The sequence below is a fragment of the Helicoverpa armigera genome, chromosome 16 (assembly GCF_030705265.1).
Source record: "Helicoverpa armigera isolate CAAS_96S chromosome 16, ASM3070526v1, whole genome shotgun sequence".
In the NCBI taxonomy this organism is placed as follows: domain Eukaryota; kingdom Metazoa; phylum Arthropoda; class Insecta; order Lepidoptera; family Noctuidae; genus Helicoverpa; species Helicoverpa armigera.
In genome coordinates this window covers 2,208,245-2,347,261 of record NC_087135.1, presented here as the reverse complement: position 1 = coordinate 2,347,261, position 139,017 = coordinate 2,208,245, and the positions used below count along the sequence as shown (strand labels likewise).

Below are 139,017 nucleotides of genomic sequence, written 5' to 3'. Positions count from 1 at the left end.
CACAGCTGTATACAGAAAGGCGTTGTTCTGTTACAAACCGCCAGTCAGGACAAACATTAATCATTACTAATGATTTGTACGTCTATTTCTACGGAACTCATTGGCATAGTGGGTTGCGAGCGTGGTATAATCCGTAGCTATGAATAGAAGAGAAATGTACTTTATTTTAATCGAAGTGACATTGGAATGCAATTGGAAACTAATTTACAGAAGGCATTAGGAAAATATAATAATAACCACCTATAAGTCCTACGACGTAAGTGGTAATAATTTTTCATGTGACAAAAATTGTCTAACATGGGCTCTACTAAAGAAACCGGCAAAAACTAAATAAAAAATTAAAATATATGTCTTCGTGTGTCAAAACCCTTCCCCTTTTATGTACGTTATTTCAAAGTTAACTAAATCTATATTTAACAACAAAAAAAACAAACTTACATACAGTTACAGTTACAGCCTTTTTATCGTCCCACTGCTGGGCACAGGCCTCCTCTCACACGGAGAAGGATTGAGCATTAATCACCACGCTTGCTCAATGCGGGTTGGTGATTTCAGACTATATAGTCCAGGTTTCCTCAAGATGTTTTCCTTCACCTTTTTATCAGCCATTGGTGTCTAAGATATACTTAGAAAGTACATACAAACTTAGAAAAGTTGCATTGGTACTTGCCTGACCTGGATTCGAACCCGCGCCCTCATACTTGGTTCTTTGCCCACTAGGCCACCACGACTCCCACTAGGCCACCGCGACTTAAAAATACAAACTTACATAAAAATTATAAATTCACCGACCAATAACAATAAAAACATTTTTGAGTAACCAACATAAAAAATTTGAAGTTCATCATGCTTTATTATCATTTACATCATATAAATCAAGCAAAGAAGTTACATTTTGCTAAAACTCTGCCAGAGCAACAAACAGTACATTTGATACCACGCAAAACAATTATAATTATCCACTTACACCAACCTAATTGCTATAACAATCATAATACCAACATGTAATAGACGAAATCTCTCACCGCGACTAACAAAGGAGTTTCCCGAGCAGTTACTAACACTCAGTCAAAAGTAACATTAATCATACTTAATGATTACTCGTTTGTACAACTTAGTAGTATCACTGAACTCCTAAGAAATTGGTTACGTTGGTGCTACATGACGGATTATTTTTCTAAGTTATTTTACTTGTTATGATGCTTGTGTTATTTATTACCGGTAATTTTTTTCTGAGCTTAGTAGTTTTGTTTTTGGGTGGGGGGAAATCCTCGTTGACTTCCTCCGCCTGAGGAGAGGCGGAGGGGTGTGCCGGACTCTTACCGGCTAAAACTCCACTGCCCTGTGTCCTCCTTGCACGTGGGCACGGGGCCGCGGGAATCCAAAATTCTTCAGCAGCCCCACGAGCTTAGTAGAAACGGTAAGATTTTTTGACACTTACCTTAGGCGAGTTGTACCATTTACTTCAGGTAACTATAGCCTACCAGACCAGGTTCCGAATTGCCGATTTGTCGAATGGGGAGCGATTTGACCGCTCGTTATGATTTAACATGGTGCAATCCACCCTTGGTAGGTACATTAATCTTTTGATGTATCTGTCTGATTTAGAAAAGGTAATACGACACAAAACATTATATAAATATCAGATGAACAACTAAAAGAAATTCTAGGAACAAATAACTTATGCGCGTGCTATTGAGAAGCATTATTTTCGTTTAAAATTTTCATTTTCACGGCACGAATATTACAATTAATAATGCAAGCTTTACTCTGCAGGCTGCAGTGGCCAATTTTTCATAGTGCACCAAGATTTTGTTGCTAAAAATACGTTAAATAAAGAAAGAATGAATGATTACAATAGTATCACGGTGCTTTCCTCTACTCAATGTGTTCAGGCTGGCAATATCTTAACATTTCATATTTGATCTCTGTTGCAGAGTAGGAAAAATGGTTCGTAGGTCTATTTAGTACAAATAAATGGCACAAGGTATACGGACAACAAAGTCTATTTTGTTTGTCAATCTAGCATGTAGTTTTCTCGTATAAATTGTATACATTTCCTTACTATTACTTATTTTCAATCTTGGTTAACATGATTCGCTTCAACTTTCTGACTTACATATTTGAATTTTATTTTGGCGCTGACTTTAAAACCGGATACCCAAATCCGAGATTTCTCGCAATCGAAATAGTTTCTTTTAGAGCTTTTCTTTACTGCGTAGCTATCAATCCACGAACCTCAGATCAAATGTAAGTAAAACTTCTGTTATTCTATTTTTCGTTTACAATGTGGCACGAAAAACGTTTAGTTTTTGAATTTCAAGAGAACTGTTCTGTATCTTGCAACAATCTCTTTGCGAGATTGGCATTCATTGTACTACTGTTATACTGCGCTTGCATTCTTTATAAAATATTTCTGTAAGTCTTAAGCTGACAGAGGACGGGAGTATCATGACGTCTTGTCTCGTAAATAGAATCTTTGAAGCCACCTTCAGGCTTGAATCCACAAAAGTTGTGGGTTTTTGAGAGCAACAGACTATGACCTGTCCTAAAAGACAAAGTCACTCCGTCGTACGTCATTGATCATCAGTTCCATTCTACGTATAAACTACATTGATTTTTATATTTTTATGGCACAATAGTAACACTGTACACAATAGTAACAAAATAGTAATACTACGCTATTTCACAAAAAAAAAAAAAATCTTCAACATTCTTCCTCCAATAAATTCAAGCAACACTCAACAAGGAACAACAATAAAATTTTCACAACAAACCAGTCCGTACTATGAACAGACAGCTTTAAGCCATCTTACTTGCTTCTCGAAATAATGAAGGCGCTCCATACAAAACGTTTTCTTATAAACACTGCGACAGACATTGTTGTGGAAAAAATGCTTTTTTTCAACTACCCTCGCGTGGCCGTTGTCCTAAGATACTTATGAAATGAAAGCTTGAGGCTGAAACTAGATAGGTACTCGGGAAATGAGGGAGGGAAGCCAGTGGTAGATTATAATTGAAGACTCGAAAGATGGAAGTTGTTGGTTGTGTTTTTAGTCATAAAACTAGAGAATAAGAAAGCCAATTGGTTGTTTTCCAGTAAGTTTAAGATACTTTAGTATAAAGTTGTATTTGTTTATGTGAGTATAAATAGTATAATACTTCCTTGTACTTTTGTAGATACTTTGAGTGCTAGTATATGTTATAAAATTTCCTAGTATTCCGAACTACATAAGCTGAATATGCGTTCTCAGTGCACCCGATGAGTTTTAGCTCACGAAGTTAAACACGAAGAAACTTCTATACGATTTACATAATTATAATATTACCAAATAAGGACATTTTCAAAGTTTTTCTTCCTAATATTTAAAGTATCATTGTTATCGTCAAAGAATTTTCTCAAATAACTTGATATATTTCTTTAGATATATTTTTACAGGGACCCACTTCCTATCTTACACCCACACTCCCGTTACAGAGTAATACGAAATCTCATAGCAACCACTTGTCGTCAATACTCGTACGGTAAAGTTTTAAAAGAATATCTCACCAACAAGTGCGGCCAGAATCACTATTATTATAGTCAGGTGTATAAGCTTGTTGTTTGTTTGTATAAATAAGAAGGTAATTCTGTACCATCCTAATATTTGTCGTCTTGATTGATTGCTTGACCTTGAACAGAATACAACAAAGCTTTTTGCCGTTGCTGCGATTTGAGCCAAAAATACTTTGAGCGGAGATCGGATGACGAATCTTATTTGTTTTTGGTTTAATTCGAAAACAAATAAAATTCCGACCTTTCGTTTTGATCCATCGGAACCGGTTTAGAATGTTTATCACGTGTTTATAAATAAACTGGCTGTTTCTCGCAGTTTCACATACGGCCCGGGAAATCCTTTTTCCGCCGCCCACCGTACCGGGTAAATGTAGCCTATGTCCTTTTCAAGCTTCAGACGATCCGTGTATAATACATTGAAATCAGTTTCATAGTTTTGTCATGAAAGCGCAACAGACAGACAGACAGCATAGACAGACTTACCTACTTAAGTTTTTTGTCTGTGAAAAGTTACACTAAGTTTGACCGTAACCAGCCTTACTGTAGTAAAACTGCTTAGAAGGTTTACATAAGTTCTCAACATAAATATAGTGAGTATAGTTCTCCCCTAGGTGCTTGTAGCATATCTTTTCGAATTAAATATGTGAAACCAAAGGACGCAATTAGTTGTAGTTACCTATAATGCCAAGGACGTTGTTTGCTTTTCTTCTGTCATTGTGAATGACAAGATTGTTAGTTTTCACAATATCTGATTTCAAATCTCGTTAACGCTCCGAGGCACAAATGATCACCTAGGTTTGTACTTTTTATCTAGTCTTTATCGTCCTATGTATACAGTAATTTTTTTGTCTCTATAAAACCACATGAGAAAGTTCTAATTAATCAATGTCAGTTTTTCACTCCCAGAATAGTCGATCATTTATTGGGATCTATTGCAAGAATTAAAACTTAACTACGACAATATTATAAACTTTATAAGTATGTTGTAAATATCCACGTAAATAAAATATAGTCAAGAAATTGGAAACAAATGAAAAATAGAACACGTATCTAAATAATAATAAAAGTCATGAATAAACTACCAACCAAAGATATTCTTGCAAACTCATGTTCGGGTGTTGCCACTAAAAAATACACAATATCCCATAGCGGAACCCTTTTACCACAAAATAATGCGGCGACGATACAAATCTTTGATCAATACCTATTATAGCAATGCCATTTTCTATAGACCTTCCACTCTTCCCTGGTTCCTTCAAATGGATGGTGTAAAAGGGAGATCGCATTCTCATCGGGAGATCAACTTATAATGGCAAGGTGTAAAAGCCAGATTTCCTTTTTTCGTAGGGGGGCAGTAGATTGGGAACGAAATGTCCGGAACCAGATTTGACACTCACCCTACATCGTCACATTATACCCTTTCTATATTTGAAGGTAAATAGTGTGAAGACGGCTTCGTAATTTTTTTTTAACTTAGCATTTCAAGTTGGCAAAAAATATAAATAGGTAAATCAGCAATTCATTGAAAAATTGCGTAGCAAATAAATAAAATAAAAATAAACACTATATTCGAAGCATTATTTCCTTACAATTACTGCTTAAAAGTATTTCTTGCCAAAATACAAATTAAATATTAAAAAAAACGTTAAAATGTAAAAATATATGCTGGTGAACAAACATGTATTTTTACTATTAATCAAATAAATATAATTACTTAGAAACACTCGAAATAAGAAAACTTAATTTAATTATTGGAATGCTGTAAATAGTATCGGGAACACAGGTATCTAACAATAGTTATTTGTTATACAAGAGTGCAAAGTTGCTTTTTAACCGCGTGCTCAATTTTGATGACCGAGCAAGCGAAGGATTCTAAAATTGAAACACGAGCGTAGCGAGTGTTTCAATAATTAGAATCCTGAGCGATAGCGAGGGAATCAAAAGAGCACAAGGTGAAAAATCTTTGCACTCGAGTGCAACACGTAACTTTTCATCCCACCTCCTGGAGGAAATTACTAAATGTAAAAAAACAAAATGGCGCGCACATATGAGTATCAAATTAAAAAGAAGTGCCTATTAAAGTTCATTTATTTGATAACTCAGTTTAAAAATGAAACGAGGTTAAAAATCTATGTAAAAACAATAATAAAAATTACTTAATTAATTGAATAATTATTTTATTTGTTTAATACGTATTTGTTTGAAAAGTCTTATCAAGATTGTCACAAATGGAGTATTGCACACGATGTTCTAAATTCAAATCACTTTGCCGCTCTAGAGGATAAAAACGACTTTTGCGCTCAGATATCAAAGGGTAAAACTACTCTTTCCGAGATGGTGGGATGAAAAGAGATTTTATATAACTATTACCTAATTGGACTAATATAATAAACTAGATACAACTTACCTCCCTCAAACAGTTTTTGTTAGTTCTCAGATTATGTTACTTTACTAATTAATGAATTTCCTAACACAAATCCTTTTAGTAATTTCTCTGAGGGCCTTTGAAAATGTTGCCAAGACATAATCCTTGATATCGTTTTATATGATGAAAGGGTTTGAGTTCAGCTATGAACAATAAATTACTACTGAATAATATAATCAAATTCTAGGAAAATATTTTGAACTACGTATGTACTTTGTGTTTGCTCATCAAGTTGGCTATTAGTAACCAGCTTAGACCTAAATTGTTTACGGCAGTAGGAAAAGGCTACGTAGGCAGATAATTATTTTTTTAGTTTGCTGAAACGCGATAATATCAGGAACTACAGATCAATTTAATAAAATATTTCAGTGTTACTTAACCTATTTCTTAAGAATGGCTAAAAAGCCGAAGCTTAGAATCATCAATACCCGTTCAATAGTTTTGTTTGAAAATAACAAACACACACAACACACAGCCGACCTGCCTTCCACAATACGTACAATTTTTTTATCATATAAATCTTAAGTATAGTATGCATTCTTGCTGAAAGCGAACACAAAACATAATGTATGACTATGTAAAGTTCGATGATCCACATACTTTATGAAACCTAAATAATTTGACAGAGAGCTCATCCATCTGAGTTATATGACCGACGCTTGTAATGCACTGTAATAAAGTCGGCCAATACCGCAGTCAGAAGCTAGTCTTTAATAAATATCAAATCGTAGAGCGACTGCATCACAATTCTTCAGGGAAATCAGATATTTGTAATACAATGTTTGTAATGTTGCTTTGTTCATTCTATTGTAATAACTATTGTTCCTTCTATTGGTGTTATCATTCTGTGGGTACAAGAGTGTGGTGAACTTAGAGCAACTATCTGGAACCACGATGAGTACAAATCACTATGCCATAAAGTAAAGCAATTAACACGTAGCGACGAAACGCAACAAATACTTAGTGATAGCTAACTTCGCATTTTCGGTCACATCATGACGCTTATTATAAAACACAAGCATTAACTTGACGCACAATTGAATGTACCTATCTAGTGCCTGTGGTAGAAGAGATGGCGTCTCCAATTGATTAAATACTCTAAGTTAGTGTAGAGTAATTAGTCATTTCACTGTCGTGGATTTCATCCTTGCATAATTTATCTTAAATTTTGTACCTATATTTTTCAGCCTATTGCGTGGATCATTAAAAAGAAAGGGTTAAAATAAAACCTTAACCAGTCCAATAAAATTCTGTACAAGTCCGTCTAGACGGGTGTCAGACGTGTAATTTTTATAGCATTTTATTTTTATAATAACTGTATTTACCCATTCAGCCATCACTTAGGCATTGTTAAAAGAAATTGTTTTTTTACCATAATTTTCAGTTCAAAAATTACATATCAAACTGTATGATACAAATATTAAATTACCACAAAATTGGAATATTTGAAATCCTTACTTATAAAATAAATACGAAAGTAGTACGTATGATTTTTCTTCTTTCACACAAAAAACACCGGATGGATTTTGATGAAACTTGGCAGTATAAGAGCTCATATATCCGAATAACATATAAGCTACTTTTTATCCAGGTGCGGGATGAAATTCCTTCGGAGAATGGGTAAAACCGCGGACGGAAACTAGTATTACAACAAAAAGGAAAAAAATAAGTACTTTCGATCGTAAATACATCTATCATTTGAAAGGACATTAAGTTTTTAACACTTCGGCCGTTCATTTCGTTCATCAGTCATTACTGACCTGACAATTTGTTATCAGCCATCTATGTTTTGGACCTTTTTGTTTGATAAACGAAGCTCTGTGTTGTGACATGTCTTACTATAGCTGTGACTGTCTCATATAACTTTATGTTTGAATATTAAAATCAAATGAGCTGTGGCATGGTGATTTTAAATTAAATTAATAATCAGAAAAAGCATATAATTAGTTATATACAACATTTGGCATTCTAAAATTATCTGATACGATTTTTTTATTTTTTCCCTGACTTGATGAAACTCAGCAAAATTGTTCCTATCTTTAAATCAGGCTGTAAGAAGAACCCTTCTAACTACAGACCTATTTCAATCCTTCCAGCCTTTAGCAAAATCTTCGAAAGGATCATGCTCGATCAGATGTTAAGACATTTTAATTTAAACAACATATTTCATGACCGTCAGTACGGCTTTACAAAGGGTAGGTCTACCACTGACGCAAGTGCAAGATTGATCACCCAAATCTTAAACACCTGGGAAGATTCGCGGGATGCTGTGGGCATTTTCTGCGACCTTTCTAAGGCGTTCGATTGCGTTGACCATGACACTCTAATTTGTAAGCTGAACCACTACGGAATTCGTGGTAAAGCTCTCGCGCTCGTCCTTTCTTATCTGTCAAATAGACAGCAAGTAGTGGACGTAAGTGGCTCAACTTCATCTGGGTCATTAGTAAAAATGGGCGTGCCGCAGGGCTCAATTTTAGGTCCCTTTTTATTCTTAGCTTATATAAATGATCTCCCGTATATGATGTCTGTGATCTCTGATATTATTTTATTTGCTGATGACACTTCCCTTGTCTTCAAAATTAACAGAAAGGAATCTAGTCCTATAGACGTAAACGATAGCTTGGTTACTCTGAGCAAGTGGTTTGCCGCGAATAACTTGCATCTTAATTCTTCCAAAACGAAATGCATTAAATTCTCTTTACCTAATGTAACACCAGTAGGGCTCAACATCGTTCTGGACGATAATAAATTAGATGTTATTAGTCAAACCGTCTTCCTGGGCATCACCATTGACTCTAAATTGCAATGGGGTGCCCACATCTCAGCACTGTCAAAGAGGCTGAGTTCCGCAGCTTATGCAGTCAGAAAAATAAGACAGATTACTGACGTTGCTACTGCTAGGCTCGTGTATTTCGCTTACTTCCATTGCATTATGTCCTATGGCATTTTACTGTGGGGGGCAGCGGCTGACGTAACCTCAATCTTCGTTCTCCAGAAAAGGGCAGTTCGTGCAATTTATGGCCTCGGCCCTCGCGAGTCATTAAGAGAATTATTTAAAGAAATTGACATACTGACACTACCTTCTCTTTATATCATCATCCTCATCATCCTCCGAGCCTTTTTCCCAATCATGTTGGGGTCGGCTTCCAGTGTAACCGGATTCAGCTGAGTACCAGTGCTTTACAAGAAGCGACTGCCTATCTGACCTCCTCAACCCAGTTACCCGGGCAACCCGATACTCCTTATATACTATATACTACCTTCTCTTTATATACTAGAAAATATAATGTTCGTACGCAAAAACTTAAATCAATTTACAGTCTTACTAATAAACGTGAATTAAATAATAAGTTATACTTAAGGGGTGTTTAAGAAAAAATCTTACTCATAAACGTGGCTGAAATAAATCATTTTCTTAGCAATGTCTTAAATGAGCTGTCAAATTAAGTAGCCTCACACCCTTGTTTAACCCGCTAATTAGCAAAATGGCTGGATTCCCACCAGCTGATTTTTCATTTCCGGCTTATTGACAACCCAACTTTTTAATTTTATATTTTACGGATGCCATTGTTGCCATTACACAACGTTTTGATGACAAATATTTTTTTAAGGTAACAACATTCCGGTAGTGTTGAGAAATTAGTATGTTTTTATGTCATTATCTGTTCATTACTTAAGACATGCTTAAGCAACGTTTATAGGTCAAAATAATGTAATCACTACTTAAGGCTTTAAGTAGTAATTAGTTAAAACCGTGCTTAGAAGATGATTAGATGATTTTTATAAGTAAGGCTGTTAGTGTTAAAAGTGATATACATTCCATTAATACAAGAAACAAACACAAGCTAGTAGTTCCGAGATTCAGATTAACGAAATCAAATAAATCGTTTTTAGGGAATTGTGTCCGTTTTTACAACAAGCTGCCTAAGTGTGTAACCGATCTCACGGATATAAAATTTAAGAACACTTTAAAATCCACCCTAATTAAAAAAGCTTATTATAAAATTCAAGACTTTGTTGACGATAAAGATATTATATGGCGATAACTCATCTCTCCATGTGTGGCTTCCCTGGCAATTAAACGACTTTTTCTTCTCCCTTTGCATTGTATAGATTTACAGTTTAAGTTTCTTGCATTGTATAATTCTGTGAGCTTACTATTGTTATGTAATAGACTGTTTGTACTGTGACTATATTACTTTTTAAAAAGAGTGTCTATGGAGTTTCTTGCCGGTTCTTCTCCATGAGACCAACTTTTTGGAACCGTGCAACTAATGTGACGTTTCATAGGTGCCTGCAAAGGCCTATGTGAAATAAAAAAAAAAAGATTTTGATTTAATTGAGTGTACCTACACCACCACCACCTACATTGACATAACTTTTCAATAGGTTACCACAAAAATTGTGTAAATATTTTAAAATGTCTGCCTGAAAGGAGCAGAAATGTTTATATTATTATTTAATTTTAATTTTTTAACAAATTGGCGTCTATTTTTTCAAGTACCCAGTAAACTTACCTACCTTTTAGCACTCTAGGACATGTAGTTAGCTAAATAAATCATGTCTGCGACGGACAATAGTTTGCCACGTTCCATTATACACACAAAGAGTTCTTGCTAACAACGTCCCCTGTTTGCTAATTAAATAGCTTTTACTTTTCGTTTGCACGCTACAGTACCACTCTTCATGTACGCTGTATTTTTTGGTGGTTTAAGTAGGTACTTTATTTTTCCATTTAATAAGGCAAACTTCTGTAGAACTTGCTTAAATAGGGTTAGATACTACATGGTGTAAGTCGGTTTTTAAATTGAAGGGTGAATAGAATAGTAAAAATATTGAATACTAGCTTCCCCTCGCGGTCCCACTACGATAGAACAATACAATATAGGTAGGTACTTCTAGCACATGGATAAAGTAGCCAAGTAGTACTATGTCCATTTTCTGACCATGGACTAGATATGTACCTAATTTTACTCAAATCGGATCAGTAGTTTTGCCTTGTAGCACATACCTATTTCGTAACAGCCAGACAGAGCTACATGCTTTTAAGTATTTATTTACATGCATGATAATAAGGACGCATTTAGGTGCACGGTGCACCTAAATGCACAAAGAGCAATACAAGTAGCTGCCTACTACATGTATTCCAAACTCAAAGTTACATCAACATCAAAACTCCCACAAAAGCCTTCTCCACACCAACCAATCAGAATCTCCCGTTGAAAAATCGACAGGTGCATGTGATAGCATTCTACCATCGCCATTCGCTTATTTATGGAGCACCCTCCGTCGAGGAAAGACAAGCATATATTGCAAAGGCCTTTTCACACCAATTATACCGCGGATTCTACCGGATTCCGTTTACAATTTACTGTGATGTAGGTCGAAGATCAGTTTTGTGACGATATTGTTAACATTTCAGGAGCTTGGAGCATGATGTGTTTTTGTTTTTCTTATGCTTTTTATAGCCAGGTCACTTGGACCACTTTTATGGTATGCTTTTCTTTTGTTTTGTTCAAAAATGTTGCTTGTTGAGAATTCTAATCTCTTGAAAAGTGATGCTTAACGAAGACTAGACGCTCTACGAGATTTCACTCACGTTTCAAGAGATCTACTTCTACAATCGGGTAAAAATAGCCTATGTCCTTTTTCGAGCTCCATGCACTAAATCAGTCCAGTTCTTTTGATCTGAAAGCGTGTCATACAATTACAGATTTTATTGTAAGTATTTTAGCATACAGTTATGAAGAAATAACTAATCAAAACACCAATAAACAACTATCAGACAGTCGCATAATATATTTTTTTGCAAACTTATCTACCACTTTTGTTTTTTTTGTAGACACAAAAAGTGCACATACATACATGTAAGTATACAACTTAAACGATACTATCATAACGTACGCTTTAATAACTTAATCGACAGCTGAACTATTCACAACACGCGAATGTAATCCCTGAGCTGCATATTTTTATTGAATTTCACAATTAATTTAATCATTCATTAATCAGCGGAATATTTTAAATTCTATGAACAACATTCTGCCAAATAAATGCATTTTATATACCTGTACAAACTTTATTTTAAGTACCTATTTACTTGATCCCACTCGCGGTTTCACCCGTGTCTTGTAGGAACTACTTCAAGTATCCAGAATAAAGTAGTTTATTTAACCTAACACTCATAGAACTTCTTAAATAGGTTTAGTAATTCCACATATTAATGTGTTCAAACATCAAACTCTTTAGGTTTTTTATATAAGAAACAGATATTGTTTCCAGTTGATTTGAACATGTCAAAGATGCGATGGTGATTTCAAATATTTACCCACTTTGGAAATAACGAATAAACTATAAACAAAATAAATCTAAAATAATCTAAAATCTAATTCTGCACGGCAACAATATTAGCTTCCCCAAAATCCAAGTCTATATTCTCTATCAGTACCTACCGACCCTTATCAAAATTACCCTACATATCCAAATTGGGGAGCGAAAATACAAAATTGAGATTGACGCAAGCTCTCTGAACATTCCTGCCATTTTTAATTAGTGTCGTCAATGAGGCGACGTGTGAAAACCGAGTCGTGTTGCTGAAACCATTTATTTTTAGGTCAAAAATAGCTGTGAATTCCTGGCTGGTTTGAGCTAATAATATTTGAGTTTAAAAAGGATTTTTTTTTTATTCTGTTCATGTCAAATGTCGATATCATTCATATCAGTACGACAAGCCCTAAGAATAGCCGACCTCCGATAGGAAATGGCGGCATGAGAAGAAGAAGAATTGTGACACATATCATCATCATCTGTCTAGCCTTTCCTGATTATGTTTGCTTAGGTTTTCTGGCTAACCGAAAGTAACTGAGTGCATGGAGCGACTACATGGAGCGACTGCCTATCTGGCCTCCTCATCCGAGTTACCCGGGCAACCATGGGCAAAATTTGTTATCATACCTTCTTTCTTACGACTACCGTTAACTTATGCCAAAGATGTTCAAATGATAGCCGGACCCACCAATTTACCGTGCCTTACTAAGCATGTATACAAAGTCATATTATAAGTTTAACATCCTTTTTCCAATAAGCTTTATATAGTTGTGGCAGGTCTATAGTTCCAGAGATCGAATTACACTGTTAACACTGTCAACATAGTAACACCAGCGCAAAAAACCTTAATTCCTAACATTCGTTAATCAAGTGTATTGTTTAAATTGTTAGTCTAAAGCTTATTTAGCGATAAATTAACAGTTCAGACGTGTAGCCGTCAGTCCGTTGTCTTGTCACGGCTGAAATGCTCGAAATAGGCGGCCATTGTACACTGCATTACAAATAGATATAGCACCATTAATTACTTGGAGTGGCATGGCGTTCTTTCGTTTTGTTGGAGAATAATTTGGAAATTCTTAAGAAGTTTTCTCTGGTGGATTCGATGGAGATATTTTTTGTAAAGTACTTTAGAAAGCAACTTCGATTCTCAAAGATAGGTATTTACAGAAAGATTCAAATAATGCTGTTGCAAACCACTCATCTGTTTCTCCATGAAACTCTATTTCCTTTGGTGAAATTCGCATGAAAATCTGTACGGCAGTTTTTGAGTTTTTTTGCATACAAACAGAGAGGCGCCTCTGCCTCTGCCAGCAAATGGATTTTATTTTAAAATATTAAAAAATCACTTGCACAAAATTCTACCACTTGCATCACAACATACAACATGACCTAATCAACCCTTAAAAATCCGAATAATGTAACCGAAAGCAAACCAATTGAGTCCTAAAAGTAACCACAAATTAACAACAAGAAACCTTTTCGGGCGAACTAAGAGCCCTAAGCGGCGTCCAATAAGGGTCAGAACCATTTTTATGTCCCTAAAATGTGAAAACATGGCGTTCCAAATACATTGAGAATATTATTTCTGGTATTTTCTATATTTACCTTGACCGTACTATAAATAGTGAGTTATGGGTGTAGACAAATAGTCTACCTTGTATACCTACTTATATCTTTTCTTGGTCATCGTTTTTAGGGTGAACAAATTACCTCTGCAAATAACTTCAAAAATATGGTCTAATTTTATTTTAGTACTCTTTTGGATAACGAAAGTATTCAAAAGTTGCGTTAAGGAGTATTTTAAAAAACTTTAGTCATTTACAAAATCGAATCTATGCTCAGTTGTACAAGTTATTTTTTTTTCAATAATTCATGTTACCCGCTTTCATAACTGTTCAAATCCTACCCTAAAATATTCCAGTCCTATCTTATCTCCGAATCTACCATAAAACATCTAAGTTACCATTTTGGGCGTCAATTTCGGTACATAATATATCATAACTAGGGGAACACTGGGTTTTATTCCCCTAACGAGCATCACATTTCCTAATGCATCAAAATCATAAGTAAATATCACAAAGAAGGTCCATTATAATTTGACCTCTGACAAAATCGAGAACTAAATTCAAATGTACCGAATTTGACGTTTTTTGACATATGTCAAACGAGTGGCGCCAAAATGACGTGTCATGTCAAAATGGCCAACTTTTGGTAATGAGATACGGGATTTTAAATTGAGCGATTTTATTTGTAAAATGTATGAATTTAAAAACGATAAAATAGGTAGAATTGCTTTTAAAAAGAATCTATTAGCAGTTAGGATAGCTTGGGGAAGCTACAGTATGGTAGCTTCGGTTAGGGTGGCCATATTGAATGTATCTCATTTCCTATTCTGACTGCGTTATTTTTTATATTTATCGATCATACTTGGGTTAATGAAAGAGAAAAATGGGTAACCTCGACTATGCCATTTCCTTATTGGTTACAGATAAAGTGCTGCATAATGACATTTTCAAGAGTATAAAAGTTACAACTAAGAGCATTTCATAATTCGTGATAACTCTCCCAGGTAATTAAAATGGCATTTTATATTCAAGCTTCGTTTTTCACGGAAATAAAGAGCAATTTCACAAAAGAAACTTATTTAAATGAACATAAATTGCAACTGCATTACTGTAACTCGTCCTAGATCACAATCAGAATATTCATGTATGTACCAAAAGCTGCGCTCGCATCTAAAATGTCCCGCTTGCACCGCGAGCATGGTTACCCCTCCCCCCTCCAACCCCACGTAGCCAAGATAAGCGTTATTTAATGAAGATTTATCTCGCTCACTGCACACTGGATTTACTTCACCAATGAATATTCTACTTCCACTGATATCTCCCTGATAAAATTGGCAGTCTCACCCGTAACAATAAAATAAAATATAGATAAATAAATGATAAGCTCTTATTTATCATCGGGGTTTCCAATGCGGTTCACATATTTCCTTTTTTGGCTGATAAGTTAAAGGGTTTTCTGGTTGTGCATACGTAATTGGTCTTAAACGTCGGCGGTGACATGGGTCTCTGTTAAAACTGTTACAAATTATGATCAGATTGTGTCATAAATTGCCTACCGGTTTTAAAATAGATAGATGGTTTTACTTTCCCGTATTTACTAACTAAACGCGTTTAAAACAAGCTTTGCAGTGTAAAACTTCATGTTGAAATAAACGCTCAGTTTTCTTCTATTTCTTTTCTATACTTTTTTCGCATAGTTTACAGTTTTTGCTGGGCTCACGGGCGAACTCCTGCATACCAACTTTCGTCCGTCCGTTACTAAAAAAAATCAAACTGAAGAGAGTATTCGCTGCCATTCCCCAAAATCAGGTGTTTGAAAACTTTCAAGTTCCTGAGTAAAAAATGTAGTAAAACAAGCGGGTAATAAGGTTAGCTGGTTCAAACTGTGTTACTGGCATCAACGTAACGAGCCCGAGTTAGTCTGCATGCATACAATCTGACACTAGTTTAGCAGTTTGAAAAATAGTTCTTAGCTTGCTAGAATTCTGGGGGGAGTTTTATTAATAGCGTAGTATGTTCTGAGGTGTGCGGGTCGTAAGTTAGGGATGTGAATTCCCAGGTTCGTATTCAAATATAATGTAGGTTGTATGTTATAGACAGAAAAACAATCAACTTAGTGCAAGATTATTCTACCAAAAAATCCAGAATGCTATTCTTGTTTTGTATGCAATTTAAAATAGATTTTGATTATATCACCATCTGACAACATTTTATTTTGATGTAATTTACGTTATTCATTGTTATTAATTCTAATAATGTTGTTATGCATAGGTATTTTTGCCAAAATTAATTACGTACAAATTAAATAAACACCAAGATTAACCCAAGACCCTTAATTCATTGTGCACGAGACATCAGCCACTTCTCTCCAACATTCCTGTTCAAACATGTCTCCCCGACGCAACATGGAAAATCAATCAGACTCAGATGCATCTCCAATTTGCGTTACCGATAGAAAGAGGCTAACTCGGTATATACGAGATTGACGTAAATGCTAAGTGTCCTCTGACCTAGTTGAATGACGTTTATTTTAGACAAGGAATTTAATATTCCTAGCAATACCTATAAGGAATTACATACTAGCTCTTCGCTGCGACTTCACCGCCGTTCTAGGAAAATCAGTTCTTGGGAAGGGGTCACAAAAGGAGCTTACGTCTTGCCTTTCTAAGATTCTAGGCTCTATACGATCTGTGTACCAATTTCTGTTTACCAAGGCATTGTTGCATGAAAATGAAAACGCGACGGACAGAGTCAATTTCCCATTAATATCATGAGTAGGGTTACAGCTTAGGTGTAAGTACCTAAACCAAAATGAAAATACCAAACAATGAAAATTTTCTAGGTATAATATTCAAAATTACACTTGAAATATCTTTAGACACATCACTTACCACCTAACATCAATTTTACAGAACCCAATTTCTATAAACCGCTTTTCTATAATGCCTGCTTTGTCCCTTCTTAACGAACAGGCAGACACGGAAATTAGGTTCAATTCCCGTGAACCCAGACTAGAGGTGTCAGCTAAAATAAACTGGAACACCGCTGAGGGTGACTGTACTTGGGTGCTATCTTTAATTGAACGAATCGATGAACAGATTTTGTCGTTATGCGGAGTCACGTTTGTGTCTGAAAATAATTGCTCTAGATATTAATCTGGTACTTAAAAATGGAACTGGATATATCACGAAGTAGGTTTGCTAGTATAAGTGTTTAAGAACCTCTTCATAATGCCTAATGATATGCAGTTGCTGTTCGTATGCAAAAGCAAGATAGCCTGATGATTGTTTTCATATGGACTACCTAACACATATTCCATACTTCTTATTGGTTTCATGAATAAAAATCTGAAGTCATCATACTAACACAGCACACTTAGGTACGTAAAGTGTTGTGGTATCAAGACTTGAAATAGAACTTAAACTTAAGTAACGTCATTATTTTTGGATGAACTGTCTAAATGAGTGACCTAACAAAGGACTGTCTCAAGAACTGAGAAAACAAGTTATTTTTATCCATGTACCCACATGGTCATTCAAAACTTCAAACACAATATGTGATCCACTTTCCGAGAAGCTCAGACCGAAATATAGATCTGCAATCCTATTTATATTTGATACTGGCCAGATTTATCGATAGATGGACGCTACGGACAGCGAGACAGACACTCAATGCAAATTCGTACATCACGATGCTTTTAGGCATACTCAACAGTACCAGTATTATTCAAAGTGTCAGATTTTGTATATTTATGGAAAATCAAAAGTGTATTCAATATTTTTCCGTGATCGGGAAGAATTTTTGATGTTGCTTTTAGGTGTTTGATTCAATTGAAAAGAAAGTCTGTGTTCCTACCAACTGTGATACTTGCGTCATATATGAAAATATACCATGTCTTTTTCGATTCAACCGTGTTTTGAAAGCCTTTTTTCATACAGAGTACCTATTGACTTTTTACATGTAGTAGCATAACAATTTTACTGGAATAATTTTTTCATTTTGTGAGTAGTGAAAAAATACTTTTAAAGAATTTTATTATGTAACAAAAAAATATTCTAGTATATATTTTGAAAATCTAGTCGTTTAACCATTTTGTGCCTATCCATTTAATCACCATTTCATCCCTTTTGAACAAATAATTTTGTGAAATATAAACGTTAGCACTTAATACGTATTAAAACTGAAATAGCACATCAAAAACTATATAAACCTAGTTAAAACAGAAAATCATTTCAAACCCTTACCTTGAAGCAGGCCAAAACTTCATTATTTATTAAAATTAATACGACCATAAAAAAAAACAAAAGCCGTTCTCTACAAAACAAGTGATCGCTATTAGGGCGACGACACACATAATTATAATTATGTATGTAGGGCACGCGGTATCAATCTATCACATCAACAGAATACATCACACACGCTTCATAAAGACCTTCATTACTAAAACGTACTATTAAAACATTAGCCGATAAAAATGTGGAAGAAGTTACTGGGTTGAAAGTACAGAAGGCTCACAAAATTATTCACAAAAATACATTTGTAAAACAAAAGACAACTGCTTGTTACGCACTTCTCTTCTGACGATACCGCGTTTAAATACCTGTCTAGTAGTAGTAGTTATTAAATTAATAGCGAAAAATCGAATTGAAAATACGAATTCTATCTCTTCCGTCTTTTTGGAAAGTCAGTGAAAAGAATCTTTAATATTATTTACTTTTTGATTTGTTATTAACCTTAAGAATAGAAAACCTGCTCTTTTTTGGAAACTGAGCCCAGAAGCAACACCTACATCACAGTCCAACAACAATATCTACAGTATTACTTCAATGAGGAAAAGGATATTAAAATGGTACGGAGTGAATCTTCTGCTTACACGCATCGCTTTTGTTGTGCCTCATGTCGCATGAAATGACTCTCGGTCCGCGCTCTTTTGATTTATTCCATACATTCGTCAGTGTTGCTAGATATATATCATAATATATGCATATGGCTACCTACTACATTTTTTGCGAATGAAATATGCGTGAAATTTCATAGTGCTTTCGTAATAGAGGTCAAAAGGGAGCGATTTGGTCTAAAAGATTTATTGAAAGATATTATTTTTGTTTGCCAGCCAATTACTGGAGAATGCAGCGTGACAGCCGTTCAGTCCAGATTGGAATTCTTATATCGCCATAAAATATATTGTCTGGATAAATTGGGTGTTCTTTATAGTGGAATAGCAATATTTCATATTACATTTACCCAGTATCTCAAAGGCCCTTTGCTCCGATCATGTCGAATTTTATTTAAAAAAAAAAACAATCTGAATGGATTGTACACTCTGTCACTTACTGTTCCCAATTTTTAAATAATCGAATCGCTACAAAAAAGCAAGCAACAACACACAACTCAAAAAACCCCACATACTTAACTGTACGATATTGACCTTACCAAAATACATTCCACCTAATTAAGTAGACATTCAAAAACTTTGGCGAAACTCAAGGGCTACGGTAGAACAATGTGACTCACGACTCCCGGGAAAGCCGGTAATGTCGTGAGAATACTACATTAAAGTAAAAACAGGCTGTTTCCAACGGTTTACACGCCAACTATATTCAATATGAAATAGCCAAGCGATTACTCATCTAGTATTTATGGAAGTGCCTGTTGAAAGTTTTTGATTCTAGCCTTTTATCGGGACACTATCAAATTGTTAGGTGTTCGCGCCCCACACTAAACTTACTAAAACCGAGCGGATGTGTGCCCGGCTCTACGGGACGCGAGGGGGTGGAGAGAGGGACGCGGGCGCAAGACGCGCGCGCTGGAGCCACGCGCCGCCATATTGCTAATTACGCCACCACAAGAGCATTGTCGAAATAATACAAAATTAATATTAAGCGAAGACAGTGTCGCGTCGTCCGTGTCCTTATACCTGTATTTATTTTATTTTAATTAAATTACTTTTCTTTACATATACAAGAAGAAGTATTATTTTGTCTCCGACAAAAGTGGCGACCGTGACAGGAAAAAAAGGACGCCGCGGCGACGCCATTACGAGCCACATATAATCCGACGCGCCGGCGAGGAAAGGAGTGAAGGTGGAGGACATCTGAGCTGCTCGGGAGCCTACTGGAGCCACAGGAGGTCTAGCCCACAAGGAGAGTAAGCCCTGTTCCTTTAATCTGTCCATAATCCTAAATATCCTTTGTGTGTCCTCGACTGTGCGTAGCGGACGCTTGCTACTCGAGCGTTAGGTGTTTATATTCCTAATCTAGCTCCCGGTGGCAGGCTGTGCACGTAATTATAAACATAGCGCTTCGCCGAAGTTTTCGACTCGGCTATTTACATAAAAAGGTGTTGCATTTTTATAACGTTTAAGCATGTGTGTGTGACGTTTTCATGGCGTCAGCTCTATAAAGTTTTCTAGCTTGAGAGTGAGTTTTAACTGTAATACACGCACGTTGCACGTACCTAATTTTCACGCAATTATTCATAACTCATTATTTCGATTTTCACGCTAATTCCATAGCACTCACAACGCTATTTACGTGCAAATACTAAGGTATATTACCTAAGTATAAAAAGCCTTTCTAGACTTTTCAATACTCGAACCGCTTTTTCATTTTATTTGCCGACTATTCCAGCTTCCCTCCCCTGTTGGGTGGAGGTCGACACGGCGTGCTAACGGGTTCATCGCGCGCGCTACGAGCTGCTGGCCAAGCTGTCTGCTCGGCGTGAGCTTCAGCACCGGCACCAGCAGCGCGTGCGACTGGACCTGAGCTTCTCTACTTCCCGAAACGGGTTTGAGTGCACATAGTAATTTATTATTACTTATTATTTTCGTTATTTGCGTTTGTGATTATTGTATAAGTGCTATAATATGAGTGAATCAGAGCTCAAAATGGAATTATCCACCTTAGTTAAACAGCGTGGAATAATAAAAGGTAGATTAACAAGATTTGAACAGTATGTAAAGGAATTAACAAGTTTAAAGGATATACCTGCTCTAAAATACAAAGAACTTGAATTAAAAACTAGTAAAATACAATCATTAATAAGTGAATTTGAAGAAATACAAAACAAAATTGATATTTTACATTCGGATCCTGACGAGCAGATCCAAGAAAGAGAAATGTTAGAAAATAAGTTCATTAATTTAATAGCAATAAGTCAAGAATTATTAGATAATAGCGGCGTTAAAAAAGAGACAGATCATAATGATCAATTTTCAAGTAATTATAGTTCTCATAAACACAGCGGGATCAAATTACCCACTATAAAACTTCCCACTTTTGATGGAAACTACCTAAAGTGGTTAGAATTTAAAGACACATTCTTGTCTGTTGTAGATAGCAACTTAGAAATTCCACATATAAATAAGTTTCATTACCTTAGGTCTGCGCTTGAAGGAAGTGCAGCTGTAGTTATAAAGTCCATAGAGTTTAGCGCTAAGAATTATAAAGTTGCCTGGGACTTATTGTGTCAACGGTTTGAAAACAAAGATATTTTAGTTAATAACCATTTAACAGCATTATTTAATATCGAACCATTAAAGAGGGAATCATACAAATCTCTGAGATTCATCGTTGACCATGTCATGAAGCATCTCAGAGCACTTGAGACGCTAGGCCTGCCAACAAATAAGTGGGACATTCTCATTATATTTATGATTTCATCTAAGTTAGACTTGCATACCGCTAGGAAGTGGCAAGAACACAAAAGTAAGTCTACTGAAATTGTAATGTTGACCGATTTCTTTGATTTTCTTCGCAACCGGGCTGACATACTTGAGACTTCCTACTTTAATAATACTCACTCAGACAAAGTTCCTGATCACAAACATAAAACAAACACACACTCCAAAAGTTTTGTTGCAGCTGTTGATAAGAAAGTAAATAATAATGAATGTCTTGTGTGCAAGGAAATTCACCCACTTTACTTGTGTGACAAATTCAAAGGTATGACTGTGGATGAACGTCTAGGTGAGATTACTAAGTTTAATTTATGCAAGAATTGTTTTCGAAGTGGTCATAATGCATATCAGTGTAGATTAAAGGCGATGTGTCGCACATGCAAGAAAAAGCATAACACATTAGTGCATGTCACACAAACAGAGAATAGTGAACAACCATCAACATCATCTTTACCGGTGTCACTGTCTGTGGTCAGCAGCAACCAGGTGTTATTAAGTACAGCTCTTATCCAGGTTGTGAAAGACAAGAAAACATACACAGCCAGAGCCCTGTTAGACACAGGAAGCCAATCATCCTTCATTACTGACAGTTTAAAAGAAAAATTAGGTTTAGTGATTAACCCGGGAGGGTCTGTAAATGTTTGTGGTATTAATAATTCTAATTGTAGTATTAAGCAAAGTTGTAATTTAAAGCTTAAGTCTAGGTGTAATTCTTTTGAGATTAAAGTTAAGTGTTTAGTTGTTCCCAGAATTACTGGAATTTTACCAAATTCTTTAATAAATATTGAATATTTGAAATTACCAAGTAACATTGTTTTAGCTGATCCAAATTACTTTTTCCCTTCTGAGGTAGATATCCTCTTAGGGGCAGATGTCTACTGGGACATAGTAGGCTCTAGTTTAATTAAGTTAGGTAATAAAAATCCTGTTTTACAGGAGTCCAAGTTTGGGTGGCTAGTGAGTGGCCCAATAAGTACACAACAGCCAACCTCACAAGTTTATTGTAATTTCACTCAAGAAATAAAGGAATCTTTAGAAAGGTTTTGGACAATTGATGACCTTCCAGTTACTAAAACATATTCTGTAGAAGAACAGCTTTGTGAAAACAATTTTATTGAGAATTTTTCTAGATTACCAAATGGTAGGTTTGCTGTGACAATGCCTTTTAAGGAGTCCCCTGAGGAATCTCTTGGGAACTCGTATTATATAGCTAAGAAGTGCTTTTTAAATCTAGAGAAAAAATTTGCTAAGAATCCTAGTCTTAAGATTAAATACAAGGAGTTCATAGATGACTATGCTAATTTAGGACATTTAAGAGTTTTAAAAAATAAACCTGAGTTCGGATGTTATATGCCCCACATTTACAAGGAAGTTGTTGCTACTCTTGATTCAGCACTCTTGCCTTTAAGAAAATTCAGAACAAATTGTCCTAGCTTATTTGAAAATGATGATGATACAGCCAAATTTGTAGATTTTAATAAGGAATCTAGTGTATTAGGTCTTATTTGGTGTCCTAAGTCTGATAATTTACTATTTTCCACAGATTTACAGCATTCTGCTCAAATAACCAAACGGTCAGTAATCTCTACTACGGCCAAAGTATTTGATCCTTTAGGACTATTAAGCCCTTGTATTATAGTACCTAAAATTTTACTACAACAATTATGGTCTGCTAAACTGGACTGGGATGACCCAGTACCAGTTGAATTTTGTAAGGATTGGTCTAACCTTTTGAAAGAATTTTCATATTTGTCTGATATTAATATAGAACGTTGGGTTTTATGTGACAATCCTAAAACTATAGAACTACATTGTTTTGTCGATGCCTCACAACAAGCCTACGCGGCATGTATCTACTTGCGCTCTGAAGACTGTACTGGAAAGGTAACAGTTAGGTTGTTGTGTGCTAAAGCACGAGTCGCCCCAATGAATCCAACCACTATACCGAGGCTGGAGTTGTGTGGCGCACTCCTAGGGGCTCGTCTATGTTCAAAGGTATTAGATTCCTTACAATGTAATATATCCCGAAAAGTTCTATGGTCTGATTCGATGGTTGTGTTGGGATGGGTGCAAACTCCACCCAGGGATCTTAAAGTATTTGTTTGTAATAGAGTGAACGAAATAAATCAACTGACACCGGGATTCGACTTTAGATATGTACCAACTGATCAAAACCCTGCAGACATGGGTTCTAGAGGTGTGTCTCCCAAGCAGTTAAAAGCTTCTAGCCTTTGGTGGGCAGGGCCTTCGTTCCTCGCTAATGACCCTACTTGTTGGCCTACACAACAACAAATCCCTAGTTTACCAGAACTTAAAATCCCACGCAACATTGAATGTCACACCACAATTGTAAAAAACATAGTTGAATTTGAAAAATATTCTAACTTTAATAAACTTATTAGGATCTATGCATATGTGCAACGTTTTATACATAATTGCTTAAATAAAAATAGTAGAATTAGTGGACCATTAGATGTTAAGGAATTAAATAAGTCATTATTAACTTTAGTTAGGTTAAGTCAGTTGGATAGTTACTCTGACGAAATTAAATTAATTAGCGATAAGAAAACTCTTAATTGTAAGTCTAAATTACTGGCGTTGAATCCTTTCTTAGATGACAACAATATATTGAGAGTTGGTGGTAGGCTTCAAAATTCTGAATTTGATTATGATAAGAAGCACCCCATGATTTTAGATGCAAAACATCAGTTCACTCAATTGTTATTCAGGCAAGAACATGAACGTTTATTTCATGCAGGACCGCAACATCTGCTAGCGTCTATCAGAGAGCGATTTTGGGCCATAGGAGGAAGAAATTTAGCTCGCAGTACGACTAAGAAGTGTCTACTCTGTACTCGCTTTCGAGGAAAAACCATTCAACCAATAATGGGTAACTTACCTTCGGAAAGAACTTACTCAATGTTTCCTTTCTACACATGCGGTGTAGATTTTGCTGGTCCTTTTACTATTTCAAGTCGCAAAGGTAGAGGAAGTCAATCCTCAAAATGTTATTTATGTTTATTTGTATGCCTCTCGACTAAGGCGATTCATTTAGAATTAGTAAGCAGTTTGAGCTCTGATGCATTTATATTGTCTTTAAAAAGGTTCATATCAAGAAGAGGCAAACCTAGTGTCATCTATTGCGATAATGGCACTAATTTCAGAGGCGCAAATAACGAAATGTGTAGAGTGCTCAGGTCCAATCGTAAGTGTACTGATAATTTCGCGAATGATAATGGTATAAAATTCGTATTTAGCCCGGCGTACTCGCCTCACTTTGGGGGCATATGGGAAGCAGGAGTCAAGTCGGCAAAGTTTCATTTAAAACGCACGGCCGGTAAAGCTTCCTTGACGTTCGAGGAGCTTGCTACGTTATTAGCACAAGTCGAGGCCATACTTAATTCCCGTCCTCTGTCTCCCCTATCTTCCGATCCTACCGATCCAACACCACTTACCCCAGGGCACTTTCTTGTTGGGCGACCTCTCACGTCGTTACCGTCGGCACCTGTAAATACGAAGAGTCCAAATCGTTACCAACTTATAGAGAAAATCAGACAAGACTTCTGGCAAAGATGGCGCCGGGAGTTCGTAGCGGAGCTGCAGCAACGCACGAAATGGAAAACCAGGCAGCATGAGCTTCGTGTGGGTGATCTGGTGATCCTAAAGGAAGAAAATGTTCCCCCACTGCAATGGAGACTCGGCCGTGTCACACATTTGTATCCTGGGACGGATGGAGTCAGCAGGGTGGCCGATGTCATGTCTTCCAGAGGCACAGTACGAAGGGCTGTGAACAAAATGTGCATTCTACCAAGTTCAGCCCCAGCAGACACGACGCTGATCAATGATGACAAGGATGCTGCCGAGGATAAAGAAGCTTGAAAGCTACCCTTTCAACCCCGGGAGGATGTTCGCGCCCCACACTAAACTTACTAAAACCGAGCGGATGTGTGCCCGGCTCTACGGGACGCGAGGGGGTGGAGAGAGGGACGCGGGCGCAAGACGCGCGCGCTGGAGCCACGCGCCGCCATATTGCTAATTACGCCACCACAAGAGCATTGTCGAAATAATACAAAATTAATATTAAGCGAAGACAGTGTCGCGTCGTCCGTGTCCTTATACCTGTATTTATTTTATTTTAATTAAATTACTTTTCTTTACATATACAAGAAGAAGTATTATTTTGTCTCCGACATTAGGTTTCACGGTAGTTTGGGAGAATTAACTATTTTAAATAGGTTTAAAGCATGACTTTCAATTTGTCTTGTTTTGGGTAAAAATGGGTGGTCCTTCAAAATTGATCGCTTTCCACTCAAAGAATTTTATAATAAATTCATTACAAAGACCTGATTTTTTATTAAAGATAAGAATAATCTCAATTTGCGTCACTAACTTAAATATATCGTACTATCACACCTTAATAAAGTCAGTCCTCAGTCATCACCATCCTCCTGCCCTTGCCCCAATTTTATTAGAGAGCAGCATATCTCCTTCATCCATAGACTTCTATCTGAGACACCATCTCACAATTAACATCATTTCTGGCCATAACGTCTTTCACACAAGACAATTTAATTATCGATAATTTTGGAAACAAAGGCATATCCAGTATAACTCTAACTCCACAATCCACATTCATACGCGAACCCCTAAATTCTTTTCACAATGAAGTCACATACAAATGCTGATTCACTAATGCAGAATCATGTTAGTAATTGGCCGCCGTTTCTCTTTTAATTGCCTAAAGAACCATTATGAGGAACGGAATAGGAAATTAAGCATTAGAAGCTATGCATAGCATTTGAAAAAGTCAGTAACTGTATTGCTAGTGATTAGAACGACTTGAGGTTTTTAGTTTAGTCGGTTCATTTGTACGTTTTAATTGTTAGGGAGTAAAAAGGGGTGAACTTTTACTATTATTATTGCATATTTCTAATGGTAGTGGTGATATAAAAACAACTGCAACCCTATAAGCATATTTAATGGGGTCCTTTAGTAAGACTGGTTGTCATTGACTTATGACTAACCGAGATGACTGCCACAGATGTTCAAGTGACAGCTGGGACCCACCTATTCAACGTGCCTTCCGAAACACGGAAAAACTCGTCATGGCAAGATGGTCACCTATCCACGACCCAACCGCACTAAGCGTTGCTTAACCTTATAATCGATCGATCCGTACGGCTGTTACTCGACGATTATAATTTAGTGTGCTAGATTACTATCTACTATTAACAAGGACTAACTAAACACCTTTAAAATTAAATATAAAGTAAAGAAAAAAAAAGTCACTTTCGCTATTAAGAACTAGTGTTTATCTAAACTTAAACACTAGTGCATTATTCAAAGGCACGTTAGTGGCGTGAAACACAACATTTAAAATTTGTAATGGCGCTGAACTACTAAAAGCTGGGCTTTTAAAGCCTAAAGCTGGGCTTGTAAACAATGGCTATCTAGGAATGTGTTATTGTTTATGTTTTGTGTACTAAGCTTAAAATCTTTTTTCGTGAAAATATTTTTACATGGAAAATCGTTGTTTTATTTTCGTAAAAAACTAGCTTTTATCTATGGCCTTGCCTTTGTTTCGAGAACACCTACTAATCGCACTTGAGTGAGAAAGTAGCCCATAATAATTCTGATATAAGTCAAGTTATATAGCTGCCGAGTTTCATCAAAACCCACCCAGTAGGTTTAGCGAGAAAGAGTAACATAAATACCTACACATCCTTACGAACTTGCGAATTTATAATATTAATAGGATTATAATACTTATTTACCGTCTTAAATTACAAAGCTTAAGTTTCCTATAAAGCATTCATCCTTAAGAATATGTAAACATACACAGGATATATACAAGATTAAATCCTTTTTGTTGAGCATTAACTATGTGAACTGAAATAAGTATGGCCGTTTGATCTATTTCATGTAATACAGCTGTTGTTTGTCCATTTTGTCTGCGTAATACCTCCCTACGCTTCATTCTTTCGTAAATACAAAAAAGCTTAAATTATGGAAGGTTTTATCAACATGCCTATTCACGTAACAAAGTATGTTTGTCATTGTAATGCGTAATGTTTGGAATTATGACGTCACTTAACCGATTGGCTGACTAATTGGTAAATTATTTGGCCTTTACCACGCGGTTGAATTTATTTATCCCTTAACAACTGCTGCAGCATCAGGATCACTATCATTTCAGTCATATGATGTCAAACATAGGCCTTACCCATTGTTTTTCAAAAGGACTGGTTCAAAGCTATCTGCGTTCAGTGCCTACCTGTGGCCTTTTTCAGATATCAACCCTATCATCTTGTTTCTGTCCATTCTATGCTCATATTTACAGTTTTCATATTACTTAATAGGTTTGAGTTTGAACAGAAAAATGACTAGAAATAATCAGCAGGGGCTATGGTTTCAATGAAAGCTTCAACAAATAGAGAATTTCAAGCAAAAAAATGTACTATTCTCTAACTTTTACATCGGATATCTTCCCAAAAAAAAAAAACACCAAGATTCCCCCACCAGTATTAGAAAAACAAACAGCAAAAATATAGTCAAAGAAACCGCAACGCCTAGTTTTTATATCGTGAGCAAACAAAATGGCGGCGAAAAGGTTCATATTCGACACTATTTCCCTTAGGAACGTGTTAGCTCTGTAAATATTGGCTCCCTGCCATCACAAGAAATGTTTACCTGTTTTCTTGTATATTTTACGCACTTTTACCACAGCTATTCCTAGAGGTATACGGTAATATCGACTTGCATTATTGCAGCTGAATTAAATATTGAGGGGAGTGAAGTTGGAGTCTATTTATGGAGAGCCGTTTAGTTCGTATTAGATATTGCTCATGTTAGGTCTTGTTATTTATTTATAGGAGAATGCAGAATGCTCTTGTATCTTAGGTTCGAGGTAAAGGATAAATTAATTTTATATTCGTCAACCGTGCAGTTGGTTTATGTATGTATTTTGAAGTTAGGGGAATTATCAATTAAATCACACCTAACATAAACAATTTAATTTTATTTTAACATTTTTATCATGTTGTTACTTGCATTATATCTTGTGATTTCGATATCTCTAGCTCTAACTCTGAATTTAAATTTCAATACACTAGTAAAATAGCCTTACCGCAGTCTCATACGTAGAGTCAAGAATCACGGTTACCTTACAAGGTTCTCAAACACCACAGATGCCTCGGTAATCGGCTTTGCAGTTTGTATGCAGCTTACACTAGGTGGCAAGAAATTGAACCAGTTACAAATAACGTTATAACATTAGAACTAATATTTTTTAAATCTGTACATTCAAGGTTGTTAGTGATAAGTTTAATTATGTAAAACTTTTTGTCCCTGACAAATAAATTAAATTCTATCAAAGGACAATGGGCAGATTGGTATACCCCACCAATAGCAATGTCATATATATCATTGGATAGGCCTTTTTATGTAGAACAACATTTACTATGACAGCTTTGCTGAAATGTTTGTCCGTTCTGAGATATAGATCAAAAACTGTGCAAAAGTTAGAACTAAGTAATCAATTGATAACTCAAGTTTTTAAAGGAAAATCTAAGTACTACCAAGTGTAAGTCTTGTAAGTGCTACCTGCTGTGCCCGTTAGGGTCCATAATTGTTACTATTATGTAGCATTTCAACCTTTTATTGTATCAACTGAATTTTGGGCGTAATGAGAAACCGCACCAATAGCAAAGTCATATATATCGTTCGATAGGTCTTTTTAATTGGAACAATATTTACTATGACAGCTTTGTTCTATTGTTTGTCCGTTATAAAAGGTTGAAATGCTGCATACCTAATAGTAACAATTATGGACCCTAACAGGCACAGCAGGTAGCACTTACAAGACTTACACTTGGTAGTACTTAGATTTTCCTTTAAAAACTTGAGTTATCAATATGTCGGAGATAGTCAATAGTACGGTCACTGAACGAGCCGCAAGCGCGCCCTCTGGTGGCGTTTTCGGTGAAACAACAATTTGGCGCGCTTGGCGGAGAGGTCAGCGCGGCGTCCGCGGAGTTCAGTCTTAGTTCAGTCTTGGTCGAGTCTTCATTGAGTGTTCGTGGCGTTACTACCCTACGTCACGTCTAGTGTACCTAGTGTTATTGCCTAGCGTTGTAGATCCAAATTTATCTCTTTGCTTGATTACCCTAACTGATGTCGGACGATAGTGCCAGCCATCCTTGATGGCGCCTTCCGACATCAGAAGTGGGATGCAATCCAAATGCCCACATGCGTTTCGAATTCGCCATGCGAAGATAAATTTCTACCCACTAACAAAAAAAAATGGAACGTCGATAATTTGAATTAAGAATTTCAGCGAAGGTACAAGTATGGTAACCACGTTTATGGTAATGGTATCGTTTCCATTGTTAAATGTCAAGCTAGTTATTGAAGGTATGTTAGAAAATTAACCGAATTTGTCTTTTTTTTTCATGTTTCAACAATGACGGTGGTTATTGTGCAATTCGGCGAGAAAATTACGACGTTGAATGTAGCATGCCAGCTGCCAGGAGCCCAACGTGTCGTGTGTTATCGTGAGTTCGGAGTGTTGGTGCTCGTGCATCTCCGTGGCTTCACGTTCGCGAAAGTCGCTGTACTGTGCGCTATAGCGATGTGTGCATCGTCACGCACGTTGAGTGGAAACCCGGTGAGACCGATCCATTTTTGGTTCATTTTTGTGATTAATTGTCGTAAGACACTAATAACCTTGAGAGGCAATCTGTCTCGTTGATAAGTTGGTGACCTAGTTTTAATAAAAAATTAAGAGCGCAGTCCAGTTAAACTTGACCTTAAGTTTAAAGGGCCATTTAAAATTCTTGAGTTACTTAAAGACGATCGCTATGTTTTGAAATCTTTAACTCTTAATAGAACCTACGAGTATGCCCATGATCGCATTAGAAGGATGCCCCAAGCTGAGATTCCAACTGAATTAGATTTAGTTGCTGTTGATTTGGAGGTCGATGACCCATGCGAAGGTACTTCATCGAACTCTAATTAATGCACGCATGATAATTGTATCTGTCTGATGATTGCGACTGATTTTGTGCGAATTGATTTCGCTGATTTTATTTCAAGTTAATGCTACTAATTCCATTGCAAAGTTCATTGTTCAGATGCAATTCCTACCTTACCATATCAGTGAGAAGGACTGATATCCCTTGGGTAGACCCTAGGAGTGTTCCAGTGAGAAGGACTGGAATGCTTGTGTCAAAGATATCGTCATTGTGACAACTTATCAGTCAGAAGGACTGATCATTCTAAATCATATCAGTCAGAAGGACTGATCATTCTAAATCATATCAGTCAGAAGGACTGATCATTCTAAATCATATCAGTCAGAAGGACTGATCATTCTAAATCATATCAGTCAGAAGGACTGATCATTCTAAATCATATCAGTGAGAAGGACTGATCATTCTAAATCATATCAGTCAGAAGGACTGATCATTCTAAATCATATCAGTCAGAAGGACTGATCATTCTAAATCATATCAGTGAGAAGGACTGATCATTTTTCATCTTTGACACGCCCAGTGAGAAGGACTGGAGCCTATCGATTCCTGATTGACTTAGGTCTGTCTGGATCATTTACATGGTGCATTGATTCGAGATTGTGTGATCTGATTTCGATTGATTTTAAGATTGTGGCATTCTTTCTAAATATTTCGTTTCTATTTTGTTTAAAATTATTTTGTCATTCCTACTCGTGTAGTCAGGTAGGCCGAGCTGAAAAGTTACTCCAGTTTTGTTTTCTTCTGTCACCAGGTACAATGTGTAGCCACACGAGGACGTGTGTATGTCAGTTATGGCCGTGTCGGAGATAGTCAATAGTACGGTCACTGAACGAGCCGCAAGCGCGCCCTCTGGTGGCGTTTTCGGTGAAACAACAATTTGGCGCGCTTGGCGGAGAGGTCAGCGCGGCGTCCGCGGAGTTCAGTCTTAGTTCAGTCTTGGTCGAGTCTTCATTGAGTGTTCGTGGCGTTACTACCCTACGTCACGTCTAGTGTACCTAGTGTTATTGCCTAGCGTTGTAGATCCAAATTTATCTCTTTGCTTGATTACCCTAACTGATGTCGGACGATAGTGCCAGCCATCCTTGATGGCGCCTTCCGACAAATAGATTATTTAGTTCTAACTTTTGCACAGTTTTTGATCTATATCTCAGAACGGACAAACATTTCAACAAAGCTGTCATAGTAAATATTGTTCTACATAAAAAGACCTATCCAATGGTATATATGACATTCCTATTGGTGGGGTATACCAGGTCCCATATATTTGTGCCCATTGTCCTTTTGTTTACTTCTATGATTTTTTTTCAGTAGCTAAAAAAGGGCTGACTGACGATAATGATGACCAAAATGGTTCATTAGGTAAACTATCCCACAAAACATTTTGAGTATTTCAAGTACCTACTTAAAATATTACTTTTTCATTCACGATTAATTCACATTAGAAAGTTAAGTGCAGCTCACTATAAATACATTTACTTTTAAAATGGCTGTGGTTGGTAATCCTTTAAAATTAAGTACATCTAAACAAGCAATTTAAGCTTAACTTTTAAAGAGACATTAAAAATAGGCGTCTCTTAATGAATCTGTAACTAAATTAAAACATGGGACGTAAATACTAAATTACGCATAAAAGGTTGGAGCTATAAGAATAATTAATTTATGAACGCAAAACTCGAGTGTAATGGCAATATAATCTTGTTCACATACATTAAAACTAAATAAAAGTTTTCTAATCTCTTCATTGAAACCTTAAGTGTGATTTTACAGAACACATTTTACATTTAAAGTTACGATTGTTAAAACAATCTGATATAGAACTTTAATAATATTACTACAAAAAAAAAAACAGGCCTTTTTAAGAAAACTTTCTTTACATACATGTCAAATATCTTTAAATCTTTTTTATAATATCTTTCACGTTTACTTTAAGAATAATAGTACTTCAGAATCTATAGTTACTACTACGCTATCTATTTTTGAAATATGCTCTTTCACGGTTCGCACAAGCATAGGTATAATTACAGGGTGAACTTATAAGGTAAAAATACCCATTAAGACTGATTAAGACTTTAGAACATTTTACAAAACCCACAAAAAAGTCATTTTGGTCCCACACAAATTAATTATTTTTCAGACAGGACCGTAAAATTTAACATAATAAGATTAGCAGCGAAATCTGTTCGTGTTACAATGACCTAAGATACTTTAACGCATATATTAAGAGATTTGTTTGTAATTACATTTTGACCAGGATTAGGTTAATGGTGCCTTTATTTTTATGAAAGTTTTATGAGCTCTAATTAAAGAAATTAACTGAAGATTTTTAGTTAAAGTTTAAGGTCAAGAAATTGATATTTCATTGAAATACCCTTAACTAAAACTATAACTAAGTAAAGTGTAGTTTGTCACTCCTGAATGTGTTTCTGACTATCTGCTTATTCTCTAAAATGTATATCTATAACGATCACATTTTTATTTTATTTTGTAAATCCCATAAATCGTTTTTTTTCAATGAGTCATTTTGGATACTCTGATTTACGTAACACGGCCGTAGATGCATTCAATAGGCTTAGCTCCCAAATCAAAGAAAATAATCAAAGTTATTTAATTACCCGTGACTTCATAAACAAAAGCACAGTGCATTAAAACCTTTTGCAAATAAATAACACATTATCGCCAACAATTACATGTTTGTTGCGTGCGAATACAAATTGCGCTATGTTATTCAAATAGGGACCTTACGCCTTGTAGACCATAAAATATACGACATTCAACATTTACATACGTTTAGTATACTACCAGAAGTCTGCGATTTCGTCTTTACTTCAGAATCCAATAAAAATACCAAAAAATCTGTACTATATTAATGCAAAAGTAACTCTGTCTGTCTGTTTTGCTTTCACGCCATAACGGCTGAACCAATTTGAAAGAAGGTATCAACATAGTTGGGCATTGTCTTATCTGTCTCTAACTGGTACTGAAATTATTTTTCAAATCGGTCCAGAAGTTACGAAAAAAAGCGAATTCAAGCAAACAATAAAACTTTTCAGTTTTGTAATATTAGTATACGTAGGTAAAAATATAGTTTTAACATAGTCAAGAATTTAATTCATATTTTTTCAAAGACCTGTTAGGCTATATTTAAATTTTCATTTATTTTCCACCCATATAATTTTAGTTTTTATTTCATTTTCCAAGTAAAATAGGCTTTTATTTAAGACCTACAAATTAGGCCTACTTACGTGCACTTTATAAATTTATTTTCGAAACAGAAGATTGACGCCTACAACACGTAAATTCAAAGCAAGTAGCCGTGAGATGTTAATATGTACAGTCAAGCACAAAATACATTTCCACGTTTTTTTATTTTTTTTAGTTTTTTCGGAATCTAAAAAAAACATGACGATCACATATTGAATAAGTTTTTTACATAATATCTACATTAAAATAATTTACAAAAAGATATTTAATAAAAAAATATATATTCCATTTATTCAAGTTTCCACAAGGAGATTTATTGTAAACAAAACATTCACAAGCCTTATATTACGGCAGACATTGGCCATAACACAGCAAAAGCTAGAACAAAGAGGCACAATTAGAAACTTCGTTTAAATATTAACAAAGGCTGTGTTCAGTAGCCGGGGGTAATTGATAATTATTGCATTGGTAAATAATGAGTTTGTAGGGGGAACGGTTTACCCTAAGAGTGGGGTTTTATTATGACGTTGTTACGGTTGGGGAACCTTATGATGTAATAATGGAGGGTGCTTGCGGCTTGGTGTTTATAGTTGGAGTTATCAGTGAGAGTTTACGGAAAAAGTGAGAGGAAGAGAGAAAAATATGGAAAATAAATGATTTTAAAGTTTAATTTACAGTCAGTTAATATTATAATTTTTAGATTAGAGTAAATGACGACATTCTTAAATTTTAAATCTTACACAAAAATAAGAATAAAAATGAAATCCTAATCCTAAAAGTGGACCTCTAAGTTTTAAGTCAGAGTACAATACTTTAGGTAGACCCATAGGTTATCTGTAATATTGAAAACTTTAATAACACGAACAATTCAAGCTCCAAACACAAAAAAAACGAATACACAAAACAATTAACCTTCACACACACACAAACAAATACAAGGAAACAATAACAAACGAACATACGACAAATAATCGCATATGAATACGCCATCAGCGATTTGTCGCTGACTGTACGTCGCGCGAATTTATCACCGCACGAATACAGTCCGCAGTAACATTTTCATTTTATGTTTTTGCCGAGTAAAATAATGCTGGTTATACGTGTTAACCCTTAATGTGCTATTGACACGAGAACTGTAAAGTTACTACTTTTTTTTGTTGGTTTATATAACCCTTTGTCTTTTATTGGATGTTTTGGAGGGAGTCGTAAAGTGTATAAGAATTTTAGGCTGCGTTAATTTTATAAGGAGGTAAAAGTTTGTGAGGTTGTATGAAGAGGTTATTTCTGAAACGATATGAAGCTACATTGTGTCTAGTCTGAGTTTATATTGTATTCAAACTTGCTATTCCTCTAGATTAACGCTTAAATTTTATCATCTTTAACGTAGCCTTTCAGAACATTAAGACCGAATTTTGGTACCTTTTTTTTTTTTTTTTTTTTATCGACGTAAAATCATCAAATGACCCCTCCCGCTGTGGGTTAGCAGCGGTGAGGGAGTGTCAGACTCTTACTGACTAAAATCGTCGTGTTCCGTCATAGGCCTTTTATGTACCAGGGCCGCGGTATCTCTTTCGAACAACCCGCAGCCCCGGCAGGCCTTGGCCCTGCTGGGCCCCGCTGGGGTTGCTGACGTCTCTTTGAGGAGCGCGTGGAACAACGCGCGCCGTCGACACGGGTCTGTCGTCTAGGAAGACAGAGGGACGATGAGCCACCCGAACTCACCGCCCACAGACCCACGCCTACGGTGGCCGGGAGTCATCTCGCGACACCCGGCGCCCATGGTGTCTACCTGGTCCAGCGCGGCGGCCGGGATGAGAGGTGCGAACTCTCTGGCGTACCGCCTCCTCCTTCTCGAGCATGACCGCTTCGCAGAAGGAGGCGACGGCATCCCATTCCCTCGCCCGGACCATGGCCTGAACCAGGGCCGGACGCGAGAGGTCGCCGCCGCCCAAAGCCTCGACGAGGACCCGGCGGTGCCCCCCATGCGGGGCACACCTGGACTGTGTGGTCCACCGTGTCCTCGGGGCTGTCCGCACAATGGTGACACCGGGCGCCTCCTCACGACCGATGCGGTGCAGGTACCTCCCGAAACAACCGTGTCCGGTGAGGACCTGCGTCATGCGGTACGTGAGGGCGCCGTGACTCCTCCCGAGCCACTCCTCAAAGGGGACTTACCGCCACGATGGTGGCGTGCCCTGCACTGGGTTGCGATAGTCGCTCCCTCCAGGCCACCATGAGATCGCGCCGGAGCTCCGCCCGCTGCGCGACAACTTGCCGCGGCAACGGGTTTCTCCCCGGCGCTGAGCCTCCTCGCGCCAGTCGTACAGGCGCAAGAAGACCCTCGCCTCCAGATCCCACGGTGGCAGTCCAGCGAGTAGGCCAGCTGCTTCGCGGGAGATCGTGCGGTACCCCGGATTAGCCTAATGGCTATCACCCTTTGGGGCACGTTCAGGTAGTGCACAGCCCGCGGCCGTGCCGAACGTGCCCATGCCGGGGCCCGTAAGGGCCATGGACCGCATGACCCCGCGTAGAGTTTACGGCAGGGGCGTTTGGGCTCCCAGGTTGGGCAGGAGCCGCTTGAATGCAGCACCTGCCTTCTCCAGTTTGGGGCCCAAACGTCGGAAGTGCTCGACGAAGCTCCACCGGCCGTCGAGGACGAGTCCCAGGTACTTCATCGCCCTCTCGACGCCGATGGTAGCCCCCCCCACCGTGACTTGGGAGCCTGAAGGTGGCGCGTTCCGAAGCCCATGAAAGCACATGGCCTCGGATTTGTGCAAGGCCACCTCCAGTCCCAGCAGCTGGATCCTCTCGATGACTATCGCAACCCCGCGCGTCATTATTTTTTTATTTTTTTTTATTTTATTTATTCCTTTATTTCAGGCAACTAGGGCCCATAAAAATACAAATACACACATATTATTCATAACAATACTTATAAACTAATACATACAATTATCCATATTAATATATACAATACTATACATCTATAAAAACTTAAACATACTATAAATACATAACAAATATTCTTAAAACTAATGCACACGATGTGTCGGCGTCGTGTTTCGCTGACTGGTGTCACGTAGCCGGCCACGAAACCGGCGGTACACAACACCTTTCGGCCAGAAATCTTCCTTGAGGACCTTCTCGAGACCTTGTGTCGGCACACGCACCACGAACGAATTAAAATTCGTGTTGTGACGCGGTTCCAACCTCTCGACCCTCAAGGTCCAGTTGGTCTTAACGCGCAGATATTCCACGATCTCCTCTACCTTCGTGGAATGGTGCAGCCTGGACACGTACAGCAGCGTCGTTGGAATAGCTGGACGGAGCAGCATATTGGGCCCCGCCAGCCCTGTACCGCACTGGTTCCGACAAGGAGGTTTCTTCTTCTTCCTCCTCTCGACCTTGACAAAACCATCCTTGTCGTACGTGTCTTCCTTCGGACCTTGCCGTCTCAAAACCTGGTTTGGCTTCGATCGGCTCTTCTTACCCCCTTTTGTATTTCCCGCTATTTTAGCCTGCGAGTTATTTGGCTGAACAGGCTTATTAGCGGCTACAATTGCTGCGTAGGCTCGTTTGGGGGTCGTCGAACCTACGCTAGTCATCGTCTCTACCGGTGTCGAGGCAGGGACGGCGGCGGCACACGTTGCAACGCATGCATTCTCGGCAGTAGGTGACGCAATCGAGCCCGCCGACTCGAAACTGCAGATGGAGGCATTTTGCGCCCCGCGACGCGTGTTCACGTTGTTGTCGTCGCTTGCGATAGGTGACCTACTTGCAGAAATTGCATTACGTAGTGATACTAATTCTGCCCGTAGATCACTGATGGTGTTGTTGGACACCTCCAGCTGATGCTGCATCTCGGCCTGGCTTTGCTTCAGGAGTGTGATGTCCTTCAGCAGCCTGGTGACGTCTACGTGGTCGAATGTGACGGGAGGAAGCTTGTGGAGATCCTTCGCCACGAATTCAGGCACGTCGTCCGGGTCGGTCTCCTTCAACAACGTGACGATGTCTTGGAGACTCTTCTCTGTGCCATCTCTACGACGAGACGGCATCTGGCTAACTTTGCCAAGCGTCGTGAACAGCAGCAACTTGGCACTGCTAATTTCATCTTCCTTGAACGAAGTCTTGCAGATCTGCAAGATGCTAACCTCGTCCATGTAGTCGATGGCATGCTTGATAAATGCCAACACTTCGTTGGCTATGAGCGTTTGTGCACTCATAGCGAAAACCGGGCAGCGGCTATAGCCGCGCAATTCGCGAATTTAAAATTCATACAGTGCAGCGCAAACACGTCCGTACTCGACCGCGTACCGCGCACAATTTTGTCGGCCGCCTCCTGGTGCGACCTCCCTTGTGCCAGAACCAGCGTGTCGTCAGCGTAGCAGACCACGCTGACGCCGCTAGGGAGGTCGGCGCGCAGCACCCAGTCGTAGCCGATGTTCCACAAGAGCGGCCCCAGTACCGACCCTGCGGAACACCGCACGACTCTCGCCGGTTCCATTCCCCATTGTGACCGGGGTAAATGATGGACCTATCCGACAGATAGGCCTCGACCACGCGACGAAGGTAGGTCGGCACCCGGTGATACCGGAGTGCCTCCCTAATGCAACTCCAGGGAAGGGTGTTGAAGGCGTTGGCGATGTCAAGAGACACCGCCAAGACGACCCCCCCCCCGGGACACAGCATCCCCCGTCGTGAGAGCTCTCACGCGCATGATGGCGTCCACCGTTGAGCGCCCCTTGCGGAAACCAAACTGGTGGTCCGCAAGGTCCGGCCCTATCCCCCCAAGGTGCGCGACGAGGCGGTGTGCGACAACTCGCTCAAAGAGCTTGCCCACCTCGTCGAGCAACACGATAGGCCGGTATGCGGACGGAGAGTCCGCAGGGCGCCCCGGCTTCCGTATGAGGACCAGTTTCCTGTCTTCCAACGAAGTGGGAACTGGCCCCTCTCCAAGCATGCGCTGAGAAGCCCCTAAGTCGAGGCCGAGCCTCAAGGGCCAGGACCCAGGCCTTGCCAGGCAGGCCGTCAGGCCCTGGGGCGGTGTTTTTGGCTTTCAGCCTAGCCACCGCCACTCTCAGGTCCACCCCAGTCACCTCGGGGACATCGTCGTCGTCGGAAGTGTGGTCCGTCGTTGACACCGCGGGTTGCAGAGACATGGGCGGGGGAGAGTGTTCCCCGCGCGAAGGGAACAGAGCGCTCACCACCTCCTCCACCAGCTGAGGCCGAAGACTCTGGGTCAGCGGGGGGGCCCATGGGCGGAGCTTGCCCCGCACCATTTTGTACGGGCGCCCCCACGGGTCCCTGTCCAGAGACCCCAGCAGCTCCGCATTGGCCACCTCCTTGGCCTGGATGATGGCCAATTGGAGGGCGGTCTTCGCAGCTCTGTATCCCTCGTACAGCTCTGCTTCCCTGGCTTCTGCATCCGGAGGGCGGATGCGCAGCCTGCGGTGTCTGGTGTACAGGTGCCTCGCAGCGACGCACGCCTCTCGAAGGGCGGCGATCTCGCGAGACCACCAGTACACCTGGCGTCGGGCGCGTCCTGGCGGGGCTCGGGGCATGGCCACGTCACAGATCTCGGACATGGTCTCCCGGAACCACTCCGCCTCGTCGTTGATGTCGGCGGGCCTGTCCGGTGATGACACCCAGGCCTGCACGACTGAGGCTTCCAGGAGAAGCTCCCGGTCCAGGTGCCTCAGCGCCCAACGTGGACCACTCGGGGTCTGCAGGACCGGCGCGCTAGGGTTCTGGGCGGAGACGTCAAACCGGATGTACCGGTGATCGGGTAGGTCTCCACCCCTCCTCCACGCGCCAGTCAAAGACACGCGGTAGCAGAGCGGGCTGGCGAACGAGATATCCACCACTGACTCGCCCCGCATCCGTACACACGTGGGGACAGAACCCCGATTGAGGACGACCAGGCCTGCTTCCAGCGCCCAGTCCTCCACCATCCTACCCGTGCATCTGTGCGTCGGGAACCCCAGGCCAAGTTCTTGGCGTTGAAGTCCCCTAACACTATCACGGGAGGGAATTACTTCCGACGACGACGGACAACTCCAGGAGGGAGTTGTGGAACTCGGGAGAGTTCGGCTCGGGGAGAAGTACACCCCACGACGACTATCTCCCGAACCGTGCTGCGACGCAACCCTTCCACTCTTCACCCCTTCGAGGGAAGGAGTACCAGCGGCGGCCGACGATATGATGGTCACTGAGCCGCTAAGGTCCTTGACCCAGTCATCCCTGGGAAGGACAAAGTACGGCTCAGCGACCACGGCGATGTTGATCGACCACTGCGCCATGCTTTGGAGCAACAGATCCTGGGCACGGGCGCAGTGGTTGATGTTCGCCTGGAGGAAGCGTAGTGGAGCCAGATTAGCACTCCATCACGTCTTCCTCCTCTTGAGACGCAGAGACGGGCTCTGCGACAGCAGCAGTGGCGACGACGGCGCCGACAGCGGCGGCAGCGTTGGAGGCGGCGGCGGCCGCAGGAGCTGCGGTGGTGGCCACTGCGGAGGTGGTAGCGGTGGCGGCGACGGACGGCCCGCCCTTGCCCTTACCCTTGGTCTTGGCGGGTGGGGCACAGGACTTGCTCCCTGCCCGGTGTTCGGCCGGCTTGCCAGCAGCCGCGCATGCAGTGCAGTGCGGCGCGGCACTACAAGCCACGGCCTTGTGACCGGGCTGACCGCAGCGGAAGCAGAGGGCGCTACGGTCGACCTCCGAGGTGCAACGGACACCCACATGATGCCCGACGTGGCATCGGAAGCACCTCAGCGGTCGGGGGTCAAGCAGCTTGACCTGCGCCGACACCCAGCCAACCAGCAATCTTCGGCCGTCAACGATGCGCTTGGCCGCCGTCACGGGGCAGCTCACCGTGATGGTGCACGTGCCCCTGAAGTCGGGACGTATGGTGCCCGCCTTGACTTCGTCGGCGGAGCACCCACCCGTCCTAGCGACGGCGGCCACTACCTCCTCCGCAGTAGCTGAGTCGTCCAGGCCCATGATGCGCAGATCCGCGCACTTGTGGGGCCTGGAGACTCGGGCGTCGTCCGCACTTATGGACGCCCTAAGCCTCTCGGCTAGAGCGTCTGCGGCGGGCCCACTGGCCGCTCCTGGGACCTCCAGCATTCGGGCGCCCGTTGCGGTCACCCTGAGCCGGAGGCCGGAGGCGATACCCAGCTCCTGCAGGTTCACCGCCTCCTTTGCTTGGGCGAGCACGTCGCGGTACGACACGCCCCTTTTGACCGCGTCCGGCTGTAGTGTGACTACTACAGCCGCGGTTTTGGGGGCGCGGAGTTGCGCCGCGGCGGCTCGCTCCCTGCGCCGCCGTTTCTGGGCCTTCTTTTTGGCCGCTTTGGCCGCCCTCCGTTTGTTTTTCTTTTCCCCCACCACCTGCCACTCAGACTCAGTGGCAGAAGAGGTAGGGGCCGCAGACGGTGTCGGCTTTGGAGGGCGTTTCGCCACTGGTGCCGACGACGGAGCCGGTGCTGACGGTGGCACCGGGGGCCTCTGCGCCTGGACCGCCCTTGCGGTCTTGGGCTTTGGCTGAGCGGGCGCCCTCCTGGTCGGTCCGTTCGGCGCCGCGACAGGGGGCTTGCTCGGCGGTCCCCTTCTGGGTGGGGGTGCCGCTGCAACCGCGGCCGCATAGGAGGCCCTTTGGGCCGCTGGGGGCTTCGACGCCGTGAGGGGGGGGCGCAGGACCCTGCCCTCCAGGACTGAGAAGCGAGCCTGGAAGGCCGCCATCTCCTGACGGACTAGGGCCAGGATCTGGCTCTCAGCCGGCGCAGTCTGCGCCTGTTGCCTGGCCCCACCACGCTCCGCCCCCTGCTCGCGCATCTTAGCGAGCTCCGCCCGGAGACTCCTGTTCTCCTCCACAAGAGACTCCAGGGCGGCCGTCAGACGACCCACCTCCTGCTGCAGTTTGGCCAGCTCGCTCACGGGAGCCCGGCCAGTTGCTCACCGCTGCGGCGGTGATGGAGGCGGTGGCGGCCTCAATGGCGCCGTCTTTGCTGGCCTTTTTTCTCTTTAAGGCCACCTGCCTGATGGCGGACTCCACCGTCTTCTCGAAGTCCGCCCTGCGCTCCCGGTCGGAGCCGATGGCCGACTCCTCCTCGGAGGAGGAGCTCCGATGAGCCGCTCCTCCGCCACCCCCAGAAGCCCTAGCGGACCCTTCGCTGACGGGCCTCCTGGCGACCTTTTTGGCCGAGGCCCCGCGACCACCAGATGAGGACCCGGGGTCTTCCCTCCTCCTCTTGAGGAAGGCGTCGGCCCGGTGGTCCTTCTTGTTGCGGGGGAGCTTAAAACCCCCCGCATCCCCCTCGCTGGACACGGACTCGGAGTCCGAGTCCTCATCCCACTCCCTTAGTTCGTCGTTGTTGTTGTTTTGTTTTTTATTTGTTTTGGTATCCATATAGTTCCCACGATCATGAGAGCAATTGTTCGTCCACCCCGGCAGTGGCCTCATACCGGGGCAAGCCTACATACTGTTGGGGGCGGCTGGCCCCAACAGGGGGGAGCGCTAACGACCGTGTCCCCCACGGCCATTCATCCCCTCGCCGCGCTCCCGAAACTTGGGATTGGGTGGTTTTTTATCAAGAGGTGTCCTTCCTCTGGGCCGGGCGATTAAGCCAAGCCCTCGGCGGCGGCATTATGCATGCCTCCGTCTGCTGTCCGGCCAACCCGGCTCAGCAAACCCGCCGAAAGGTTTGCTCTTCGTTGTACGAAGAGCAAACGACCACCGCTTTAGTGCGCCTGCACCTCCGCGGGTATGGCCGCATCCTTGCCATGTCCACTAGCGTGGACTGGTCAGGAGCGGCCCCTCCCTGGGTCCCTCTTTGTCTGGCCTCTCCCCTGAACCTTTCCGGCATGAGTATCTCTACCGGCAGAGCTTCAGGATCATTGAGGCACACAAGCCCCACCACGACGACAACGTGGGGACCCCCTCGGTGGGGGAATTTTGGTACCTTGCGTCCATATTTTCTTGAATAGAGTAAATAGCATGCATCAGATATAGTTCTTTCCTTTTTTATGTTTTGCATTACAGTTAAAGATTCAATTTTCACACTATGGCTTACATGTCTATTACATACCGATTCATACCTATTATATAAACAACCGTCATGTTCGTGTATTAAATAAAATGCAGCCTATATTTTATGGGTGCTCGTAAATATCGCTGCTGTACGTAAAATCTGTGCAGATATTATTACGAGCCCGGTAACGCAAATGGGTCTCACTGAAATATGTTTTAAAAATACATCATTCGTGATAATCGCACATTTTAATGTAATTCTGAGGATCCTTACATTTGTAGGGTACGAAGGTAAAAGTCAATTACTCAAAAGTAGGTAGCTATACGGAAAAAAAATATATGTCTGTTATTTTCGACGAGTTTGTCAGAGTTACTTAAGGTACCTATTTGGAACTCAGCACGTGTAGCGGATAATAGTTTCGAATATAATTCAAAAAAGTACATTCATGACACGAAATAAGTTCAATAAATAAAGTAGAAATTAGAAAATAGCCAAAAAAACTTTCCTGAATTTGACTCCGACCTTCCATAATTAAAAACATTAACATGTAGATTATAACAAAATTTTCAATACTTATAATACACACTACATATACAGCTCATTACCACATACTAAGCTTAGTAAATTTACCTGAAAATATTCTAAAAACATGCAGACGAGCTCCTTATCTATATAGGTAGGTGCTAAATGTACGAGAGGGTACGAAAGTAGGTTACTAGCGTACTCGTAGACTTGCAACTATTAGCTTGGCTCCTGTGTGCTATATTTATTGGCTTTTATGGCTAATCGATGCTAGGGAATAGCAGGCTCTCCTTGAGAGCATGGGAAATTTCGTAAGTGTACTCATAATGCTATCTTAATTGAAGTGCAAAGTGCTTAGATGTGAAACAGTGGAGTTGGAGGTAATCGAATTAAAAGCCTTTCTTTTTCTCACGGTTAGCCCAAGTTCTAGGGGACTTCTTTCCGTGTCCGGATAAAAAATATCCTAAGTCATCCCATTATAGAGCAACTTTTCAAAAGTAAAAGATTTTTTTTAATCTGTTCTGTAGTTTCAGTGCCTTTTTGGTACTAATAAAATGATGATTGCGAGTTGCGCATGATATGAAGATTAAGCGTTTTATTCCATCAGTAGCGCTACAAACACTAGAAAGTGCCAATCTCATACATTTGAAAAGTTTTAGTCTTATAATAAATAGTTATGAATTATTCTAGTACCTGACAGGCATAGTGTTATAAAAGGCAAAAAACTCGTTCATCTTAACATAAGATTGAATAAGATGTGGGCCAAATTCAAGTGTCTAACACTCTCCTTAAGTGTAACCCTTAGCTGAATACAAATGTGACGTCGCGACGCAGGGATCACAAAAAATGGGCTTAAGTCTGAGACCACGTGTAAATATAGGGTAACGTTACATTATAACCTGTAAGAATATTTTGTGGAAACATAAAATCAAATAACTTATATGGTCTAACCCCCGCACTCAGAGACATTTAGGTAATGATTACTTAAGTCACTCTTTAGTGACAGATTCCCATAGAAATTCTGCACTAAGCAACGGCTTCAGTAACCATTAAATGCCTCTGAGTGTGTCCATAAGATAGTAGCCAGCATTCATTAGTTATTTATAGTTTTTGTAATGAATTATCACCGATATCTGTCGTCTCGTTGAATGCATAGACACGGAGGATGCTACACTATGGTCTATGTGACACTATAGAAAACCTTGAGAGAGTGTGGCATGAGAGTGAAAGATGCATGTAAGGGAGCCGATATCCATCGAATGGTAATTACAGACATGCAGGTAGGGCGACCACTACTGTTTTCATAGAATTTACGTCTTATATGATGGATATCAAGGCCTATATTCAGCTGATAGAGACATACTTAACGAAAAGTATAAAAATAATTAAATTATGTATTCCAAATCTTTTATCTACTGTAGTGTCACATAACCCATATTGACAGTCTGGTAAAAAGAGAACAAAAAATCTGGTACATACAAGTGTTACAGAACGAAACACAAATACCTACTTTTTACAGAGATATGATAACTTCACTAAAACCTAAACATAGCCTATACGTTACACAGCACGTGTCAAAAAAAGTAGACACATCGCCGTTACAAGACATATCACGTCATTCCCGTGCATGCAAACTTCGTAACTCGTCATCACGCTCGCAGGTACGAAGGTAATGAACAAAGCACCGTAATGAGATCTTTGCACGTTAAACTTTATCACGCCCCACCCCAAGGGAAGTCTGCAATGAAAACTTGGCCTGTTATAAAGAAGAAACATGTTTGACTTGACTTCGAAAACTGACTTCGAAATTCCGTCTCGAATACCCGTTATGTGTTTTAGCATAATTATTTCGACGAACTCGATTTTTAGGTCACGATTATTTGCATTGTAATCTTGTTAAGAGTTTTTGGTAATCGATCGGTCTTTGTTTCAGAAGTTTAAATTAGAAGTTATCTTAACTTAGTTCTATGGGGAAAATGTTACTGTTACAGCCTTTTTATCGACCCACTGCTGGGCACAGGCCTCCTCTCACACGGAGAAGGATTGAGCGCTTATCACCAGGTCCAGGTTTCCTCAAGATCTTTTCCTTCACCTTTATATCAGCCATTGGTGTCTAAGATATACTTAGAAAGTACATACAAACTTAGAAAAGTTGCATTGGTTCTTGCCTGACATGGAATCGAACCCACGCCTACTACTAGGCCACCACGACTATAAAATAAACACCATTTATGTTGATCTGTAATGTGATTCAGATAAGTTTTGCCTTAAAAGCACGACAAACCAACAAATAGACAATTTCTGAACTTTTATAATACAAGTAAGGATTATCTCAAGTCAAATAAATTACCTTCTAACTTCTACATCTTAAGTGAGGCAGATTTAAATCTAGATATTACCTCACTTTCTATTAGTTATTTTCTCAAGACTTTCTTAAGTTCGGTTGCCTCAAACCGCTCCGTTCAAAATCCAAGGACTTTGCGCAAAATCGATGGGATTGGCGACTTAATTTTCTTTTCCTTAGTGGCAAACGGAAACGTTTATCTTTCGAATTCTATTTTATTAGATCACGTAGGCAAGAATAGATTATTCTGGTTATAGGTACGAGTTATTTTAAGCACCTGATTAAGAGTGACGTCAGCACTTAGGATGGAAATAGACTCGCAATTAAGGATATTGATAGACATATGATCAATAGTATTTACTATTCTCGTGAGGCTTAACAACTTAAGTGCTCACGTGTGAAACGATTTTGGTATTTGCGAACTGAAATAGCAAGATCATAGGAAGACATTAAAGCTAGATACTACAAATAGATACAATGTCATATCAAGGAACAGACTCTGGACTACTTAAAAAATCTTATTGTAAAGAAACCAGTCACACTACGCCCGGCTCTAGTCAACAACTCAAAACATTGTCAGAAATCGGGTTGAAAAATATGACATAATACAACTTATGTGACATACATAGTTAAACCCATAAGAAGGTATAAGTTGGTTGTCAGTAAATAATAAACTATTATGGGAGAGGAAAACATCTGCATTTCTCAGAAAATCTAAAAACGCAAAAGGGTCTCCGACCAATCAATATACCCCAAAAGGACCCCGTCCTTAAGTGGGCGATTACCGAAAATACTAAACATTTCTTAGTAGTTCCTTTGTGAATCCAAAGAAAACATATAAAAGGCGTCCACGGCTTAATCTGAACGAATTTATTCCCAGCTCTTCGGGGATAAATCACTGTAGTTCTGGTCAAAGAAGTCTATGAGACGTAAAAGTGTGAAAGGCGAAGGGTGCCTCATTCTTTCGACAGAAAGGGCCCAGTCGGCCCCAAACCGGAAAATTAACGTAGCATTTACTTTTGTTCGTTTATCGGCACCTAGAGTTTCATTTATACGCTTCTCTTTATTATTTTATCTTGAAAAATAGAGATAAACAGCCTCACTGAATGGAGCGCCGCGCTGTTCGCAATATCTGAATGAGAATTTTGAGATTTACAATTGCGCTTTTCAAAAAGTTATTCCGAAAATGTTGGCGTTGTAACTTTTCTTGGCTTTAATTTCGGCTTTTGAAAACGTTTTGAACGAAGCTTTACAGGCCAGATTATTAGATATCCAATGGTTTAGAACACCTAATTAGCACATTTTACGAGGATAGAACCTTATCAATAGCATTTTCAATTCAGTTCAGTTCAATCTGCACTCCAATTAATGCATATTTTTCTTTGTGAAAAGAAATATCCATGAAATACCACTTCGTTCTATTAAAATAGGTGTTTAAAAGTTCAGAAAACGCTTAATACGTCTAGCCAAAGATTATGTTATTAAAAGAAAAGATATTTTAAGTGATTTAATTTCTCACCTAAAATTAGTAAAGTTTTTAAATTGCTTCTCACGTTTAAAAATAGAAAGCTAATCCATTTTGTAGCAGTTAACAGAATAATCTAGATGTGAACGAACCCTTAAAGTGCAAGTAATTTTAGGTTGTCACATTAATTTTATTGAGTAGGTGATAATTTCGATAATTACCTTGCCTAACTAATCAAATAAATGAAAGGTATTTTTTGTCCTTATTTCATACAAACTTGAAACATGTTATAAAAAAATTACTGGTAACTTCATAATCATTTCATTAATATAAAAAAAAACTCTTTTGCTGCGTCTGTTTTTATGTCTGTCTGTTTGCGATAAACTTACAAAGTACTGAACGAATTCTTATATGATCTTCACCGATAGGCCGAGAAAATGAGAACGGTTTTAATATAAAATTACATATGTATTTACCCGGATAGCCACACAATCAAAACACCAATGCCCAAAAAAAATCGAGGTACATTTCCATCTGCGGTACATAAAAGGCCTACGACGGAACACGACGGTTTTTAGTCAGTAAGAGTCTGACACTCCCTCACCGCTGCTAACCCACAGCGGGAGGGGTCATTTGATGATTTTTGACGTCGTTAAAAAAAAAGTACATTTCCATTGCTTTACGTAACAACATGAAATAGCGTTATCGACGTGAATACGGTATTACGGTACCAGTAACCGCGTGTTGCACTCGAGTACCTCCCTAGTTAGTGCGATACGAGCTGAACCGCCGTGAAAACTTCATTAGCGAACTGATCTTGTAGTGGATATTTATATTTTGAAATGTATGTATTTATATACTCTTGTAAAGTAGTAAATAAGGCATGTATGATCAGCTAAGATAGAGGTAAGTAAGATGAGATAAAAATGTGTAGGTTAAGTTACACGAGGGCCTTCAGAAGCGTATAGTTATCGGCACGAATCTTGAGCTCTGACCTACATCTGCGCAAAAGTGATTTATTAGCAAAGAACCAATCCCGAGTGACGACTATGACGCGATGCACTGCGGGCCAATCACCGCTTTAGCCCGCCCCCGCGCCTCACTTCATACCACAAAAGGGACCCAGTAAATTACTTCGGCGCAGGTGAAGGTCAGAGCTCAAGATTCGTGCCGATAACTATAAAGATTATTAAAAGAAACGAGTCTATCGCTCTGGCCACCAAAGAAAAATCTAAGAACATTTCCATTGGTTTACGTAACAACATGAAATAGTGTTATCGACTTGAATACGGTATTACGGTACCAGTAACCGCGTGTTGCACTAGAGTACCTCCCTAGTTAGTGCGATACGTGCTGAACTGCCGTGAAAACTTCATTAGTGAACTGATCTTATACTGGATATTTATATTTTGAAGTGAATTTATATACTCTTGTAAAGGAGTAAATAAGGCACGTATGACCAGCTAAAATATAGGTAAGTAAGATAATAAAAATATGTGGATTAAGTTACACTCATCCAAGGACTATACTGAGCTACTGTTAAAGTGTTTTCAGAATAAAAAGAAAAAAGCGTACGAAACTCCTACAGCTGCAACAATGTCAGATAGACGAAATTACCCCTCAGTTCATTAAATCTTTATGCAAAATTCAACTAGGCTTTTTTTCCCTTCCAAAAAATCCAAATCTCATTTCTTACACAATACCTTCATAACGTATATCAACCTACATATTCACTTCGAAATCCAAATCACAAATATCAAATTACCAATAAGCAAATCCCCGAAATTCCCCGAGAATTTCATTAAAGCAATCCGAAAACATCTGATGAAACCAGTTCATAATCTCACACGCTGAAAACAAAAAAAAAAGATGGCGATTTAATTTTTTTTTTAATACTACAAAGTACGTTGGCAAAGGGATCCTGTTCGAAAATCTCCTTATTCGAGTAAGAAGCTTAGAGCTTACGGGTAAGTCTTTGACAATCGAATACGACAGAGGTTCGGTCCCACCCGTTGGAGCGTCGCAGTAAATTTAAATTTCAGCCGAAAATACCCAAGTACGGAGGTGGACGAATTAAAATGATGCTATGTAAATCTGACACCTCTTGCTTCGACAATTGTTGGTGTTCTAATTGTGTGTTGATCTCGTCGTGTTTTGTTTTGTGATGACGATGTTGATAAGGGATAAATAAAATATATTCTTTCACTATTCTGACAAAAATATTCAGGTTTACTTATGGAGATTGCTTCTAGCATTATACGAATTTTGCTTACAATTTTATTTCATAGATTAATATAATAAAGTACAATAATTTTCTTATATTTTCTTCTTAATATTATCTTGCTTAAGTTTACTAACGTAGGCCTAGTTTGCATTTTAAATATAAGTACTCAATATTTAGCCCACCTCTTCCCAGAAACGTTTGCATTTGCCTAGAAATTGTATTTGCAGCACCCTCAAATTTAACTGGGTTATTCCGGAGTACATTTCAATGGATATTATGTTTGAATACAAAATACCTCGGAATTGCTGTAGTTATCAATGGTTTGTTACAATTTCTGTGTTCTGCGGACTCTACAAACAATTATATTTAGGCAAATAACTGCTGAAAACTGAAGAAAACTATTAGTATTGTAATTTTTGTTTGTGAAAAATATGGGAAACTATTTTGTGTCACTGATTTCCGTAAACCAACGCTAGATGCTGTTATAATTAAAAAGTTACAGCCTGTTGCAAATCCAAGTTTTTAATTGAATTTTATGCGGTAACTAAGCTAATGTTTGTGCTAGTTCAAAAGGTCATATGAAGGTCATATGAGTTACCAGCTATTTTGTAGTTACAGCTTTCGTTAAAGGAATTCACAACTAAAAATAAGTCGCTAATTAGATTTTTCAATTTTACAGATTACACAGATTTAACAGATTTTCAAAATACACAGCCAATTTTCCTTCAACCATGGACTATGTCGACATCATTTTGAAAGCAACCAACTCATGAATCAACAAGCACCACATTTTCACAGACCTATTGTTCCTGACTCATCAAAGATAATAAAAAAACAGACACGCCACGTAACATCCCGCTAATAATACCTACTTCTATTGTCTAGTTCGGAGAATCTAGTTGGTACTTCAAGCAACAAGTTAGCTTTGTACAATAACAATGGGACCACGTTCTGAATCCTAAATCCGGACAAAAGAGACTTGGGGGCACGCATTTCCCGTTGGTCTGTGGAATAATGTGAGCTAATGGGCTTGTAAAACTTTGATTTTTGTGTTGGATTGGAACTATAGTGTCTGTAGTCAATTGAGGGTGGGTGGTTTTTTTGTGACTTTTGATGAAAAGGAAATTGGGAGGGAAAAATTTCGCCAAGAAAAATATTTATTCCTAATATTCGGATATTTACAAACTACTCACGTATAATTTGCCGCAAGTTAGTTCTTTGAAAAACAATCCTTCCGCAAGTAGTTAAAAAGCTGATATTTTCCCCCTCTTAGCGTCTTCTGCTCCCACGAAATAAAACAAATTCGATGGTTTCAAATGAAGTTTGAAATATAAATTATAAATTTTCATTTATTCATTGAAATACTTAAAACACGCCAACTTAAAACCAAAAGCTAGAATTTACCTAGACTGGCAGCGGCCAGTATTATCTACTAAATACTATACTTCTGGCAGCCTCATCTAGAAACATAGCGACATGTTAGAACTAGTCTGGTATACCGTGTCTTGCACTTAGCCTACATGTTACTAGCTTCTGTCGCAATTCCAAAGTCTGTAACACGGTTAGGTATCTGAAATCCAATTATAGAACAACTTCATTTAAGTATACTAATAATACTAGATTTCGTATTAGGCAAAGATTGTTTTATTTTTAACGACCTTCAAAATAAAGAAGAGAGGTTGTCAATTTGCATGTTTAATTTTTTTATACATGTTCACCGAATTTTTGAGACTTGTATGGCGAATGCTGATAAGCATTTCAGAATTATTAAAACTACATCATTTCCGTACAGATTCAAACAGAAAGGTGATAGTCATTTATTTATTAAAAAGTTACAACCACATCAAGTTACCACACATTGCTAATAACATTTCGACGAACCACGTTCAATGCTATCTACCAAAGCTGTATCAAATCGATTTCAGTTGTTATTTACTTTGCCTATTCCTAAACTTCGTACACATCGACACCCATATCAAACTAAGCCTGAAATCTGACCCTGAAACGGTTAGTAATAGAACCTGTCTAACACAGTCCTGCCATTCGCAGTATGTGATCACAAATAAATACTTCAAGACAAAAAATAATGGTAATATGGGATTGTTAAAAAATAATGCCAATATTGAATTGTTCCTGAGTGGTGCGTAGGTGTGTTTTTGTTGCTCAGTTATCATTTTAATGCGTAGTTATTTTTAAACGACTTCCCAAATAGAGAGGGTTTTGTATTTTTGGATATGGATTCACTTTTTCCTGTATGTTGCCGGTATGTTTTTCTTAAAGGTATAGGTATGTAGTGTTTCACATATATGCGATGGTTAGGCTTGGTGATAGACATGTAAATCACGTGATGTTGTTTTGTTGCATTATCTACTATCTGATTATTTTGCAAATTAACAAACAGCGATTCACGTTATTTCTTAGAAACAAAATATTTGTACAGAAAGTTTTTTTTTTATTATTAAGCTTAAGCTAGTCTAGCATCGATGCGTAAGTATTTGAAACACAAATTATTTCCGAAAAATATAACCAAGGCCTTGTGTGACCTATTTATAATTTACTTCTTTATATAAAACTGGACCTTGGCTGTTACCAAGAAGGAAAAACGTGTCCGAATACAGTATAGTATAGTTATGTATTAAGGATACATTTCCTTGGAAACTTATCTGCTACTTAATTATCGAGCGACAGTAAATCCGTAGGCTCGGCTCAATGGATTACAAGCTTCTATGTGACGTATTAGTGCCTTATATTAAATTAATGAACATTAGTATACATACTCCTGTAAATATAACTTGTGTAGTATTATCGCACATTTTTTCAAGTAGGTACAGTTTCAGTCTGAATATAATGGCCTTTCTTTGACTGGCTGTCTATAATTCTGATGTTATGATTTCGTTGGTCTAACAGTCGCATAGGGAGACTGTTGTGCAAGAGTTCCCGGGTTCCATTCCCACGACGAAAATCAGCAAAGTACATGTTTCTAAATTGGCACTATCTCGATTGACCATTCAATTATGTAAAATAAAAGAAAAGACATATATATTTTTATACGTATTATAACAAGAAATACCTATAAGTAGACACCTATTTTACAGGTATGTTGAAAGAACTTCCACTAAAACTAGCACATTTCCCGATTCAGTGCTCATTATTAGAAAAGTAGGCACCTTTTAGTTCTGAACGTGAAAGAGACTGGAGGATGGAAAGTTATTAGGACATCAAAGCCTGGGAGACCTATGGCTCAACAGCTAATCTCCTATAGGAATTTAGTTCTGCGACTGTGTAAGGTGACTAGATGTGGTAACGTTTATAATGATGAATGGACTTACTTTTTTATTATTTCATCTTTTGACGGACCTATATTATAAATACAGTTATAGTGCTTAAATAAGCTTAAAAAAAGTAATTTCTTTTTTTTTTTTGTTTTAGTAAAATAAAGACAGTCCTGAGTCCGTATAACTTAATACAACTACACACAACCGTAAAAAATAAGCAAAGTTTCGAAAAAAAAAATGTACGTAGAAACTTACATTAATTAAAATATAAAATAATTTAGACATAAAATAATTTTGTAATGGACCCTAATGGTCATATAAATAAATCAAATTTTCTACTACAACTATATTAAAGTAAGTCATAATTTATCGTCCCTAGGGTCCCCAAAATAGTTGAAACAGCATTTTAAGTTTTCAGCGTATAAAGCATCAAGTAACTAAATTGATAGATTTTATTTATAAACTGCTGAACTACGAGTTTGTTTCAAATTATTTATGAAGAGATTTTAACATGTATTAATTTTAATGAACTTCTAATTACGGGGCATCAATATGTAAAAGCTAAATTAAGCTGACTTTATAGACATATTATATTTGGAAATATTGTGAATTTTATTTTCAGTTTTAGTTAAGCTCACGCTGGTTGTAAAAAACTTTTTTGCTTGGCAGAACTATTAGGGATCCATAGTCTACTTACTAGAAATCCTTATAGAATAGTTTCACCATGTTTGTCTTTCTTGTCTGTTTTACTGAGGTTGGTATAAGGATGACCTATAATCGGGAAACTGCAAAACCCTACACTGAACATGAACTGACATGCAGGTCTTAACCGGTTTTTTTTTTCTGTAAATGACCTGTATTTTCACTATTCCTTTTAAAGGCAAGGTGCATTACAGTGCTACTTATCTAGCACTTTAACTCTTTGTCCTTTCTCCATACGTTTCACAAAGATTTTTCAATCGTCGTCGGATTTCCTTGGACTCTGAAGCATGAGGAATCTATTTTACCTTTTGCCTTGGTTCAGATGGAAATTGAGATTTCTATGAAATGAAAGAGTTGACTGAACATCTTAGTATTAGAATTATAGATTTGCTTTGTGTTTTTGTTTGCAATTTTCCTCTGTATGTTAAGATCTCTTGTATGATAGTTTGGCATGTCTTTAAGTTTGGTTCTTGATAATAAATATTATAAAAGATTTACTGCTTTCAGGTTCAGAATGTAAAATTCGAGAATCACATTTTAAAAGATTTCAGTTTTTACAGATCCGGGTTTTGGGTCTATCTCCATCATGCTAACGTTTTTTTGTTGATTTTTGCTTTCATGAACTTAAAACAATCCGTCTACAGTTGGTTGGTTTCGAATCCTTGTTATTCGGAACTACATACCCCCACACAGATTTTCATACGCCTGTTCATTTAAAAGAAACATATATTTCGACGCGTATTTTCCACAGCTATCGAAAGTCGTAACAAAAAAAAAAAGAACAAAAACGCATTTTGAAAAACGAACTGTCCATTCCACAAACGGATCTGCCGGAGCATGTAGGTACAATACCGATGTAAAATATGTTTAAAAAAAAAACTCCGTGGCAAAGGGATGAAGCTGTATGAGTCTGGCGTAATCCCCAACTGTTACGTTCGTTAGGTTTAATGAACGAAGATTTACATAAATGTTTTTAAGCCCCGACATTCGGGCTGACCGTAAGCTTCTTATGCTAAAAAGATATACATTAACATCTTTATGATGAGTATGATGGAGAACTATTTAATAATGGATTACATATTTCGGGGTATAGACCTACTAAAAACCACCTGTTTTGACTTTCAAGTCAATTCTCAGATACTTCAAAGGCTTAGGAATATTAGAAACTGTGAAATTTCAGCCAATCGCATCGAAAGAATTATATATTCAAGCTTAAAGTCAAAAGTGTGTATTTTAAATGTTATCGGGAACGGTTATGCGATCAAAAATGTCGGACAGGCAAAAGTCATTTTTATCAGCCTCGAACAACATGTAAAAAAATCTTCAAACTACGTTTCACCCTTTACAAATCACAGACCAAAAATACATCAATAAAGAGAAAATCAAAACAAACTCTAAAAATAATAAAACTACATACAATCTACTTAAATAATATTTCATTAAAAAAACCTATTAAGGTAGTAAGTCATCGCTTGAACACCGTAAGTAATAATTTCCGTTTTAATTAAATCTTAAAGCAAGATTGGCAGCTGGTAAGTACATTATTTTCTCTTTTTATTTAAGATCAACGAGACTCTAATTAACCCTGATTATAATTATAAGAGGAAATTATTAGATCATTGCAGCTTATTATCGTAATTGCTTATGAATCGTATGATGTATAATACGAAACATGGTTTTTACTCATCATCTGCCTAGCCTTTTCCCAAAATATGTTGGGATCGATCTCCAGTCTCACCGGATGCAACTAAGTACCAGTGCTTTTCAAGGAGCGACTGCTTATCTGACCTACCAAACCCTGAACAACCCAATATCCCAAGGTCAGACTTCTGACTACCCGTAACCGTACGTTAAAGTAGGTTTTGACTGTTTGAAGAATTTCAGTAGTTCCAAGATGAAAGTAAAGGAAAGGCTTCTATTTGTTAATCGTTTTCATAAAAACACTGCATCGGTAAAGGCTACTTAGTAAAACCAATTTCACTTTCCAAAAATGACATAAAATCAAGTGTTACATATGTTATCTAGGTATAAACACGCCCATAAAATGTTTACGATGAAATTGGTCTTTAGGGTTCTATAAAATCTTATAAATAGACCCTTCACATAAATTTAAATCATAACCCATGTCAAAGTACCTATGATGAAATATATAAACAATTTTACGAGTATAAATATCATAATTAAATATTTATTTCATCATCAACAAAGTTAACTTACAGTCCAAAACACTACTGATGATCTTCTTTGTCAATTATATGATCACTCATCTGCATCCTAACCGCGATAACTCCAACATTTGTTCCTCGCAAACATTACTCTCAGCCAAAATCATCACTTGTACAAAAACTTGTCAAACAATTCCTTCCGAAGTACATCACTTAAAAAGACTACAGTAGCTGAAATTAAAATGTTCAAAGCAATTTCGTACTAATGGACCACAGTGATTAATGTTACCGCCGACATTATTTTAATGAGGATAAATTGCATATTTGAGTGTCCCCACTAATAGCTTCCTTATTCTTTCCCGCCTTTCTTAAGCTCGGATTAACTATCGGACCCGTTGTGCCATCATATGGAAAAACGGCGTATCTACATTTTTGGTAAGTACACTTACGTCCTTTTTACCCGGGATGTCAATATTGCGGACCCCGTTTAAATTTTTCGAGCAAATTCAACAGACAAGCGATAAGTACTTTAGTGTACGGAAGTAGATTAAACACCATTTTTTGCTACCAACAGTTTTTGCTATCATCGAATGACTAGTTTATCGAATTAGGAAGGATATACATAATCATTATCATTATTGTGGCTAACTCCACATAGATGTAACACATATATTTTTAAAATGATTTATTTCATTTCGCACTTCATATTTCAACTGATTGATCGCAACTCAAAATCATGCCACGTTATACACCATTTGTTTTCTTTTCTATATATTGTAATAACACTTAAAACTTCCCAACCCATTCAACAATAGATAAATATAACATTAACATATAAACACAATACATACAAACTCCGAAGCCTGAAAGTTTCAGCGTAAAAAGTGACAAATTACAAGTTATTTTAAAAAGAAACTTTCTAAGAATGTCGGAACTTAATCACGGGGTCGATTAAAACTTTGTGATGTTGTTCAAACACCATGGGGATACTTAAAAAGTTTTTATTACTTATTGATTAACAAGAAATACTCGCGGTTCCGCTTAAATATTTTGGGAATTTTTGGTTGGTAACTCTTTTGTGTAAATTTTTCTGAAGTAGCTTACAGTTTTATTAGTTTTAGATGGAAAACAATGCAAAAAAGTCAGAGTAGTAGGAATCATTGCTAGATAACCAGCTTTCAAATAAAAACTGCATCCAAATCGGTTTATCCGTTTAGGAGTTAAAGTTAATAAAGTCTACCGAGGTCAGCTTATTATCATTATGAGTTCTTTGTCCTTAAAACTCAGTAAATGTAAACTTGCTTCTGCTGGCTATAGAAAAAAACAACTTATTTCTTACTTCGTCCCATTTATACTAGTGTTTGTTACTTTTTATGTGGGGTATCGTATCTTTATACAGAAAGTCCAGAAAGTGCTGAACTCATTGTCAAATCTTTAAGTAGATAAATTGTTCCAGGACCATTCTATATACATCACAAATTGTATGTACCTATATGAAGGATATAATAATATGACAAAGTGGGCGTTTATAATATTAAGCCGTGAAATATATTTAAATGTACCATTACAAATGTAACAAGGTAGAGGTTATCCTCAAAAAACTGAGTTAACCGAAAAAACCGGCCAAGTGCGAGTCGGACTCGTGCACGAAGGGTTCCGTAAATTACAGTTAAATCAACCTATCTCAAAAACTATAAGAGATACTTTGATCAAACCAAAAATCGTTGAAAGAGTTAATTAGCATGCATCACCTCTATTTTTTTTAGAATTTTATACCCCGTAGTTATAAAAATAGAGGGGGGGGGACATACTTTTTACGACTTTGAGAGCTGATATCTCAAAAACCGTTCACTTTAAGAAAAATGTTTTTTAGAAAACTTTATATCATTTTAAAAGACCTTTCCATTGATACCCCACACGGGTATGTACATCGAAAAAAAAAATTTCATCCCTCAGTTACATGTATGGGGGGCCCCACCCCCAATTCTTTTTTTTACTATTTAGTGTCATATTTTTGTAGCGGTTCATACAACACATATTCCCATCAAATTTCATGACTGTAGTACTTATAGTTTCCGAGTAAATCGGCTGTGACAGACGGACAGACGGACAGACGGACAGACGGACATGACGAAACTATAAGGGTTCCGTTTTTGCCATTTTGGCTACGGAACCCTAAAAAGATTTGGAACACAGTTTTAATTACATCTAGTTTCGCGGCCCAAAATCCAGCATTACTTAACGTTATTTTAGTTTAATTTATGTACAGAAAATCTGTACTAATCCCCGTGTTCGCTGAATCCGCGGACACGAAGGATTTTAATATTGTTTTATAATTTTAATACCGGACGGACCAGATGAAAATCCCTCCGGAAATATTGAGTACGGACCAAAATATGCGCCTGAGTCTGCAATTTGCATATTTCATAGTTACGCCCGAATGCAATGTTAAGCTCTTAATCCAATTGAACAAAGTGGATTTTTCGTATTTATTTGCCGAAAGACAAGGTAAAAAACTGTAAATAAAATTATGATTGCAATTGCATTACATTGTCAAATGCTGAAGTTTTTTTTTTTCAGTTCACAGAATATTCATCAAAATAATAGAATTTATGGAACACATTTGTAAAAATATCATTATCATTCAAAAAAAAGCTAATGCAAAATATCTCCATTTATAGTTACAAGATGGTCCTTCAAACCCTTTCAAGTGAAAGGACCAAACACAAACTTACACACGAGCTTATAGAATTAAAATCAATGAGTTGGAAATCGTTTTGTAATGGCGTGAATGGAATCTATTAGAACTAAAATCATGTACAAGTGCCGGTTGATTACAGCACGTTCATTCAATTAGTGGGCGACTATTATTACAGCTATTATTTTAAAAGCATCGCCCGTAACTACTAGAAACAATCGGGTATTCAATTACCTTTTTTTTCTTTGCAACACGTCATTCACGTGAGGTTTTCAATGTTTTACATACGTAATGTCATGTAATGGTCTTAATGACTTGATAAGGAGTCGTAAATACAGGTCCTGAAAGGGGTGCAAATGAAATTGTTAACTACTTTGAGTGTTACGTCTTTCTTTTGTTTTGGAAGTACTTAGCAAGGTAGACCATGCAATATGAAAAGTATGCCCAAATTGAAGCGAGGGTGAATACCAAATAGCCACAACCTTCAATTAAATATTGAATGAATGTGATGGAAGTAAGTGATTGAAATATAGCATGAGAAATTATGACAAAAAGTGCCCAAATTATTCAAATTCGAGTGGTTAACGTTAATATGCCATTGTAACACACATTTATTAATTTAGAAATGCAAGATAATTGAAGAAGTAGGTAATACAAGAATTGACTTTGGCAAGCAAATGAAAAGTACCTATTTATTTACATCGGCCAACAATTTTCATTAAATGATTAAAAAAACGAAGCTAAAGATGATTTTAACGAAGCGAAAAATACTTGAACTAAACTATAGCGAATTTTACAACAGCGTTTTTCAAATTATTCAATCAAAAGCCGCTCCTATACTGGTCGAATCGACAATGACGCGTCACAGTCGCGCGCGCATCTTTCCCAGTACACATTAAACTATCGTGTCAAGCGCACCTATATTATGTTGTATTATGTTCTAGTGGTTTTATAACAAAAAGGTTTTAATTGTTTCTTTTTTTTTTGTTGTATAGTGGTTTTAGTGAATGTTATAGTTTGAAAAGTGGACTATTGTTGAAGCAAAATGGAATTTAAAACGACTGGTGTATTGTTTTGTTTGGTTTTCGGTAAGAATAAAATATTGTACTGGTATAAAGTATTAATATAATTTTAGGTATTAATTCGTTATTTATTTAATTCTGCTTAATAGTTAATTAATAAATTTATATTAGGTATATATCTATATATCTATTTCTAAGAAGCTAAGGTTACAACGGTTATCGGTGTAATTTTCTTTCATATTTTTTTGATTCCTAACAAATTTTACTTAGCCACAATTTTAATTAGATGGGAATCACTATTTACGCTTATCATAACGTTTTCGTTTCCAACGATCTTTTTGTCCTTCTATCATATTATTACCTTACAAGAAAATGAATGAAAAAATAATCTTACAAGCTTAGTTTTCAATAAATAATATTATGAGTAAGTAATAATTGTGCGGGTCTTCTAAGTCTATTCTAGGAAGGTGATATAAAAAGGAGCAATTTCTTTTTGAGTAATTTACATAAAGAGCGGGGTTTTCAGTATAATTTTCCATGACCTCTTTCAGATTTCGGAAACCATAGTTTAGTTTATGGGTATGAGTCACAAAAACGGTTACATCTTAGATATATTTTATTTTAAAGTTCTTTAAGTATGCGAGAACTTTTGCGTTTCATTTGCAATAAAATAATTTATTCAGCATTTTTGCCCATAACAAAAAGATTTCAACTTTAGTGAGCATACATCAGCCCATGTTTTGCGAATAACTTTAAAACTTGACGTGTTTTAAAGTTATTCGAAGATTAAGCTTCGTGTCCTCGCCGTAAAAATGGAAAAGGGTTACCTGCAATGGTTCTCATAAATAACGGCTTACAAAACTGTCAGTGCTTACTATAAATCTTTTCTATATATTTTCCAGTTAGGACGCCATTGATCTTCGGCGAAAGCGGTTGGGATATGTCGTTGCTTTGCTTTTCAATATTAGGTATCTGTCGTTCGGAATTTTGCGTAGCTTCTCTTGCCCATGTTTAACAATTATAGGTACCTACTGGACCACTGAATTTTAATTCTTTCTCTATGTATGAAAATGTATTTAAAAGGATGAAATGTACCATGTAGAGAAGGTTTAATATTCAGATTCAGGTTTTAAAATTTTCAGAACGCTTTTGAAAATAATATTGTAAGCTATTGTTATGTCAATCAATATTTCATTTTAAAACTGCATTCGTTGCAAATATTTTTTTCGCTTAAGTTGAAAAAATAATGGTTATACCCGCAGTTTATTGTATAGGTACTCAGTTTTATATCGCAATTTATAATTAATTAAGCGCAATTAAATGTCCTTTATGGTAATTTACACAAGGACATAAAATGATTGTCATATACACATCACATACATGTTTATATGAATGACAAATTGGAAAGCCGTGAGCTCATTGTACTCGAATCGGAATGTCCCAGACTGTTTAATTGATGAACGAATACAATGCATCTCCCCATTTCACGTGGTGTTTAACGCTGTTTTTCCACGAATTTATTTCGAAAACATATTTGGCTGTCGATTAAAGTCTTGTTATTTTTGTAACAAAAGAGATTTTGTGGTTTTATCAGAAACCTTTCATATTTGAGGTATCGAGAACTTCAAGCCAAATATAATTAAATTTAAGATACAAGGTACCTATGTACGTTAAGAAAAATATTTCCCTTTAACCCAAAATTTATTTGTGCTAATTTTAGTGTTAAAACTTTCAGTATTTCCCAGTTGGACTATTATAGATGATTCACTATCTATTCTAAAAATATAATCATATGATATAATGTCTTTTTAAACCCATAAAAGGGTCTGCATTATTAATGGACAGTTGCACATTTTTTCCCAGTAGTAGACGTCGCACGCACATGTTTAATAAACTCCAATTAAAATCAATTATTTAATATCATACCAAGCAATAGAGGGGCATTAAGTTCTCTTTATAGCGAGCCCTAATAAATACTGATGGAAATATAAATAGAGAGTATTAAAAAAAAAATAATAAATAACTCCTTTTGTAAAATCTTTTTTTGGCGCTAATAAAGTCTGTCCTATTAAAGGGACAGTCCTTCGCTCATTAGAAGCTTCCTTTTTTTCAAGTGACTAGTTCTTTTATTAAGTTCTTGGTCGTTAGATCTTTTCCGATGTACGTTTGATGAATCTTGACGTCATTAAAACATTTATGACCGAGACTAAAGCTGAGATTGATAAAGAAAATGATATCATCGATTAGCAATTAGGTACTTTTTACACAATTAGAAAGATTGTGCACCGTTCACGAAAAAGGGATTAATAAATACAATCGACAAGGTTAAATACTAAGTTAAATTCGGGAATCGTTATATTACTTGCCTGCCAATATTTGCTGTTAAATATAATACATAATTTATTAAACTACATAGGTCCCCTTAATATATTGTGAAAGGACGATAATATATATCTTTTACCAGTAAAACTACTTTACCGTTAAAAAACTATAGTAACAAACTTAGTATCATCTTATACCCGATTAAGGCCAAGAAGATATGACCGAAACCGAAAATTTCTTCCCATCCGGATAATGTTCCGAGTCCCAAATATGGTACATTACGCATTAAGAGTACGCGACCGACCAATTGAGCGAATTAAGACATAAGATGAGATGTCTAAACGACTGGCTAGTTCCCTTTGTTTGTGCGTCGGCTGCAATTAGATATTATGTAGATCTTAACTATTCTGCTGCGCCCTAACTGTTTAAAATACAATAAGGAGTAGCATTATGGGAGTATAATTGTTTCTATGTAGGAACGGTAGTTACACCAGCGCCTTTTCTCTTACAGACAGCTAACTAAGGGGCGAGTAGCCTCTTAGAAGTAGACTTTGATCTGCACACGTTTTTTGCCATTTATAGGCATTACAAAATAATCAGAAGAGAAACCTGCATTATCAATCGATTCTATACTTGGCTACATATACTTAGAAAATCAATTTCCATCTTATTAAAACACGTTGTCATAAAAAAAGTTCTGTCTTTAATTCTAGGTTTAAACTATCGTCTTGAAAAAATTTGAGGGACTAATAACCAATCACTAAAGCTGATACTTTTTGAGACCACGTTTTATAATAAGGCGATTCAGCTTTAACCATTTTACTGTCCACGATGTAGACACAATAGTTAAACAATCGGTGTGTATCACATATGACTCATGGAACAGACATATTCTGCTCATTTCGACAACTCAACACTTCTAACAAAAGACAATCATAATCATCCTTCACACATTCCATCTATCGTCTTCCCCTATCTGTATTGCCATCATGATCGCCCAAGGAGCCAACAGCATCAGTTAATGAGAACAAACTCCCCTACGACTAACATAATTTGTTTAATTCAAAAATATACAAAACATAACAAGGAATCATTTGATTGACGACGCGGCGACGTTCAGTAAAGAGGGTGGTAAATTGTTCTTTTTGTAGTACAATAAGAACATGCTTGTTATACGGGTAAGATCGATTATGTTTTGTTGTATTTGACAGTGTGTTAATAGTTTACTAGTGGATCCCGTGGTTTCATTTGCTTTCGGAGAAAAAAGCAGTCAACAATAATCACAAAAGTAGGGATGTAGACTTTTGAGCCAATTTTTTACAATGTAGTGTGTGTCATACATATTTATGAATGGATCACATATCTTTAAAGCTATACACATAGGTGCTTGTACTATGTAGGTATGTTTCAAAAGCATCAAAATTGCGCGATAAAAATGTAATACCGACATTTTACAAGAGCCATCGACTAGGCGTCGGATTCCATGATATCACTTTATATCAGTATCACCAACGAATTTCCAAGTAACATGCAATATTAAAATGGGCCCTTTTCAAATGAAACTCTCGTGGAATTTTTAACAAAGTAAAATATTTATGTATGTGGTTTTCAACTGAATTTAGTCACAGTAGCTAACGTTATTATCATGTGTTTGATCGTGCATTTAAATGGCTACCCTGCGTGACTTTACACTTTAAAATGCTGGGCCATGCATTCACCTGATTAATTGTTTAATTTGCTCGTGAATATTAAATTATTTTGTACTATTTTACAGCCTAATACAAAAGGTTGTAAAAGGTTAACAGTTTTCATATGAAATACTCCACGTTCGAAACGTTCGATTTTCTAGTTTTTTTTTTTTGTTTTTTTTTTATGATTGACATTTTTTACGAGCAGTTAGGCAAAAACAAAAAAGTGCTTTGTTAGTTTCATTATTCAAAACCCTTTCATAAAAATGCTGGATTTTTTAGGAACATGATATTTTTGTTCGCAGATTTTTTAATATCTGGTTTTTGAACCGATTTTGAAAATTCATTCATTTTATTTGATTCGTTGTTGAGAGTTTGAGAGTTTCATAGTCTATCTTTTAACACGTTCGCGTAAGCAACGTCTGACAACGTCGTATTGATATAAGTATGAAAAGGCCCAACGTCGTACGACGGCCTCTAGATTGTCATATTTATTTTGACGGACCATGTCAGACCTATGTGATGGCGACAACGTTTATAGACGTCGGACGTGAAATAACGTTGCGCCACATAACACAGATTATAAGACTACGTATAACGGCGGGACGTCTTAAGACTTGGTTTAATTTTGTGTGCGAAAAAGGTGCGCCACAGTACCAACATTTAAAAATGAGATTGCTCACGCGAACGTGTTAAACGGTTACCTACAGAAAATAGTTCCCATGCGACGCTTGTAAAACCACGGCTACCAACTAGTTTTCTATAACCCCAGCAAAGATTTTATCTATTTACTACCTATATCTTCTTGTTTTTCCAGTGGCAGCTCGAGTATCAAGTTCAGGTCTAGAGGTGAATTTAACAAGGTCTTGGAAGCAAGACATTGGTTGGGAGATCAACTGCACCTGGGAGTTACCACCTCGCGACTACTTGCAGTCAGTTCGACTGTACCTCAATAGACAGCAATTCATGATTTTTAGGCCAGAGGTAAGTTATACGCGCGTGACTAAACTTATACGCGCTGAGTAGGGCTATAGGAATAGATCAAGAATCTAGAAAGTCAAGAGTTTAGTACTTAGGATCATGTTGGCTTCGAATTACCCCTCTAGTGTAGTGTAGGTACCTAGTACCTTAACTACACCTTTTGCCGATGTCATATAGGTATAGGTTGGTAATACTGGTATTCAACATCATTTAGGTATCCTGTAGGTATCTATACCAGTTAAGTCGACCAAATTAGGGTTCATATACCAAAAAAATTCTTCGCTCTAAAGTATAGCGTAGAAAGTACGTAGGATAATTCAACGTAATTGCTCCTGAGTAGATATACAGGTAGCATATTCGTATTATCTCATCCTTCCGGCCCTAAACGGATCAAAATGATTAAATTTTTGCTTACAAAAGGTCAGCCACCAAACATCCTGTTACTGAGTGCTCTAAATTTGACAGTCCTCGCCTTTGTTGGATGTTTTTCAATTACGGAGGATTAAAATGTTTTGTGGTATTCGTGGATAATCTTCGCAAGTAGAATGTAAGTACCTAAGTAGTAGAAGTATCTACCTAGGTAGCTTATTATTATTATTTAGGTAGTTTACTGAAAAGTCTTCAATTAATCAAAAAGTCTAACTATGTACCTACCTACCTACCTACATAAATTGCATCCATTGTCTTTAACTAATACTTTAGGTACTTATGAAGCTAAAATAAAAGAATGAAAGCCCCTATGAAAGATTAACATAGGTACTTTTTATAGCACCGAAAAAAGCGTTTTTATTGAACGTATCGTAAAAATCTAACTTAAAATGTCCGCAGTAAGTGCAAAAGTCACTAAATAAGCGTATCCACTTATTTTCCAGAGTAAACCTTATGTCACATATTACTAAATATGTAGTTATCTACTACCATGACTTATTTTCTCCTTACACAGATAGATGGCCTTGAGCGTAGTCTAATGATCAGACGCCTAGAAGACGGCGTCGTGACCAACTGCGGGATATCATCAGTCGACAGACGAAGGGGATCGTGTGTGATCACCAGCGAACTGTACCAACCTCAGAACAACAGCTTTACGTTGCAGTGTGAAGTGTCAGGAGAAAGGCCCACCTTTATAATGGAGAAGAAGACCATTGTTGTTGATAATTTTGGTAAATATGTTTTTAGATAAGTAGGGACTGTTTTCTTTCATTGTGTTGTAGGGACCGAGGATATAAGGCATAGTGGTACCTAGGTATTTGCTATACTTTCGTATCACGGGCTTAATTCTCGCGGCAGAAATCCTAATGCAAGAGACAAAGCTGTCATTTGTTTTTAAAAATAAGACGATTATTTCATCATTTTCCGAGCCTTTTCCCAAGCTATGTTGGGGTCGGCTTCCAGACCCCGACAGAAAATAAGACGATTATTTAATAAAATGTATTGACACATTAATCAGTATTTTAATTTTGATTACAGTACCACCATCAGACGCTGTGTTGACAAGGGTACGATCATTGAATGATGTATCAGACCGGGTGACGCTAAATTGCAGCGCCAGTGGCGTACCTAGTCCGAACCTCACATGGACTATCGGTTCACAGAAGGTATGTAAACAGATTTATTTATCCTGCCTTTTAGCGGATCCTTATTTTACTATTTATCATTATCATTTGGTACCCATAGCCAAAACTGTGAAAATATCATCTTTATGAACCATTTTCACCGTGTGGACAAACCATAACATTAATCTAGGAAGGTTCTTGAGCTATAAGTACAAAGCAGTATAAAGCTGAAGGATTTGTTTGCTTGACGCGCCAATCTCAAGAGCTACCTACTGGTTCAGGAAGGTTACAGGATGTGTTTTATCCCGATTAGCGAAGTAGTTCCCACTAGACACGGGTAGACCGCGAGGCACACCAAGTATATCTTATTTCATTAATTTAATATTATTTTACAGATGCCCCATGAATTCAAAGGCACAGCATGGAACGCGACATCAAAGCTTTGGGACGTGTGGTCAATCGTATCATACACACCTCGGTCAGACCTCATTGCTGTTTGCACGCCAGAAGCTACTTATAAAGGCGACCCAGTCAACGGGCATTCTGCTCAATATAATTCCGCTGCCGTTGATAAAGGTATTAATATTCTTCTCTATTTAAATGATTTAAATTACAAGATGTTGAGACCAATTTAAAAAATGAAATCTATTGGCTACCTCGATGACATTCTAGTCAGCAAATATACTAGAACACGAATGAAGTAGGAAATACCTACTTAGCCGAGATGTATCATAACCGTCGCACGAGCGCCATTTATCTCTCCAGGCTAAAGTCCATCTCAATCGAAAAGTACTGTTTCTCGCCGTATAGTTTTAGCCAAACTCAAAAGCGGTCCGCAACTAAATTCAGAGCACAGATACGCACCATGCATGTGACGCCACAAAAATGGTTTCCGCACAGAAACGTTCTCTATCGGGCTTATTACACTTGACTGAATTCAGTGGTCTTAATGATTCAGTCACTAAATTCAGCCAAATGTAATCACGTTTAGGAAGGTAGGTTTCATGAAATCATTTAGAAACTTAATTAGACGACTGAATTCAGTCAAGTGTTAATAAGCCCTTTAGTTCTGAGCTGCCATAAAGTTTGGTACGACCTTATGAGGCTATTACAACAGTAAACATTTTATTATGTTTTTCAGGAGCCCTGACAAGCATCATCACGGTATTGGCGGTACTATATCTGTGTCGACTGAGGTGATCGAGTCTAAAGACAGGGGCGAATACTTAAAATAAAACCAAATAGTGATTTGTTCAATTTTATTTCGGCTGAATATCGTTGTGAACGATTGATTATATTTTTGAAGCTGAATTTATAATACGTTGGTTTTTGCAGAAGTCCCGTTTTTTCGAAAATGCGTTGTTTTTAACTTGTTCTGTATTCTCTATATTTTTGTGGTTTCGCCTTTCAAGAGAAAGGCTCTTATAAATTTCACCCAAATTAACATTTATTATTCTTCAGTACAATATTTTTGAAATGGATGTATGTAGAGTACTTTTGTTTGTGTTTAGGCAAGAAACCAACATATTACAACTGCAGCTTTTTACAATTATATTTGGCTCTTTTTAGAGATTTTTATTTGTTTTACATTTTATAATGTAGGTTACCATTTATATTATTTTTCTATTATAATAATTGAAATTCATAGTATAATATAATGCACTTAAAAAACCTACTTATTAAATGAGAGGAAGACCTTTGCCATTTACATTATTATATTTTAATATGACAAAGAAAAACAATGGTAAAAGTCCCCCGCAATGAATGTGCATTTCAAAATATTTTTATTAATAAAATTCGTGACTATACAATTGTAAATAAATTTTGGACGTAACGTTTTTAAATAGAAGGTAATTTTAAGAAAATAATCGAGCACCTCACAGGTACTGGAAGAATACATAAGATGTAAAAAAATATAGTGACTAGGTCAAAGGCATGAACTTGCTTGCAAAAAAAAACTGCACCGCTTTTAAATTTGAAATTCGATAAATAAAACTCATATCATAGGACGCGTAAAATATCGTGTGGACAATTTTGCAAGCAAGTGGAAATACTGAAAATATATTTTAAGCGAAGATTCGACTTAGGAACATAAGTATAGTTGAGACGTTTTTGAAAGATGGTGGAGTGTCATGCATGGTACAGATTTAAGTGTTGTATCTTATATTTACTTATTTTTAAGTAATGTGAAAAAGCCAGTTGTTACCCGCCCACCTATTATTATAATGTTTTTAGAATATTTTGATTTTCTTAACATTCCTTTCACTAGGTTCTAGAATTGGTAAGTTGACAACACTAATCAATTATTATCGATATTTTTACACTTTTTAAAACCTGGTCTTATAGGTTTTGTACATCAAAAATAACGCGTGATAAGTAAAATCGCTGCAATAAACATCGAGCTAACTTATAGTGTGCAATGTGTTCAGTTAAATTCTGTGGTGTTAAGGCAAAAGGGGATGAGTCAGAAATTGTGAAAAATGAGTTAATTACACAGTTGGGTACAAAATTTTACGAACTATCATGGTAAAAAGGAGATAATTCAATATAATGTATTTTATTTCGTGAATCTCCAATAAAAAATACGAGTCTAGTCATAAATAGCAAAACCTAAAAAGTAAAAAGGAGTTTTGTCTAGTTATCTTCTTATTGCATACGTGATCCTTTACTTATAAAATTAGGTATAATGAGATAAGTCGACTTGTGCCTAAATTCATATTCGTCGTTCCGCGTTAGTTGCATTTCGCGCGCGAAGTTGACGTCTTTCTACTAGTGCAACGGTGCAAAAAATCCTAAAATTATGGTTTACGTGGGTAATTTGAGTGTTGAAACCTACAGAAATGAATAGGATTAACAAGTTCGATTTAACGTAAGTATGATGAATTTAAAACCTTTAAATTATGAGCTGATTCGGATCTGGAGGACAACCAGTATGGTTTCCGTAAAGGGCGTTCAACAGTTGACGCTATACTGCTTCCTCCACGCATACGCGTGAGGGTCCTGGCGGTCCTGGCGGAGGAAGCAGTCGACCGGGGCGAGGTGGTTTCGGCGGTGTCGCATGACATCGCTAACGCGTTCAACACCCTGCCCTGGAATATCATAAAGGAGGCGCTCCGTTATCATGGAGTGCCAGGGTACCTCCGTCGCATAATCGGGGCCTATTTATCCGAAAGAGCTGTCGTGTACCTGGATCGAGAAGGATGGGTTCGTCAGAACATCTCTTCCTCAGGGGTCGGTTCTTGGCCCTCTCCTGTGGAACATTGGCTACGATTGGGTCCTGCGCGATGCGCTTCTCCACGGCGTCAGCGTGATATGCTACGCTGACGACACGCTAGTCACAGCACATGGGTAGACGTACCGGCAGGCGGCCATTCGGGCCACAGCCAGTGTCGCGCAGGTCGTGGGTAGGTCTTAGCCTCGAAGTGGCCTTGCACAAATCCGAGGCCCTTTGCTTCCATGGGCCAAGGAAGAAGCCACCTCCGGGGTCCAGTATCGTGGTGGGAGGGGTTACCATCGCTGTGGAGCCGACAATGAAATACCTGGGACTCGTTCTCGAAAGTCGTTGGGACTTCGGGCCACACTTCCAGCGGCTCGCTCCTCGGTTGTTGGTCGCAGCTTTAGCGCTCTCACGCTTGTTGCCCAACCTCAGGTGACCCAATACCTCCTGCCGGATGGGGGTCGTGCGGGCGATGGCGCTTTACGCCGCGCCAGTGTGGGCGAGCACCCTGACGGCCCGCAACCTTCCAGTGCTGCGAAGACCACAGCGAGCGATGGCCATCAGGGTTATAAGAGGATACCGCACGATCTCCTTCGAAGCTGCATGCCTCCTAGCCGGATCGAGACCGACAGCCCTCGCGTCACTCTATACATGGCGCGAGGAAGCGGTGGGGCGGCCCGAGCGCCTCGTGCCTCGGCAAGTTGAGTTGCGCAGTTCAGAGCTCCGCCAAGACCTCATTGCGGAATGGGAGCAGCGACTTGCGCGACCCACGGCATGGCACGCCGCTCTCGCGGCGGTAAGGCCCATACTGAAGGAGTGGCTGGAGGGACGCCACGGCGCCCTCAGCTTCCGGCTGACACAGGTCCTTACCGGACATGGGTGTTTCGGAAAGTTCCTGTGTCGCATCGGTCGGGAGCCCACGCCCGAATGCCACCACTGTGGCATCTGGGGCAACGCAGCGCCGTGACCTAGCGGCAGCAGTAGACGCTGCGGGAAGTCTTTCGCTGCCGGCTGTCGTGTCCTGCATGGTCGGCAGCGAAGATGGATGGAACGCCGTCGCATCCTTTTGTGAGGATGTGATGGTTTGAAAGGAGGCGGCGGAAAGGGAGAGAGAAGCTGCTTCCTCTCTCCCCGCCCGCAGCAGACGTGGAGGACGTCGCAGAATGACTAATCTCCGGCCACCATAGGGCGCGGCCTGCGGGCGACAGACTAGGGGCGTCTGTCGTCCGATCAGAAACAGGCCTCGAGACGGTGGCGTTGTGTTGCGCGCGCATCTCTTAGTGGAGTTTGCTGTGGCCGCTGGGTGACGGCCACAAAGGTTGACGGGGCCCGCCTTTGAACATCTGGGGGGCCAATACCTGTCGGGGGTGCGGAAGAATGCTTTGGCGATACCCGTGCCCTCGACAATAGGTAATTGAAGGCAACACTGGGTGGGTTTTTAGCCGGTAAGAGTTTGGCACACCCCCTCCACCGACCCCAGGTGGAGGGAAGTCCATGAGGATTTCCCCCCTGCCAAAAAAAAAGGTATGTACGTAAATAATAATAGCAAATAAAGAGACGAGTCGTTCTAGGATTTTTTTTTAATTTTTACCGTGTTACGGAAAAAGGAGATATGTCAATTATTTTAATAATTAAGAAATAAAAATATTTTTCGGGTACATATAAAAGACGACTAAATTAATAAATGAAAATTAAAACAGAGTTGTGTTAATTATTTCTATACACTTTTGATTAAACTGCATTTTTATTACAAAACAAACACGCGTTTTTTCGATTAGCCCCTGGTGAAAAGTTGTGTTTTTTGACTCATCCCCTTTTGCCTTAACACCACAGAATTATTGTCTAATTGTGTCAACATTCCGATTAGATAGTTTCAGTTAGGCTATAACTCGCTGCATGGTATGTCAAACCAAAGTTTTAAATGGATAACATTTGTATTAACATGTGTGATTGTATCACTATCAAAACTTTTAATACATGCAGCAAGACTTATTTTTGGGCTTGATACTATTTTTGACTTTACAAATTCATGGGCCAACATTTTGTTCTTACAGTTGCGGAAATAAATACGAATTTTTGAAAAGTTTTTCTATATTATTATACCTGTTATCGGTGACCTACGAAGATATTGTCTTTTCAGCAGAGGTAGCATTTTTGGCAATGTGCAAGTTTTCTACAATATTAGTTTATTTAAATTTCCTATAGGTTGTCGATCAACAACTTGAGTTTTCACCGAATGACGAATTAATACGACAAATGGAATTATGAATGACTGAATAATCACGACCATATGTCCTAACAATGATAATTATCACAGTGCCTTCATACTTGGCCGTAGAAAGTTCACCATAGTCAAATAAACTTTTTTGAATACAAATGACTGATTTTAAAGCATTTTAATGTGGATGATAATAGAATATTTTATTTCAGACGTTTTAAACGTAAACAAATTAAACGTACAGACGCCAGCACATTAAGGGACTAAAATCTGTAGAATAATCCCGACCCGCATTGAACATCATACTTTAGAGTTAAAGTTCGGAATCTATTAAATCAATTTTGCTCATTTTAGTAGTTTATGTGCTAAATTACAAATTCAATTTCCCCTTTCTTTAAATAAAATTGAAAATTCAAAGTTTTTGACGTTGAAGTCTTTATACGAGTTAATTTTCATTTTGACTACAGTGAATTTCCCAGACCATACCAACGCATTGGTGTCTGTCAGTCGCCCCGCCTAGCGAGGGAATACAATAGTACCTACCTACGTACGAAGTTACAATGGAGGCCAAGATAAGACACTACATACACATTTACTTTAATTAAGTATTATTATTTGCTCAAATGATATGCGCAGAACGCTGTTTTGAGTTTTGTAGTGCACAATGTAATAATTTCCATTAAAAAAACAACTTTTAACTTTTTGAAATTAACTCTATTTTAGATAATAAAAGATTTAAGAACACATATTATTTTAGGCCAACCAATATTGCAACAATTGAACCTATATAAACTTTTCGGTTGACTGAATATTGAAACATATTTATTACACTGTGCAACTACATGAAAACCAATCTTGTACATTTAATTTTGGAATGTCACAAATTATTTCAACAAGATAAGGTTGCTTACATAAATATACAGAATATACATAGAGATACAGATAAAAAAAACAACAAATTATCCTACATTAAATGCATCGTAAATCTGGCACACAATACAATATTAAATGCAAATTGAACTCTTAAGTTTAACATTGTAATCATAAATATAATTAAACTACTCTCACTTGGCCTGGAATGATTTGTGCGGAAAGTCGAAATTTTATTACCGATCATTCATTTATTAAATTAAGAGATCACTCTAAGATCCCATATTAGTACATCGATTAATCGACTCAATTTTCATAATAATGGAAATAACTTTTGGGTTTAAAAAAACATTAAGGGATAAACATCTGTTGTAATTGAAAGGGTCAAAAATTTTACCATCTTAATAAAACAAGGTTCCTGCTAAGATACAAATTCCAATAATAATTCCCACTTTTTCTGACCGGTAATAATAATCATTAATTTTTTCATCGATATCGATAAATACATTGACGTAAAAGTCGTAACTAGCACATTTCAACACATCTATGAGTGATATTGACTAGAAGATACTTAACATCTAAGAATTTATTATTTGGCTAATTATAAGATTAATTCATTAAGTAACACTACTACTCAGATCACACACAACTTTCTTTTGATAGAACGTCTTTTTAATCGAGAGAATTTATTTTTATTTTATTATTGTATACCTTTTTTATGGCCGAATGTGTATTCATTCGTGTTAGGTACTAAAAGCTTTAGAAATATTTCTCTTTAATTGTTTATACAACAATCGATTGTTTATTGTTTTGGATTTTTATTCAGGGACGGGACCGAATTGTCGAAACGTATTTTTACTATAAGATGATCAAAATGTCATGTTTAGAAATTAAAACAGAGAAAAAAAAAAACAGTGTTTTATTTAGTTAAATTCAGAAACAGAATCTTTTACTTATTTTATCGATATGCATTTCGCCAGGTCAGTCCCACCCCTATCTCATTTTATAGTATTTTACTTCAAACACACAATACTAAATATTTCACACATCTACTTCAATTACTGGATGGAAAAGTAATAAACGAATAGAAATGCTGATATTTAAATGCAAATTTGTGCGAACACTTGGGGTTTAGGTGATATTCCCGCAATGACAACACTATTTATAGATCTTTTTAACCAACTTCGTTTATCCATTTTGTTTTGTTATATTAATGGTTTATCCTTATGAAACCGGTTCTTTCCTAAAACGGTTAACAGATTATCGAGATGGAGTGTACTTCTGACCTCATCTTAACTACTTCAAGATCCATAAATAGGTTAAAGTAATTCAATACATTATCTTCATACCCGATGTTTCTCATATTGTCAACAATTGACCTCACAGTGGTGATAGAACAATTCAGTCGTCAAACGTTTTTATTAATAGTGACGTTTACTAACACCCTTTTGACTTTTTGACAACCTCATTATAAGCACTGTGAACACGGCTCTAGTTAAACTGGTGTATATACCATTGTGTTAGAAGTAAAAACGCCAACAAGTCAACCTAACAGAATCTGTCAAATTTCTCCAATCGAACATTATCATAAGAACACTCTTTACCTAATTGAGTCGTCGTCACTCTTATCGATTTGATATTTTATTTTTAATGTATATATATATACCTATATATATTATTATGTATTAAGTATTTATGTATTGTAATATGTTTTTATTCATATCTATTCATGACTTTCTCTTTTTCTTTTTTTTTTTTTTCTTTTTGTACTACCTATTTATTTTCTCCCTTTAACCCGATGGTTGACTGGTAGAGAATGCCTTGAGGCATTAAGTCCGCCAATGTACCTATTTTGTACATAAAGTATAAATAAATAAATAAATAAATAAATAAATTATTCTTCCACTATTGTGATAAGGTTAAAAATCGGTTGAAATTTGACAGTTCGGGTAGGTTAGTGTGCTATCGTTAGTACCTACATATTTAAGGTGCAGTTTGAAGCCACGCTCTGAGTCCCCTGGCTCGTTCGGCGACACCGCCGTCTGAATTGTCTTGTATTACTGGTTCCGGCTAGAAGAATTTATATTGAACATTAGGACTTTAAAAAGAGAATATTAAGTTCTGAGGTAGCTATACTATATCTCGCCAAACTTAATGACGATTCACAACTTATTTTCGCCTCCCATTGATATCTTAAAAAAGGTTACGAACCAAAACTAATTTTAGCATGAACTTTAGCGATTGCCGCGAAAATAGATACCTAATGGATAAATCCGTTTAAATAAGTTATTGATACTCACTGCTGATAATGTCATGCGCGTTTGTGATGTAGTGGCTGCGTTGCACGAACTTGTTTCTGGTGACGCTGTAAGTAATTAAAAAGTATATGATATTTATTCACTGGCTTAACCACTCGATAGTTCCAGTATGTTCATTGATCGAAAGCGAGAAAGGAAAGCACCAGGATCTTATGACCTAAAGGAGACAACCGTACTGTTGTGTGTGAAAGTAAGTAATCTAGCATTACCTAAGTGTTCAAGTACCTCCCACACAAGCGCGGTTTTATTCGAAAGAGTGTATAGTTACTAGGCTGTCATACACTAAAAGTAAGAAAGCTTTGTTCTCTTCAGTGTGAAGTCATCTAGAAGTAAGTGCTTTCATCAAGCATCTCTGTCGCAAGTTTTATTCGAAACACGGAGAAATAAGTACCAAGTGGTCATAAACTAAAGGATACAAAGCCAGTACTGTTCTCTTCTTACCAACGCTTTGAGAAAGCGCAGTACCGCAGCCAAAGTCCTAGGCTGTTATAAAGTAGAGGATACGAACCCAGTAGCAATCCAGTGTTCAGTATGACGTAATTCTAGCATTTAATGCTTCATCAAGTTTATCTGACGCGGAAATGAGTACTAAGCTGTCATAAAGTATAGGATACAAACCCAGCCCTGTTTTCTTCTTACCAGTATGAGGTCGTCTAGCGTCCAATGGCCGCCATATATCTATGACGTCACCGTATAATGACAGTTTTACTCGAATGAGGAGGTGTAAGTACTAGGCTGTCATAAACTATAGGATACAAACCCAGTACTGTTCTCTTACCAGTGTGAGGTCGTCTAGCGTCCAGTGCCCGCCATATATCTCTGACGTCGGCGTGTAATGCTCTGAGAGAGCGGAGTACGGCGCCTCCGGCCTCGGTGGGCGCTGCCTCGCTGCCTGATGATGCCTCGCTAGTTGTCGCCTCCTGGTATTAAAAAAGTTATTTTAATGTAGAAAATTGCTAATAATTGCTGGCTTGACAAAACAAATAAATAATAATAAATGATAAAATCTTATCTATGCAAGAACATTCAATACACATGCATTTCCTTGCGAAGCAAATGTACCTACACTAAAAATCAACTGTTCGGGAGACAATAACGAAAACTGAAAATAAAACGACGAGAACTGAACGAATACAAACATGCCTAACGAGATGAGAAATAAAGCTCAAAATTTATACAGCAATATGATTTTTATATTTAAAAGATGATTTTTGGAGATTAAAAAATATGATGGTGAAGTAAATAAAGCTGAAAATAAAAAAGAAACAACCACCTATCAGCAAAACAAGATGTCATCAAAATTAAACTTTTTATGAAACCAAAACAAAAAAATATCAAATATCGCAACGAAAACGCATGATATGTAACCAAATTTACAGATTCACCTTAGCAAAAAAAACCATCACAAAAAGGATTAAAATCAAATTCGAAAATAGAACACCAACAAGCAACCAAAATTGACTCTATAGAAAAAACGAAAGCAAAGAAGGTCGAGTTTAGTTATAACATCGACCTGTAAAGGCGGCGGGGCAGCCGGCAGTCGACGCAGTGCTCGTTCAATGTGTCGCAGTCGGATTTCCTTCTCGCCCAGGAGAGCACGTGCCCGGTGGAGTGCTACTTCTAGCTCTGTTACTTCGCGTTCCTCCTGTATACCAAAGATATCAATCGACTTCCCTAATATTTTTTTCGTTACCATAGGTTTTTTTAAAAAAACTAGACCATCATTTTCCTAGGTTTGTCATTATTTTTTGATCCAGCAGTGAATTAGTCATCAATAGACCATGGCATCCTAAATTCGATGCAATCTTCAAATTATCAGAAAAATCAGTCGACTATAATATAATTTCCCAAAGAAGACTATTAAAAAATAATTCGTTGATTACCCAATGTTTTTTTTTTCAATCTATTCCTAGTATTTAAACTATTTTAAATAAAAAAACATATCGAAAACACAATATAAACTTAATTCTTATAATATCATCTTGTAATACATATAGCTTATGCCTAGTTTCAAAGTTAATGTCGGTCCATGTAAAGCAGATTTGCACCCTGTTACAGTGAATGCCAATATAGTGGCAAAAAGGGCTAGTTAGAAAATAATGAACATAATAATAACTTACCGAAGGAGCCCTATGTGGCGACAACGAAGCCCTAGTCTCCCTGAGCGCCGCCCTCCTGCGCTTGAGCGCGGCGCGCGCGCGCCGCATGCCCTCGCGCTCCACCAGCGCGCGGTGACGCACGAACTCCAGCTCCGGAGTGTCCGCTGTCGTTACTGGACCTACAAAATTTAAATGCTTTTAATAAGTTATTGTTATATTGTTATGTTAGCACATATGTCTAGATTTTAAGAAATAATGTTGTTTAATATGAACTTTGATAAATGAATAAATGATTTGATTTGATTTGATTGTTTATTGAAGTACTTAGATTATAAAAGCAAAGGACATATTTGCATATTTTATCCATGTACGGGAAGTTGTTTCCACGAAACGCGAGGTAGTCAGCTAGAAGCAACTAGTCTCCGGTATTTCTGGTCCGAGGCTAAAAATTCTACTAAATCTATAATGTTAGATATCACCGGAGTACGAAAGACGTACTTACTCAATTTAGTGGCGGCTACGGCTACATACAATTTAACCAGAATTGTTACATCAATTTAATTTATATATTTTTTAAATGTCTTTGACAACTCGTTTAAACCGAAAATGAACACAAGTATGAATTATATTCTTAATTCTTACCTAATTCAGCAAAAGGGTATCGTAAACTATAAGCCGGTTGACATGCTAAATCCGGGAACTGATCTTCCAAATCATCTAACTTTCTCAACTGCTGCCGAAGTGATTCTAGTGGACTCGACCAGCCTTCGCCACGTCTAGAACACAAATATGGAGTATTATTACAAGTTTTTACTATCATACTAAAATCAGAGACAATTACTTGAATCTTTTATCAAGTATGTAATCTATTTGCTGCCATCCAAAGTCTAATCTACGACAGAAACTGCTGGAAACTCCAAATACTTGAAAGTAAAGAATATGATTTCATTTATGAAGCAAATTATATGAAATGAAGTAATCTTACTTTGGTGAATAATTCAGCCGGGACGTAGAGGCTGATTTTAATCTTGTAAAACATCTGCGTCGGCCATGTCCTGTAAGAATAAAAGAACCTCTGAATACATTTTTTTTATGAGGCCTTATAATAAATACATGATCTTCTGAAAAGTAATTACTATCACCCCTATGAAAAGTGATCTGAATATTTACCGTTAACATTTTCTTTAGGTTTCTCATCAGCTGTTGTGGCATCGGACGAGTCCTGGCAGTCAGTTGTAGCTCCTACAGACAATACAATATTATTTATTTTATTTATTTATTTATTTACACACACCTTACCTTTATGTAAAGAAAACTCTAAGAAATTTTGAAGTTTAATTCTACTTTATCAACAGGCTTCCCTTTCAGGGTCCCTGGATAGTATATGGATTTTTCTTTTTTAAAAAGTCCCTAAAAGTATATAAAAAACAATGTGCATGGGCATTCAATCAATCTAGATGTGACAACTTGTAATTTTATTATTATAATACATTTTATTCAGATAGAAATTTCAATCGTAATTTTTATCTAGACCACGAAAATGTAGGTTTCACATCTAGACCAACAATTCAATTCGCAACATTTTCCCCTGCACTCAGAGACAATTAATTGTTACTTAAGTCATTCCTTAGTGAAGGATTTCTTTGACAATCCACTAGGGAGGGACTTATAGATACAGCCTTTATATCGTCCCACTGCTGGGTTGCGGCCTCCTCTCACACAGAGAAGGATTGAACATTAATCACCACGCTTGCTCCATGCGGGTTGGTGATTTCAGACTATATAGTCCAGGTTTCTTTAAGATGATTTCCTTCACCTATTCATTTTGGGAGGGACTTAAGTCACCATTAAATGTCTCTGAGCTCGGGAGTTTTACCTATATAAAAATTCACACACAAAAACCAAAGCAAAGCAAAATAATAGAAAAATAAAAAAGCTAAATACGTACGTAAGTCTACATGATGTGGTCACCTGTATCTCTGTGGCGGCGCCGCGGCGGCTCGCGGAACGCGACTGCCGAGCGTCGCGGACGCGGACGTACTGCGGAAGCTTGGGACGTGTCCGCTGATGGTACTGGCTGGATGGTTGGAAAGGAGGTTTTAATTGGTTGAGAAAAAGTTTGCAATAAATGTTACATTGTGTAACTGTAGCGTCTATAAAAATTATTCCTAAGTAAAAGATTTTAAGACGATGGTTATTGAAATAAATACAAATGCAAAAGTTAAGAATTTTCACCGAGGATCCATTAAAGAAAGTTAATAAAGTAGAAATTATACATATTATACAATTATACATTATTACAACATGAATGTAGTAAGTAGTCGAATACTACTACATTTATGTTGACTTGATATTTCTATAATTTCCATTTTATTTACTATTTAGATATATGCTACACCTACATGTTTTGAATAATTAAAAATATATATCTGTATTAAATCAACTGAAATTTCGGCTTAAAGACTAACAGAGTGCAACTTAGTAACAGTGTTTAACACAAAACAACTGCCTTTCTGACTTTTTCAACGAAGGCAATATCCTCTGGCAACATTTTCAGACTTTCTTGTTTATTTTAATTTCTAATTTAGCAATACTCACATTATCCCTCCTAATTTTCCAGTCATCGTTATTATTGTCAGGTTTGTGCGCGTTAGTTTCCGAGTAAGACGTCTCGTTATCATTGTACTTGAGGTTCGGATTGTTGTTCATACGTCGAGGAGGCTCCGGTTCGACCACTGCGCTTACCGATGTCTCGTTTAGTTCTTTACATCTATGGAATAAAAAGCGGAAAACACAATACAAGTATAAGTACGGTAAAAATACTAAAGTATTGCAACACTCACAAATACCAGAAGTTTTGTAATTTGTAATTACAATATATTGGTAGTAATAAAAAAAAAACCAGCAATGGTCGTTAAGGCTGTGAGGACAAGATAAAAAAAAAACTGTAATTTAAAATAACAGACAATCTACTAATTGATCAAATAATATTGTTATAGTATTTTTTTTTCATATGACGAGATAGATTTTATCATATTTTCAACAAGTAAGGATTACCTTTCTAGCGATTGGTTAGCTTTGTGTGAATTTGACTTCTCAGTTTCTGATCCAGTGGTCATGCTCATCTCTCGTCTTTTGTTCCGGCGTTCAATTGACATCTGAAAAGAAAATTATTTTAGGTTTAGTAATCGGTTCATCTCTTACTGCACAGAGTTTGTAGCATCCCCTTTTTAGCAAGGAAATATAAGACAGATAGTATTGAACTATAGAGTATTCTACTGCAGTGGAGTTTTAAGACTTTGATTCTACTAGCCAGTCGCGCCCGCACTTCTTCTAGATGTCAAGTGACTTGTGTGCTAAGTGTTTCTATATTACATCAATGCTATAACTCTGACCTTAACATCGTGCTTGAGTCGCACGTACTTCTCCTTGAGGCACTTGTACTTGTCCTGCAGCGCCCGCTCGTCGCCCAGGCGCCCGCCCGCCGCCCGCGAGCTCGCCAGCCGAGCACGGACTTCTTCTAGGTGACAGGCGTGTTGGGTGCGAAGTCTTTCTATCTGTGAAATCGAAAGATAGGGGATTTCTATAACCTATCTAGATATTTATTTGCATATCTGGGATAGAATTTTGACATTAGCACAAACAACAGGTACATAAGTCAGTTTTAGGTAGAAATATTAGATCGAACTTGAGATGACGTCAGAAAAGATACGCTGCTGTACAAATGACATTGCATTTGAATTAGGACTGCTAAATGATAAGGAAGTCAGTTTTACTTGCATTATAAAATGTGACAAACTAAAGCTACCCACCTGTTTTACCAAACAGTATGAAACATTTTCTGTGAAATCGAATATCACTAAAGTTGTTTATAATGGAGCATTAAGGAAAAATTTATCGGCGGGATATTTGCTTAGTTATTCCGGAAACCAAACCTAAAATAGATAATTTGCAAGACTTACCTCAGCTCGATAGTCATGTCTAAGATCAGTGACTCTAGTAGTATGTTCTTCTCTCAGAGACTCTATGGTAGCTCTGTTCTCTTCTATCATACGACTGCGTTCCTTCGCCAAGTTGGCTTGTAATTGATCCCTTAGTTCTGATAATGTGCGTTCATTTTCTGAAAACCACAATTATAAGTTGGTTAGGCTAGTCACATTTGACTACTTTTCAAATTGTATTATAATAAATATGTTAAGGGCAGTTCTGTGTATATAATATAGGTACCCCAAACACAATGTCAATTTAATTTATTGGATTCAACATCGTTTTCTTTGATTAATGAGAAAAGTTTCAATAACAACATCACTCTCCCTGTTACACTTTGAAAGAAGAACGGCTTAATCATTTTAAAGGGGTTTTTGGTTTACACATAATTTTATCGGAGTGCAAAAAAAACACAGGTGAAACGGGGGGCAAAAATAAGCTAGTATAAAAACACAAAATTACCTATTTCCAACTGGCGTTGCTGCTCAATAAGCTTATCCCTGTACTGTTGATGTATTTTGTTTATATTGTCTAAATGTTGTCGCTCAGCCAACTCAATGTCTTGTTGATTTCGTTCATCCAGCTCCAATGTTGCTTGTTCTAGTGTTTGTCTGTGCGTTTGTTCGGCTTGTGCTAGTGCCTGAAGTTAAATAAAGATATGTTTTATTTAGGGAAAGCCTGGCTTTTTACACGCTTTTTATTAGCTTCACCTGTATGTTTGTAGGTTATTGTGTAGGTTTATATTTGTTTGTAACCGACTTCTTTGGGCGCGATTTTGACCCACTTTAAACGGCCAGATTTCGTTCAAACTTTGTAGATTTATTGAGGACCGATGACAATACACTAATTTGATAAAATTATTCCATTTTAACCGACTTCCCAAAAAGGAGGAGGTTACACATACACATCGATTACTCCGAGGTTTATAGACCGATTTACGTGATTCTTTTTTTGTTCGACTCGGAATAGCTGCCAGTTGGTCCCATAGTCATCAGGTCAGGATCTGATGGTGGAAACCCTGAGAAATCGAGGGCAACCTTCGAAAGTTGTAGGCATACATAGGGTAAAAACTTGACACTCAGGCGTACGCCTAAAAGCACTATTCAACTGTGAAGATTTGGAGCTGACCTGATGATGGAGACCAGAGAGGGTCCAGGGAACTCGACAACTGAATATGTAAACTACCTCGTGTTTGGGCTTAAATTATTTGTATTGACAAGACCTTTGCAACAGTGAAGGTTGGGAGCTGACCTGATGATGGAGACCAGAGAAAGTCGAGGGAACTCGACAACTGAATATGTAAAATACCTCGTTTGGACTTATATTCTTTGTATTGATGAGAACTTCCCACTTGTATAGATAGTGACAACTATTCGTACCACTGAAAAGCTTTAAACAAAAAAAAAGTAGAAAATAAATAATAGTTTAAAAAAAAACTAAAAAACACGCTTTTTATAGAAAACCGAACTAAAAAATAGAAAATAAATTTTAATGAATTTAAATTAAGAAAATAGTGTTCAAAATTTCAATGAATATAAATCAACAATAGTGTGAATACAAAAAATATATTTAAAAAAAAGCGTGGGGTGCATGGTGTCAATAGTTATAAATATTTTATTGACAGATATGAGTAGAGTGATTTTCATTTCGATAATACCTTAAAAAGCACCCCACGCTTTTTTTTAAATATATTTTTTGTATTCACACTATCATTAATTTATATTCATTGAAATTTTGAACAGTATTTTCTTAATTTAAATTCATTAAAATTTATTTTCTATTTTTTAGTTCGGTTTTCTATAAAAAGCGTGTTTTTTAGTTTTTTTTAAACTATTATTTTTTACCTATAGGATAACATTTCCGGTGAGTTTCGTAAGAAAGAAAAATTAAAAGGAATTTTGATAGAATTATAAATTATGTTGTGAGTCTAAAACAGTACGAAATCTCAATTATCTTAAAGAAATTTGTCATAGGTACTTAAGTGTAATTTATGATTGGAAAAATCTACATTTAACATAATTATAAGCACCTGGATGCACAGGATACAGTACCAAACCAACCAGAGGTATTGTTTGTTGGTACAACTATAAATATAAAAATCTTACCTCATCCATCTCCCTTCTATGTCTCTCAGCTTGCTCATTCAATCTCATTCTCTTCTCAGCTACAAATTTCTCCTCCGTCTCTCTCAACTCTTCTAATAATTCCGCTCTCAACTTCCTCTCCCTAACCGACCACTCTACTCTAATACTCTCCAACTCCTTCTGTAAAGCTAACTCCAGTCTTCTCTTCTCATCTGCTTTGTTCCTCTCTATCATATCTCTTGTTCCCATATCGGGAATTAGAGGAGATTTTATAGGCTTCGGAAACGTCTCTTCTTGAGTCTCAAATTGATATACTACCACTACATTGTCGGAACTAGATTTCCCCTGCGATAGAATAACCCCGTCTAATCTAGGACTTGTTAGGCCTTTTCCTAGGCTCGAAGCCGAATCTGAAGTCTTTATAGGCCCCATTACGGACTTGTTAGGCTTGAAAGTCGATAACGGACTCCAAGGTTTAGCATAGTCCAGTCGTGGAGACCTCATTTCGGAACCCAAACTGGGTGTAGGCGAAACTTTGATCTGCGGCGACTTTATAGAGACCTCGTGAGACTTCGACTTCGATTCATCATCCCGTCCTGAAGTTTTCTTCGAATCGTCAGAATCGGATGCAACTTTTGAAAAGTCTAATATAGGAACTTTGATTTGAGGTATTTGAATGTTTTCGTTTGAACGTATCTTATCTGAGTTTATCGACTTTTTGTCTGAACTCTCTTCAGATTTTGGACCATCTTTTTCTATTTCTTTTTCGTTACTATTTTTTTCTCTTTCGTTGGAATCGTCTAAATCGTTGAGGTCCAGATTTGCAAATTCTCTGTCCGGGGAGTCTATTGAAGTTTCAGATTCAATACTCTCCATTAGATTTATTGATATTTTATTTTTTTGAGGTATCATTGGTGATCTGTAAAATAAAGTAAATCAACTATTCTGCAATAACAGGATTTTTCAACAGTATATTTGACCTTGGCTGTCATAGATATTACAGTTATTTTTATTTCTTACCTTTGAACTAAGAATTATAAAAAAAGAAAATGGGACATAAAAAAATAAAGATTAAGACGACCAGCTATTGTAAAGGAGAAGAGTATTATTTTGGATTTAAAGATCTCTTGTTAACTAATACTCTTCATCCATACAAACCTTGGCCGTGTCTCCTTCTCAGAAGCTCCAGGTTCCTCCAGATTAACCGACAAAGTATCGATGTCTCCCGGTCTGACTAGGTCCGATATCTTTTGGAAGTTCTTCTGAAATAGGTCGGGTTTGATATAGTCCCCTGGTGGAGGTCTTAGCACGCGGCGTCGAGGTGAAGTGCCACGAGCGTAGCTGTCGCTGTCTGTAAGAAATTATTAAATGGTGATATATGACCAATAGATAAATATAATATTCTTATGCCTATTCTACTTGTTACTAAATACATCATCTACAACAACAAAAAATTATGGTTTGTATAACATTCGAGTGTATTTTCAGTATGTTCCGAATATCTGCAAAACAGCGAGTTTAATTTCTATAAAACTAACTAATTGATGATACTAGTGTACGAATAATTTAGACTAGTTTATTATAACTAAATCCCACCCAAAACAAAAATGTGAAAGACGGCCAAGTTGGATAATATGGGAATGCTTCGCCTATAAAAGAAGTGAGATCTGAATAAGTAAGTTCGATAATATGGGAATGCTTCGCCTATAAAAGAAGTGAGATCTGAATAAGTACCAAGTTCCATACACATACCTCAGTTAAAAATAGTTACTTTTTAATGATGTTACTTGGCAAGTTTTCATACACCTTGTTATAAACCTACTAAACGCAATGAATCAAGTATTTAATTTTCTATTAAAACTTGCCTTAAACTTAGGGGTATAAATTTACACCGGGTATAAAACACCTTCGTTATTTTGAAACCGACTCACACTTGGCCATTTTCAGATTTTTCCCTTTACCTTGACATAAAGACCTACCTCCATGCCAAATTTCAAGTCAATACGACCATTGGAAGTGGTCTAGGTTTTTGATGAGTGAGTCAGTGAATCAGTGAATCAGTGAATCAGTGAATCAGTGAATCAGTGAATCAGTGAATAAGTGAATCAGTGAATCAGTCAGTGAGTGTATAGTAAAAATAGCGATTTTCTGACGTCAATATCTCAAGACCTACAATAGGTATATTAATGAAATTTTGTATTTTAGATAAGTGAGGCGGTCTCAACAGATACTAGAAATTTGATATGCGTAAATAAAATAGATTTTGAGTTACAGGGGGGTCGAATTTGGCCCGAAATGGTTCGTGTAATATAACCCACGGCCGGTGTGTCGCTTTTTTTGCTCGAACTTGGCGGACACACTGCCGTGTGTCTAGATAAGAATCCTTGCGAAGACACTGCCAAATTGGGGGTGAAACCACAGACTTCTATTTACACAAGGAAATTAGATTCAATTAGCATTTCTGAAGTTAGCCATTTGACTACTAATATTGTTGAGGAAACCCTTGCTTGTCCGAAGGTAGCTACTGTTCTACAATAGTCAAAAATTGCTGAGCATACTTCAGAAATACAAAGTTAAGGCACAAACTGTATTGAACTATACTATACCATCAGAATCATTTTCGTCTGAAGAATTGTTCTCCTTTTTAAATATAGGTAAAGGATTCGGTCTTGGTAAGAGTGGGGTCAAAAATCTTGGGTTCTTTGGCATTCCTCTGGGTGACGTCGGCGATAACGGGACTTTTGGAGGGGACGGGAGACCAAGGGGAAATTCGGGATCTGGGAAAAATATTAGTATTTAGGTACCTACATTTACGCTGATACTGATTGAAGTTATAAGAACAGAGTTAATTGAATGCTAATATGTTGAAAAAAAAACCTAAGTGTCCGGTCACATATATCAACTCAGAAAGGAGATTGTCGTCGTATCAACTCCGGTCATTCAGTATCATTTTTTGGAAACTCCCTACTGCAACGCAGACTACACGGGAGATACGGTTACGATCCGCTGTAGAGTTGATACGTGTGTAAACCGTAGAGATAATTTTACAATCAGAGCATTAAATATCGATTTTCGTTATGCAGACTTTAATGTCAATGAGCCGTTAAATGCACGGATCGTTTAACAGCAGTAATTAAGCACGCACTTTGCAATATCAGACGTCAAGGTTCCTAAAGACATAACAATGCTTTACTGAACCTACAATACGGTAATGTCTTAGCGTAACATCGTAATTTTGCCTTGAAAGTTTGTAACCTACTGCATCTTGAAAGCAATTATATTCCAAATACTTACATAATGTAAACATCGGTAAAGTCAAATCAGTTTTAACGTAAATACTACTCTTACCTAATTTACTATCTCACAATGAAAAACATGCATATATAAAAATACATAAAATTTACACTCACCAACAGAATCCCTTTCAGAACCTGACAGACTCTTAACCTCCCTTGGACTCTCATTAGGCCTCGGAGGCAAAGGGGGTCGTGCAGCCAAAGGGGTCAACACTATCTGATTCAACGGCACAGCGGGCGATGACCCCGCGAGGTGCGATGACACGGGTGATGAAGGGACGAGGGGTGATGACGGGACAAGCGGTGATGACGGGATGATAGGGGACGGAATAGATGGGTGGGGGGTGGCTGATATGATTGAGCTTTGGCCATCGTTCTGTTCTGAGGAGCTGTTTGAGCCCGGACTGACGGTCGGTTCGGGTAAGTTTTCGAGTTTAAATCTGGAAATAAGGGGATAACATCTTTATTCCAAAGTAAATTGTATTACTCACAGCTTACAGAAAGACAACGAAAATAATGTTCTCTGTATCTTTCCAAAGCAAACCTAGAGAGGTGACAAAAGTAAAAAGTTAACTATTGTCATCTCTCTAGGTTTGCTTTGCACTCATGCGAAATCAGGACTTTAATCAACTCAAAGACCAGCAAAGAACATATCTTTCATTAAATGTTATTGAAAACCAACTTACCTAACACTTTTTCTATCTTCTTCAAAACTAGCAGGCTGCTTATGTCTTCCCATGAAGATATTGTCAACTTTCTTATGCAATGCGTCAGACATTTTCTCCCGCAGTATTCCTTTAGGCGGATCACTTTTAGTGACGGAATCTATTGGCAAAGATTTGTCGGTATCTGGACTCGGGAGATCGGATTTTGAAACTTTGAGAAACATGCTACCTTTGCCTGAAAAAAAAAAAAGATTATATTAAATCAAAAGCCCAAGATTTTGTTGAATATTTATTTGTGTCGTAAATTACCTGTCAATGGAAACCCCCTCTCAATTTTAGAAGACATTAACAACGGGCTAAAATTCTCTTCCTCAGGACTGTTCAACACGTGCATCTTCAAATCAATAATCTCTGATTGCTGTTTGAACAGCAACTTTGGTCTTTCAGCCCCAAACGCCGGCCGACTGAGCAAGTCTCTATCCGACGTGTTCCTCATTAGACTGGGTTTGCCCGAAAGTGAACCATCTACACTACGCCTTAGAGGCGATATTCGAGTGTCACTTAGTTTCTTGTCGATCCTGCTAAGAGGAGATGGTGGGGGTCTTCCTAAAGGTGTTAGGCGCCTGGGTCCAGTAAGTGTTGGGTTTTCTCTGACGTCAGACGCATGGTTCTCACTGTCCGTGCTAAGTTCTTCATCGCTTTCGACCTTCGTTTCAACTCGTTCCAAGTTTTTTGTGTTCTCTTCTGATGTAAGGAGTTCCTATAGAGGAATTATTCTTGTTAAAAAAACGTCAAATTAATAAACAGTTTCACAGATAAGGCTGAATGAATAGTGTAAGTCAACAGATAGACAAAATGCGGGTTCGTCAAGACATTCAAGGGGCCGACTTTTCAATCATCAGCTAACTTCTATCTCAGGAATAAATATACAAATACTGGCAATAAGTAAAAAATATTCTTCAGTAAATTACAAAATCAGCCCTTACAAATACAAATATCAGCAAAAACACGAACAAACGGTGACAAAAAGAATCACACAACACACACACAAATAAAAGCGACCAAACAAAACAACAGGCGCGTCCAATTAGTTCAATAAAAGGTTAATAAGGTAACAACGAGTTTATCGCCTCGTAAAGACATCACGTCTCCTAGGTGTGAACTAACGTCAACCTTGGACATGCAACGATAGCTATGACAATTCTTACGGTACAAATCGATAATTCTCGTATTTACGCCGTGGTATTTGTGGGGAGAATATGGTGGGGTAGAAATTAATGGTACATTAATATAATTGAATATTGACTGCACCAAGTTTATTACTTCAAGCTAGCTTTTGAAATTGGGTCAAAGTCTTAATTATGCATTATTATCTTCTAATTTAATTTGTTAATGATTTGCTTAGAAGTCAACTAATTTAAGTTCCTATACTTGTTATTTGTCACATCTTTGATCTACCAAATTAGGAAGGTCTAGACACCTTAGAGACTTGTAACTGCACGACTTACCAAATACTGATAAGACTGTAACTTTGAACTAATTAGGCGATTCTTAATGCAAAATGCACATACACAGTAAGACTGTACCAGTGAGAATTTTTCTTTAAAGAAATGCCTATTCTGTACCTAGCTTCATAAATACATATTGCTACAAACATTTACCTGTACAGAAGCGCAGGTGTCATCTTGCATGGAAGCATCGCGCGCCTTCTTCACGAGTTCCCTGTATACGTTGTCTAGCGGATGCTCCCACTGAGTACTCTTCGTTTCCTCGTTGTAGTAGTAATGTGATTGGATTTTATCGTCATAGCTGCGTGGAAAGATTAATCAAAGTCAAAGTATTTTTTTTTATTTCAAATTGGCCTATAAGAGCTCTTTCGAAACGTCGACTAGTGTCATTTTAGCGCAAGCAAAGTTAGTTTAGTTAAGTAAATTATAATTTTCTGAAAGTAAAACAGTCGAAGCATGTATTTGCATCATCAGTTTTGCTCACCTACATGGTTAATAGTCCTTAACAAAAGTATTGTTTGTGCCATTGAAGGGACAAAGTATGTAAGTAGGACGAATGGGGTCAAAATTGGAGAGATAATAATGAGATCTTTTGGAATATTCAATCACAAATATAAAACGTAATAGAGCTAAGTATCTCAAAATCATCATCAAAATAATTACACACAAAGGATTTCAAAAAGACATAGCATAAAAATGGTTTCAGTCAACAATAGTATGACATGGCACACTTCCTAATAAAGGTGTGAAAGAATACATATTAAATGAATTAGAACTTTTTATTATAATATTGACTGTAAATTGTTTTGTAAACAGAGTAAAACCTCAGCCTTGGTTTTTAAAACAACCTTCAGTTTGTAAAGGTTAGATGTTTTATTAAGATTTATAAAACAAGTATTATGAAAATATCAGTATTTGTTTCCCAGCCATTATATTTTATGTGAAGGCTACATGCCTCCGCTAGTCATAATTATTGATTTGACATTACATCACTTGGTTACTGCTTCAGTTCATGATATTTTAAACTGAAGATAGTATAATGAATTACAGTATTACAGACAATCAATTAAGTTGAGCAATATATGCAGGTATTGTGCAAGTTTATAGACCAGATAGAGTGAAGATTTCTGCAAAGATTTTAGCAAAAAAATAAATATTGCTCATAGTATATTTTGTGGATATATATTCCGCCTTAGGAAAGAGAATCATTTTCATAGGTCATTCATCATTAGCTACAAAATATTGTTCTATAGATCATTATTATAGTGCTTTTTTTGTGGAGTTGTTAGTTTTTATTCCTCACTAAACAAATTTGCAGCACAGCACTTTCTATCACATCTGTCTATCTCAATTTATTAACTTTCAAATATACAGGTAAAGATGATCAAGGCAGTACAAATAAAAACTTAGTATATACCTACTTATGTGGAATACAAAGCTAGATAAACATTCTCGAATAGAAAATCATCTATGTATAAGCATTTATTAAATTTCTACCAAAAAACCTTTAGGGGATTACTTCATACACTTGGATACTATCGTTCTCCAGTTTTCAAAAATGTCTTCACTTCTTTTGACATGAAAGAATACCACACATAGTTTTAATATTGAAAAAGGATGTACTTACTAGGCTTTCCATGGAGGTGGTAATGCTTGCATGAGTCCATCTTTAGCCAATGGTAGGAGGTGGCTCTCACTCTCAGGATCAATGCCCAGTTGCTGAGCATAGTCGGAGATTTCTGCAAATATTAATAAGGTGAAATTATAGTCTTTGTTTAGACATATTTTAGTGACACTATATTCATATGCATTTTTTTAAATTTGATGCACATTTTTATTTTAAATTTGGAATCCTAGTGAATTCGAATCACAGCAGATAAATTATGAATTTTAACGTAAACTTGAAACTACACAAAGCCAATTGGAATATAAAACAAACAGCATTATAAATTCAACATCCCTAGAAGAAGGGTTCATAAGATAGCTGACAATAACATAAAAATTTCCGATGTTTGTTTTTATACAAGCACGGGTTTTATAGCTACAACAAAAATATTTTTGTTGAATACATAAAAATTTTATGAACAAACCCTCGGCGGATGGTTGACTGTTTTCATCGAATATTTCACGGCAAACCACAGGCGAAGACATCGTGCCACCATATCATTATTTCATTCTATACACACACAGCTTGCCGTAATATTCCAAAAAAATAATTTCTTTTATATATCTCATTTTAAATTCGATAAAAAACTCGGCAAAAAAATCACCTTCCGCACACAGAAAATCCTGTCAAATTTTCTTTTTTTTCACAAACTCGATAAATACTTGCCAGTACGGAACAGGTTGATTGATATAGATTGCCATTTAAAAAATGCTATTAATTATTTCTTTTACCACTATCCGAACGAAAAGTGTATGGAAAACCTTATTCAAAATGTTTTTTTTGTCATGGCCACAGTGAAATTCGACTTTGACATGTCATGATGGTGCGTTCAAAGCTTATGATCCACAAATAGCATGAAATAAGTATTCAATCCAAATTGATAATTTTTGAAATGTAATTCTATATAAATTTCTTGTTTTTAACAAGAACTCTCTAAAAAACAACTCGAACTTTCTAAAAAAATAACAAAGAAATAAATGAATTAACATAAGAAAAGATCATTCATCACGACTTATTATAACATCTTTGGATGTAATATACTCTGAACGCAAGTAGCAAACAACCTCAATCGGTGAACACAGATTTTGTTTTATCATTGAAATTTATCATAAAAATGGCATCAGTTAAAGACGTCGCAACTTTATATCAAAACTTAAAAACTGAGTGGGCCAAGAAGCCACGCAAACTGGACAAATGCGGTGAACTATTGAATAAAATAAAGGTGAGTGATACGGGACGATGACTTGACACATACCATTGTTAGGTCAAAACATTACTGCAATTTATTCTTTTTACAGATTGCATTAACGCAATTGACTTTCCTGCCGAGTAATAATGCTGCCGCTAATCAAAAAGAGTTGATCTTGGCGCGGGATGTGTTGGAAATAGGAGCTCAATGGGCAGTTGCAGCCAAGGATGTAAAAGCTTTTGAACGCTATATGTCTCAGCTGAAATGCTACTATTTCGATTACAAGTAAGTACTTAACATGGAAATATTAGTTTTACGTGTGTAAAATTGGATAGCTAAACTCCCAATCCTAAATTTCAGCTTGAACCTTCACTTTGTTTACCTTAGTTAAAAAGAATTAGATTTTGTAGGTTTTAAAGCTCTTAATGATCAATTCATCCTATTTAATTATTGTTATGCTATGATAATCTATGCCATACTCAGTCTGTGATATAGATAAAGTAAGAAGTACCACCACATACTTCCTTGTTTCACATGAATCATAGTACAATTAATATATTTTTGGCTTATCTTATTAAATATTGTCATTACCTTCCAGAGACCACCTCCCAGAGTCAGCATTCATGTACCAGCTCCTTGGTCTCAACTTGCTGTTCCTACTCTCTCAGAACCGAGTAGCTGAGTTCCACACAGAATTGGAACGCCTGTCTGTTGATGTGATCAGAGCTGACCCATACATTAGGCACCCACTGGCTTTGGAGCAGTATTTGATGGAGGGCAGTTATAATAAGATCTTTTTGGCTAAGGTATCATCATCTGAACTTTTTATTTTATTAATTCTTATATGAATCCTTTCATGCATTATATAATTACTCACTACTAGCATACCATTATAATACATGTATGCTGATGTGTCCAAGTGAAGTGACCATATTCTGCGGGTTGTTCGAAAGAGATACCGCAGCCCTGGTACATAAAAGGCTTATGACGGAACACAACGGTTTTTAGTCAATAAAAGTCTGACACTCCCTCACCGCTGCTAACCCACAGCGGGAGGGGTCATTTGATGATTTTTGACGTCTGAAAAAAAAGTGACCATATTATGATGATATTTGGAACTTCCCAAATTAGCAAATTAGGCTTGGAAGACAAGATATATAATTATGTTATATTCACCAAAACTTTTAACTCTCTAAACAACTATGATTCCCCTAAATGTTATTTGTTATTAAAATGCAATATGTTTTCAGGATAATGTACCAGCAGAAAGCTACACCCTTTTCATGGACACTCTCCTAGACACAGTCCGAGGAGAGATCGCTGCTTGCATCGAGAAGGCTTACCTTTGCATCTCATGCGCTGAGGCTGCTCGCCGATTGAACCTGCCTTCTCAGCAGGCTGTCCATGAATATGGGAAGAAGGTAACTATAGAAAAACTATTTAAATGATAAAAAAAGGTGTTTCTCAATTGACAACATATTTTTTTAGTTTTGCGGATATCTTTATCGTCTATGAACAGTTTTTTTTGTCTTAATACTCTTTTATTCTAAATCTAAATGGAATTCAAGTCATAGCTTCCTCATTGGCAGGGAAAAATCTCAAATATTTTATAACAGTGCATACATAGGTTAAGTGTAAAAAATTACATTTGTTTGTTTGTATTTTCTAGCGCAACTGGGTGCTCGGTCCGGACAACTGCTACCACTTCAACGCGGCCGAGGAAACTTGCGCAGCTGCCGCCGGCACTCTCCCCTCTTCCGAGCTGGCTGGCCAAATCATCGAATACGCCAGACATCTTGAAATGATTGTGTAATTTACCTACTTAGATTTTTATGTACCCTTCGTGATTAATTAAATTTCTTTAATATAATTATTCTTTGCGTTTCTTGTTTTGCTCCCCTTTGTCCCTTTATCTTTTTTTTGGTTAAATAATAAAAAAGGAATATGTAGCTACACTGACTGTGTACATGTTAGAAAAATAATGCGATAATCCCATGACTCTAAAATATTGAGAAAAAATATTTTTCTATTAGATAGTTATCCCCCGACTATCCCCGTAGTAGAGGTGTATCTTGTCTGGATACGGAAGATAATTCACCGGGGTGCGGTCGAAATCGCGGTAAACATCAAATGAATAAAGTCAGAATAAAACGTATATAATATTTATTTATGAATTTCATTAAATTCTTCCGAATGAAAGTTACATGACTGTTATGATGAGACAATAAAGTTATATTTATGCAGCACATTGTACTTCTTCATTCAGTGACTCCAAGTTGTTTGCCTTCAATAACTTGGTAAAATCCTCCAAAGCAAGCTTAAAGTTCCAACTGTTACGCTCCAAACACCTGAATAAAAGATGTGTAAGATAGCTCTTAGATTTTAGGAAATTGTCACGAAAGTACATAGTTTAAATATTTTGTTTATTTACCTTTCACTTATTTTTTTATCCATAGTAGTTAGTTTCATGAAAATTTTTAGAATGTGGGCTCGTAGGTCTTCATCTGTGGTGGATTCAATTTTTAGATTTAATTTATTCTGGGAAATCTGTAAAACAAAAATAAACGTAAGAATGATAATAATTAGTTAAAATAGTACGGGTACGGCTATCACGGCTTTTTAAATTGAGTCATGTGTGAATGGATATCCTTAAAAGCATGTGTAACTGGAAAATATTTTTTAGTATGGCAAGTATATCATCGATTCAACGACGCCGCTGTCAAACATTGCGTTTTACGAGGAACTAGTTTATAAATTCAACTTTACAGACTAAATTAATTTTAAATCTCTGTTCCGTACAAAAATGAAGAAACACCAAACAAGACAAAAGACTATAAACGACCCGATTATAGTGTCCCGTGTGAAGAATTATCTTGCCGAGAATGTGGACAAGACATTCGTCGATGTTAGCCAAATGGCGCGTTCATTGAAAGAGCGTTACCGCGAGTACAACAACAGGAGCGACAGCGCCTTCTGTCAGATGGTAGAAAGTGCATATAAAGTCGTATTACAAAGTTACGGACTTGACGGAGCTTCTACTTCCGACGGTTCAGAGGAGGAATCCGATTTAGAGTTATTAGACGAGAATAGTAGTGCGTTGAACGACCGCCTGCTCGCCATGTACAAGATGCAGGATAAAAAACGGCCGGCGACTAACAGGAGGAACACAGACAAGTCGGGCGAGCCAATAGATATACTAAGCAGCGACGAAGACGGCAGTGCGGCGCCCAAATTACCGAAAATCAATGACCAAATTACCATAACCCCCCACATACCTGTCAGAAACGCAAATAGCTCCGCGATTGAGAACACGCCCTTAAAATGTCAACAGAACCTTCATACTAATGAGAAAAAGAGGAAAGCTGAGTTAAATAAAATAGTAGCACCAAAGAAAAAGGTTGATATTGGCAGTCTGAAAAATGTTAAGGTTAGTTTTGATGACATAGGAGGTTTGTCTGAAATCATTACCCAGATCTGTGATTTAATATTACATATGAAGCACCCAGAGGTTTATAAGCAGTTGGGTATTAAAGCACCTAGAGGGGCATTGTTACATGGGCCACCAGGGACTGGAAAAACCTTGTTAGCGCATGCTATTGCAGGAAAACTTCAGCTTCCTATGATTGCCATCACTGGCACAGAATTAGTGGGTGGAATGTCTGGAGAATCTGAAGAAAGAATTAGAGAGCTGTTTGAGAGGGCGGTGTCCGTAGCTCCTAGTGTGTTGTTTATTGACGAGATAGATGCAGTTTGTGGCAACCGAGTTCATGCACAAAAGGACATGGAGAAGAGGATGGTAGCCCAATTACTGGCATCCTTAGATTCGTTGACAGATACCAATGCATCTGTCCTAATACTTGCTGCCACAAATAACCCAGATGCCTTAGATCCTGCCCTAAGAAGGGCAGGACGTCTTGAACAAGAAATCACATTAGGTATACCTTCATTAAATGCTAGGAAAGAGATAATATCTATTCTTTGTAAGAATATTACTTTAGGTGAAGATGTGGATATGAATGTGTTAGCTCAAATAACTCCCGGTTTTGTGGGTGCTGATTTACAAGCACTTGTAAATAAAGCCAGCACATATGCTGTCAAGAGGATTTTTACAGAGGTACGGTCGTTCAAAGTTAAAGTCAAAGAAGAGGAACCTGTTGAAGTGCCTCCTCCTAATGACGAAGTGTCAATAATACCAAATGGCGACAAAGAAAGTGAAGAAGTGACCTCAAACGCAGGTGATGCTCCAAGTATGCCAGAACCTAGTGAAATTTCAGTGGACATCCAAGAAGCATCCATAGGAACATTGAGTGAAACAGTTGTAAATACAGAAGAAAACCATGTTGCTGAACCGATCAAGAAACCAGTAGACCCTATAGATGAGGTATTAAGCCTTCTTGAAGATATGCCTTACACTAGTGAGCAACTCACAGGCCTTGCTATCAGGCATGAAGACTTTGTTAAAGCTCTGAAGACCACAAAACCTTGTGCTGTGAGAGAAGGTATTGTAACAGTGCCCGATGTAACATGGGATGATGTTGGATCTTTGAGCCAAGTGCGTAAAGAGTTGCAGTTAGCTGTTTTAGCTCCAGTGAAGTATCCAGAGCAGCTTGCCAAGTTGGGATTATCAGCTCCTAGTGGAGTATTACTTTGTGGACCTCCTGGCTGTGGTAAAACATTGCTGGCAAAAGCTGTTGCTAACGAGGCGGGAGTGAATTTTATCTCAGTGAAGGGGCCTGAATTGTTGAACATGTATGTTGGTGAGAGTGAAAGGGCTGTTCGTACTTGTTTTAGACGAGCAAGAAACTCGGCGCCCTGTGTTATATTCTTTGACGAATTCGACGCACTATGTCCGCGGCGTACTTCACAAGACAACAATGGGGCTGCGCGAGTTGTGAATCAGTTGCTCACTGAAATGGACGGCATAGAAACCCGTGAAGGCGTATTTGTGTTGGCAGCTTCTAATCGGCCAGATATTATCGACCCTGCTGTGTTGAGACCGGGCCGTTTGGATCGGGTTATGTATGTCGGAATGCCGGCAAGAGACGATCGCTTCGATATACTACAGAAGCTTACCAAAGGAGGCACTCAACCGCGTTTGGGTCCTGATGTAGACCTACAAGTAATCGCGGGACTATCGGACGGGTATACAGGTGCCGATCTGGCGGGCTTAGTGAGGGCTGCAGCTACGAATACACTCACGAACCACATCGCAACCGGAACTCTAGAGGGTGACATTTTTGTCACATTCGAAGACTTCAGGACTGCGCTAGCTAAGTGCAAGCCATCTGTGTCAGCAAAAGAGCAGTTACATTATGAGAAGTTGAGATTGAAGTACGCGTCGGGAGCCGACGACAGAGATATGGAAATGGAAACTGAGCCTTTGAACGAAGAGTCTATGGACACTGTGTGAGAGTCACTGAGATGGTTACAGACTAAAAATTCCTTTCAAATACCGCGGCCCCTATGTTTAAGTGTATTTCATACCAATAGTGCCAAGTTGTTCCTTTTAAGCAAATTGTTGTGTCTATTTTTAAAATCCATTTCATAAATGAGAGAAGCAATAAATGAAATGGGCAATAAGCTAACAATCAATGTGAAATACAAGTTTCTGTGAATAATCAGAGTCATAGGTAGATATGCTCATAAAGCCATTAAACTAAAACACCACATTTTAAATTCAAGAATATGAAAATTTATTAAATAATAAAATATTTTTAACTATACTGTTTATTATTATCTGACTTGTTTAACCTGCTTCATTTATTGGTAAAAACTATAATTCAGCTGCCATTATAACAAGCGTGCTAACGTGGTCACGCTTCAGTGCATCAACCGCACTTAGGTAGGTACCTCACCTAGTATTACAAACACGAGGCTTATGCTGAAGGTTTTAGTGGCTAATTAGTATATCAACATCCATCAATCTTTATCAACTAATTCGCCTTAAAAACCAAATCGGAAAAGGCTTCTGAAAACATTTGGCGGTATTTTTTGTTTATACTACAACCCGTATTTGAAAATGCAAATGAATTGATCGCCGCATCGAGTGGAGCGAACATTTCAAAACAAACGCGCAATGTTTTGATAATTTCCACTAGGCTTACAATGATTACGTCACATTTGGGTTACCATTAGGTATCGGATGTGCACTTGACAACAAGGTTAATTATGCTTCTAGACTACCGCAGCGCAGTACCTAATCATTTAGGTATGTTTAAGATTCTTATAGTAGGTAATATTTTAATGAGTTATTGTAGAGGTCAGACAGACAGTCGCAGGCAGGCCATGTAAAATCTACATACACAATAAAAAATAAAGAGCCTTCTTTTTTGGAAGTTCATTTCAGACTTGATTTTCAGTGAAGCTAAGAGAGCATCACAGTAATTGCTACGCGCCTACGCTTCTAAAATTATCGTAGCATATAGAACTAGTTAAGTTAGGTAGGTATATATGCACTAGTGAGCATTATCTGCAAATAAGTACATAGTATGTAATTAATCATCGATTAGCTCTATAATAAATTGCAGCTCTGTGTGACCTTCAATTAGATCTTAGGTTTGAGTTTATTATATGCGTTAAATAATTGACATCTGTGTTTAGGTTCCAAAGTTTGATATTACCTACAAGCAAACCCAACGATGATTGGACAGTGACGATTAGCATAATACCAACCATGAGATTGAAGAAGTGGCTCTTATAACGATTCTGGTGGCTGGTACTTAGCATCATCATAAATAAGCAATAAGTATCTATTCTTCAAGTAATCACTTAAGGCAGTTTCCACTATTCGATTTATGTGCTGATTTCCTTACTAAACCAGATAGAGCATACTAATTATGTACTTACCTGTTTTCTCAGAACATAAATCGATAGGTAGTTCTCTTATAAGAAATATATTAAATCTTCAGTATAAACCTTATTTTTTAGAAGATACCTACTGAAGATTCCCTGATGAGAAAACCAACAACATTATGACATACTTTTAGCTCGGAGAGAGATCAGACGCAGGGACGACATTTACGTGCTCTCCGATGCACGGGTGTATCAATCAGCAACAGACTTTTGTAAAAGTTCCTAAAGCCCACAAAGCAATTTCGGCCCGGAAACCCAGCATACGACCCCGTGCACAGTTTCAACGAGTAAATTAAAGTATTATACCGGTTTTTGATAATGTCTCTTACAGCTTATCAGGAACTAATCTGATAGCATAAACTATCACTTCTGGTTTCACGGACAGCAATATCTGACAGAAGTTAAGCAGCCTTTATATAGCAGTAACTGTCAGATAACTAAAAAACACTTTATCGGTACTTTTGTAACTTTTGAAGTAAAAGCAATAAATTCTTACCGTATTAACCCTGAAAGCGGCTCTCGCGGCAGCCGCCGACGGTTCTTCCCAATAAATCATTTCATTGTGTATCTTATACTCGTCGCCCTCTTCAGAATATAGTACTACAGTGCGAGTGAAAGATAGTAGGTGTTCGTCTTCCGCTAATGTTTCAGCTGTTAGTTTTAGTATGCCGCTGATGCGTAGTATTGTTGTGGTTTCCTGGATTAAATTGGGTTAGTATTTATGTAGTTGTTGATTGTATTAAAGTAAAGGGGGTACGATGATTGATCATCAAGCTTGATTAAATAAATTGTAAGATGTGTGGAATGCTTTTGATGTTGCCTCGACTAGGTCTTAAAATGTAAGTAATATAATTATGTTATAAGTGTCCTTTTAGTCTTAATATCATGGTATCAAGATGTGCTTATGGAAGAGTAATTAAAGGCCCATCCATTTTGTGTTATATATTATCTATATGGTCTATTTGTTCCAGCAAATAACAAAGACGGTTGGATTGATTATGACGGAATTTCTCTTACAAATAGCTGACGTCGCAATAACTTAAGCTTTTTTCTATCATGTTGCGGCAAGTAGTTCCTTCAGAAAGCGGGTGATACCACTGAAAAAAGCTGACATAGTACAAAAATACTCCAAAATACTTACAGTATGATACAAAACATCAACAGTAAAAGTAAAAGGGTCGTGTTCAGTCTGTGGCCATCTATTAATAAGTTTCGTGATCGCCATGGCACCCACTACTGAATCTGTTTCACCTTCGTCTAGAAACCGCGCGTACAGGAATAGGTTTCTGAAACATCTGTATATTGGTCCGTAGCCTGCAAAGAAAAGAAAATAATTGAAAAATCTATTACATTCGATATAGAAAAAAATTGTATAGGTAAAACATTTTCCAAATCTTTTAGAAATTAGATTTATTCTCTATCTATCTATCATATATGTGGGTATTTATTTCACTGATTTTCTTTTTTACAGCCTTCCTTTCGGCTATATTATAACGTTAAAAAAATAGATTTGAAAAATTGAAAACAGTCAGCTTTTTGGTGTTTAAAATCGGAAAATAAAGTGGTAAGCTTCATATTTTTTTGACGGGGCTGCTGGATTGTTTGAAAGAGTTACCGTGGCCCTGATATACAAAGGGCTCAAAAATAAACAAAGATGGCAGAATTTATATTTTAGAAAAAAACGTTAGTGTGAAGCCTTAAAATCTATCAAACAAAATTCTTGCTTCTAAATAAAAAAGACTGTGTTATAATACTCACGTAATTTATAACAATAAGTGACAGTCAGAGTAGCGTCATCTTCATACATCCCTTGTATCTGGGATCTGTTTTCCGACGCCGAGTCTAACAGTGGGAAGTATGTTTCTAGGAACTTCTCAGCTATTTCTGAAGCCTCGTCCGGACAGTAGTTCTGTTTGTGTTCGGGTAACTCGCCTTTACGATGGATTTTTACGCCGTCCTGTAAAAAATAGAAGTTTTTTATTTATGTACATAGTTGAAACAATAAATTAATTTAGTTGAGTTTTTATATAAATTTTTCTCAATTCTCCTGTTTAAAAAAACAAATATAAGCAGAAATGATGTAATCTATCAAAAATACAGGCGGTATGCCTATACGTAGGCCTGTAACTATAGGCGTGGCAATTTATATTTTTGGAAGAAATGTGTACTTAATCAAATAAATGTGTATACTATTTATTACACAATTGCTTACTAAGCATGCGTTGTTTTAAACCATGTCAGACATATAATAAGGGGCTGTTCTTAGAAATTAAAGACCCAGAAAAAATGGATATATTTTCTAAGATAAGAGAAGAAGACCAAAAAGCAAGAATTATATTTTACTCACAATCTCTTCAACAGCTGGAAACATCAACTTAATAACTTTAATATAATGTTCCGGGTCAATATAATCGTGGCACAACGGGTTTCCCTCCAAGCGTATCGACTTGAGGGGCAAATTCCTGCAGCTGAGTAGAAGATTGATCTTCTCCAAGTGATTGTTGGCTAAGTTGAGATGTTTCAGCCTTGGCGTCATTGTGTGGAGTTCGAAACCGGCGATGGAACTGAAAAATAATAAATTATATTTTTAATTTTATTGTTAACCCGACCCTCCTCCCAGCCTTCCTCATTAATCCTGTATCCTTTGCCTGTACCGACCCTACGGGTGAAAGCTAATGGAAATCCATTCAGCAGTTTAGGAGTTTATCGCGGATAGAGACAACTGAGCGCTTTGCTTTCTGCCAAGCAGTGATTTTTCAGGGAATTTGTTCTGTAGTCTTACTATACCTACTTACGAATGAATTAAATTTCTGAATCAATTCAGCAATTTCGAATGAATTAAATTTCTGAATTGATTAGATTTTAATTGTATTAAGGACTCATTTTTCTTGTAAGGACTTTTTTTAACGACGGTAGCAGCGGTGAGGGAGTATCAGACTCTTACTGACTAAAAACCGTCGTGTACCGTCGAAGGCCTTTTATGTACCAGGGCAGCGGTCTTCTTGAAAGGACTTCCATACACTTTATAATCATCTATCAATCATTTTTTGAATCGTGCACCATACAGCTATTGAATCTAAATTGCTTATTTTCTTATAAGAACTTACGTTAATCTGTTTTCAGATAGATCCAGTTCAACAAGGTTTTCCCATTCGATGACGCTCTGTAGCTGAACGAACGCCGTCTGATTGCTCATGCAGTTCAACGGGAAATAAATGAAGTGGCTTATATCTGGAATTTAAAATAATTTGTATAATTACAAAAAAACCGGCAAACGAAGGGTCTAGGTAACGGTATGTTTTACTTGCCTTGCAGGATTATGTGCCTGGGCTCATAACCTGAAGGGATAAAGCAGTGAAACATAATATTAATAACTAGCCAGCGGTTTCACCCGCATCCCGTGGGAACTACTTCCCGTACCGGGATAAAAAGTAGCCTATAGCCTTCCTCAATAAATGGGCTATCTAACACTGAAATAAATTTTCAAATCGGACCAGTAGTTCCTGAGATTAGCGCGTTCAAACAAACAACTCTTCAGCTTTATAATATTAGTATAGATTCCATATTCTGTGAATATTTCAAGCATCTACCTGTTGCGTACACTCTGTTTTGGACAAGAGAGTACATAAGAGGAGCACATAAGGCAGCACATAAGAGGAATACATAAGAGGAGTACATAAGAGGAGTACATAAGGGGAGTACATAAGAGGAGTACATAAGGGGAGTACATAAGAGGAGTACATACGGGGAGAACATAAGAGGACTACATAAAACTACCAACATTTTTGAGAAATAAAATAACACTCACCATTTTGCAAAGTAAACGCGCTCAAATTGAGCTTCTTATCCGAATAACCCATGGCCACTCGCTTTCTGAGTACGATTCTCGGTATAAAATCTATTTGATTGAGGGTCAAATTAGGCAGTGACACAGTTATGGTCAATTCGACCCCGTCCTTGTGGATATAGAGGCCATTTTTGTGTAACACTATGAGCGCCGAACGGGAGCGTAGGGTTAAGAATTTGCATTGGTGCTCTTCGAACTGAAAAAAAAAGTATTTTTTTATAGATCACACTCGATCTGGACAATTTTTTTATACTAATTTGTTCGCCTGAACTTATATATTTTTATGCATAAACTATACTTGATTGGATTTTTTCACAAGCTAACTAAAATGATGTTTTCTGATAGGTCATAGTAATAAGTAATTCAATATTATCTCACCTCTATAAAACAAGGTATGAGACTATATCCTTTTACACTATCAAGTATAGCGTCCAAAACTCGTTCCTTTGTCCACGTTGAAGGGTAGCCTTTTACCTGGAAAATTGACATAAAATAATCATACAATTTCTGATTTTAGAGTATGTAAAATCTTTTGTGCAAATCTGTACTACTAGGTATAATAAACAGGAAACATTTTTTCATTCGTTTGTGTAAAGGATCCGCAACTATAGAGCCAATTTATTTATTTTTTACTTTTAAGAAACTACAGTATTCAAGAGTAAATTGGCTATATTTATCCGGGTACGAAGAAGTTTCACCGGGAAGCGGGTTAAGCAGCTGGTAAAATATATTAATTTAAACTTACAGAGATTTGAATAAAAAAGTTATTTTTGTCGTATGCTTCCTCCATTTGCTCTTGTTCTAAAATCATGGCGGACTGCAACAAAAGAGTTGCATGAATAATTTATGTGTCATAAAAAAATCCATTGTATTAAGATGCACCAGTTAGGCAGTTGCTCCATGTCCATGTCCTCGAAGGCAATTAAGAATCGGTCTTAGGCTAAATGGATATAGGGACAGTTTTACTAAAGGAGTATCCTCTTCCTGGATAACTGAATTGATGACGATGGAAAGTTCGGTCCATATAAAGCATGGCGCTTTCGAACATTGCGCTAGGGCACTTGGGCTCTGTAAGTTAGAATAAAGAGGTCGTGGCTTACAGATTCCACGCACAATGCCACGCACCAAGGGTTAAGAACCCTTGAAGAATTTATTCCATGGATGGATACCATTTTGGCAGAACTGGAAAGGTTAGGCAAGTAATAAAACACTTACTCTAGAACTCCTAGCAGTAGCACTCTTCCTGATGCCAACGTTTTTCCTCCAAGGCCAGTTGGGTAAGTACTGAACTACCGTCGCGTCAGTACTATTGATGATGTCCTGACGTAAGTGTACCGGAGTGTAACGGTCTGGGTCATTGTCCGTCTCGTCTACTACTTCCCTGCAGAAACCAAATAGGGATATTATACTTAGTTGTGGAGTATATTGTGTTTGTGTGAAAAGAAAAAAGATAGCAACATTTTATCTCAAAACACGAAGAGAAATAGCTCTTGGTGGTCCGTACAGCTTTCACGTCAAAACTACTGAACCGATTTATATAAAATTAAGTATAAACAAATAGTAGTAGTAAATCGAATACTTTTTGCAAGCATTCTCAGAGCTAATTTTAAAGTAATTAAGGGAGTAAAGGGGTAAAGGTGGCCCTTTAAATAACAATCGAATCACTACAAATATTTGTCACGAAATACATACATTAAAAAGTCAGATTAAAAATACCACAGTCTAAAAAATAACCTACCGTACAGGTTGTTCCTTATTCAGAGTCAAGTTGATAGTAAGCTTGGGTTTCTTAGGCTGTGCCACCGGGCCCAGTCTGTGGAAGGCACTCAAACGTTTCTGATTGCCTTGACCCTGGTCGGGAGACTCCGGGTCTTCGGGTTCTGAAATTGTACGACAGTTTTATGTATTTAATATAATTATTGTAATTTATTTATTTTGTAACATTTTGGAACATTGAATCGTACGCAGGGTCCAAGGTGCCGGTGGTTAGGGCCCCAGAGACAGAAAGACTAGACCTAAAAGTCCTTCTGAATCAGTCCCTTGATCCAGCCACCTAACGAGAGCCTCATGCGGTGTAATAATACTTATTATACTAAAATGGGAGTAAAAGCTACACACAAATGATGATAGTTATGTAAGTTTAATCGTTTGCTTGAATACACTGCTCAGGCACAGATTTGAAAAAAAAAAAAGTTAATAGAAAAAAAAACATTCAGAATGAGGGTTCTCTTTGGAAAGTTAAGAAACCTGTATAAATTAAACTATTAATCCGGATGCGTGCGATGAGATGTGTCCTCGAGGGATGCCGCTGAAATCGCTGGCCGTAAGCTAGTAAGTAATATAAGAAGCACTTACCAGGATTAGCATTCATTTCCGCATAAATATCGGACGGCGAATAAGGCTGTGGGACATCAGATTGGTTCTCCGTTTGGACAAATATTGGCGATGGGTCCGTATTCATTGGTTCAATAACATTCACTTCTGGCTCCTGTTGGGCCAATGTTGGTTGGCCAGCGTTCATAGTTTGGTAGTAATTTTGAGTCGGCCATATTGGTGAATCGGCGGTTACTGCGAAAAGAAACAAGTTTTGTCAATTTTTTTTCACTGATCCTAAAACACTTTCTTATTTTATAGCTAACCTGTTAGACCTGTTAGATGGTACCATGACTTATTATTCTTTATCCAGGTGATGGAAGTTGCACTCTCTGGGCAATGGAAGGGTTCACACGTGGGGGGAGGCTAGTTGTCTATTTTAGTAGTATGGTAGGCAATTTCACAAGGTGAACAAGTCATTATGAGATAAAAAAGGTATTGTATTTAATGTATGTACTTGCCTTGTTGGTTTTCTGCTTTCATTAGGAAACTTTTTGGTATCCCTGGAAACATAAAACTAAAATTTAGAAAAACAAAAAAAAACTAATAGACAATGTTGAATAATAAACAGTCTAATCGAACATACCTTTCGGGTAGTTATTGTATTTATAAGCTGAAACAGAAAAAAAAATGTTATCTATACATATCTACAAATGAAAAAGTCTGTTGATTTAAAACTTTCTCAGGTTTAACTGGTACTGTAAAAAAATAGTAAACACTTGTTTTTTGAAAACTGTCTATGGAGTTTCTAGCCAGTTCTTTTCTATAAGACCAACTCTTTGTAACTAACTTAGATAGATAGATAGATAGATAAAGCATTTATTCAGACAAACAAAAAGACACCACAAAGATACACAATAAGAAAAATAAAACAAAACAAGAAGTGGGTAGAAAGAGAAACATAAAATATGAAATACAATCAGAGATTAACGGCGCGCTGCAGTGTCTTACGTTTGCACCGAATGGGAGTCCAACTCAGCATTTGTCAGGTAGAATACCTGACGCTGGTATTCTGCTGGATCCCTAAAAATGACGCACGGACGTTGAACTTGACGTTTCATAAGCCTAACTACACAGCCGGTACCTATGTACCGGCTGTCATTTGAACATCTTAGGCAGTCGGGATCGGTAGTCAGAAGCCAGAAAGTATGACAACCAGTCTTACCAAGAGGTGTCGGGTTGACGGGGTAACTGGATAGATCAGTTAGGCAGTCGCTCCATATAAAACACTGGTGCTCAACTGCATCCGGTTAGACTGGAAGCCGACCCCAATATGGCTGGGAAAAGGCTCGGGAAATGTTGATGAAAGAGCTTTTTAACCCCCGACGCAAAAACGACGGGGTGTTATAAGTTTGACGTGTCTGTGTGTGTGTGTGTGTGTGTATGTGGCATCGTAGCTCCCAAACGGATGATCCGATTGTAATGCGGTTTTTTTTGTTTAAAAGGTATGTCAGTCGGGAGTGTTCTGAGCTATGTTTGGTGGAAATCGGTTCAGGTCTTCAAGGTCATCAGCTCGTTTGCTAGATGTGATAGGAATGTTACACGCTCAGTTTACTTGCAAGTATATGTGGGATCTGAAATTTAAAACACTAATGTCTTTTGGAACCACTGAGCTGGTCTGCTGTTAGGACACGAAGGTAGGAGACGTAACCCTGGACTGCCTTTTAGTAAACCCATCGAGTTTGGGCTCGTTGAATTTGTCTTGACGAGCTCTCTTCATGTTTCTGATTGACAAGAACCTGATGCTGGAAATGGGATGTGGCGGATGAAACCCTGAAATGCCGGAATGAAACGGATAAACCGATTTATATTTTTGCTGAAAATCTAGAATGTCCAAAGGTTAATCTTTATTGTTTCTCAATCTGTGCAATTCTCCCAGAGCCAGTTTGTCATGAGGATTGTTAAACAGCTTCCTTTGGCCGAGATCGCATATAGCGACCCCATCTTAAGATAAAATAAATTAAATAAAAGAAGGAAAAATTAAGGAGCTCCTTTAAAAAGCATGAAATAAAATTAAATTATAAATTTAAAAAAACCCCCGACCCAAAAAAAGTACGCAATAATTATGACAAAAGGTTAAAAACGCTAAACCCTATAAAAAGCAAAAAATAACTTTTAACACTACGTAAACTAAATTTTGACGTGTCGGGGGACCGCTTTTTACCTTCATAAATACTTACATAAATCAAATGATACCTTTCGTTTAAAAAAAAACACGTATATGAATTAGAGCGAGCGGTCCCCCGACACGACAAAATTTAGTTTACGTAGTGTTAAAAGTTATTTTTTGCTTTTTATAGGGTTTAGCGTTTTTAACCTTTTGTCATAATTATTGCGTACTTTTTTTGGGTCGGGGGTTTTTATAGGCTTATTTTAAAATATAAAAAATGAGTTTGAGTGTAAATATTCACCATAAATATCTGGCATTATAGGTCTGGCTGGCTTGGGCGTGGGTTGAGACTGTGTGACTGCCATGTTGAAGAAACTGCCCGCATTGCTCCGCGGTGCCTGTGCTTGCGGCGTACCCAATACTGGTAGCGCTGTGGAGCAAATAATATGCATTATAATTAATGATATCTTGTTAATATTCTCCAAATAAAGGCTGTAGTTTGAAGATCTCTGGCAGTCATTACAAGTAGTTAGAAGCCAGTGAGTCTGACAACCTGTCCTACGTAGGGGTATTGGGTTGCCAGGGTAACTAGGTTGAGAAAGTCAGATAAGCAGTCGCTCCTTGTAAAACACTGGTACTCAGCTGCATCCCGTTAGATGTTGATCTTCTAAATAAAGACACTTTAAAAAAGAAAGAAAACAGGCTATAGAATGATGCTGGGTGACACTTAACGGAAATTTATAAAATACTGATGAAAAAATCATATTGAATCAGCCGTTTGGCTCACCTATTTGAAAAAAATCCTAATATCTAGTACAAGAAAAAATACTCACTAGTCGGAGCTGGTCCTAGAATGGAAGTAGCTTGAGCTCCTGCATTTGGTGATGGGGTCCCAACCGATCCGGGTATATTATTACCCGGAATACCCGGATTAGTTGGGCTAGGAACCATTGCTTGTGGCACGTTACTAGCTCCTGAAGTTCCTAGTTGAAAAATATTGTACAATTTAGGACGAAAGAAAATTATGTAGGTGTCCTCTATTTTTTTTTGCTTATGCAGTCTTAAGAAGTCTATAACGATGTTATTTGGCAAGTTTAGTATCTATGAAATTTGAGACATGCATTTTTGCTGAAGAAATTGTCATAGTCACAGTCTTATGTCTACACGGTCCCACCATGGACCCATTGGTTTTAAGCAATTTTACTTCAATGCCTTCACAGGTTCCCGAAATAGAGAGTCGTACGTAACAGACAGGCGGATAATAAAGTGATCTTATGGGTTCCGTTTTTATTTTGAAGTACGGACCCCTAAAAGAGTATTTCGACTTATTTCTTCCAACTTACCAGGTACATTTCCTGCATTATTAGGATTACTACTATTTTTGATCCAGTTCATCCGCTGTCTCACCATCTCTTGTTGAAGAATTTTCTTTGTTTTTAGGGTAATTTTCTTGGGCAGGTTCGTAGAATCCACTTTTGGTATTGCTGTGTCAGTAAAAATATGGTTATTTTAAATTTTATTTCATCAGTTACCTACATAGTTTTAACTACAAAATACTTCTAAGCAATTGATGCTGTAGGTATCTAATTTTTAGGCTGGTAGTACCTAACCGTTACATAAAATTTTACTAAAACTGCTCTTTTTACAATTTCAATATAAACTGCAAAAAAAGCGAACATGAAGTTGTTTCTTTATGATTTAACTTTGAACATAGTAATGGAGAAAGATAGTAGGTACCCTGAAGACGGTTATACGCTACTCTTTTCCGAGAGCAAATAGTTCCCAAGGGAATTAACAAGAATTAAAGTAAATAAATGTAACTTACTAAATCCCTTCATAAGGGCTGCATCGGTAGTAACCGGAGTAGCCTGAGTAGCTTCAGTAGCTTGACCAGGTGCGGGTGACTCTTTACTCTCCCCTTGTTTATTATTGTCTCCACTAGGACCTGCAGTTACTGTAAAAGTAAAACAGGACCTTATGTCAATAGTGATAGAGCATAATTTTAAATGTAATAGCAAATAATGAAATCATAATTTTCAGAGATAACCAGCAGAGCTAAAGTAATGCAACCACTAATTTGTTAAAATAAGCTTGATATACCCAGATTTAATGATTGGTTGTATGGATAAGACTTAAAAAGGAGGTTCTCACGCTTGGCTAAACCGATTTGATGTAGTTTTCAGAATAGTATTTTGTCAGACTTAAGACAAGGTATAAGTATTCTATAAAATTACAGTACTTATACAAAGCAGTTGTGGTGGCTTAGTGGGCAAAGAACCAACCTCTCGAGTATGAGGGCGCGGGTTCGATTCCAGGTCAGGCAAGTACCAATGCAACTTTTCTAAGTTTGTATGTACTTTCTAAGTATATCTTAGACACCAATGACTGTGTTTCGGATGGCACGTTAAACTGTAGGTCCCGGCTGTCATTGAACATCCTTGGCAGTCGTTACGGGTAGTCAGAAGCCAGTAAGTCTGACACCAGTCTAACCAAGGGGTATTGGGTTGCCCGGGTAACTGGGTTGAGGAGGTCAGATAGGCAGTCGCTCCTTGTAAAGCACTGGTACTCAGCTGAATCCGGTTAGACTGGAAGCCGACCCCAACATAGTTTGGGAAAAGGCTCGGGGGATGATGACTTGTACAATTGAAGTTCTAGTTTTTGTAAAAAGTTTACTGTTGAATGAGTAACAATGGCATTTCAATCAATAGTTCAAAAGCTCTCAAGATTTACCAGGTTACTCAAAATATGTCTTACCTGGCTTGTTTGCTGCCTCAGCTGGCTTATTTACCCAAACTTTATTTGGTATATCATATATATATATTTTTCCTTTCTTTTTGCCCTTATATTTTTTCTTCTTTGGCTTTTGACCAGCCCTTAAAATCAAATAAAGTTCAAGTTAATTTTATAACTTCAGGTTTTAAGAATTTTATAAATAAATATTTTTATAATTATCAGAATCCATTTTTTTTCTATACCAGTATAAGAAAGAGTAAACTTTTTTTGTTTATATTCTAAAGGTTCGGAAACTTCTGCAGCAATTTGAAAATTATTTCAGTGTTGGAAAGCTATACTAACCCAGAGTAAGATTGGCTACATTTTATCCAGTTACGGGCAGAAGTTCCCCCGGGGGGGAAGTGGAACCGTGGAAACAGCTAGTTTATAAGATGGTAACTTACATTTGTCCTGGTTTCGGACCACCTTGATTTGCTGGTTTGGCAGGACCAACATCTGGAATTTTTATATCTTCAGAGAAATCCATGGCAGCTTTTCCAGGTAACTTTTCTCCTGGAGAAACTTTATTTTCAGCAGTTATTATCTTTGTTTCTGTTGGTTTCTTTTTAACGCTTGGTATTTGTGGTATGGACTTGGATTTACCATCGACAAGGTCTATAAGAGTCGGAGGAGGTGGTAATAGAACCGGTGGTTCTTCAACCGTAGGTACCTCTAATAACTCTCTGACTGGTTGCAAAACTTGTGACGGTATAAAGTTTTTCTGTACCCAGAAATTATTTTTCTTGAGCTTCTTTTTTTGTATTGGATTCCCTGATAGGACAGTCACATTACTGAAAATAAAATAGCTTATTATTTCAACCATATAATAGTAACTTAGGTACTTACATAGTACATACTTAACTTACTCATCCACCATGTAATATTTTCTTAACATGATAAGTTATCTTTCTCAGATTATGATGGGTTAAGATGTTAAAAGCAATTGATGAAATTTTTTTAATAATAAATTTTGGTGCTATTCTAAATATTGTTAGTTGTTTATAACTATACACATAGGTGTCTGTGCTTTCATAAAGTAGCGGGATTAGATACAATAGGTTGCATGTACAATAATATAGATGTTATTTAAGCCTGTATTATGTCCACTTCTGGAGTCACCCTTACCTCGAATATCCCCATGAAGACCGGTTCTACGCAGACAGCATCTAGCTAGTTCAGGTAAATTTCTTTTTAATAATTATTTTTGAGTTTTTACATATACATACACAGTGGCTAAACTTTTTCTAAGCATGGCATAACTTATTTGGTAAGTTGGTTTGGTACATTTTCGAATAAATTATTATTTAATAAACTGATGGTTCAACTGGTAACTGGTAACTGATGGTATAAAGTACTGCCCTTACAGTGGTAAAATATACAGTAGCCTATACTACTAGAAAAGAGTGTAGCTTTCCAATAGTGAAAGAATTTGTCAAATCGGCTCAGTCGTTTCGTTTTTGAAATCCTAAATGTTTCCTCTTATTTACACTGTATAGATTTGATTTGTCAGATCTCAAAAATAAACCAAAACCTGACATTATTTTCTGCTTGTTGATGTAAAAATGTGAACATTGATATCTTGTATCACTCACTATTTGTAATTTTTGATTGCTAATTTCAGCAAACTTATTTTGGTTAATTCCACAATATTTAATTGGACCTTTTGTAAAATATTTGTAGAAAACCCTACAGCAAACACTTTTTAAATTGTAGGTAAGTATATTATGTTTATAAATTAGTGTAAAAACTTAGAAAATCTGGAAATATTTAGGACTGTTTCTCTGTTTTGTTTACAAAAACCTTTTTCACACTTTAGCTTATAAAATGAATAATTAAATACTCACGGTTGCGACATGTCACTTTTTTATTAATACTCACTCCTATCTACTGTAATACAATATTTAGCGGCTTATTCTTATTTTCACAATACAATACAAGAAACAAATCGAAAACGTTTTGTTTCAGAGTTAGATTCATCTATCACAATTACATAAACAAGTAAATAAAAGACGAAGCATACCATAATTCCTATAAGAGTGAAAGAGACAACTCGCGTGTAATGCTTAAGGTTCAATTATTTACAATCTGACAGTAGCTCTGAGATAGTATTGACAGTGACATAGCATTTATTCGTTTTGAAATGTGTTTCATAAAGCAAAGGTTTATATATTTTGTTGTTTGCGGTATCAGTTTTATTATTCTAGGTTTTTGCGTTTCTTGTATGTGGTTCTAGCCCACATGAGCTTTCTTCTTCTTCTTTCGTGTCGATGTTATGTCTTATAGTGACTACACTTTGTCAGCCCACAGCGAGAGCAAGACTGGATGCACTCATGAGGTCCTGCTGCGAGCAAGTTTCAGGGCATAAGCTTTAATTTATTTACATATGGTATTCTTCATTGACTAAAATAATTATTTATTAAATTGGGTTTTCTGAAAAATAAAGTATACTTACAGAAAATTATAGATCCGAAATAAATTAGGTACTTTAGTAAACAAAATACAGCAGAGTACATGAATGTTATCATCGTCTGCCTCCTAGCCTAGCCATTTCCCAACTGTTTTTAGGGTGTCATTTCTTCTTTTATAAAAGTGTTATTTAATCGAACATGGAAAACGAATTAATTGACTGACTCTTTCTTAAATTCTTTTTCCTTCATTTCTTAATAAGCATACTTCTTTAATAGGTAGGTACCTACCGCTACCGCTCGCGCTACCTTCCGCTACAGATTCCGCTACCGTCAATTTTGGTAGTAAGTAGGTACATAATAGCATAATAGCAAGTAATCAATAATCTAGATCAAAGCATACAAAAAATAAAAGACACGACAAAAATACCACACGTAGGTATTGCTCTCTAATTTTATTTTATAAGAAGATTTATCCTCGCAATATTGTAGGTACACGTACCTAAGTACGTCAAGCAATATCATACCGCATGCACCCGGGCTGAGCGTTACAAAATGCAATATTGCTCGTTAAACCCACTTGACCCGCAGGTCTTCGTATATACAGGCTGTTTCATTACTCCAACCTCTGTTATGAACGATGAATTGAAAAAATGCTGAGTTAAAAAAAAAAAGAAAAAGCAGTAACTTGTTGAGCAGCGCAGATTAATTTTCCGTTTGAATTTATATATTGTTTTTAATTAGAGGGAATGGTTTTGAGATTGCTTGTGGTTTTATGGAGCGAATGGTTTGTTTGATGGCGAAGGGGAGATGTAAAAGATTTTATAAGCTGTGTGGGTTAGACGCCTACTTAATGTAAATAGTCTTACTTATGGACTTTTTATTCTTATTCATACTTGTGAAGGTTGTGTATACCCAGTCTGAAAATTGTGACTTGACTTTTCGATAGGTAAGTTTTTGGTATTAACGTACGTACCTATAGCCTAGGTTCTTGCATTCTTTACATATTATTATGCACATCTTTGCATAGCTTAAGCATGGTATAATATCTACTTCCTAGACATTATAATACGGAAACATGACGTGACGATCCACCTAGAGCAGCTGAACAGCTGATGACAGTTGAAAATCGGACGACACAGCGTCTGATTAGATGGGCTTACCTATGTCCAAGAGTACCTAGACACAAGCTGAGGATAATTATTAGGTAAGCACGCTTGGTTTCCAAATATCATACTACCTACTTGCCTACATTAGGTAAATATTAATAGGAAACAGTCATAAAAAAATTGCGATAAGGTATTTCCTTATGTCTATAATAAAGTGGCCTAGAATCGTCAAATGAGACAAAACAAAAAATAAAAACTTTTAAACAAAAGACTATCAAACAACAGCCACACTTCCGAAAAAATAACTGACCAGCCTGTACAAAACTGACCTCTGCAAAGGTCGCGATCAAATACGTTTATATTTTATTAGCTCCCATCGAAATCATCGCGGCAATAATTAGACAATTTGTTAACAATTCAAAATTATACGTAGGTATTATAACCGCTCGGGTCCAGTCGTTCCACATACGCGTTTAAAAACAGACTTTGTCCAGTCCCAGGCAATTTTCCTTATTTACGATTTTAGAATAAGTAATAAAACCTTTTTGTGAAATTAGTGCTCTAGTGTTGCTAGACTACGAAGTGTTTTTAGTGGTTTTATTAAGTGATTTCGAAGCATTTTGTATTGGAAAATAATGTTATGTAGGGTTGTGCATGTAGTTGTCAATATCAGGTAGACTAATTAATCACGGTACTTTAATTAATTGGGAAGCTCACTGTTGTTGGTGAAATTAGCTTTATATTTTGTTTTTTAATTCCTCGGCGTTTTGATATTGTTTTCGAATGTGGTGAACGTTTGTTGATTGAAGTCAATAATAGCTTAGCACGATATAATTACTCCATTATCAATTATTAATCATTATTATGGCATAATCACCGACCCGCATTGAGCAAGCGTGGTGATTAATGCTCAATCCTTCTCCGTGTGAGAGGAGGCCTGTGCCCAGCAGTGGGACGATAAAAAGGCTGTAACAGCATGGCATAGGTAGGTACTAGCTAGTTATTATTATGTAGCCATATATATTTCAACGAATTTCTAATTAGGTGGGTTTGGTTTCATACACAATTTTTATTTGAAACAGGCTAAAACGTTGTCAATTTTATTATTAATTGACTAGGTACCTAGATATGTTGAAAAATTATGATGCTTAAGAACCGTGTCCTATATAGATTGAGGATTTTTTTCTGATTAAAAACTTTGCAACTTTAATAAAACTTCTGTTATTAAGTATGTATTGCGCTCTACCTACAGATACCTAGGTACGTATTAGTTTATCAATTTTTTTTTATTATTTTTTTTTTTATTATATTATAGTTTTTATTATAACAGAGTTTTTATAAATTTTATTAGAAATAGCTACTTAATTACTTGGTTTGTATTTACTTCGATGAATGTACATATTTACATGACGTAAAAAAAGCTTTATCAATTGATCTTTAATACCGACTCATACTTTCCAACCTTGAAAATTATCGTCTCAATCCAAGTAATGAAAAAAATTGGTACCTAATAGTACCGAATAGGTACCTAATCCATTTATAAATTCTTAAAGGAGGTTCTAACTTTATTGCAATTTCTTTTATTTCATTTATGAAAAACCTTTCTGTAATTCTCCGACATTAAATAAATAAATAAATAAAAATTTTCTCTTCAATTACAGTGTTAAGTACATTACAATACAGGTTGCTTTTGTAAGAGAATGGTGTCTGTTTAAGGTTACCCCTGTGTTATGAATAAAATGAACCAAATGTAAATCTTCTACAATGCTTCTTGATATTGTTTCCATATCAACAAAATAGTTAGCAAGCCGCTTACATGACTCACTGCGCTGTCCAAGGGCTCCTTTGTATGCGCACGAGTTTATTTTCATATCACATCTTGTTATGGCATTTAATTGACCTATTAGCAATAACGGATTATCCGCAATGTTACGTTTACTTTAAACGTTCGATTTTGTAATAAGAATGTTGTTATTTGGTCTGAGAATTATTGTTTATTTAAAGTGAGAACTGTTTCGGTTTTGAAACTAATGTCTACGTAATATGTTTAAACCTTTCCAAAGAAAGCAATGCTTGAATTTCAAAAAGTTGGCAACGAGTAACTGCCTGTCAATTGCGCTGTTATTTCGGGTATTTGCCTACTTATTAGTCTAATTAATAAGTCTTTATTAAGCTGTTCACCTCAATTCCGCCTGCGTCCTGGGCAACAACTTAACACACCCAGATAAAAAGTACCCTATATTTTTTCGCAGGTTCATTTCAGTTCAATACACAGAACTTTATAAACCCCAAGAGGTTCAATAATTTTGACGAGAAAAAGCAACAGACAGACAGTTTCTTTCGCATTTATCATAAGTACCAGTCCAAACCTTCAAGCGAACCGCAAGAATTAATAAACTAATGTACTGTGTATTGTTTTAGCACCCATTCCAGGAGACAGGCCTCTTTAGAGCCACGTCATTTAGTCCTGACTCATTGATTGATGTCTATTGGATCCTTGAACCTTATATTGGAAATGTTGATTGATGAAGGATCGGGCTTCTGTCCAATCGCCTAGGTTTTCGTTGTTCTAGTTGTAGAATGAGATAAACTGTTTTTTTTTGTGGTTCGTGGTAATATTAGTATAAAGGAAATTTTGAGAACAAAATCTTGTTCAGTCCAAACATTTTCGTTTTTGGTTGGATGGAGTTAGGTAGTAGGTACATGAAGTTTCTTGCCGGTTCTTCTCCATGAGACCAACTTTTTGGAACCGTGCAATTAATTTGACGTTTCATAAGAGCCTGCAAAGGCCTATTTGAAATAAAGACAATTTGATTTTGATTTTATTTATTTATTTATTTATTTATTATTATCAACTTACGACTATTATTACAGGAACTTATCCTAATGCAATAGCGTAGACAAATTAAACATTCTAAACAACAACTAACTAACATTCTAAAAAAATACTAATCAAAATATAATCATATCTTAAAACTAATCATAGTCACATAATACACATAAAGTAGCCCTTGTGAATTCAGTCAGTGAGCAGGAAAAAAGATCAATTTGTCTAGCCACCGTGTTGAGCGTGCGCAGCGCCCGCGTGAGCGCGTATTTACAGAGTGTACATAGCCAAAACGCATCCATAGGAAACTGCTCGCTGATATTTTGTAGTGCTGTTTTTTAATTTGTGATTCCAAAGTATACACGATTTTTGCGTACTGCTCGCGTATAATTCGTAGCTTAGACGTGTACATGCATCTTTCCAATTTATACACGGTCTTTAACTATACAAAATTAATATTAGGTAAAGCATTAAATAAAAAAGGCTTTTGAATCTGAGTTTGTTTATTAAAAATGGATGCTAATTAAACAGGCTTCTTTTTAATATCATTATTCACCCCCAAAAAAGTACGTTGCCTTCTAAATTACTAAGTCAGCCACAATCAACGAGCATCTAAATAATACTATCTTAGCCACTAGTTATCTTCTAAGTAAACCACTCTAAATACAACTCAGCATGATGGTTATTTTTTAGCATCTAAATTTGTAGCATGCATTCTAACAGTAAACTTCTAAAATACTATTAAATGACACCATAAAATATATTTAATTAGCTTCTAATTTTTTAACTCACTACGTTAAAAATGTATGCAAGCAACATGCAGCAAGCATCGCTTCTGTCACGGCTCCGGTGCTGCGGGGCTCCGGCGGTCCCATGCGAGCTTATCGTCGCAGATGGTTTTCACGCTCACCTTAAAACTACCTGCGGCTCAGCTCGCAGGCCGCCTCGCCCCTCCGCGCCTACGCGGTTTTGAATTGCACTCTAGGGGTAGGGCAGACAAGACTACGTGGAGTCGGTTTTGCAGCGATTCGTTTTCGTCACTAACTTCAATTTTTAATACAATGTTTAATATACTAAAAACGAGGCCGACTTAGTAAATTAGATGACAATGTATAAATAATGTAAAATTAGAAGCTTAATCATGTGTTCAATAAATAATTATGTGGCTACACTTATTTTTCCCATAAAAAATCAACTTGTTTAAAAAATATACAAAAATAAAATTGAATTTACGAGCATTATCAATATTTAAATTAACATTAAATGCTAGGTCGTGTTTTAATCAAAATGGCGAGCATGCTCGCGAATAGATTGAAATCGTAAAGTTTTTCGCGCCTATTCCAATGTATACACGATTAGTTTGCATGCGGACTAGCACTGTATATTTTGGAACAAAGCAAGTTACTTTGGCCACTACAAAATATATGCGAGTATTTGCGTACTGCTGCTGTATACATCGGAAGACTTTGTATAAAAAGTGAATTCCAATCTATTCGCGACTAGTTTCACACGCTTGCGTACTAGCCATGTATATACTGTAAATACGCCGCGTGAGCGGCGCGAGTTGCAGAAGGTTGGTGCGCGCGCGCGGCACCGAGAATTGAGGTGGCCTCCGCCTTCTGCCTACGTATTCCTCAGGAACACACAATTGTATCTCTTCTAGAATACCTTAGTACCAAATAAGTAGATAGTTGTAAGATGCTAAGAACTATAGTTAGATAGTTTAGAACATAGGTCCTGAAACGTCAATCCTATCATTATGCACATTTATAATATCATCCAATTAAAAAAAAAAAAACAAATGAAAACGACCAAAAATCAAACATGACCTTCCAAAGCTACAAAATCAGAAAGCGCAGCGAACATTGTGTAATTACAGTGTTAACCATATAAACAAAAGCATAGTGACACGGTCTCATGGACAAATAACAATAACAATGCGATAATGATTGTGACATCATGACTAATATGATTTGCTACTAGTTTCCATAGTTCGTCAAAGCACCGGGACCACGGAAAAGAAAATGACGAGCGGAGATGTCATAATGTAAAATCTCCAAAGAAAGTAGTGTCGGTAAAATGCGGGTGTTCAAGAAGACACCTGACCCACCTGTCTTATGGCATCTCATCTTTCCTTCCTCCGTGTCCGTGATTGGGACAATGAAAGTAGATATTGGGCCGGGGGAGGAAGAATTGAGACTTTCATTAGTCATTGGACTCTTCTGTCTGGGGAATAATTTTTTTTCGTTGTTGCTGAAAAATCGAGCAGGACGTTTACTTGAGTTGGTAGCGGTCGCACTCACTCGCTATCACCAAGCGAGACCTATCAATCTAAGAGCCTATCTAGAGCTTGGCGATAGCGAATTTGATTTGTCAAATTGTAGCAATTGGCATAGGTATATTGATGTAAAGATAGTGACTACACATACAGTGACGTATTTCAAATTCGATTTTAGGAGCATGAAGCATATTGAACCGATCTAAAACTGGGACATTCTATCCAAAGTGGTATCGGCTATCTGTAGATTGAACACTAATGGGATTATTTATGAAAGAGTTTGAAGTAAATAACTTTATGTTATGCGTTAATTGCATCTAGGGTCAAGGGTTCACGATTATTTATTAGCACGTGCAATACTGCATTAATTATAAGGAAATTAAATTCTGTTTATAAATTGAATTCTTTACTATAACAACAAATACACTTCTGTTAACTTTTTCCTCTCGCCATGATCAAAGTACCTAGATACCTACTCTCTTGACTAGTGTTTGCAGTTAATATAAGTAGATATGTCACGTTACTGGCATTGTGGTCAAAGTCCCAACCAATAGAAAAGCAAACTTTTATCTAAATTGTTTTGATTACGTTCACGATCACAAGATTAAAATAAATAGCAAAATAATTATTACACTACGACTTCAATCAACCAACTTCACTTGCTCTGTCCTTTTCCCACAAATCAATACGTGCTAAGTAGAAAAGAGACAACAATACCGCAAACCATCCGTTTACTGGTTTTTAATAGATTTCTTTGTTGCTAATACTTTAGAAATTGATCCAGACAATAGCTAAAATCCCATGATCAATATAGGGCCATGGGAAACGGAACACAATGTGTTTTCCCATAAATGTAAGGTATCTACACTTGAGGCTACTCAGTCGTTTCGTATTGAGGAAGCGGTTAGCAGCGCGCGCGCAGAAAAAGTATAAAAAGTTCGGCAAACTCAAGGTGTCATGGCGAAAACGCTGATATGGTAATACAACTTTTTATGTGTCATTTATTTTCAATACTTCATTGATCTTTTCTCACTCTTTTTGTCATATTTATTGCTATTTAATATATTGCATGTTTCTTCAATATTATGTTGCAACCAGAGATGCATGCAGAACGTGTTTGACAGAAGAATTATGTGTCTATTTGTCTCTTTCGCACGCTGTCCTTAACAGGGTAAAGAACCTTTTTTATAATAAAACTTGGTGATATAATTAAATATGGGTACCTAGTGTTGGACGCAGTTTGAAAAAGGAATTTTATATTTTGGCCAAAAATAAAAGAGTAGTTTGTAGCGCTTCATTGTTTTAGAAGTTGCCAGTATATGGTTAAGGGCTTATTACATTTGACTAAATTCAGTCGTCTAAATGATTCAGTCACTAAATTCAGTCAAATGTAATCGCATTTAGGAAGGTAATTTTCATTAAATCATTTAGAAACCTAATTAGACAAACCTATTTAGACAAATGTAATAAGCCCTTTAGTCCTGCCTGTAGTCTATGGGTTCGATGCTCAGGATAAGCCAGATAAAGAAAAAAAAAACGAATTACAGACACATAGACCCGGTTTCACTGGTTATCGATAAATTGTCCATAAAAGGTTGCTTATAATTATTGCTTTCAGTTGCTATCCGAGACCTTTGAAATCAAACGTTATAGTTTATCTGGCAGATATCTTCCTTGATAAGCTATTATACACACTTTATCAATAACCGGTGAAACTGGCCTATAATCTACCTAATTTATAACTCTTCCTAAGCTTTTCTGTACTGGGGTAAAGGTATTAATATCTAACCCTAATCAATTACAGACAAGTATACTTCGGATCCTATATCTACTTATAATTATTAGTTCAGGCATAGAAACACAATATTCAATTACTAGATCGCTACTAGATAATAATTGGATATCCCACGCATCTTGAGTAAAAACTTGTTTAAGATTCCTTGCACGTACCTAGGTACATGATATTATTATAGCTACTTGTTTTAGCTGCGACAAAAAATATGCCTATCAATAATGATATTATCCGGGTACCTAATTACACCTAATTATGTAAGGCTAATTATCGGCTATAGTTTACTCGAGAACTTTTTCCTGCTTATTTTGTTAATGTAAAATGTAGAGTGGGTGTTAGAAATGTCTATTGTATAGTGACAGAATAAAGAAGTACAGTTGTGAAGGTAGGTAACGTTGGTAAAAATGTCACTCATGCGCGCAGGTACATCGATGAGCTTTTATAATAAGTATATAATATAGTCGGGACACTTTTTTCACACACGGTCGGTTAGTCCCATGATAAGTTATTAATTAACTTGTGTTATGGGTGCTAACACAACTGATAAACTACATATAGGCTACACATATACATATTTATAAATACACATTGTAACACCCAGATCACGGCCAACAAGCATGCTCATCACATACTAATTTCGAACGAACCGGGAATCGAACCCGAGACCTCAGGTTCGGCAGTCCGGCATGGTGACCATTGCGCCATGGAGGTCGTCAGCCGGTGCTGTCAGCTCTGAGTGTGGTGCATCGAGCACATGCGTGTGTGAGTGACATTGTTACGAACGACAGTACGTAGCTTCACAACCGTTTACAAGAGAATATATTTAAACTGTGGTATAGTGTAGCGTTAATTTCACAAGCCATATAACAGTCGTCGATTAGTCCCGCAACAAATGACTGCGGATCGTTCGAAATATGAATATTTTTTTCTAGTGGGTATGGGAATAGAACTCACGTTTTTACATAAAATCGTACAGTTACATACATACGATCGTCACGCAACCATTTTCATTTTAAACTAGCGGTTTCTCGCGGTTTTTCTTGCTTTCTGAGGGATCCCTACTTTACAAAATATCATGTAGGTAAGGAAATGTCCTAGAGTGCCTATTACCTTGTTACAAAATAAAAATATTTCAGCCACATTAACGGTTCTGCATAAAATAAATTCAAATTCAATTTAACATTGTTTGTTTTAAATAAATTGAAGGATAAAAATAAAACCTAGAGCTTTTTTACATAATACTTATCTAGTACCTACTATTAGAACAGTAATTTTGAATGTAAGAATTTCATAATAGCGCAATTTAAAATTCGCTTTGGAACATTAGTTAATTAATAATTATAATAAATACCAGGAATAGTCACATTTTTTTAGGACAATAGATTATAATTATCCCACTAAATACAAAAACATTAATTGGATAATTTTGTGTATTAATTGAATTATTTAGTCAAAACAGGGAAGTAACAGCTAAGATCTGACCTCACGATTTCCATTTATTATTTTTGCAAATAATACTAAAGACTATTATAAATAATCATGCAATTAGTGTTAAGTACAATTAAGCATATTAAACGTATTCTCTTTTACTCGCAAACTATGGAGCACTCTTATTACGAAAGAGCTTAATTTTATAAATAACTCAGGAAGTACTAATTGTATTATTTTATAAAGTTAACAAGTACTATCAACGACCCTTCGGCTTTGTATTGACCCAGAGGAAATAATAAGTGAAATTAATAATAACGTTATGTTTACATACGAATGTATTGCAATCTAATGAGTCTTATCAAGTGTAATAAGTGCTAATAGTATTTTCCTTGTTGCAATTTTTTAGCTCTGTGCTATGAGCGATTAAGTATAAAAGATTCGTTTGGTTTACGGATGCCTAGGTTTTTAATATAAACTCACAGTACTAATGCTACACAAACGCCAACAACTTTTCGCCTTTATTTTCTAGTAACCGATAGGCTGACTATTACCTTGGAAAAAGGATTAGCAGGTGATTTAAAGAGGTAATGCATTCGCACGCTCCCAGTCGACAGCGATGGGGGCGAATTTTTTGACGCTTGTTTGTTTTAGGTTTTTAATTAAGATAGTTTTTAATTTGTATTGTAAATGTGATTAATAAATATCGATAAGATTATTTTCTAGGGCCTCAGCATAAATCAATGAAGCCTAATATTAATTTGATCCATTTTTTCAAGGTTTCTATTCCACTTCTACCTCCTCGGTTTCATTTCTCCACAAAGGTTGGATCTCAAATACACGAACTATACAAAAATATGCAAAGGTGAACTTATCAAGACCCTCTCAGACTTAAAAACCTTAGATGGATGTGTCGTCGTCGTGGGAAGCGTAGAAATATTCATAGAGAAAGTAAATAAGGACAGTTTTCCTAATGTGACTTTTTGGGATTTGAGAGAGGTAAGATATTTTGGAAACTATTATCATAACTTGACTGTATTAACTTAACTATCCTTAACATTCAAGTGCTTTAAAAAAATCCTCCGCTAAGTATAGTGTTACAAAAAGCTAAACAGGAATTCATGAGGAAGGTTGGTCATCAAAGTATTTTCATGTTATATTTTTCGGTATGTGCGACAAACGTATACCTTTGTCGCTCGGCGCAAGAACATTCACTTGTTTTCAAAAGTATCCGAAATCTACATTCTTGCAAAGACTGGACAGTCGTTAGAAAGACTGGTCGTTAAATGTAATTACCTAATTAAAGGTCTCAATCTCAATAAACCTACTTTTATTGCTAGGAAAAGGCTTTTCCTAATATACCTTCTGCGATTCCTGATTTTATTAATGATTTTTTTTTATGTGTTTCAGATAACAGAATACTTAATAATATATCGTGTGAGAGGCCTTAAATCTGTAGGCCAACTGTTTCCGAATCTGACCAGAATAAGAGGAATTAAGTTACTGAATAACTTTGCCTTGATTGTGTACGACAATTCACATCTTTTAGAGGTAAGTTTGTCATGCCTTGTAAATAATATACTAAGTAGTTTTAGGCCGGTCATCAGTCAAAGAGATTATGTACCAAATGAAATAAGAAAGACTGTATGATGATCTCAGGCACTGCTGAACTAATTAAAAAGTTCTTTCAAATAGTCTATTTGTTGAGGAAGACTATAGAATTTTTATTCAAGTGCTAGCGGGAGCTAGTTTATTTATATAAACGTGATGATGTTGTGTTTGAATGGTATTTGTATGCAACCTAATCTGAAAACCATGTTCACCTATTTCAAACAAAACCAACTACACAAACGGACCAATTAAGTCGTATGATTCAACACTCAATTTGTCGCTACCGAACTCCAAAAATAGTATTTGCATTTAGATAGCCCAAATAGAAGTTCTATATTAAAATCTTTCAAACAATGGCTGTGCGGATATTCGTTTATTTTTAAAAAATATTCATATACACTACGGACTGAATGTACGGTATTTTGTACACAAAGTATTCAAACAGAAACTGCATCGGAACCAAAATTATATTTTTCATATTCCGCAAAAACAATAACCGTTGCGAGTTATTGTATTCATATACCTTCTCTTATTTAAATACGTCTAGGAATGTAAACTTCAAAATTATTTTATTTGAACGCATTTTGTTGCTTATTTAGGATGCTCATGGGTGAATTTGAATTAGTCTTTGAAAGCAGTTGATTAAATTAACAATCCTGGGTACCGTTTCTCACCATTATCAGAAGGAAGAAACTGGGCTCACAGCAAATACCGAGTACCTATTATACTTTTTTTTGATTGGACGAAGTGCCAATAGGCAGTTAAATCATAGATCTGATACAAATAAACATTGCTTCGGCTTGTTGCCACTTCGTCTGTTGATCAAAAGGCGTTTTGGGGTTTTTTTTATAAATTTTTACGACTGCAAGCTGATTTTAGGACTATTATAGTAACCCAATTCTCTTACATTGAAGACGCTTTATTATTCTTCAGGGATCGATTATCTCCGATATATTTCTTTTGCAGATTGGTCTCTACAGCCTCCTAAAAATTGATAGAGGAGGGGTCACTATGTGGGCTTTGCCTCAAGCCTGTTTCGTGGAGACCATTGACTGGAAGGCCTTGGCTCCTAAAGCTAGACACGTGATCAGCCCTCTTGAAAAGCCGTCAGATAGCGTCACTTGCAGGATCCCCTGTACTTGTTCAAGAAATCCTTCCTTGAACCACTGTTGGAATAATATGTAAGACTTTTGCAGAAATGATTTATGGTCGTAACTTTTGATAATACGTGAGGTTTTCCCTAAAGGTTCAAAGCAAGATGATATATAATATTGTCTGTGAGCTCGGATTCATATGATGCTATCATGCAACGTTTAGATCATAATACTAATTTATGTAATGCAAACAATTTGATTCAGTAGCCGCATTAAGTTGTCCTGTATGTAGTACAGGGGATCAAAACAAAAGCCATAATTAATTAGCGACATGCAATTAAATAATTATATCATTGTTTTTTACATGTATTTTTCTTTTAATATTATATAATAACTTATTCTTTATTCTTTTCTTATCTTTAAGAAAATGCCAGTTATTCCCAGATGGGCCTGAAGCCGACAAATGCAACGAGCAATGCTTGGGTTGCCGCAAAACTAATAAAAACGCATGTTTCGTGTGCCGTCATTACACGTATAAGGGAACCTGCGTGTCGAAGTGTCCTCCAGACTCGTAAGTATAATTATGTTTATCATATTTTATGTATCATCACACATCAAACATTTTGGCATTTAATCCCAATACTTATACATCCCATATCATAAATTGCGAAAGTGTCTCTGTCTGTCACGCTTTTATACCAAAACTTCAAAGCCAATTTGAATGTTCGGTTTACAATTAATGAGAGCTTGAGAAAAGACGAAGGCTACTTTTTATCCGGGCTTGGGAAGCTGGTTGATTAAGTATATGTCATACATAATTTACTTATATAGTCAATGGACGAAGTTGAATAATTCAGAGTCTGAACTTCTGTTACAGGATTCTTCTTCCCGACAGCCAATACTGCATAACTGAAGAAGAATGTCACGAACTAGATCGATGGGTGTTCAACAATACCTGTGTCGCACACTGTCCTGTCGACTATAAGTTGAATAATAAAACGACACCTACTACTTGTGTACCGTGCACTCATTGTGGAATTGTAAGTATTTCAGATAAAATTTTAAGCCTTTAAAGAAATAAACGTAGGAAATTAAACAGATATTTGTTTGTATAAAAGTCCTAATAAGCCCTAGTAAAGTCCTAATAAGGTTTCCATTTGAAGTAATCAGAAGTTGACTTATGTGAGAGTTTTTTTTGAAGATTACTTAAGGTTTATAAGTCTCAAATATTAAACCAAGAATTTCTTGATTACAGACATGCGGAGACTTAAAGATCCATTCATTAAGTTCCATACAAAGTGCAGAAAGATGTGTTTACATTAACGGATCTCTGACCATACATTTGAGAACAACACCGGGGGCTGTGAACGAATTGAGGAAATACCTAAGACAAATAGAAGTAGTCTCTCATTATGTAGCAGTTGAAAGTTCAGATATAACTGCATTAGATTTTCTGCCATCACTAAGATTAATAAAAGGGGAGAAATTGAAGGACGGCAAATACAGTGTTGACGTCAATCACAATAACAATCTTCAAACTTTATTTATTGCAAATGTTACCAAAAACCTCCAAATAATGAATGGGACAGCCAGGTTTGACCAGAATCCTATCCTGTGTATGTCAAAAATTGATGAAATCAAAAACTTGGTTCCTGTTAAGCCGAATAATGTAGATGTCCCCGTGGGCTCCAACGGGTACCGTGGAGCATGTAAAGAAGTCTCTTTTCACTTTGATATAACTCCGTCCAATGAATCATCGGTATTGATAAAATTTTCTCCAGTCTCCAATCATAGCATACACTATTCTGCACTGTATGTACGTTTACCTCCCGGAGTTCAAACGTCGGTAGTTCCTGAAACTTGTAGCGAGTTTGAATGGCACGCTACCGATGTCCCAACAGTATTTGATAATAACTACGGACTGGTTCAATTGAATGCATTACAACCTGCTTCTTCATATGCTCTGTGCATTGAAATTTACGATCCTGATCCTGAAAACCAGTTATTGGTTAGAAGTAATATATTCAATTTCACAACGCCAGTGGGAATTCCTGAGCCGCCTTTTATCGTGGAATTAGTTGCGTCTGCCTCAGACGTCGTTGTAATGCGATGGGTTGACCACAAAAATTATGTTCTCCACATTGATTACTACGAACTAGATGTGGCCTTAATAGATACGTATTCCAGGAAATCAGCTTCGGTAGACTATTGTCACTACAGAGAAGACTGGTTTGACGTTGACTACACTCGTCATGCTTTAGTTAGGAGGCCACCTCCAGAATATACAAAAAGTTGTGAATCTATGTGTGGAATACTCTCGTCTGTTACTCCGGGAGCTCTGGTGGAAGAGTACTTCAACGTCTGCGATGACGTTAATTTTGTTTGCGACAACCAAGAAAGTACAATTTCAAGCAATTCTAGTTTTGGCAACTACGTGCGAACTTTAACTTTGTTAAACATTAGTAGCCCGAGGAACGACTTCCAAGTTGGAGGGCTAGCACCCTATAGTGACTATAAGTTTAGATTAAGAGCTTGTTCTCGTGGACATTGCAGCAGATCAGCAAAAGGTGTAGTGAGAACATTCCTTTTAAAAAATGCTGACATACCTTCTATAGTGTACCTGCATGCTAACCAATTTGGTCATATTTTTGTGAGGTGGAATGCTCCAAATGTCACGAACGGCCCCATATTATCTTATTTCGTTGAAGTTTTGCCTAGAATAAATATAAATAATCTGATGCCTCAATCTTGGTGCGTATCAGCTGAAGAGAGAAGGATCTTCGTTCAATCTGTGATAGTGTCAAATTATTTGGTAAGAGTGTGTGTAAAAACTCTCGCTTCCAGTAAATCTTGTAGCGAATGGAGCAAAATTGTCGCCGTCACTGAATCGAAGACGATTTTGCTGTGGATCGGCGTGACTTGTGGGATTTTGATATACATTGCGTCGTGTGTAGTGGGGTGGTTTAAGAGGAGAATGAGTTATCGCAGCGATGTAGTGCCGCTAGTCGATAGTTCGTCTTCGTCACGTGTCGAGAGCGAGCCACCAGCCTTGATGCTATCAGATTTCGTGCCATTTCATACGATACCTTTAGATTAATGTTGTATTGTGATACTACTGTAAAGATCAATGAATCTATAGGCTTATTAATTTCGTGGAAAATCATGAATACACGTTTCAGACTGAATTACTGTGTTGTACAACGTGGCGGGTCGTCAAAAAAGTTAATATTCGCCTAAACGGCCATTATATTTTTATGATGATGGTTTTAATTAAATTGGTTCCATGTTATGTACGGAACACTCGCGTCTGTCACTCAGCAAAGCTTTTATGAAAGTTATAATTCGAAAAGCTTTGCTAATATTCTGTTATTAATTTTAATGAAGTAAACGTTTGACTTTTGCTTGTATGGAGTGTTGTTGTGGAAATAAACAGAATTTAATAATTAAATATCACAAATGGTTTTAATTTATCCTAACAGTTTTCTCCTAACACCGCGGCGGCGGAACCACGAGGAATACCTAGATTACTCTTTATGATCATTTGGAGTACTTGAAGTGTATCAACCAAGATGTATGTAGTGTATGATACCTGCCAGGGATTGAACCTTTATGGCATAAAATAAGATTCGACCGTTACGAAACTTAAAGGAAATTACTTCGATTCCCAAAATTATCTAACGTTATCTAAACTTTTTCACTTACAAAGTTTCTTTCCTATTTTCTTTTATAATTGAATTTGTTGCCAGATATAAGTTAGACCTTTGTGATAACCTGAATTGGAGACAGTGGTAGCTCCGTTGATTTAGTGAGGGCACGCATTGTTTCAGGCAATTCTGGCAGTTCACTTCAATTTATTACTGAACTTCAGATAAATCATATACGTAGTAAGAATTTGTATGACGGAACTAAGTCAGTAACTATTAAAATTCTGAATACCACAGAAGGTGACATTTAAACTGTAGGTATATAATTATTATCTGTTTCAACTCTTCAACTTAAAAATACAAACTGTTTTTATCCTCCGAGCCTTTTGCCAATCATGTTGGGGTCGGCTTCCAGTCTAACCGGATTCAGCTGAGTACCAGTGCTTTACAAGAAGCGACTGCCTATCTGACCTCCTCAACCCAGTTTACCCGGGCAACCCGATACCCCTTGGTTAGACTGGTGTCAGACTTACTGGCTTCTGACTACCTGTAACGACTGTCAAGGATGTTCAATGACAGCCAGGACCTACAGTTTAACGTGCCATCCGAAACACAGTCAATGGTGTCTAAGATATACTTAGAAAGTACATACAAACTTAGAAAAGTTGCATTGGTACTTGCCTGACCTGGGATCGAACCCGTGCCCTCATACTTGAGAGGTTGGTCCTTTACCCACTAGGCCACCATGACTTATTTTCCCCATGACTTATTTTCCAAAAATACAAACTGTTTCTAAAACAGAATTTTCTTAAACATGCAGACACATGCACATCTTGTGATAAAATTAAAGACCACACACGATAGCAGTTTTGGAACCAGAGTTGTAACTCATAACAACTTCACTCTCAAAGGCTCGTATTCTAAACGGTGACACCGCCAATAAAAATGTGCGCCGGTAGACCGAATTTGATCGATAATCCTAAATTAATCCAACTAAAATTTTAAATGCGAATGTTTGTTTATAAGCATCTTTATTTTTCCACAACATGCTAAGGGTAGAATATTAGATCTAAGATACTTTCCTATTTTATAAGTGTAACGTCATCCTCTGTCGTGTTTCCACGAACTAACAGCTGCCTGAGCCGATTAAGAAGAAATTTGTAAGTAAGTATATATTACTTTAATGTAGGTGTGCTAAATAGATATCAGTAGGTAAAGTACTTACCACGGTTCGCAGTGAAAATCTCGGAAAAGCGCTAGTATTAATACTTTGGTATATTGGTACGGTAAGTTAGGAAATCCATACATTGATCGGGCTTGGTGCCAATATTCAGTGGGATCGTTTGCATAATATCCTAAATAACATTTGCGGTATATTGTACCCCCGGATTAGGTTCTATCCATTAATAAGAGAAGCCTTATATAGTGTCAGTTCAGAGACCAGAAAATATATTTTTCTGTAAACGGATTTTACGTTTACAAGTTCAATGCTTATAAGGTGAGATGAAGTGGGTTTTCGTACATACACATTATGTATGTAAGTAGGTAAGCACATACTTATAATCTAAGTTTATTTCGCTATCTTGCATAGCCTTAACTGCTTGAAAGAAAGTTCAATCGATATGTAAGTATATTATTTAACCAACTTATAATGTAACTTTTGCACTACAGTAACAACTGGAATAAAAGCGCCAAACATGTTATTAATAGCAATACTCGCCAACATACATTTACGCTACGATTAGGCGTCATATTTCTCAACAGGAAAATTTTTCGTTTCTTTCTTTGAAAATATGAATTCAGTGATTTTAATATTATAGTTTAATTTACAGCCCGCCTATCGAGTAAGGGCTACTTTTTATCCGAACGTGTTGAGTAATTTCCACAAGAAAACCGCGGGCAGTTGCTTGTTAATGAAATAAATTCACATACGTTATTGCTGTTCTCAGTTCTACAATTAATTGGTGTGTTACAGCTTACGTCCTTTGTAACGTAATTATGAACATGTCCACATAGAGACATAATTATCGTAATACAAAGGTATTCGATATAATTTTCATGTTCCCGCTTATTCATTATGACAAATTCTGTGTTAATTGCGACCGGCCATTGAATGGAATGTCGTTTGTAAATTATTAACGGACCATATTAAAGTGAGTTAGAAAATATATACTTACCGTTTTCCTATAAATAAGAAAGGATTCTTTTCTCTAACGGATGGCAGCTTTTTCACGATAGTTCACAAAATCACAGACTATCGTGCATATTGGCACATAATTCAAAGAATATTGTGGCTGAGCGACGAAAAAAGTTTTGATAAGGAAAAATGCTACAAAAAAAACTACAACAAACAATAATTAATATCAAGTGTTCCCTTCACTTATATCAATATTAGAACAACAAACAAATGACTACCGCATTAGCCATTTAATTAAGCATCAAATTATGCATGAATGACACATGTAAACCCGAAAACAAATACATCACAGTATGATTGTAATTAATTAATGTAAAGCACGACTTAATGAGTAAGTAAAATACCCATTATCATTAGTGTTGTGAGTGGAAAATCATTATCGAATGCAGTGTGGTCGCTGTGAATCTGGGGTTGGGAACTCATTGGGAATTATTGAAGTGTTTATACATTTTTTATGTATTTAAACCATAAATTAGGTGAGTGCTTCAGGACCGAGTTCATCAACAACAATAATTTTCTTAAAGCAATGAAAATTCATAGAATACAGTAAAGCTGTTTTAAAATGTCGCTTGAGGTCAATTTGGGCCTCTAGCTCTTTCATTGGAGGGTTATATTATCCGGTTTGAAACATAATTTGATGATATATGATGAAAAAGAATCACAAGCTTACACTACAAATAAAACTAAAGAACAGTAGGTACATATGTATATAAGTTAATTCAGTAAGTTAAGTATTTTTGATAGAATAGAAGAAAGTTGTATTTGATCTGAGCCACGTGTTCTGTCAAAATGATTGAAGGAATTTATAATTCAATTTCGTGTGCCATTCTAAATTCTTGTTCCTAAAAGGGTTCAGATGAGTTAGGACAGAAATATTCCGTAGAACATTAATTAAGGTCCATGGTTACAACGTAAATGTTTCAAGACTAATTTTATTTCAATGTTTTGTATATTTTTGTACGTTTATTCACTGAGAAGCCACCGATAGAACTACTCTGTGCATTAGGATAAAAGAAGCCTGAATGAGATATCTTAACAATTTTTTCAAATCGGTTAAGTAGTTTCTGCGATTAGTTCGTTCAAACAAACTAATTGATTGATCTCTAAGAGCTTCGGATGAAGCCTTTGCTGGAATGCAATAGGTAAGTAAGTTATCTATCATATTCCAAGAAACATTACTGAACTATCACTGCACAAAAACTGACACCTCTATCAATACAATTTCGAATAATAATCCAGTGCTAACAAGTTCATAACCACCATATTCTGAAGTCAACTAATTAATTTGCAAGCCGAATTAAATACGTGTTCTCAATAACAATAATGTCTAACAAGGTGATTATTTTACTAATAGGAATGAACTTGCCTCAAAACATATTAATGCTGGATCTGATTGAAAGGGATCGGTGCGAAATACTTAATTAACAATGTTGTTTGAAGAGGTTTTTAGATGCCACGATACGATTGCGTCACGACTTAATGTTCTGAAGTAGGTATAGTACCTACCTAATTTAAAATTCATTTTAACAAACGTTTTAACTGTCCTATAACATACTATTTTTATTATTTTGTATGTCTACCAGACGGGACTAAAAGGCCCGGATTTTTGGAAGGCGAACGTGGGGCCGAAGTCAACACGCTGAAGCCCTATTGAGACAACTTTAATTAAATGGTGATTATTACAATTATGTAGGTATGTAAAAGGAGCTTTGAGGATACCATAAAAAATGTTGCAGAAAGATTTCTTATAAATGGTTGAATTTTTTGTGTACGAGCGTTGCAATTTTTTTTTCACCAATTTGGTAAGTATTGGTGAAAAAAATGCAATAATCTAAGATAACAGAATACCTAGAAGAATACCTAGGTCTCATCAAAAACCACCTTTGTGAGCATTGACATTGTTATCTCATTCAAACAGAACACACCTGTGAAATATTCCTACCTAAAGATAAACAATACCTATGCAAAATAAGGGATCGCGGCGTGAGCCGGACAAATCAATCTATGTAAGTCATTGGCTCAGGTGGAAAGAAAAACCAGACTTATCTGAATATTGGAATAGTTTTCATATAGGTAAAACAACATTTCTTTAAAAATCTTTGGTAGTCGTTACGGTTCAAGAAGCCAGTAAATCAGACAACCAGTCTCACCTAGGGTTGCCCGGGTAACTGGGTTGAGGAGGTCAGATAGGAAGTCGCTCCCTGTAAAACACTGGTATTCAGCTGCATCCGGTTAGACTGGAAGCCGATCCTTACGTAGTTGGGTAGGCGGCTTGGCAGATGATGATGATAGGTAAAGCAAGATTTGTTTTCTGACGGTGACGTAATGATTTTAATTAAGGTTCGCGTGCCAGTCGTAGGGTGTAAAAGGCATCGTTTTAAAACACGAACAGAAAATTTAATACTATTATTAATCTCAGAATAAATAATATTTGAGATTTGAATGTTTGTTCAGTCATTTAATGTCATTAAATTATATTGCAAGCATCTTTTAGACGATATATTTGTTTACTCTGTGGAATAATCTTTATAATGGTAACGTAGGCAGGTATACAAATATTTTGTTATGATAATGCATTATGGCTTTAAATTATGTAATTTTTATAATGTTTCTTTATTATTGTGATGAAATGATATCTCATGATCTCACATAATGTACTTATTATGAAATTAATAGTACATCGCATATGCCTACTTATATTCTTGTAAACATGTAATAAATGCTCACTATGACACCACTGAACATAAATACTTTATGTATAAAAAATTGTAGGTTTTGGAAAACATCTACTAGGATATAGTATATAGTATCAAGTATATTTTCTTCCAAACGTAGTGTAGGAGATCCTCAGGCACGGTGGAGTGATGACTTGAGCAAGACGGCTGGCAGGAGCTGGATGCGAGAAGTCGAAAATCGATCTTAGTGGCGTGCACTTGGAGAGGCCTATGTCCAGCAGTGGACTGCGATAGGCTGATGATGATGATATTTATTCTAAAGTCAAATGATCATAAACTTACTTAGGTACTTACAGAATATTTAAATATACCTACGGCCTTTGAATTCTTCAATCCTTTTTCCAATAACTTCGGTATAAACTAGGTCTGGTAGACGTGTAATTCCGCTTTGATATTTCAATCGAGTTGATGCAGTTTTCCTGCAGCGTGGCATCCGATGAGATAACAGGGTTACTCGACTGCGCGAGTTTGACGGATGTTGCCTCTAGATAAACTATTAGATTATTATAAATTGCTTTGTAAGGAGAATGAGGTATCAATCGGGGTGCAGTTCTCCTTACTAATAAGTACCTACTTATTATAAATACTGTTGGCATTACTACAAAAACTTTAACCCCTGTTTTACACTTGTCTAATAAAATTTTGGCTGCAAAATTATGTCAACGTTTGTCATTTTTTTAGACAAGGCATAAACTGACGTTTAAAAGTTTTTGTGGTAAGACGGTGTAACTCTATCTTTCTGTTGCCATTTTACTCTAAGTTATGGAACCGATTTGAATAATTATTTGGTACGTTTTATCAAGCTTCTGGTTCTTAGATCAACCAGGAACAGTTTGTTTATGGTGTAGGTACCTTAAAATTCAAGACAAAATAAGTGTCGATAATGATTTTCGTACTTTAGGTACGTGCGTAAAAAGCAAAGCGTAAATATAGACTATAAAGTCCATAGTAATAAAAAAATTGAAAATAGGTACCTACCTACGTAAAAAGTAGAGTGTAAATAAAGACAATAAAGGAGTGGGTAATAAAAAAAAATAGTAAAAAATAAATATTCTATTGTTTTCCATATCAATGCATGTCTCACAAACCAGCCGTCCGTTTACAACTTTTGGTGAACCATTCACGAATCTGCGTATTCATTTGCCAAAAATATTGAAAACGCACCGCTGTCACATTTTTCGGCACTGCAGAACGTTTCTCGTGAAAAATAAAATTCATTCCGACGGAGATATGTGTCAAGTAAAAACTAGTCGAAATTTCTGACACGTACCGTACATATTTATGTAGTTTATCCCGTTGTATATTGCAGATATACCTAAGCGAGACATAATTGATTTTCTTTTGTTTTATACTTAGAGACTTCTCCCAAATATGTCCCATATTATAGAGAGAACAGAATACTCTGCACTTATTCGTAATTACTAGACTATAGTGTTAATATAAAATGTCTCACTACTTCTATAACCTCGGGTAACCCAAGGACAAAATCTCCATTCCAAATATTTAACATTAACTGCAAGACAGGATTCATATTGCTTTCTGTCTGGTCACTGACCACATATTAATAAAATATTACATAGAAAATGTCCAAGCGTAAATTAAATTTCTAGAACATGGCATAAGTTTTCTCTCTGGAGATTGAGCGTCCAAAACTTCTATTATAATACTAAATACACGCTAAACTGACGTTATGATAACGAGTTTCATATTTCAGTATTAATAAATCTGATAACTTTATAAAATACTACAATATAACCGTGGATTCACTCACATTTTAGTTTTAGCACCTTGTATTTTAAAACTTACTGTAGTTTAATCACTTATTTTTCAATTTATTTTTATCACAAATGCGTGCTTTTTCCATCCCACTACTCATTTAAATACATCGATAAAGCCCAGCTTTTCGAACTAATCCCCACAAAATCTGTTGTTAAATGGACTCCGCTCTAATCTCGTTAAACGAACAATATAACGTTCCATTAAACCTATGTTATAAATAAATGCTATCATAATAACAAATTGCGAATGAAAAAACGAAAATCATCAAATATTTATTTTGAAAATTTCACGCAACAGTTCAGAACTCGTATTACGTTAAAACCACCAGCCAAATCATTTCCCAAAGGTACACAAAGCGTTTACTTAAGTACCAAGTTTTACCAAACAAAAAATTACGTCCCCAGTTTAATGTATAATATTCTCAGAGGTACGAAATACTCGTTGAGCAGTGAGGGCTTCTTGAAAAGTCAATTTACAGCCACTCAATAAAGATTACAAAAGAGCACCTAAAACTTAAGTGTTGTGTGATAAGCTTGCCGTCTCTCTCTCGCTGGAGGGTCGTCAGTTCAGAAGGGAAAGTTCCGATGTAGAGCGAATGGATGGGATAACGATGTGGTGCTTGTTGTTCCAAGCGCACTTTTTTGTAAGTCTCTTAGTTTGAAGGCAAATCATATTGCTATTTCAAAAGACTGCTATTTGGTGAATGACGATGATGGTTTTTATTGGTAAATCCCTTTATAACTAGGATGTAAATAAATGGCTTTGCATTAAGAGAATATTATCATCATCTAGTTAGGTGTTATACCACCTGTATTGGAGTCGGCGCATAGTCTAACGATCGAGGGCCCACTTGGCCATTTTAACCTTTAAAAAATACTGTAAAAAACAAGACTGGAAGCCGATCCCAACATATTTGGGAAAAAGGCTCGGAGGATGATGATTTACATAGGTGTATTTTCGTTGACCCCATCCAGTAACCCAACATCTTCGCAAAAAGAACGAGTAATCGACATTCTGTGTTCTTCACGCATAAATGTTGTATGAGATGGAAACAGATAAGATGTGGCCAGCGAGGAATATTCTATTCCAAGATAAAGCTCCAATGGACCGCCTTACAGCTGAGCCGGTTAATAATGCTAATGTAGGGTTAAAAATCCCTCTTTTCGAAGTTTGTCAAACTTTGGTTTTATAGTGGTTTTGCACCCTCGAAATTTTGATGTGGATGTTTACATCTGATGGTGTTGAACATTTATTTTTATGGAGCGCTGTTTTAGTGAATGCGAATTGTGCTTTTTACTTGTTTACCATTTTTACACAGAGGCTTTGTGTACCCCACGAGCCACGAGCTCCTCTGATGTTTCAAAAGATACTCAATAATATTCAAAGACGTCTTGCACCAAGATAAAAACTACTCAGTCTTGTCAACTTAGCTATGAAACCGCATTACACAGTCAGAATAACTACTACATTATTAGTATTAGTACATACTTAGAACTTTGAAAAACTTCTGGAAACTTTCAATACAAAATTCTCAGACGATGTCTTAGAAGAAATAAACGCTCTAAACTGCATGGCATCTCATGTTGCACATCTTAAAGTCTTGCTATTAGACAGTTATTGTTCTTTGTAGGAGGTGCACCTGTGCATATTTGTGCATATTTTATGTGCAAGCATTGTCGTTACCTGTCTTATGACGTCATTATATTGTAACTCGTGTTGAAGACGGGAACTTAGGTACATGTTACATGAACTTTGTTGTAACTAGACTTTTTTACGATGATCGCTGGAGATTTTTATTGATTTTAAAGTTGTTATTTTAATTATGTATTAAGGAACTGAAGTTGGGGTTTTTAGCTTTGTTTAAAAAAGGTTTTGACTTTTCATAATATTTACTAAATTCCTTAAAACCTTTTGAAACATAGGTACATAAAGTCCTTAAAACTAAGTTTCAGATATTTGCCCGTTTTTGGCAAATGCGCAATAAAAACACAATAATCATGAATTAACATGTGTGTTTAAAAATAGATACCTGAATATTTTCCCCGTTATTAACACCTAAATCACACCCACAATTTTCCAAGTAACGCTAATTACCAAATCATGAAACTTGGTGACATAACAAACAAATCAGATAGATATAGGCACCTACTATATCTAGTCAGTTTTCCTATGCACGAAGTCATTTGAAGGGTATTAGGAAGGCGCCTCTATCTATCGTGCAGACTAAATTTGAATCCTACTAATATAAGGGTGCGTCTACACGGTGCATGTAGCTGGAGCAAGTTAACAGGCGCAAGTGACAAGAGCACGCGGGTGTGTATTTTGTTTTGGTACATGCGCGAGTCGCTGGACCCGCACGTTTTTAAAATGCATATAACCTGTTCATGTGCCTCAACATGCGCAAGCTACTTGCACCGTGTAGATGCACCTTTATTAATGTACGGATGTATGTAGCTCTGTTTTGCACGCAAATAGTAATGAATGGATTTTATTGAAACTTACCAGTAATGCAGCTGTATACAAAATAGCATATAGGCTACTTTTTATACAAGTGCGGTAAATACCTAGTTCCTTCAGGTTGTGAGTGAAACCGCGGGCGGAATCGAATTGAATAATGATCAATGGGTGTGGCAATTCCGAGAATATCAAGTCCTTTGAAGTGCTTTTGATATACTAATCCTTTAGGAAGGTTTAGCTTTGTTTACTGTGATCAGGCAACGCGATGTCCTGATTATGGATGAAGAAAATGTTTTGAAGAATGCTTGACTATATCACTTTTCAAGCATTAAAGCCAGGAACTAATTGTGTTTAGTTAAGTGATATTTAAAATTGTGACTTCGTATTGTTATCACAAGCTGGGATATATGTAAGTGTCTGGAAGTGCTTAAGTAATATTTCAGTTCCTATAAATATCTTCCAGTAAACAGTACCTGCCTGCTCAGGTGACCAATTTGACCAAAGCATAAAGGTACCTAACAAAGCTACATAACAACAAAATACTTTAACTGTTATGACACGACGCCCTCCCACAAAAATTTTGCACAATCGCTCTGAAAACCTAAATAAAACGCTAATTGCTGGATCATGGAACTCGGTTGACAAACTCAATTGAAACGTTACGCAAAATAGTTTTGTTCACAAACACACCTACGTAGGTGTGTATTTGTTGACATGTTCCGTGGTTTTTCACACGTCACGAGAAAAATAGACCCTATCTATTCTCGCCGTATACATAGGTTTTGGGCGGCGAGAATCAACTGTTTTGCCGTGTAAAAAAAAATCATAAGGTCACTTGAATCTGAGGGCACGGCAGTGCCCTCGCCAAGACTCAAGCAAAGCGGGCACGGCCGTACCATCTTTTCTCGAAGCGTTTCGCGGCTATTTCAGCCCCCTGTATCTTCCATGTGAACAAAGCTAGGAGTTTAGGTTCAAGTCAATATTATTGGAATGTGAACAAAACCATTGATATAGTCACAAAATATTAATTTATTATTACAAATAAAGTTGAACAGGACTTGGCTTCTATGCGATCTCAAAACTTTTTGCGGTGGAAGAATTGCGTAGAGGCTTGGCTTTTTTTTTACATTTAATGTTTTTGGTGGGATCATATTGTCTGAAATCTGCAATTGATTTTTTCGATTGTAATAAGATTGTAGAGCAGCCTACCCTATGGCAAACCACTCGAATGTCATCGGGAAACGATTGGGCTTATGTTAGTAGTAGAATACCTTCTGAGGATAAAACTGTTAGTGAGATTCAATTGATATCCAATTGACATATTTATTAAATTGTGCAGAATTGTGCCCTCGGGCTAACTTTCAAGTGAAGACGCTGAAGCTTACCATGACATCATAAATACAATATACGAAGTGAATCTGTGACCTATTATGAAATATTTATTATTCAATTTTTATCTTTACCCCTTTTTAGGGTTCCGTATCCAAAGGGTAAAACGGGGCCCTATTGTTTTCGCTCCTCTATCCGTCCGTCTGTCACCAGGCTGTATCTCATGAACCGTGATAGTTAGAGAGCTGAAATTTTCACAAATGATGTATTTTTGTTGCCGCTATAACAACAAATATTGAAAACTAGAATACGATAAATATTTAGGGGGGCTCCCATACAACTAACGTGATTTTTTGCTCATGTTATAAATTACGGTACGGAACCCTTCGTCAGCGATTCCGACTCGCACTTGGCCGGTTATTTTTATTTTATTGGGCATAAATGCACTTACCATGATATCTCCGTATCGCCTTATGGTTGGCTGGGAAGAATGCCTATGGCATTAAGTCCGCCTTTGTGCATATCGCATGTTGCATAACGTGTATATAAATAAATAGTTTTGCGATGAATAAACATTATTCAGCACGTGTACCAAGTAAGTATATGAACAGTATTATTGCCAAACTAGTCAAAAAGTAATATCCGAAAATTGAGTAACAGTCTTTTTACCGAAAATGTTTTTCAAAAATTGAAATGTAATAAAAATAAAACTGCCAATATCTGAAAAAGGTTCCAAGTGCGTCAAAAAATTCTTAATGAAATATTTATGCGATTGTCAGTTTTTTAAAACGGCTGTCTTCAACAAAAGCCGACTGGTAAATGAAATCAATAAAGCATTATATTTAAATATTTTTTTTCTTAGCCCAAACCGTGGCGCTGCTGGGCAAAGGCCTCCCCATTGTCTTCAATCAAAGTAAGTTACTACAATATATAATCCACAAACATGTCAAAGTAATCCTATCGATTTGTGATCAGAGGAACCGAGTTGCATACATAACCATGTTTCTGTATAACGATACTGAAATTCCACGTATAGAGTAATCCCAGGAACTGCACCGACTCCATAAATCCCGTCATTGACAGATAGCTGCACTATGTATTCCCGTGTGATACAGACTAACAGCCGGCTCTATGAAATATGACGTCACAACATCGTAAAACCTTATCGCTTTTTACAAACACGGAATTAAAACTGACATTTACTAAATGCGAGACTTTCAGAGACAGACATACTTACTTCTAAATGACAACTGAACGTTAACTCATCAAAAATTTTAAAAGCTTCTATTTCATTCTGAATTAAAACTGCAAAATTTAAAATAGACGTAGGTATTAAATTTCAGTCTAACTCCGGTCCATGCATTAAAGTGAGTGATGTGCTCAAACGAACTAAAACAAAGTCCACTTCAGTAAGTCACAGCAGGCTTTTAAACTGGAAATGGGCGGAACAAACCGGATGATACCGGTATTAGTTAGACAGCGCCGGT

At 37.2% G+C, this 139,017-nt stretch overlaps 6 protein-coding genes across 16 annotated transcripts; 4 read left to right on the top strand and 2 right to left on the bottom strand.

Annotated features, from left to right (window-relative positions):
• Positions 1 to 59,104: 59,104 nt before the first annotated feature.
• LOC110369877 (uncharacterized) lies at positions 59,105 to 70,725 on the top strand. The gene is made up of 6 exons (XM_021325475.3): positions 59,105 to 59,296; positions 64,058 to 64,224; positions 65,165 to 65,381; positions 65,689 to 65,816; positions 66,170 to 66,350; positions 66,916 to 70,725. The coding sequence occupies exons 1-6, from the start codon at positions 59,254 to 59,256 to the stop codon at positions 66,972 to 66,974; spliced, it is 795 nt and encodes a 264-aa protein (XP_021181150.3). The 5' UTR covers positions 59,105 to 59,253; the 3' UTR covers positions 66,975 to 70,725.
• A 3,167-nt stretch (positions 70,726 to 73,892) lies between these two features.
• Positions 73,893 to 90,353, bottom strand: LOC110369868 (centrosomal protein of 164 kDa). 2 transcript variants are annotated; one of them, XM_064038427.1, is made up of 22 exons: positions 90,127 to 90,353; positions 89,664 to 89,775; positions 88,190 to 88,337; positions 86,838 to 87,288; positions 86,550 to 86,763; positions 85,978 to 86,303; positions 83,726 to 83,918; positions 82,589 to 83,486; positions 80,946 to 81,123; positions 80,459 to 80,616; positions 79,892 to 80,053; positions 79,554 to 79,654; positions 79,095 to 79,266; positions 78,468 to 78,573; positions 77,667 to 77,738; positions 77,482 to 77,551; positions 77,139 to 77,272; positions 76,518 to 76,675; positions 75,911 to 76,042; positions 75,176 to 75,317; positions 74,380 to 74,444; positions 73,893 to 74,149 (listed from the first exon to the last, which is right to left on the bottom strand). In XM_064038427.1, exons 1-22 carry the CDS (start codon positions 90,185 to 90,187, stop codon positions 74,063 to 74,065), a joined length of 4,140 nt encoding a protein of 1,379 aa, XP_063894497.1. In that variant the 5' UTR covers positions 90,188 to 90,353; the 3' UTR covers positions 73,893 to 74,062. The 2 variants fall into 2 exon arrangements, with proteins under 2 accessions (XP_063894497.1, XP_063894498.1); XM_064038428.1 differs by lacking the exon at positions 75,911 to 76,042 and having other exon boundaries at positions 73,898 to 74,149; positions 90,127 to 90,352.
• A 383-nt stretch (positions 90,354 to 90,736) lies between these two features.
• LOC110369872 (26S proteasome non-ATPase regulatory subunit 8) lies at positions 90,737 to 92,764 on the top strand. The gene is made up of 5 exons (XM_021325469.3): positions 90,737 to 90,924; positions 91,001 to 91,176; positions 91,490 to 91,697; positions 92,142 to 92,312; positions 92,561 to 92,764. Exons 1-5 carry the CDS (start codon positions 90,817 to 90,819, stop codon positions 92,702 to 92,704), a joined length of 807 nt encoding a protein of 268 aa, XP_021181144.1. The 5' UTR covers positions 90,737 to 90,816; the 3' UTR covers positions 92,705 to 92,764.
• A 267-nt stretch (positions 92,765 to 93,031) lies between these two features.
• On the bottom strand, positions 93,032 to 110,838 carry LOC110369796 (uncharacterized). Of its 2 annotated transcripts, none has more exons than XM_064038716.1 (22): positions 110,690 to 110,838; positions 109,250 to 109,636; positions 108,828 to 108,946; positions 107,899 to 108,027; positions 107,417 to 107,557; positions 106,907 to 107,056; positions 106,375 to 106,503; positions 104,550 to 104,576; positions 104,425 to 104,466; positions 103,946 to 104,158; positions 103,329 to 103,470; positions 102,806 to 102,971; positions 102,336 to 102,407; positions 101,969 to 102,064; positions 101,552 to 101,786; positions 100,851 to 100,974; positions 100,091 to 100,307; positions 99,502 to 99,700; positions 98,885 to 99,057; positions 98,240 to 98,440; positions 93,323 to 93,438; positions 93,032 to 93,239 (listed from the first exon to the last, which is right to left on the bottom strand). In XM_064038716.1, the coding sequence occupies exons 1-22, from the start codon at positions 110,698 to 110,700 to the stop codon at positions 93,128 to 93,130; spliced, it is 3,201 nt and encodes a 1,066-aa protein (XP_063894786.1). In that variant the 5' UTR covers positions 110,701 to 110,838; the 3' UTR covers positions 93,032 to 93,127. The 2 variants fall into 2 exon arrangements, with proteins under 2 accessions (XP_063894786.1, XP_063894785.1); XM_064038715.1 differs by having other exon boundaries at positions 103,946 to 104,162; positions 104,426 to 104,466.
• LOC110369790 (nuclear valosin-containing protein-like) lies at positions 93,569 to 96,612 on the top strand. Its single transcript, XM_021325343.3, has one exon. The coding sequence runs from the start codon at positions 93,695 to 93,697 to the stop codon at positions 96,299 to 96,301; it is 2,607 nt and encodes an 868-aa protein (XP_021181018.3). The 5' UTR covers positions 93,569 to 93,694; the 3' UTR covers positions 96,302 to 96,612.
• Positions 110,839 to 112,764: 1,926 nt separating the features above from the next.
• On the top strand, positions 112,765 to 126,837 carry LOC110369826 (insulin-like receptor). 9 transcript variants are annotated; one of them, XM_064038517.1, is made up of 8 exons: positions 112,765 to 112,788; positions 118,237 to 118,441; positions 121,464 to 121,683; positions 122,095 to 122,235; positions 123,262 to 123,476; positions 123,814 to 123,960; positions 124,267 to 124,429; positions 124,645 to 126,837. In XM_064038517.1, exons 2-8 carry the CDS (start codon positions 118,422 to 118,424, stop codon positions 126,484 to 126,486), a joined length of 2,748 nt encoding a protein of 915 aa, XP_063894587.1. In that variant the 5' UTR covers positions 112,765 to 112,788; positions 118,237 to 118,421; the 3' UTR covers positions 126,487 to 126,837. The 9 variants fall into 9 exon arrangements, with proteins under 9 accessions (XP_063894587.1, XP_063894584.1, XP_063894585.1 ...); XM_064038514.1 differs by having other exon boundaries at positions 112,788 to 112,859; XM_064038515.1 differs by lacking the exon at positions 112,765 to 112,788 and adding an exon at positions 112,798 to 113,032 and having other exon boundaries at positions 118,279 to 118,441.
• The last annotated feature ends 12,180 nt before the right edge of the window (positions 126,838 to 139,017 follow it).

Bases quoted from the DNA above. Each gene is read 5' to 3' on its own strand.
- LOC110369877 (XM_021325475.3), top strand. From the start codon at position 59,254: ATGGAATTTAAAACGACTGGTGTATTGTTTTGTTTGGTTTTCG. The intron at 64,225-65,164 runs GTAAGTTATACG...CTCCTTACACAG, and splicing joins TCATGATTTTTAGGCCAGAG to ATAGATGGCCTTGAGCGTAG. The intron at 65,817-66,169 runs GTATGTAAACAG...ATTATTTTACAG, and splicing joins GGACTATCGGTTCACAGAAG to ATGCCCCATGAATTCAAAGG.
- LOC110369868 (XM_064038427.1), bottom strand. From the start codon at position 90,187: ATGTCTTCGCCTGTGGTTTGCCGTGAAATATTCGATGAAAACAGTCAA. The intron at 77,739-78,467 runs GTGACCACATCA...TATTGTCTGTAG, and splicing joins GCGCCGCCACAGAGATACAG to GAGCTACAACTGACTGCCAG. The intron at 76,676-77,138 runs GTAAGAATTAAG...TAAATTTTGTAG, and splicing joins ATACCCTTTTGCTGAATTAG to GTCCAGTAACGACAGCGGAC.
- LOC110369872 (XM_021325469.3), top strand. From the start codon at position 90,817: ATGGCATCAGTTAAAGACGTCGCAACTTTATATCAAAACTTAAAAACT. The intron at 91,698-92,141 runs GTATCATCATCT...ATATGTTTTCAG, and splicing joins ATAAGATCTTTTTGGCTAAG to GATAATGTACCAGCAGAAAG. The intron at 92,313-92,560 runs GTAACTATAGAA...TGTATTTTCTAG, and splicing joins TCCATGAATATGGGAAGAAG to CGCAACTGGGTGCTCGGTCC.
- LOC110369790 (XM_021325343.3), top strand. From the start codon at position 93,695: ATGAAGAAACACCAAACAAGACAAAAGACTATAAACGACCCGATTATA.
- LOC110369796 (XM_064038715.1), bottom strand. The intron at 100,308-100,850 runs GTAAGTTCTTAT...ATTATTTTTCAG, and splicing joins CTATCTGAAAACAGATTAAC to TTCCATCGCCGGTTTCGAAC. The intron at 93,240-93,322 runs GTAAATAAACAA...TCTTTTATTCAG, and splicing joins GATAAAAAAATAAGTGAAAG to GTGTTTGGAGCGTAACAGTT.
- LOC110369826 (XM_064038517.1), top strand. From the start codon at position 118,422: ATGGCGAAAACGCTGATATG. The intron at 123,477-123,813 runs GTAAGACTTTTG...CTTATCTTTAAG, and splicing joins AACCACTGTTGGAATAATAT to AAAATGCCAGTTATTCCCAG. The intron at 123,961-124,266 runs GTAAGTATAATT...CTTCTGTTACAG, and splicing joins TCGAAGTGTCCTCCAGACTC to GATTCTTCTTCCCGACAGCC.